The sequence below is a fragment of the Quercus suber genome, unplaced genomic scaffold (assembly GCF_002906115.3).
Source record: "Quercus suber isolate HL8 unplaced genomic scaffold, Cork oak 2.0 scaffold_477, whole genome shotgun sequence".
In the NCBI taxonomy this organism is placed as follows: domain Eukaryota; kingdom Viridiplantae; phylum Streptophyta; class Magnoliopsida; order Fagales; family Fagaceae; genus Quercus; species Quercus suber.
Window position 1 is genome coordinate 472363 of NW_027069928.1, and position 144179 is coordinate 616541.

General features: G+C 35.6%; 8 protein-coding genes, 1 non-coding gene and 4 pseudogenes across 9 annotated transcripts in view; 5 read left to right on the forward strand and 8 right to left on the reverse strand.

Annotated features, from left to right (window-relative positions):
• Positions 1-6156, forward strand: part of LOC112034313 (insulin-degrading enzyme-like 1, peroxisomal) — a 9073-nt gene extending 2917 nt beyond the window's left edge. The window contains exons 2-8 of the mRNA XM_065762857.1: positions 208-409; positions 2671-2879; positions 3448-3572; positions 3657-3708; positions 3786-3872; positions 5031-5153; positions 5381-6156. Of these exons, the coding sequence (XP_065618929.1) occupies positions 265-409; positions 2671-2879; positions 3448-3572; positions 3657-3708; positions 3786-3872; positions 5031-5153; positions 5381-5632 (993 nt within the window). The 5' untranslated portion in view covers positions 208-264 and the 3' untranslated portion in view covers positions 5633-6156. The remainder of the gene's footprint in view (positions 1-207; positions 410-2670; positions 2880-3447; positions 3573-3656; positions 3709-3785; positions 3873-5030; positions 5154-5380) is intronic.
• A 13473-nt stretch (positions 6157-19629) lies between these two features.
• On the reverse strand, positions 19630-21815 carry LOC112034314 (uncharacterized). The gene is made up of 5 exons (XM_065762854.1): positions 21712-21815; positions 21401-21635; positions 21226-21288; positions 20358-20704; positions 19630-19732 (listed from the first exon to the last, which is right to left on the reverse strand). Exons 1-5 carry the CDS (start codon positions 21813-21815, stop codon positions 19630-19632), a joined length of 852 nt encoding a protein of 283 aa, XP_065618926.1.
• Positions 21816-34253: 12438 nt separating this feature from the next.
• LOC112034358 (probable glycosyltransferase STELLO1) lies at positions 34254-38908 on the forward strand. Its single transcript, XM_024067175.2, has 3 exons — positions 34254-36266; positions 37786-37912; positions 38078-38908. Exons 1-3 carry the CDS (start codon positions 34570-34572, stop codon positions 38546-38548), a joined length of 2295 nt encoding a protein of 764 aa, XP_023922943.2. The 5' UTR covers positions 34254-34569; the 3' UTR covers positions 38549-38908.
• A 2071-nt stretch (positions 38909-40979) lies between these two features.
• LOC112034327 (magnesium-chelatase subunit ChlH, chloroplastic) lies at positions 40980-47190 on the reverse strand. The gene is made up of 5 exons (XM_024067140.2): positions 45565-47190; positions 45139-45221; positions 42584-44386; positions 41682-42158; positions 40980-41588 (listed from the first exon to the last, which is right to left on the reverse strand). Exons 1-5 carry the CDS (start codon positions 46973-46975, stop codon positions 41211-41213), a joined length of 4152 nt encoding a protein of 1383 aa, XP_023922908.1. The 5' UTR covers positions 46976-47190; the 3' UTR covers positions 40980-41210.
• A 9096-nt stretch (positions 47191-56286) lies between these two features.
• On the reverse strand, positions 56287-56860 carry LOC112034282 (succinate dehydrogenase [ubiquinone] iron-sulfur subunit 2, mitochondrial-like; annotated as a pseudogene).
• A 2305-nt stretch (positions 56861-59165) lies between these two features.
• On the reverse strand, positions 59166-61378 carry LOC112034350 (cytochrome P450 81E8). Its single transcript, XM_024067169.2, has 2 exons — positions 60459-61378; positions 59166-59918 (listed from the first exon to the last, which is right to left on the reverse strand). Exons 1-2 carry the CDS (start codon positions 61350-61352, stop codon positions 59283-59285), a joined length of 1530 nt encoding a protein of 509 aa, XP_023922937.1. The 5' UTR covers positions 61353-61378; the 3' UTR covers positions 59166-59282.
• A 13425-nt stretch (positions 61379-74803) lies between these two features.
• On the reverse strand, positions 74804-74911 carry LOC112034371 (small nucleolar RNA R71). The gene has a single exon (XR_002885355.1). It is a non-coding gene; the product is annotated as a small nucleolar RNA R71 (small nucleolar RNA).
• Positions 74912-74969: 58 nt separating this feature from the next.
• Positions 74970-84671, forward strand: LOC112034316 (pentatricopeptide repeat-containing protein At1g66345, mitochondrial-like; annotated as a pseudogene).
• Positions 84672-96778: 12107 nt separating this feature from the next.
• LOC112034317 (cytochrome P450 81E8) lies at positions 96779-102287 on the reverse strand. The gene is given in 3 exon segments (XM_024067132.2): positions 96779-97635; positions 101374-101456; positions 101459-102287. Coding segments are annotated over 3 exon segments (1503 nt in total). The 5' UTR covers positions 102252-102287; the 3' UTR covers positions 96779-97008.
• A 13031-nt stretch (positions 102288-115318) lies between these two features.
• On the reverse strand, positions 115319-117749 carry LOC112034362 (cytochrome P450 81Q32). Its single transcript, XM_024067181.2, has 2 exons — positions 116817-117749; positions 115319-116199 (listed from the first exon to the last, which is right to left on the reverse strand). The coding sequence occupies exons 1-2, from the start codon at positions 117708-117710 to the stop codon at positions 115573-115575; spliced, it is 1521 nt and encodes a 506-aa protein (XP_023922949.1). The 5' UTR covers positions 117711-117749; the 3' UTR covers positions 115319-115572.
• A 1574-nt stretch (positions 117750-119323) lies between these two features.
• LOC112034318 (pentatricopeptide repeat-containing protein At1g66345, mitochondrial-like) lies at positions 119324-121146 on the forward strand (annotated as a pseudogene).
• Positions 121147-125998: 4852 nt separating this feature from the next.
• Positions 125999-136650, reverse strand: LOC112034319 (cytochrome P450 81E8-like; annotated as a pseudogene).
• Positions 136651-137344: 694 nt separating this feature from the next.
• LOC112034320 (uncharacterized) lies at positions 137345-137755 on the forward strand. The gene has a single exon (XM_024067133.2). It carries the CDS (start codon positions 137345-137347, stop codon positions 137753-137755), a length of 411 nt encoding a protein of 136 aa, XP_023922901.1.
• Positions 137756-144179: the final 6424 nt, after the last annotated feature.

Below are 144179 nucleotides of genomic sequence, written 5' to 3' on the forward strand. Positions count from 1 at the left end.
TCTTTATCGTGTAATTGCTATATTCTTAAGGTATGGTCTTTTGTAGACATCATGTGCATTTGGGCTTAAACCTTTTCCCTTTTAGTTTATCTTATTAAAAAGAGAAGGGTTCATCCATAGAGCCTATAACTTATGGGCTCCATAAAAAATCTCAAGCAGTGTATTTGACAAAAGCGTATTACATAATATCCACATGTTCTTTATCAGGAAACGGTAACAAAGGAGTATCAAAATTACAAGTTCCAACAACCCTACCAGCAGGCTATGTACTATTGCTCTTTAATACTACAAGACCACACGTGGCCTTGGATGGAAGAACTTGGCGTTCTTCCTCATCTTGAAGCTGAAGATCTTGCAAAATTCGTTCCAGTGATGCTCTCAAGAGCCTTCCTTGAGTGTTATATTGCAGGTTCTTATAAGTCTCTTAATTTTTTATGCAAATTTTATTTAATAACAGCCATTCTTTATTATTGTCACATTATGATCCCAAACGTATGAGTTAGGCATGTGACAACAGCCACGTGCATGAAAGAATTTCACCTTTTGGTGTGCAAGGCCCTATATTGGCGTGCCTGTAAACGAGGTGCTCTATCAACTGAGCTAGAGCCCTTGATCAAATGCTGTAATTCTCCAAAACATGGTTCTAGAAATTATTCAAATCCAATAAAATTACAATAACTGTTTCATCTCAAATAATCTTATTAGCTAAGGAAATAAATAGAAGCTCTTTCGAAGACTCCTTACAACCAGTAGAAGTTCCACAAATACAAATTTTAAAAGTTGTTTAAATGTCAACACATAACACTTACTGATACTAGCCTAAGCTCCTATCATACACCACCCACAACACTAGTCCAATATGATTGTTTTTCTTCAAGATCTATAAAAGAGAAAGAAAAGGGTGAGCTCAACAAATCATTAATTAACCACTAGCCTTAACTATCTGCATCAAATACAGTAATAAAAACATCATATTCATAGTAAATAAAGTTCGTCGGTTTGTAATCAATAATTAAGTTCATTTAGAACTAATAATTACACAGTTGAAAGCAATTAACAATAATTGAATAATTTAAAAAATTCACTGAACTTTGTAAATAGCACAAACGTTTTAAAACATTACATATAATAAATAGTTATGACTGTGGTCAACTGGTCATGCTATATCCTTGTGATAGGCCCCCGAAGTAACTACTTCTGTACCAACATAATTCCCATTTGTGGGGTCCAAAGCATAGTTAGACTGTAACTGTTCATTTTCCCAAAACAAATCAATTTTCATTGTAGCCATATCCAAAATCATATATGATAACATCTCATTTAACAACAAAAACCATCTTATATTTCTATTTCATTCAAACTTTTAGTTCTTCTCACTAGACTTTTCACATGCTTGTTCCAAATTTGAAGTATGTAAAAATGTGCTAGCTAAAACCATTTTAATACAAAATTTTATCATTTCAAAAGGTAACATATTGCTCAATTGAGTTTGAAATGATATAAATTTTATCGTTCAATTGAGGTGTTTTGAATTTTTCCCTTAAAAGCACCTCAATTGAAAAAGTACCAAAAATATATTACTTCTGGAACTGGAGAAAGACTACCTTAAAATTTGACCTAAACATTTTGAGAGTACCTATATAAAACAGCCTTTTGAACTTTATAATAATTTAGAAATCACATGCTTTAGGATGAATTTTGGCCCAATGTGGGGTTCACTACTCTCTCTCTCTCTATTTATTATTTATAATTCAATGATTTAAATTCTAGATGTCTTCATTGGAAACACCAAGAAGTACTAATTGAGCTACAAGGCTATAGGCAAGTACACTAGACTATTCTAGGCAAGTGGGCCATAATGGGCTTTTTTCAGGCCTAATTGGGCGAAGGAGTGAGCCTCACTCTACCACAACCATGTGGCCAGCAAGGAACCCTTAGTTTCCATATCTTTATCCAATTTCCCAGATTTTTTTCTTTCCATAATTTTATTTATTTTTCTTTAATTCCTTCTTACGAACCAAATCAAGTTCCCACTCAAATTTTTCTAGTAGAATTCAATATGCAGTATATATATATATTCGAAAATTCAATGTTAAGATCATGTTTAGGGTTAATTTGTTTACTAATTCCCTTAAAAAATTAAGTTGTTAACATCCTAAAGTCAATGATCTAAACCTAAAACCCAAAATCAACGTATGAGGTTTTACGTAATCAATTTGCTTAAATCCTCAAAATCTTGAAAAATCAATTTCCAAAACCCTAGATTATGGAAATGTGAAGAGATTAGAGTCCTTAACTCCTTATTAGAATTTCTTACCTTAGGGTTCTTGGATGCTTTGATATATCTTGGCTCCAAAGTTCCACCACAATCTCCTCTCGTTTGTGAATTTTGAGACTCCTCTATAGAACTCTCTATAGCATACGTTAACTTTGATGAGTTTGGTAACTAACAAGGGATTTATTATCTTAGTTTTTCTAGAAACCCCTAAAGAAACAACAACAACAATAATAATATAATCTTTTATTAACCCCAAAGTGAATTTATTTAAGTACCTTTTTTTTTTTTCCTGGGTATTACAATTATGAACAAACATCCTTGTCTTGATTTTAATTCATTTCGTTACTATTCTTTCCACCCCCCACCCCCAAACAAACATCTGCTCTTCCCAGGAAATATTGAAACCAGTGAAGCAGAGTCAATGATTCAGCGTATTGAAGATATTTTCTTTAGTGGTCCAAGCCCTATATGCCAAGCTTTATTCCCGTCCCAACATGTGACAAATAGAATTGTTAAACTTGAAAGGGGCATGAGTTACTTCTACCCTGCGGAAGGCCTTAATCCAAATGATGAGAATTCTGCCCTTGTTCACTATATTCAGGTACGTGCTTATAAAAGATGGTGTGGTCCAGTTTAATGCTGGAGTGATTTATTCTTTTAATTTTTCCTCTCTGAGTTTGTCACAAACTTAATGGTTCCTAGGGGAGGTTAGCAATCAACTTTTCTGTATTTTTTTATTCTCTCCTGCTTTACTGCAGCATGGTAAAATATCCTGAAGAAGGTTCTGTCTGAAATTGGCAAAATATTTTAAGCTGCCATTTTCTCTGTGAAAATTTTAAGGTTGTTTATATTTTGACTTAATGACTTCTATGCAAAACTTCAATGGAAGTATGCGCTTAGCAGTTACTAATCCATGCAATCCTTTAAGCTAACCACATTTAAGAGAAAGTGAAAGACAAACTGATTTATAGCATAGAAAGGTGGGATGGGAAGCATGTGTGTAGCACGAACACCTCTGGTATGTTATTGTTTTTAAGAATGGAACATGTAATGCAAACTTCTATTTAGTGCATCATTATAGAAATTTATATCCTTGAGACCTGGATGTAATATCACAGTGGTGGCTCTGATACTGTTCTTTTATGCAATCCTGTTGAAACAATGTCTAGGTTCATCGTGATGATTTTGTGCTGAATGTGAAGCTTCAGCTTTTTGCTCTTATTGCAAAGCAACCAGCATTCCACCAGCTTAGATCAGTTGAGCAACTTGGGTACATAACTGTGCTCATGCAGAGGTTTGTAAAATATGTTCCCCCTCATTATCACAGCTGCATGGATATCTGCCCTTCTCTTTAATATCTAATTTTTACTCAATGTAGGAATGATTCTGGTATTCGTGGAGTACAGTTTATCATCCAATCCACAGTGAAGGTATATAGTGTGGCCCTTTCTTTCTACAATGTTGACCCTTTGCTTAATCCTCATATACTTTCTCTTAACATTAACAGGGTCCTGGAAATATTGATTTGAGAGTCGAGGCATTTCTCAAGATGTTTGAGAGTAAACTTTATGAGATGACCAATGAAGAATTCAAGGTGAGAACTAGTAGTTAACACGTCTAATTTTTTGTCTGTATGTGGGCTTTATCATGACCTGTGCACCATGTTAAGGTGATGTTTCTTTACTCGAGATATAGGTGGTAGATATGTAACAGCATTTCTGTGGATGACAACCTTTAATCTCCTCAAAATGGAAATGATTCATGCATCATCTTTAGGATGACAATTTGTGCGCACATAATTTGGAATCAGAGTTCAGTAATTAGAAAAGTACAATTTACATTCTCATATGCAAAGAGTTCAAGAGTTTCTTTTCATATTTGTCAAGGCATATCAATTATTTTCAACATGAAAATGGAGGGTTTCTAAACATGTGAATGGACTTTTTGACTTAAGTGGATTTTAAAATATATTTTGAGTAACTATTTATAATAGCCACTTATTGGCCAGTCAAGGCAATAATGTAACATTTGAGAACATTTTTTACTAAAAGGTTTTCAAATGAATTGTTTGTGTCCATTTGGTGGATCACAATATCTTATACCCCAAGTAAAAAGACTGCCAGAACTTCCTCAGTGCTAGGTGGTTTGGCAATTTTATATGATCTGTGTTCCAAATAATCATCAGATTAGGATGCTGGACAGATGAGCATTATGGCTGTGTGCCATGGTACGGTTATATTAGGACATTAGCAATCATATTAAAAGGATTGTTAATGAAAGATAGGACAGAAAGCAAGATTCTGGAAGGATATAATAGTAGAGATAAAAAGAAGTTGTTGACCCAGATTAGTCTGTTGCAAATCCATATTTGAACCCAAAATTTTGGGGTTAAGGCTTAGTTGTTGTTATTTTTATTTTTTATTTTTTTTGTGTGTGTGTGTTGTTGTTGTTTTTGTTGTCCTTTTTTGGGTGTAAATTAGATAAATTATTGTAATTTTTTTTGGGTGGAACATCATAGATGGAATTGGGTTCAAATATTGATGTTTTTATGTTTACCAAAAGGAAAGAATTTTTAGAGGCTTGATGATTGGGATGGCCTTAACATCATTCTTGTTTTTGTATCTTAGCAAAAAAGAAATTAAATAATAATAATAATTGTTATTAATATATATGTATGTATATATATATATATAAATATTCTGGTTTGATTTGGTTTCACGGTGAATTGACTGCTGAATTGCTTGTCATGCAGAGCAATGTGAATGCATTAATTGATATGAAGCTTGAGAAGCACAAGAATTTAAGAGAAGAATGTAGATTTTACTGGGGAGAAATTTCTGATGGGACCCTCAAGTTTGATAGGAGAGAATCTGAGGTATGAACATCTTCTATCTGATCCTTTTTTGTCGAGGCTCCAAGCAGTCCTACCCTAGTATCATAGTAATAGTAATAATAATAATAATAATAATAACATAGTGTAAAGAATCTCTTGGAAAATTTTGAATTTGGAGAGGCAAAACGTCATACATGAGTTGACAATTTATTCTTCATATAAGATTGACAGAATCAAGTAGTTGATCTTTGTGGATGATGTTGAAACAGGTTGCAGCCTTAAGGCAGCTAACACAACAAGAATTGATAGATTTTTTCAATGAATGTATAAAAGTTGGTGCGCCTCAGAGGAAGACATTAAGTATAGGAGTGTATGGAAACCTACATAGTTCGGAGTACACTGCAGAGAAAAGTGAACCAGTACAACCCTACTCTCTGAAAATTGATGATATATTCTCTTTCAGAAGATCACAGTCTCTTTATGGTTCATTCAGAGGAGTTTCCGATCATTCCAAGTTGTAGATAGTGAAGCTCCAACAAAGTTGGCAAAGAATCTGGGAATTGCAAATAGAACTTCCTGTCATCTCAATTCACCAAAGTGGTGAAACAACGCCTAATTCCGCAAAACAACACAAAATTGGTCCAGGAAGTCCATTGATGGAGCACGGTGCAGGTCTCAGTTGTTCTCAACAATGAAAACTTGTATCCTACATTGCACCAAAATCATGAATTACATATATGGTTTTACTTTTGAAGAAATGGCACAGATTATATTTTTAACTTTAGAAACAGTAGAAACATTTAAAAATGAATAAATTTAGGCCACAAATAAATTCGCTGCAGTATGATAATTGGCCGGATATGAATTATGCTTTAAAAGCTTGATTTCTGGACTTATAATAATAGCAAATAAATGACAGATGACAGATGACGTTCGAAAGTTTTTGTTTATTTGACGTGGGTCAAAGTGGTTCATGTGGCTAGTTGTTACAAAAATTTGCCATTCAAGATTATATAAATTTCTAACTCTTGCTGACATATTTTTACATTGACTTCTACTTTATTTATTTTTTCCAACAAGTTGATAACATGTGACGCAGAGTTAGTAGACCACATAGAATAACTTTTGAACAGATGGTCGAACGCTTAAAAACACAAGTCTGAAATCGGAAAATATTAGCTACTTTGAGAGTTGTTCAGCCAGAGTCATTTTGCCAAGTGAGGTTACATCTCTACACGTTCAAATTATGAATATTTTCTAGTAAATAATAATTTAGCATTATTCCAGTATTTAATAATTTTCTTAGAGCATGAATGTTATAACACCTTAGTAAGCCTCAATGAAAGGGTGTCACAAATTTATGCGTGTGGCACAAATAGATCAGAACATCCCAATGACAAATCCTGTCGAAGTTAGAAGCGACTAGACTAATGTGTGAAGTGTGGATATATGAAAAGGGTTATGAAAAACCATAAAAATTAGTGTAACAAGTTATAAACATGAGTGGAGTGTAAGATGTGATACATCTAACCACGATCTTGATCATTAAAAACCATGGGCGTGTGGTGCTCATGGAGAAATTTCAATACCATAGAGCCTTTTGTATCACACCGTAGACTGTGATTGCCTCCACCTACATTTGTTCGGTTGCAGAGTCTCACACGAACGAACATTACACACCGCTCAGACGGGGTGCACCATAAGCAAAATAGTGCTAGTGCTAGTGCTAGTGCATGTTGTATGCGTAGACACAAAACTTTGTTGAAATTCCATTGTGAAAATGAAGCAGAATTCTGCTGGATAATGGACTGCATCATCCTTGTAGGGTTTCCCACTCTCAAGAATAATGACATTATGGCTTAGTTTAATCATTTTTATGATTTCTTGAAGTAGTGGTGAAATTTTTAGTGTATTCATTTCCTGTCACTCCCATAACAAAATATATAGCTTGTTGGCAAGTGTATTTGAAAACAGTTTTCAATTTTTATATAAAAAAAATGTTTTACTTCACCTGTATTGATTTGTTTGGCACTTGTTTTATTGTTCCCAAATTTTACTTTACAAAACAGTTTTTTGAGAACACCTTGGAGTTGTTTTCCCTTTACATAACTTATTTTTTTTGTTTTGGGTGGCAAATAAGTTGATGGAATTTTAGTAATATTTGTCATTGCTATTAATTTATTCTCTCTCTCTCTCTGGCAATGATGGCAGGTTGTTGGGTATGGATGTCCAAAGACATGCTAAATCCAACCCACATGACTCGATTTGTGATCGATATACAATTCTAGTGAGTGTCCATCTTCAAAATTTGGCAATGACAAGTCCCTTCCAAAATTTAACTCAATCTCATTTAACTGCACGAAAACTCACAAATCCAATGAGATCCACCGAATTCGATGACAAACCCAATTATTCACTAAATCTGGTGAAATCTCACTAAATCTAATGAAATATTTGTCGATGAACCCAATTATCCACTAGATTTGGTGAGATCTCACTGAATCTAGTGAGATCTATGCTGAATCTAGTGAGAACTTACTAAATCTTCGTCATTTTAAATAGTTTTTCATCTCTCTCCATAGCTAGCTAATGTCAACCAAACCATCTTCTAATCGTGAAGAACCCGATCCACCGCTTCTCTCCTGTCGAAGTCAAGACAAGTTTTCCTCCACCTGATTAGATCGAGTCGGGTGTAGGTTAAGCACTAACCCATCTCGACTCAACATGACATGACCCATAGACACCCCTACTATTTTGGGTTTGTGTTTAGTTTGGGGTTTGTTCAATGAGTTCATCATGGTGGTGGACTGGGGTTGGTGTTGGACTGTTGGGGGTGGTGGTCATTTTTTATTGGAAGAGAAATGAAAATTGAGGGAAAAAAATCGGAGGTGAAAAACATTAAAATTGAGTAACATGCACAATCTGGCCCACTATTTTCTTTCCTCATTTCCACTCTCAGGCAAACACGTTTTTTCTATTTTCTCTCCCTTCCTTTCTATCCTCCTGTTTCATCCAACCAAACGTAACCTTAGAATAAGGGTAGTTGGGACAGAAAATAAAAGAATAAAAAAAAAAAATTAAAATTAAAATGTACTCGTGAGCACAAGCCTCAAAGTCAATAGCAGTAGGTGAGACAAAAAATAGAAGACCAAAAAACAAAAAATGTAAAAAACGTTAATAAAATTGAGAAGAGAAAAAACTAAACTTAAAAAGAATAAGAATGAGATTATATTAAGTTTCAAAACTCTCCCAATGATAATATAAATTATGTATGAAAGAATTCCGTACATCCAAAATTTTGTTGTTTGGTATTTTCTTTTTCTTTTTCTTTTTAGACAACAGTAAGAAAAATAAAGTCGGTGGAATCAAATCTAGAGCCAATAGCTGGGTTGTCCTTGGCACTACAACTCGTCATCCAAGCTGTAGCGTCCTCCTTGCTGTGAAAATCATGATGCTGGTGATGATCTTCATGGCCGGCGGGAGGGTGGTAGTACATGCGCGCCGTATGGGGACAGTGGGAATGAAATCTTGCGGCTATTCTGACCCCCATGTCCAAAAGCTCCACAAACTTTGACATACTTCTCTTCTCTTTCGATCCCTTCTGCTATATCTAATACTGTATTATATCGGAGGGGTTGCAGAGAGAGAGAGAGAGAGAGAGAGAGAGAGAGAAACTGAGATGATGTTCAGATCATATGGGTTTGTGTGTGTATCTGTAGAAAGCCAGAAAAATTGAAAGAGATCTGAATGCGTTTTGAAGAGAAAGTAATAGAACATATATTTATATTTATATCATTTGCCTCTCTCACCTTCCTCCCTATTTCCTTCCTCTCTCTAGGAAGGTCTTTTTGCACATGCCTCCTCCTTATTTCTACTTAATTGGACTTTTCCCCTGTCTGCTTTTTAATGCTTCTTATTTGTTGTTTTTTCATTTTTGCACATGCCTCCTTGTTTCTACTTAATTGCACTTTTCCCGTATGTGCTTTTTAATTCTTATGAAAAATTATTTATTAATTTATACCAATTTTTTTTTTAATAAGAAACTAGTGTCTGAGCCATTATTAAGATCATTCCAATTTATATTTATGAAATATTTTGAAAATTCTATGGACTAATAGTGTGGTAGATTCAATATAAGACTTTTAGATTTATGTCACGCCTCAAACCAATGATCGCACCGCTTATTTACTTACATTGTGGCTTTTAATTAGCTAAATGATAAAGTTTATACTAAGTTAATTTATATTTATGTGGTTCAAAATAACATGAGTAACCTTATGACCATTTTTAATTTTTTTTTTAATCAATAATAACGACATTTGTTACATGTATATATTTAAATTTTCAATCCAAAAATATAGTGTAGTTGGAAAAAAAATGTCACGTGATTAAGGTTATTTTGATTTTTTTTTTGTTTAAGTTTTTTCAAAGTAAAATTATTTTTTTATAGTAGGGTAAATGAATTATAGACTGGTGCAATGGATGTGAAGTTTAATAAAATATAATTTTATCTCAAAATATAAATTTTAATCTCTTATTTTGTTTTATAAAATATAATTTGATACTTAGAATAGTTATTAATAAGTATTTATTATGATTGTGTTCGTATATAAAATATTAAGATATGAAATTTGATAATTATGGTAATTGTTAATAGGTATTTACTATAATTTTGTTTCTATATGAAACAATTAAACATATAATTATGGTAATTATTAACAAATATTTTTTATGGTTGTGTTAGTATATGAAAATATCTATTCTATTTTTTTTTTAAGAATCAAAATATCTATTCTATTATATGATGTGTCAATATTTTAATTGAGAATTCAAAAAATCCTATTCCTATATAATATATAAATTGTAGATTATACCTGTAGATTATAGATTATATCCTCACTTGTTACTACGAAAAAATTTTAGTTACTCTTAGAATATAGTGAAATTGTGTCCATTCATCTCATATTTATGGTAGACTCCATGATGAATTTAATGAGTGAAACTCATCATGAATATAATAGAATGAAGCACAATTCACTATACCCCGATAGTACCTAAAAATTATTCCATTGCTACAATGACATTAGTTATTGTTTTTGTCACACTAATAAGTGTTAAGTTGTACTCACATTTAGCTTTTTGTTTTTGTTTTTTTTTTTCCTTTTCTTTTTGAGTCCACTCACCACGGTTAAGTTGTACTCACATTTAAGTATTTAAGCTATTCTATATCTAAGCATTTTATCAACAATTTTTTTTTGAGAAGAACTTTATCAACATTGAGATAGTAAAATTTAGTAGTTTTTATACTATCAAACTCTCAAAGTCAATGGGTTGGATAACCGGTGATTTTGGGATTGAAAATGGATTGGAAATTATATCTCATTTTCCTAGCTAGACCTTACCAAAAAAAAAAAAAAATTGATATGAATTGTTTTGAAATTGTAAAGAGAAAAAGAATGAAAGTAAGAAGTTGTATAAGTATAGAATATTTTTGGGATAGAGTGGAATTAAAAAAAACTTGAAGACCGCCTTAAAAAATAAGGCAAAAGTCAGGGGCATTATGTACTCTATGATTAATAAATACAGTAAGTTTTACTAATTCCCAGCTGGCGTTTTAAGACTCGTGAAAGTCCAAACAAAGACCTACTCAACTTTCGGTGCTAACTGCTACGCGTAATTCTCATTTTGACGGCGCTGTCTAGTCTACAGAAAAATTACAGAGGAGAGATTGCTTGTTTATTATTTTATTAAAAAAATTTATTTGTTTAAAAATTTATTTGTTTTTTAACTAATAATTTTAAATAAATAATAATTTTTTAATAAAATAATAAATTATATTACTTATTTACCATATATCTTATAATTTCTCTTAGATTAGGCCTTAAGGTTTATTATTCTAAAATAATAAAATTTAAATGAGGACTTGTCATGTTCCGAAACCGCACTCTGCCTACCACACGAACCAACTCAGAGGTTATGACTCATGACCCTATTAATTAATAAATAATAAATAACACTCTACCTGTCACACCAACCGAGGCACACACTACCCAACGCACAGGCTTTGAGCCATTCCAAATCTGTTGCTCTCGAACAATAAATAAGAGCATCTGAGAATAGTATATGCTGGTCCAATTTACTCCTTCCTCGTTTCACTTTTTTTGTTTTTTATTTTATTTTAAGATATCTTAAAATATTATTTTATTTTTAAAAATAAAAATTATTAAATTATTAATTTTTTTATGGGTTATGTTAACGAGTGCCGTAGAATATTAGTTAACAATCCAATTAAAGAAAGTTTTTATGAGAAAAGAAAAAAAAAACAATTAATGTTTTGACAGCTCTTTTCATTTTCCATAAAAGTGATATCAAAACTTTATTAAAACGGATTCTTAATCAATGCTCTAACGGTACTCGTTAACATTTCATTTTTTCTATTATACCCCTATTAATTTACTAATTCAATTGTTTGATAAATTTTTTTAAGGGTAATTTTGGAAACTTATACATTTTTAAAAGGTAGACAAGACAATAAATGACGTTTGCTTCAAAATTTTAACTTTTCAAATAGGACAAAAAAAGTGGAACGGAGGGAGTATAAAAGTTCAAAACAAACTCTGCATTCATACTTGTAAAAAAATTACTATTTTAATAAATTTAAAAATTATGTTATAGTGCGATTTTAAAAACAAGAGAAATGTAGTTGTAATTAAGTTTAGGTTATCTGATACTTTTAGAGTATTAGGCCTTGTTTGGATTTTAGGAAACTCATATCCCATATCTCACAAAAACTGAGTTTTGTTAACTCATATCTCAAAATTCGTGGGTCCCACATACACAATGTTTGTTTGGCTTCTTTTCCNTCTCGTTAACATTTCCTTTTTCTATTATACCCCTATTAATTATTAATTCAATTGTTTGATAAAATTTTTAAGGGTAATTTTGGAAACTTATACATTTTTAAAAGGTAGACAAGACAAAAAATGAGTTTCTTAAAATTTTAACTTTTCAAAAGGACAAAAAAAGTGAACGGAGGGAGTATAAAAGTTCAAAACAAACTCTGCATTCAACTTGTAAAAAAATTACTATTTTAATAAATTTTAAAATTATGTTATAGTGGATTTTAATAACAAGAGAAATGTAGTTGTAATTAAGTTTAGGTTATTTGATACTTTTAGAGCATTAGCATCCGAGAATTTAAAAATATTGACAAAATTTAGATACAAAATCAATTGTAGTCTTAAGTTACAAATTCACTCAATATCTTTTTATTAGAGATGAATTTTGACAAATCTACCACTGGATTACATCTTCTTCTTATATTTTCCATGTTTGCAAAATTTTAAAAAACTTAAAGATCAATAGTTTGTCATCAATAAAATTTTAAATTGCAATTTTTTGTAATTTAAAATTAAGATAAAAAATAAGATTATAGATTATAGTAGTAAATAATATCCGATTGACACAAAAATTGACATGTATATTAAAAGCGTAAAGAACATGTAATTCAACGGTTAGATTTTTCAAATATCAGTAATATTTATTTTATTGAGTGAGTTTGTAGCCAAGGCTACGACTAATTTTGTAGCTAAATTTTGCCTAAAAAAATTTATTTTACATTCTCAAACACTACTTTTATCAATTTTGTTATCTTATTTACAACTCATTCAACATCTTAGTTTCTATTTTTATGTATAACTTATTAAAATAATATAAATCATCCCATCAAATAATAATATAAATATAAAGTGAGTGAGACAAAGTGAGAGAGAGAGAGAGAGAAAAAATTTGAATAAAATATATTATTTTAGTTTACAAACTCATGAATAGTAAGTTCTAAATATAAGAACTTACTATTCAAGGTTGTAAAAAAATTTAGGTATACATTTCTGGATGAAGCTCTTTTTTAAATGCTTAGTGACTATTTTAGCAACTTGGGGAGTTTTACACCCCCAATGCCAATGCTAATGCTCTTAGGATAATAGTTAATAAACTATAGGGTAATCGTTAATAAACTATAATAGGAAAGTTTTAACACTATTTTTATGGGAAATATAAAATGTTGTCAACAAAATTTATTATTTTATCATTCTCCCAATCAAATGTTTTTAAAAATAATTTCTAAACAGGTTAACATTTTCCAAAAATTAATTAGTTTTTTTTGTTATATAATAAATTTTTTAATTAAATTTAAATAATATTTTTTTATGTAATTCAGTAATTAGGTAGAAATTTGAACTATAGATATTATTATTTGAAAATATCATATCAAGATATTGATTGAGTTACAAAAATCTTGACAAAAAAAAAAGATAAAAGATAAAAAAAAATTACAAAAGACTTGTATCTAAATCATATTACTTAATTTTTTACCATGTAAATCATTGTTCAAATTTCACCTATTCACTTATTTCAATTAAAATTATATATTTAAAAATAAAATAAAAAGGAGAAGGATAAAGAGGAGCAAAGTGGAGTATAAGCTTTAGAGTTTAGACCAATCCATTTACCTCATATATAATCTTAAGCAATGCTGATACAACACAATTAAACTTAAAAAGAAAAAGCTTTCAAAAAAAAAAAAAAAAACTTAAAAAGAAAAAGAAAAAGAAAAGAAATGATATTTGCCCCATCCTGACATGCTAGGAGTAAGCACTTGTCCTATCTGACTTTACCCCCACAAACCCATCAAGCGGGTAAAGTTACTTCCACAAAAATTTAATTTGAAAATAAATGGTTAAAATACAAAATTAATCCTCTAAATTTTACATTTTGTCATTTCAGTTCTTTAAGTTTTAGTTTTGCGATTTCAATCTTTTTAAGTTTCAGATTTTGTTAATTCATTCCTCCATTAGCCTTCTGTTAAGTGCTGCTGTTTACTAACTAAAATGACATTATGTTGAATGATTTTTTAAAAATTTATTTCTTAATTTAAAAAAACTGAAAAATGTTAATTACCAAAAAAACAAAAAACAAAGCAAAAGACAACTAAGGGCTATGCCGCTCTGGGAACTACGCCGTTGGAGGCACAGAACAAGATGTGGATAATGGTACAGCAACCATTAATCCAAAACCGAAGGAAATGCGAGACCAAAAGGCCTTCAAAGCACGCCTGAGTCCCGCATTTATGCCTATGAGCTCCCAAAGATGCCACCAGTTCGGAGCCATATTGGCAGCTTAGTTAAGAATTTGTCTAAATACTTGAGGTTTTTTTACTTTCTATGAAAAGTTGGATTTTGGTGTTTGTTTGGATACCGAAGCAAAGGCAAACTGAGGAAAAATATGGCAGAAAGTTACAGGAATTGCAAGCAGAGTTGGCTTCCTCCAATGAACTTCGGCAAAAATTGGAATGACAGGTTTGCGCTCAACCTACTCAACGAAATGCCCATGATAAAAAATCTTAAGTTATTGTTAGTAATAGGATTTTTCTTTAATGTTATTTGCTATTGATTTAATTATTCAAGTATTTTACTCTACACCTTTTGAGAAGCAGTTGCAAGAAAATGAATTCAAGCAATATCCTCTTTACTTCAACAAAACAGGTGTAAGAAAGTTCCTCTTTCCATCGTTGAAGAAGGAACTAGGGGCTAGGGGAATGACGTCGTTCCCTGAGCCCTTAATTTTTTTTTTTTTTTTGGTTGTAATTAAGGTTTTTCAGTTAAAAGATTAAAAAAAAAAATCACGCCATTTTTGTTAGTAAACGGCAGCACTTAACAAAAAGCTAACGGAAGACTGAATTTACAAGATTTGAAATTTAAACGACTAAAATGATAAAATTAAAACTTAAATGACTAAAACGATAAAAAGTAAAACTAAGAAGATCAATTTTGTATTTTAACCAAAATAAATTAAAGAGTTGGAATCACACTAATTATAAATTCTCACTTCAATGGTTGTAAATGCTATAAAAAAAGATAATGAACACTTTTCTTTTGGCAAAATAAGAGTCGCGTTGACCAGAAATATTAGAAATATATAAACTAATTGGTATATTGATCTAATAATAAAGAGATTTCATTATGGAGATGATGTCATAAATTTGAAATACTATCGTATTTATATATAGTATATATAAAAAATGATAAAATTTGTCTACAAATTTAGTTATAGTCTAAAGTTACAACAATTTACTAAATATCTTTTTATTAGATGTAAATTTTGACAAATCTTTCATTGGAGGAATACATTTTCTTCTTATATTTTCTTTACATGCAAAATTTTTAGAAGTTCAAAGATTAATAGCCATATTATCAATCAATTTGTTTACATTGAAAATTTTTGTAGTTTAATTAAGACTATGTATAAAAAAAAAGTTTATGGATCATATAATAAATAACATCTGATTAACATAAAATTAATTTTATATGTGTATTAAGAGCATAAATAACACTTTGCATAAAAAATAAGTTTATGAATCATATGATAAATAATATCTGATTGACACAAAAATGGCATGAGTGTAAAAGCATAAGGAATGTACAAAAATTGTCTAAATTATAAAAATACAGCATGAAAATGAATGTAAATCATAAATTAGCTCCTGCAAGCCTGGTTTTAGCGGGTTTGGCGCCCCTATGGTCATGCTCAAGTGGAAGACACCAACTCAAGTTACCCCCTCTACCTAAACTCTCTCTCCAACCTAGCATTTTCTCTCTAAACACTTCGAATTATATTATTTAGTTCTTAGTAAAAATTAGTTTGATTTAAAGTAAACAATTTAATTGTAATTTCAAGTATGATTTATATTATTATGAGAAGTATTATAAAAAAAAAAATTACAATTAGTGTGAAGTGGGGTAGGGCCCCACAGGGGCTTGTGAGATGGGGACAGAGCAAGACAACAGCTGTGCAGGGCGGGAGTAAAGCACTCATCCTTTGGCCCGCCTTGCCTCATCACCATCCCTAATTGAGAGATAAAAATAAAGGCATTGACAAAAATTAAAAAGAGTGGAGGAAAATACAAAGTTCGAAGGAAATGTTTTTACCTCAAACAAGCAAAGAGACCCGGATGAAGGCTATTGTTTAAACAATATCAACATATGCCATTAGCTACTTCGTGAAGAGGCAAGCTGAAAGAAAGATTCATTGGTTGAATTGGAGACAAGTCTGTGATTCGAAGGCACATGAGGGCATGGGCTTTAGGGATCTCCATACCTTCAAAAAGGCTCTACTGGTAAAGGAAGGTTGACGACTTATGCTTGAGTTTCTTTACAATGGGCATAAGCCAGAAGGTGATGAATTGGAGATGGCCAATATGTTTTGATTTAGAATGATAAATGGCTCCCAACTCCACCACGTACAAAGTGATCTCATCAGGATGAATTTTCTATTCAAAGGCAAACATATTTGAGCTAATAAATGAAGAGACCAAAAAGAGTGGAATGGAAGCAAAGAGTAAAGCACTCATCCTTTGGCCCGCCTTGCCTCATCACCATCCCTAATTGAGAGATAAAAATAAAGGCATTGACAAAAATTAAAAAGAGTGGAGGAAAATACAAAGTTCGAAGGAAATGTTTTTATCTCAAACAAGCAAAGAGACCCGGATGAAGGCTATTGTTTAAACAATATCAACATATGCCATTAGCTACTTCGTGAAGAGGCAAGCTGAAAGAAAGATTCATTGGTTGAATTGGAGACAAGTCTGTGATTCGAAGGCAAATGAGGGCATGGGCTTTAGGGATCTCCATACCTTCAAAAAGGCTCTACTGGTAAAGGAAGGTTGACGACTTATGCTTGAGTTTCTTTACAATGGGCATAAGTCAGAAGGTGATGAATTGGAGATGGCCAATATGTTTTGATTTAGAATGATAAATGGCTCCCAACTCCACCACGTACAAAGTGATCTCATCAGGATGAATTTTCTATTCAAAGGCAAACATATTTGAGCTAATAAATGAAGAGACCAAAAAGAGTGGAATGGAAGCAATTTATCAAGTAGTTATGCCTATATATGAAGCGTAAGTAAATAAAAGGATACCTTTAAGCCTTAGGCTCAAATTAAATATTCTGTTCCACAAGTATTTCACTTTATGCTCCACCTCCACTAATCACAACCTATTAAAAGTAGTCTGTTCTTTCTTTATAAAGTAACCAAATTTTCAAATGGAGAGAGAGAGAGGGGAAGGGAAATAAACACATTACAGTATATTATATTACAGTTTTGAAATATAAAGTGTATACTACAAAAAAATGGTCCTGTCCCAGCGTACCTCAGCATATAGAAAATGGTCCTGTCCCAGTGTATAAAGTGTACGTAACACCAATATAGAAAATTTTTATTTGTGATTTGGATTAATTGGAAATTCTAAGGAGGATGATATAAAGTGTCTCCGTGTGTTTGCAAAAGATCAATGAAGCTATTTTCAAGTCTAACTCATCAGTGAACACGGCACTAGCCATTCCAAAACTATTTTCCAGTCAAACTCAGTGAACACACTGACACGGCACTAGCCATTTTCCAGTCGCAAGGCGGGTCATGAGTCATGACTTGTGATGGACCAAGACGACGCAAATTAAAGCTGACCTAATTAAGAAACTTATTTAAATGGTGGGAGTTCATTCAAGATTTCAAGCACGTTGGAAGAAAAGGTATTATGTGGCCCATGCATTGCCAAGACTCGCGCCAAATGTAGACAATATAACCGTGTGGGTCAAGCATACCTCAGCATGCATTATAAGCCTGGTCCTGGTGCAAACTCACATGGACCAAATCTCTTATCAATGCAATTCCACGTTTTTTTTTTAATGGAAAAATTGAGAACTCTTGGTTCCAAATAAAACCCAATTTGGGCCCTAGTTACAACATAAATCCGCTCCTTTTTTGGTTTTCATTTATATATATATATATATATATAAAGATGACAATCGTTATATTTTTGCATGAATTAGTAGATTCAAATTATTAATATCTTTGGTCATATCAGAGCAGTATATAGCATCACTAAGTATGGATTGGATAGGGGAAAAAAAGTATATGCACCTTTTATTTTTATGGAAAGAAGCAATAATTTTCAATTTTTTCCCATTGTTATCTCTTATATAAGGTCGTGTTAATCCATTTAATACTAATTTAAATTATTGCAAAAATAAATAATTATTAATTTTGATGAGAGAGAGAGAGAGAGAGAGAGAGAGAGAGAGAGAGAGAGAGAGAGACAGTTCACATCAAAGGTGCTAAAATAGCTAAAATGCTATTTTAGGACCCCAAAACCCTAAAAAAACCCACCATGTCAATGGTGTCAAAATCAAAATTTTAAACACCTATGGGGTGTTTGTTATTGTTGTTTAACAATAATTTTTAGTGTTTAAATAATATTACATGTATTTCCACAAAACAACAATGTTACTAGAAATTTCTTACCAAACGGCCCCCTAGCTACTGTAAATTGCCATTTTTGACACTTTACTGTAGCTAGATGGTAAACACAAAATATATTATTTAAAGGAGAGAGAGGGAGACTTGAGTGGTAAAAGAAAGACTAAAAAAAAAAAAAAGGAAAGAATATTTAAATAAAATAGTAAAAGAAAAAAAATATTTGATACTGGATATATTGTAAAGTAAGGTATTAAAATAGATAAATGGGTTTTTTGAGTTATTTAAAGCTAAAATTTTAGAACTTTATGTGAATGCTCTATAGTCTATTCAATTTCTTTTACCATTTCGCCTTTTAATTTTTTTTTTTTTTAACTATTTGCATTTTGCACTGAACTTCATCATTCTTCAATTCCATCTTGCTATCAAGAAAGCTTTCAGCTCAACGGCCGCATCCAAACATTTATCAACTTTTATTTATTTATTTATTTTCTTTTTGGTTTGGTTTTGAAGGGAAGAATTCTCAACATCTAGTAATTAGAATGCCCATTTAACTAGGATGCATAACATTCATGGACTCTCTAACATGCACAAAAGCAGGAAAGTACTCTATGTTTCTTATATAACCCTCTTGAGGAAAATAATAATGATCTCGTAACACAATGTGATATAAGAAAATCTTTCATAAAGTTTGAAGAGTATAATATGAAAGTTTGGCATAGAGATGCTTCCATTTACACTTAAGAACATAAATTTGGAAGTAAAATTTAACCAAAGATGCCATAATACTATATTATGGTCTATATATAATATGTATGCTAAACAATATTTGTTGATAACATATTGTTATTAATTCCTACTTTTACCTCTCTGCCAGACCAAAACTTCCCTACAAGAGGGATGGCCCAAACTCTTGACCGGGCCTTAATAACTCCCAATTTCCTCATGCTATCTGCACCCAAATAAAGAAAACAACACAACCAATTAAACTTAACATTACATAGACAAAAATGCTAAACAAACATCATTTCTATAAGTACAGTAGGAATTCCGAAGGAATCACCCCCAAATAATTCAATTTGAACACACGCTTTACATTACAACCTTTTTATATATATGTTGGCTTTCTCTTTTCAAAAAAACTATATATATATATATATATTATGTTGGCTTTCTTTATAGGGGGTGCAAAATTAGACTTAGAACTTAGAAGGCACCAAAAATTGTGAGGAGCACAAATACCGTGTAAATATAGGGGTCTTGACGCCCTCCAGTGCCTGATCGTTTCACCTCTTCAAGCATTACCAACCTGCATAGATATTCGATTACCACGAAAATATAAAGATTTTTAGCTCTCATTAGTCTATACTCACATCATCCCTTACAATAAGATTAGGTACACAAAATTTTTCCCTATAGTTGTGAAATGTTATGACTAGTACTAATAATGATAGTGTCAATAGTGGACCAAAGTAAAATAAATGTTAGCCCTATCAAAACTTACCATATCAACATGTTATAAAAGAATATTGCAAAAAAGTTTGTGTCCTTATAATATTGGATACAAGAGTGAGTAAAAAGACGATCAAGCCACTCAAAAAAGTAATGATACAGGCAAAGTTTTTTTTTTTTCTTCAAAACTACTGATATTTCATGTTGTGATTAGAGTAAAATTATTTTCACCTCATTTGGGTTGATCACAAACACCATATTTATTATGCACAAAATCACAATTCATGTCAATTATGAAAAATATTGCGTTCTCAGATTTATTAAACTAAGTATGATTCAATCATTTCAAACGGTTGAGGGTTGAAATGATCCAAATCTATAGTGTTTCTGCACTAACATCACAATTAGCCAAACAAACAAACAAGCAGAGAGCTAAACGTGCAAAATAAGAGAGAGAGAGAGAGAGAGATCAGAGATATCACATTCTGAGAGCTTTGCTTGTGTCAGGGCTGTCACCGAGTGCTTGACGGATCTTCACTTCAGAGAAACAGCCAGCAGAGAGGAACTTCAAAATGGCGTCAGCTCGGCGGCGAATATGATTCGAGCCGATTCGCTTCCTCTTCTTCATCATCTCCTCGGGCCCGGGGCCTTGCCTTTTCGAAGTAGTGGTACCACCGTAGTGACTACTCTGGCTTCGCGCGCTCGAATTGCTTGACAAGCATGATGCCTCTCTGGATACAGATTCAGAGGTCACCGTTGACAGTATGTCGGAGCTGATTTTACGTCCATCGGAGCTATACTGAATCTTCGAGCGGCTCTTCCGTACAACCTGTGACGTATGAAACGATTAATTTCACGGATAACGAAATAATTCAAATTAAAAAAGAAAGAAAAAAGGAGTGCCACTGCCAAACAGTTTTTGCTTAGGTTTAATGAACTATGTGAATTAGAATTTGATTAATTAAACAAATAAACCATGGCGGTACTTGAACAGAGAGAGAAAATTAAAATTGAACGGACCAGAGTGAAGTTTGAAGAACTTTAGAAATGAATTTGACCAGATTGGATTAGGAAGTGATGAAGCCAAATAAGGACTAAGGAGATCATTTTTGTTACAATTCGATTGGCAATGGCAACAAATTTCGAAATTCAAATGTGAGCGAAAAACAGAGTAATCGATACACTTCGAGCTTCAAATCCGAAAACAAGCAACAAAATAAACTCAGATATCAAAATTCAAAATCTAAATTATAAATAAATAAAGAAAAAGAAGCAGAAGCAACTTAACACAGGAATTCAAATATAAGCTAACAATCAAGAGGCCAAAAGTTCAAAGATAACGTGGAGCACAAGCTGCACAATGCAACCAAACAACAACTCTAAACGCCAATAGTTCAGAAAATCTGAATCAACCTGATCGTTGTGCATATTAAAATCAAATTCAAAACAAACAAATTATATAGAATGCAAACCGATTAAGCAATATTGAACTAAAACAAGCACAAAAACAGAGAAACAAGATGACCTTGAGATTCATTTGATGGTGACGAGCCATAGCAGAAATGAGCCTCATCCTACACGCTCGAATCTCATCCGACGAAACCTCGCTGCTGAGCGACGAGGAGCAGGACACGGAAACAGAGCGCTCGTGGTCCTGGAGTTGGAGTGACAAATCCTTATTTGAATCCTTAAGCACCAAGCTCTCTCTGCAACTTTTTCTTTTCCTTCCATCCTTAAGCGACACGTCCTCACGATCAAACCTACACGGAGAAAAATTCAAAAACAGAGAAAGCAGCGGCAACGAAGAGAGATCAAAAAAGAAGAAGAGAAAATTACTTGGGAGGAGGGGAGATGAGAGAAGGAGGAGTGGCTCCTGAAACAGAGAGGAGAAGCAGAGCCGAAGCAACTTTGAGTTCGAGAGGACACGGGAACTTTTCCATTCAATTCTCTTTCTTTCTTTCCTTCTTTCTTTCTTTCTGTTTCTCTCTAAACTCTAAATCTGGCGGGGTGGGTAAATTTTCAAATTTTCTTCTTTCTCTCTCTCTAAACGGTATATGGTGACTGTCTTAGCATTCTGTTATAAATAGAGATAGTTTAGAGTGACAAGCAGAGTTTAGACTATGTGACAGGTGGTAACTTCTCATACGTAGACAGGGATGCTTATTCTTTTTCAGTTTTTGGATCGATGGGATGCTTCTCCAATGGAATATCATATTTATATGGACTACGGTGTAGTGACTAGTGATTGGGCTGTTGTTATATTTTCATCAGGTTTACTTACTTACACACACAATCAATCTCGAGATACCTTGATTTTGTGGTTTACTTACTTACACACACACATGAAATTTACGGAGAAAATGATTCCATTGTTATGAGTAAAACAGAGATAATTACAGGTATTTATATAGCATCACTAAGCAACTAAATCAAGCCAAAACTAACTTATCTGATCTAACAAACTTCCTAACTAACTAACAGAGGTATACAATTAAGTCAGTCATGTGTAAGTCACATGTCCACTAACTAATGCTATAATACACGTAGCTTTTATACCTAAACTACTTGTCGTTGATCTCTGCTTCAGCTCTACAGCTACCTGGACTTTTGGACTCGTGTGATTCACTCAGCTGCTCTTGTTTCTTTGACTTCTGATACTCCCCCTCAGGACGGACATCATGAGAATGATTATTGGAAATGTCCATCCTGGTAAGAAGGCCATAAAATTGATTCCAACTCAAAACTTTTGTCAACGAATCAGCTATCCGATATTGAGTTCTAATATCCATTAGCTTTATAACTCTTGCTTGCACCTTATCCCTCACAATGTGACACTTTGGGTCCGTTTGGATAGCACTTATTGTTGCTGAAAGTTGATAAAAACTGATTGTTGCTGAAAATACTGTAGCAAAATAATTTTTAAATGTGTGAATAGTGTTGTGGGACCTACTTTTAATATTAAATATTGCATGAATAGTGCGTGAACAGTGCGTAAACAGTGCACGCACTGTTCACGCACAGTAAATTTTGTCCCCCCAAAGTCAACAAAGTGCGGCAAAAAAAAAAAAAAAAATGGTAAAACGCAACTTTACTTTGAGTAGCAAAACTTGCTATCCAAACGCAGACTTTATCTCAATATGTTTTGTACACTCATGGAATACTAGGTTAGTTCCTATGTGAATTGCTCCTTGAGAATCACTGAACAACAAGGCAGCCTGATTGTATTTAACATTCAGATCCTTAAGTAAATACAAAATCCATGTCACTTCACACACTGCAACAGCCATTGCTCTGTACTCTGCTTCTGCCGTGGACCTTGAAACTGTATTTTGCTTCTTAGACTTCCTAGAGATGAGAGAATCATCGAGAAATACATAGTAACCTGTGATGGACCACCTAGAATCAATGCATGCAGCCTAATCTGCATTTGCAATTGCTTTGATATGTAAGGAGGATTGAGCTGAAAAGAAAAAGCCTTGTTCTGAAGTGCCTTTAAGCTATTGAATTACTCTATAAGCTGCCTGAGGTGAGGCTCTCTAGGCTTAGACATAAACTAGCTCAACCTATGTACTGAGTAGATGATATCAAGCCTAGAAATAGTAATAAATAACAGCCTCCCTATCAATCTTTTGTACATACTAGCATCGGCCAATAACTTGCCTTCATCTTTGCTTAGTTTGAGATTTACCTCCATAGGAGTTTTAATAGGCTTAGATCCAAGCATTCCCACATTATTGATCACTTCAAGGGCAAACTTTCTCTGGCATAATGAAATGTCTTTCTCAGACCTAGCCACTTCCAAACCCAAGAAGTATTTCAAACTGCCTTGGTCCTTCAATTTGAATTACTTATCCAAGACAACTTTTAGGTCTGCTACAGATTGAGGATCATTGCTGGCATTGAGGATCATTGCTGGCAATGAGTATATCATCAACATACACCAAAAGTGCCATGAAAGAAGCTCTTAAGTGCTTGGTGAACAAAGAGTAGTCTGCCTTAGACTGTAGAAAACCATGTTGTAGTAGAGTAGTTGAAAACTTGGAATACCATTGCCTTGAGGCTTGTTTAAGGCCATACAAGGACTTATTCAACTTGCACACAAGCTCCCCCTTGCTAGGTAGGCCTGGAGGAAGACACATATACACTTCTTCACGCAAATCACCATGAAGAAATGCATTGTTTACATCCAATTGATGAAGAGTCCAGCCTTGCATAGCAGCCAAAGACAAGAAAAACTTAACAGTCACCATCTTGGCAACAGGAGAGAAGGTCTTAGTATAATCCAAACCCTCCTGTTGAGTATAACCTTTGGCAACCAACCTTACTTTGTACCTCTCTACATTGCCATCTGACTTGTATTTGATTTTGAAGACCCACTTACAACCAAAAACCCTTTTATTTGGAGGCAAAGGAACAAGAGACCAAGTGTTATTGAGTTCTAAAGCCTGAATTTCAGCTGTCATGGCAGCATTCCAATTAGGATCACCAACTGCCTGATGGTAAAACTATGGTTCCTGAATTATGGAGAAATTATTGCAGAAATGAGAGTAAGAAGGAGAGAGTTTTTTACTAGAAATATAATTGGCAATAGGGTATTTGGTGGGAGCATTGCACTTATAGATTTGAAGATAAGCAGGTGGTCTAGAGACTCTAGTAGATCTCCTAGGGATAGGAGTGGTTGGAACAGGACTAGCTAGAAGAGAATGAGGAGCATGGATAGGTTCAATGGACAAAGAAGAAGAAGTAATATCAGGAATAGGAGCAATAATGTCATTAGGAACAAAAACAGAGAAATCCTCAGGGAGATCAATAAAATGTTCTTCAAGAATAGTGGAATCAATATGAACAGAGGGGTCTGGTATAGGAGCAGAATGGTGAATAGAATCAGTGACAGGTAGAGGTGGAGCATCAGGAAAACAATCATGATAAAAGGGGTTAGGTTGAGAGAAAGGAAAAGAAGCAGGAAGAGACTTAGAGGGAAATACAAATTCATGAAAAAGAACATCTCTAGAAATGAAACAAGATTTAGTTTGCAAATTCAAGAGCTTATACCTTTAACCCCAAAAGGATACCCCAAGAAAACACACTTAAAAGCCCTAGGGTCAAACTTGCCTCTATTGTGAGAGAGAGTAATAGCAAAACATAGACAACCAAACACTTTGAGATTTGAATAATCTGGAAGTTTATTGTAAAGAAGCTCAAAAGGAGATTTGTTGTTCAACAGAGGATAAGGGAGTCTGTTTATAAAATGTACAACAGTGAGTATACAATCACCCTAATAAGCAATAGGAACATTTGATTGAAGCCTTAAAGCTCTAGCAACACAAAGTATATGTTGATGTTTTCTCTCCACAATAGAATTTTGTTGTGGAGTGGCAACACAACTATGTTGATGAATGATGTCATGAAGCTTAAATAATTCAATCATTTGAAATTCAAGTCCATTGTTTGTCCTAAAGACTTTAATAGACTTACCAAATTGATTCTTAATCATGGTATAAAAGGATTGTAATAAGGACCTAGTTTCAGACTTAGATTTCATAAAATAAACCAAAGTTGATATAGTACAACCATCAATAATGGTAAGAAAATACTGGTGACCTACAACAGTAGGTACCACATAGGGATCCCATATGTCACAATGTATCAACTCAAATGGAAATTCATAAACATGATTATGAAAGGGAAAAGGAAGCCTTTTATGCTTAGCTAGAGGGAAAATTTCACAAATTTCATTAGAGATAGAATTGAGATCAGGAAATACATTTTTCAAAACAGAAATCTTAGCATTAGAGGGATGCCCAAGTTTGGAGTGCTAGACAGAAGCTGGAATTTTGACATTATTAACTATATGAGATTTATTTGTACTAAAAATGGAATGAAAAACAGAATTAAAAATAGATTAAAAGGATGGAGTAGCCTGGGACTGAGTTGGAATGGCACAAGTATCAAAAGGGCTATGTTGAAGGAGATACAACCCATCATAAACTTCACCCATACCAATCGTCCTCCAGCAATTGAGGTCCTGAATGAACCAAAATGTAGACAAGAAAATGAGACAACAATGCATTTTCTTAGTGAGTTGGCTGACTGATAAAAGGTTGAAAGAGAAAGATGGAACACAAAGCACATTGGTTAAGACTAGATTTTTAGAAAGACATATAGAACCAATATGAGTTACCAAGGCAGTCTCACCATTAGGAAGTGCAACCACACAATTAATAGCAGTAAAATCAGTCAACAGATGAATAGAATACAATATAAGGTTTGTTGCTCTAGTGTTAGTAACCCAAGTATTACCACAAAAAGCTGTTCTATGTGTAATTTGGGCAGAGAAGATTGAATGCCTCAAATCTGGACAAGTAGAATTAAACACACCTGCCATGGTGAGAGCATTTGTGGCATTGGAAGAAGAAAGCACAACTGGATTTGGCTTAATCACATTGTTGGCCATGTGTGTTTCCTTGTTGCCCATATTGATCTGAGTCTCCTTGCCACCAGAGGTGAGATGAGCAGCTTGCATTTAAGTCCCCAACATGGTCAAAAACTTCTGTCATTGCTCTTGAGTGAAAGGAAAAATAGTAGATGTATGACCATTGTGTGCACAAGCCTCTTGAACATTGACATGATTTTCCATAAAGTTCTTGGCTTTAGGTTTGAAGCCTGGAGGAAAACCATGTAGCTTGAAACATTTTTCCATGACATGTCCAAGCTTCCCACAGTGAGTGCATATAGGTCTATCTCTGCCTTTTGAATTCTTTCATCTAGAAGCATCAAAATTACCAAAGAATCTAGGAAAGTTGGGATTGGAATTGACATTAGAACCCTTCACTACAAGAGTAGTAGATTCTATGTGAATAGAATTGCCAAGCCTTACACTCCTTTGCCTCTCTTCTTGAATCAACAAGGAGTAGACTTTGTTAATGGTTGGCAATGGTTTCATCAACAAGATCTAACCTTTGATTTGAAAGTATGACTCGTTGAGCCCTATCAGAAATTGCATGACTGACTCTTGAAGATGAAGATCTTCAAGGTTTTGAGGCAAATTATAGGTACACTTTCCACAAGAACAAGTAGGAGTAGGCCTAAAATTCTGAAGTTGATCCCAAAATAGCTTCAACTGAGTAAAATAATTGGAAATTGAAGACTCACCTTGACACATTAAAGCTATATCTTTCTAAAGTTGGAAAACCCTAGGTCCATTCCCTTGAGAATGTGTATCCCTGAGATCATTCTAGATTTCCAGAGTAGTGTCTTTGTAGGTGATACTTGAATTTGAGGTGACACAGCCTTCATCAACCAAGAACCTACCATGTTGTCACAGCGAATCCAAGCATGAATTGCTGCTGGAGTCTTTATCAATGGTGAAAAGAGAATAATGCTACCATTGACAAAACCAAACTTGTTCTTGGCAACCAATGCTTTCCTCATTAAACTAACCCAAGCATGGTAATTCTCACCAATCAATGGTTTAGACACAAGCATGGCTCCAAGACTTTCAGCGTGATGAAGAAACAGAGGATTTGAGATATCCTTTACAAGTGCAGGATCTTGCACAGAGGAAGAAGACGAAGTATTAGTTGCTTCAGCCATTGACGAAGCTTCAAAGCTCTCAAGAACAAACCCTAGAAATTTTGGGAGAAAATAGAGTAGGAAGGCTCTGATACCATATGAAATTTACTAAGAAAATGATTTCATAGATCTGAGTAAAATAGAGATAATTATAGGTATTTATATAGCATCACTAAGCAACTAAACCAAGCCAAAACTAACTTATCTGATCTAACAAACTTCCTAACTAACTAACAGAGGTGTACAATTAAGTCAGTCACATGTAAGTCACATGTCCACTAACTAATACTATACTACATGTAGCTTTTATACCTAAACTACTTGTCGTTGATCTCTGCTTTAGCTCTACAGCTACTTGGACTTCTGGACTCATGTGATTTACTCAGCTGCTCTAGTTTCTTTGACTTTTGATAACAAAACTGACACAAGCACTTATAAGGTTGAGCAAATTTTTATGCAAATTAATGGTAAAGTTTGAAAATAACAAATGAGTCTATGTGCAATACTTATATCAAAGTTACTATGCCTTTTGAATGGAGTTGTGGTGTAGTGTTAGAACTCATTTTTCTCTCCCTTGTGTGTGTGTTTGTTTCTTTAAATATATATATATATATATAGTAAAATTAGGTCTTCAAGATTTTTTTATTACGTTAAGTGATTATACTTTTCACTTTTAGCCTAAGTCTTAAAGATATTGATCCCCTTTTCACTTTGTGTGCCTTTGTTTTAAAAACAATATTGATATATACATAATTTTATTATAATTTGAAGTGGTTTCAAATTCAACTTATGCCATTAATAAAGTCTCTATTGAATAAAAGTTTATTACAATTCAGATAAGTTGTGACCAAAACTTATCTAAATACAAAATATTATTACATGTGAAACTACAAATCTTCTAGTTTGTTACTATATTAGAAATCTTATATAAGTCACATTATATAAGTGGGGTACAAGTATTTAAATAAGGCACTTGTGCCACATGTCATATCCATGGTCGAGGAGTTCATTGCCAAGCCAAGGAGGCCACGCGCTCGGACAATAAGGCCACATCAGTGACACATTGCTAGAGGAGGTCCTATTACTGAGAAAAAGTTTCGAAGGAGGGTTAGCCTTAATATGACTGAAGGGGTGGTGGCAGCCCCCACATTTAATGCATCCCACTAAACCTCCTGGCTGCATTTATGTGGAGAAGATCCCTGAACAGTGTTGCTTTGGCCGCATCTATGTGGAGAAGATCCCCACATCTATTATTTTTATTTTTATTTTTATTTTTATTCCTCTTTTATTTATTTATTTTTAGTTATCTCAACTTAAATTAACTCACTTTTTTCTCATTAGTGTATTATGTTAAGCAAATAAGCTTAACCAAATGCATGTAGACTTTGACCATTGCATGAGAGATTTTTTTTTTTTTAAATTTTCTTTTTGTTGTTGAAATCAAATTAGCAAAATAGTAAATACACATTATTGTAGGATGGCATGTGATTATGCTCATACTAAAATCACTCACAACTATTGGAGTTCATGAGAAGATTAAGAAGGGATGTCCGGTTCTATCCAAAATCACTCACTCACATAATAGTGTGTCACTTTTTCTTATTAATTTATTATGACTCAAGAATGAAATTTCTTATTACCTTTTTGCATGGTCAACATTCGTTATCGTTTTTATTTAAAAAATATTAAAGCTTCTACCAATTTTACTACTACTACTACTATTAAAAAAGAAAATAAAAAATAATGTGACAATGAATGTGATTAATGTTTTTACTCAAAAAAAGTTTAATTGGTATCAACATACTAAATAATATCTTCATTAGAAGATTAAATGTAACCACATAGGGTTATCATAATTAATTAATTATTATATATTCAACATCAATTAATTTAATAATAATAAGAGTGAAAGATATATACTCATCCTATTAAGAAGTCTATTTGTAAAAAGGTGTGTAGCTAAACATTATTTGATGAAAAATCACTTAAAAAAATAATGGTCAATGAAGATATTAAATTAAAGGGTTTTTTAAGATGTAGAGTATAAACTAGAAGAATTTATTCATAAATCACTATTTTGCATTGGGTTTTCTCTACAAATTACTTGAACAACAATGATACCAAATATGTAAATTTCTCCTATTGTTTTAAATTTCTTGAAAATAAAACTCTTAATTTTTTTATATTTTAAAAATTGACAAATTAATTTGTAAGGTTAGTGTACTCAAATTTGTAATCATTGTAGTATCACACTTTTGGCTTTGAACAAAACCCAAAAAAAAGAGTAAATTATTTCAAATTCAGTTTTGGAAATTATATACTTTTTTATTATTAAATATATAAATTATACTTTAATTTAATTTATGAGTATATGTGTATAAAACTTATTTTAAAGACTTAAAATCTGACCCTTAACTTGCCATTTTTTTAATTGATGTAAATGGGCTGTGACTATGACGCTGTGGTCATTCCCACGACACCGCTTCACTTGTTTCTCCTTCAAGACAGTTGACAATTTGCTTATCCGTTCTGTACTTTGCTAAAAGTTAATGTGTAATTTTTTTTTAAAATCCCATAGAAAACCGTCTTGATTTGGATAGAATGCCAAAAATAGGCCAAATTAAAAAAACCGTTGAAGTTGAGAGACTGCCAGTGCCAGTATGCTACCATTAGCAATGCTGAAATTTTTGTGTCTGATGATTGGTCAATCATTGAGTGCCATTTTTGGAGTTTGCTAAACAAAGCAAAGATTAAAACTGAAGTTAAGGTCTGATCAATAAGTGTGGCAAGCTAAAATCACTCTAATTTGACGTCGAACTCAGCTGGATTGGATTACACTCTCTTCGTGTTAGAACTTAGAACAGAAGCCTTTTCTCTTTCAAGACTCAAAAGACAAATGATAAAATTGATGCTACACGTGAAAATATTGGCATGGGGAGCTGAACCTTCGCAATCACTCAATCCTGCTCATTACGTTTCGTGTCTCTATTCTATAGTATACCAACATCTTTTTTCTCTTTATTTTATGATCCCATATGTATGTGTGTTTCACACCTAAAATTTATATTTATGTGAGAGTGTGGTGAGTCTAGTTTGCTCATTACCAAACATAGATGATGTGAGACCATTTATAACCGTTAGATGCGGTTGCATCAATGGTCCAGATCCATCAAAAGGGGTGGTCCCCAAAAGCAGATCAATTTGTTTTAAAAACAATATTGATATATACATAATTTTATTATAATTTGAAGTGGTTTCAAATTCAACTTATGCCATTAATAAAGTCTCTATTGAATAAAAGTTTATTACAATTCAGATAAGTTGTGACCAAAACTTATCTAAATACAAAATATTATTACATGTGAAACTACAAATCTTCTAGTTTGTTACTATATTAGAAATCTTATATAAGTCACATTATATAAGTGGGGTACAAGTATTTAAATAAGGCACTTGTGCCACATGTCATATCCATGGTCGAGGAGTTCATTGCCAAGCCAATGAGGCCACGCGCTCGGACAATAAGGCCACATCAGTGACACATTGCTAGAGGAGGTCCTATTACTGAGAAAAAGTTTCGAAGGAGGGTTAACCTTAATATGACTGAAGGGGTGGTGGCAGCCCCCACATTTAATGCATCACACTAAACCTCATGGCTGCATTTATGTGGAGAAGATCCCTGAACAGTGTTGCTTTGGCCGCTGCAACTCACAAGGGGCTTGGGAGGGTGTCTGATGGGACAAGCACTCAAGTAGTGTACTGCATAATCAACAAATGGAGGGCTGAGATCGCCTGAAGGGAGATATATAATGTGAGAGACCCTCCAAGGGGGAAGGGGGAAAAATTTGTAGAGAAAACACCGTAGCATTAAGAACAACAAACTGTAATCAGATCTAAGAGAGATATATTCAAGAACTGCTCTCCTCTGATATTGCTGAGGAGGAAACTCTGTGTACTACCTTTGACTACCCATTGTTCTTCCTTGCTCTCTAATCCTCCTTGGCCTATTAAGGTTGTTGTATTTTCCCTGAAGCCTAGCTTTTTAGTTCACTCTCTACAAATTTATTGTATTGGGCTCTTTGGGCCTTAATCCGTTCATCCCTTGGACCCAAGGGTCAAAGACCGCCCTTACAATATACCTTAATGTCTTTCACATGTGGTTGGCTTAGGAAGTGCTTGTGGCTCATTACCTTGCAAGTCCAAGGTTAGGGGTTCAAGTAGTGACAAGCCCAACTATTTATTATTATTAATATTAATAATATTATTATTATTATTATTATTATTATTATTATTATTTTATTCTTCCCAAAAAAAAAAAAATTGGATGATCTCTTTTGTTATTGTTTTTTTTCTCCTTATGTCATGTGACACACTATAAGTATATTAAGATAATTAAAATTTTATTGCCAAAGTTTGAAAATTTATATAAAAAAATTATGATAGCAGGTGAAATTCTACTACCAAGGGTTCTTAGAAATTTAATAACAAAACAACAATCAAACCTAATGCCTGAAATTTTGGGGTCAACTATAAGTTCTTAATAGATTAGTGAGGGCTGATCATATGTACTTTTTTCGCCATTTTATTTTATTTAAAGTCATATTCTTTGTTATTTCTTGTAATTGACGTTATTTTTTTACTAATTCTATTATTTTTATTTTTATTTTTATTCCTCCTTTATTTATTTATTTTTAGTTATCTCAACTTAAATTAACTCACTTTTTTCTCATTAGTGTATTATGTTAAGCAAATAAGCTTAACCAAATGCATGTAGACTTTGACCATTGCATGAGAGATTTTTTTTTATTTTTTTATTTTCTTTTTGTTGTTGAAATCAAATTAGCAAAATAGTAAATACACATTATTGTAGGATGGCATGTGATTATGCTCGTACTAAAATCACTCACAACTATTGGAGTTCATGAGAAGATTAAGAAGGGATGTCCGGTTCTATCCAAAATCACTCACTCACATAATAGTGTGTCACTTTTTCTTATTAATTTATTATGACTCAAGAATGAAATTTCTTATTACCTTTTTGCATGGTCAACATTCGTTATCGTTTTTATTTAAAAAATATTAAAGCTTCTACCAATTTTACTACTACTACTACTACTATAAAAAAAAAAAAAAAAAAAAAAAGTAATGTGACAATGAAAGGGTTATCATAATTAATTAATTATTATATATTCAACATCAATTAATTTAATAATAATAAGAGTGAAAGATATATACTCATCCTATTAAGAAGTCTATTTGTAAAAAGGTGTGTAGCTAAACATTATTTGATGAAAAATCACTTAAAAAAATAATGGTCAATGAAGATATTAAATTAAAGGGTTTTTTAAGATGTAGAGAATAAACTAGAAGAATTTATTCATAAATCACTATTTTGCATTGGGTTTTCTCTACAAATTACTTGAACAGCAATGATACCAAATATGTAAATTTCTCCTATTGTTTTAAATTTCTTGAAAATAAAACTCTTAATTTTTTTTTTTTTATATTTTAAAAATTGACAAATTAATTTGTAAGGTTAGTGTACTCAAATTTGTAATCATTGTAGTATCACACTTTTGGCTTTGAACAAAACCCAAAAAACAGAGTAAATTATTTCAAATTCAGTTTTGGAAATTATATACTTTTTTTTTATTAAATATATAAATTATACTTTAATTTAATTTATGAGTATATGTGTGTAAAACTTATTTTAAAGACTTAAAATCTGACCCTTAACTTGCCATTTTTTTAATTGATGTAAATGGGCTGTGACTATGACGCTGTGGTCATTCCCACGACACCGCTTCACTTGTTTCTCCTTCAAGACAGTTGACAATTTGCTTATCCGTTCTGTACTTTGCTAAAAGTTAATGTGTAATTTTTTTTTTTAAATCCCATCGAAAACCGTCTTTGATTTGGATAGAATGCCAAAAATAGGCCAAATTAAAAAAACCGTTGAAGTTGAGAGACTGCCAGTGCCAGTATGCTACCATTAGCAATGCTGAAATTTTTGTGTCTGATGATTGGTCAATCATTGAGTGCCATTTTTGGAGTTTGCTAAACAAAGCAAAGATTAAAACTGAAGTTAAGGTCTGATCAATTAGTGTGGCAAGCTAAAATCACTCTAATTTGACGTCGAACTCAGCTGGATTGGATTACACTCTCTTCGTGTTAGAACTTAGAACAGAAGCCTTTTCTCTTTCAAGACTCAAAAGACAAATGATAAAATTGATGCTACACGTGAAAAATATTGGCATGGGGAGCTGAACCTTCGCAATCACTCAATCCTGCTCATTACGTTTCGTGTCTCTATTCTATAGTATACCAACATCTTTTTTCTCTTTATTTTATGATCCCATATGTATGTGTGTTTCACACCTAAAATTTATATTTATGTGAGAGTGTGGTGAGTCTAGTTTGCTCATTACCAAACATAGATGATGTGAGACCATTTATAACCGTTAGATGCGGTTGCATCAATGGTCCAGATCCATCAAAAGGGGTGGTCCCCAAAAGCAGATCAGCAAACTCAAACCAAATTGCATTGGGATGAAGTGTAGCTTGCAGCACCTCATGTCCAACAAAGACACCCCGCCATTTCCCAAATAATATAATCATCATCACGTTACATAATAATAATAAGTACACCTTATCAATCAATCCAACCAATTATAAATTGCCTTAAAAAAAAAAAATTCAATCCAACCATAATAAATTGTGCTGTGCCAAAGATATTCCACAACACCTGCTATTTGGGAAAAAAAAAAAAAAAATCATAGGAAATAAAGAAAGCAAAACGTTAGGAGACAGAGACACCAGACCAAACCCCACACACAACTAGAAGCAGTTATATTGAAGCTTAAGAAACCCACCCAATCACCCCAAATCAACCATACCTGTCGGCAGCAACCACAGGTCTTGAGTCCTGTACACAAAAACAAAATAAAAAAAGAAAACAAAAAAGAGAAAGACGGAGTTCCCGAAAGAGAAGCAAGAAAGAATTAGGAACTAAATGTTGCACAGAGTTTATGTGTTACAGAGAGAGAGAGAGAGAGAGATATCTGATACTCTACTAGTGTTTCAGATTCAGAGCTAAAGTGAGTGACAGTGAGTGAGTGAGTAATGTTGGTCCAAGACCGTTCTAGTTCAGCCCCGAAATCACCGAAAGGTCCGAAATCCAAGCTCAGAAATACTTTACAAAACCGCTTCTCTGAGGCCAAAGCTCTCGATTTCTCAACATGGTTTTCCGACAACCTTTACAAGATCATCACCGTCCTCCTCCTCATCGCCACCGTCGCCGCCCTCTTCTTCCTCCGAAATGTCGGCGACACTGCTGCTCTCCTCTGCTTCGAAACCCAGGCCAAAAACCTCGAGAAGATCCAATTCCCCAACGTTAATTGGAATTCAATTTCACCCATTACCGACAAGTCCCCTTACGTTAATTTCCGAACAGAGCGTTGGATCGTCGTTTCGGTCTCCAATTACCCAACCGATTCGCTCCGAAACCTCGTCAAGATCAGAGGCTGGCAAGTCCTCGCCATCGGTAATTCCAAAACGCCATCAGATTGGTCCCTCAAAGGTGCGATTTTTTTGTCTTTGGAACAACAAGCACAGTTAGGTTTTCGTGTTGTGGATTTTCTTCCTTATGATTCTTATGTTAGAAAAACTGTTGGGTATTTGTTTGCGATCCAACACGGTGCGAAGAAGATCTTCGACGCCGATGATCGTGGAGATGTGATTGATGGGGATTTGGGTAAACATTTTGATGTAGAATTAGTCGGGGAAGATGCTAGGCAAGAGGTTATATTGCAGTATAGTCATGATAATCCCAATCGGACCGTAATTAACCCGTATATACATTTTGGGCAGCGCTCCGTTTGGCCTAGAGGGTTGCCATTGGAGAATGTGGGTGAAATTGGGCATGAAGAGTTTTACACTGAAGTGTTTGGTGGGAAACAGTTCATTCAGCAGGGGATCTCTAATGGTTTGCCTGATGTTGATTCCGTGTTTTATTTCACGAGGAAATCCAGTTTGGAAGCGTTTGATATTAGGTTCGATGAGCACACCCCGAAGGTGGCGTTGCCACAAGGAATGATGGTGCCGGTTAATTCTTTCAACACGATTTACCATTCTTCGGCGTTTTGGGGTTTGATGCTTCCTGTTTCAGTTAGCACAATGGCTTCTGATGTGTTGAGAGGGTATTGGGGACAGAGGCTTTTGTGGGAAATTGGAGGTTATGTTGTAGTTTATCCCCCAACGGTTCATCGATATGATAGGATTGAGGGATACCCATTTTCAGAGGAGAAGGATCTTCATGTGAATGTAGGCCGTCTGATAAAGTTTTTGGTTTCGTGGAGATCAAACAAGCATAGATTGTTTGAAAAGGTTTTGGAATTAAGTTTTGCAATGGCTGAGGAGGGGTTTTGGTCTGATAAGGACTTGAAGTTTACAGCTGCTTGGCTTCAGGACTTGCTGGCTGTCGGATACCAGCAGCCAAGGCTAATGTCACTGGAATTGGATAGGCCACGGGCAAGTATTGGTCATGGAGATAGGAAAGAATTCGTCCCACAAAAGTTGCCTTCCGTTCATCTTGGGGTAGAGGAAACAGGAACGGTGAATTACGAGATTGCAAATTTGATTAGGTGGAGGAAGAATTTTGGGAATGTTGTGCTTATTATGTTTTGCAATGGGCCTGTGGAGCGTACTGCTCTTGAATGGAGATTGCTTTATGGGCGAATATTCAAAACAGTGATTATTTTTTCAGGGGCAAAGAACCCAGATCTTGCTGTTGAACAAGGCCAATGGGAGCAACTATACAAGTAAGTTGTTAACATAATGCATTTTTACTAATTATGTATACAATTTATTATCATTATTGTCTTGTCTTTGCATATCGTTAGACTATTGAATATTACTTTCTACTGTGTTCTTTTGGTTACTGAGGAGGAGAGCTTAAAACATGGACGATGCTGCAATATAATTTTCCAAATGAGATGTCTTTTCAAAATTTATGCTTAGTGAGTGAAAACTTTGAGACAGTAGCATTTGTTGGCCATGTACAATCATGTGAAACTGTTGAGATTGTCATGAAATTATTATTGTTTATTATTCGAACATGTTAATTGACAATGTATGACTTTAAGCAGCAATGAAGAGAGCAATAGTATTCAGTTGCTGTGGCTCTCCTTTTGGTTTTCTGTTTTTCAATTTATCTATATTCAGGGTAATTAACTTTCAAATTCAGGTAAAGTTGGTTCCATAAGAGGTGTAATTTTCTATGAAACTTGAAATGAAAATTTGTGGAAGTTAGGAGAAGAACAAAAACATGCATATCTTATTGGATTGGATCTCTGGTGGTATATAAGATCTAATGGGTATGAGCTGTGAAGTACTTGGAAAATGCTGTTATGAAGTTGCTCCCAATATAAAGTTAACTTGGAAAGGCTACTTTTTATACAAATTGCATCACGAAAAAAGGGTTGCGAATTAATAGTTATTGAACTTGACCTTCATGATGAAAATGGTAGATGTTAGGTACATATCAGTTGTGGACTGAGTAGATCATTAGATTCAATCTAACACTAATCATGTGCTGGAAGGGCAACTCTTAGACCTGCTACAAAAGAGGTATACTCAAAGTTCTGCGTCCATAGATTTGGCCTGTGCTGTACTTGTTAGCCTTGAACTGGGGTTGTCCTGATGAACCTAAAAATGAAAAGAGAAGAATTTGGGGCACACTGTTAAGTGGTCCAAAAACACATTGGTTAATCTTGAAATTGAAGAATTTGGTCCAAAATCTGGTTTGGGAATAGTGTTGTTGTAACCTTGAAGTTGAAAGTGCTAACGTTTGCCTATCTAGGCTCCAAATGGTTAAACAAAGAATTCAGATTTAGAAAAGGAGAGTGTTGTTACTGTTACAAATATGAAATCTGTAAGGCAGTGTGGACTTTTTAGAATCACTCTCCAAGTAGTCTCCCATTACAACAAACATTGAGTTATCATAAAATAGTTGGTCTCCCCCTTCTTTTAGCTTCCTTTCCCCCAACCCAAATTTTATCCCTCTAGTTTGGTTTGGATAAGTGTTAGTTTGAGTTGTTGCTTATTATTAAATCAAAGTTTGCTTAGAAGCAACCTTAGGTTGTTATGTTGTCAATTTGTTTTATTCTTAATCATTCAGTTACTATTGACGATGATGGAAAGGAGTAAGTGTAAAATTGAAGTTCTAACTGTTCTATATGTTGGCTTTTACCATATATAATTATTTTGAAACTCTAGTTAGTTAACATGATTAAAGTTTCATAATCATGGGGTCTAATTATTGTCTAATTCTCTTTTCAGACACTTGCCTAAGATTTTTGATAGATATACCAGTGCAGAAGGATTTTTATTCCTTCAGGATGATACGATTCTTAATTACTGGAATTTGCTACAAGCAGACAGGAATAAATTGTGGATTGCGAATAAGGTAATATACCTTCAATTACTCTAACATTGATTTCCCTAATATGAATATTATGGTCTCACAAAGAAAATCTCGGGCCACGTATATTTTATCAATGATAAAAGTGGATTAGTTTTTGCATTGGAAACCATTAGAATTGCTCTCTTTAACAAATTCAATGGGATTCAGGTCTCCAAGTCTTGGACTACTGTGTCAACCAATGGCAACTCAGATTGGTTTTCAAAACAAGCAGACATGGTAAAGAAAGTTGTTAGCATGATGCAAGCTCACTTCCAGGTCAATTATAAGGAAAGCATGACGGATAGCCAGAGCATCGCCATATACAGTTCTGAGGTATTCTACATTCCTCGGCGCTTTGTAGCTGACTTTGTCGAACTTGTTAATTTAGTGGGTGGTCTAGAAATCCATCAAAAGGTTGCAATCCCCATGTTCTTTGTATCAATGGATTCACCGCAGAATTTTGACCCAGTGCTTAGTTCAATGATCTACAAGCAAAATCCACCTACAAATAATTCTTCAACACTTTATTCTGCTCAAGCAACTGCAGTTCATCCATGGAATGTGTCAAGTGAACAAGATTTCATAAAGCTTATCAGAATAATGGCAGAAGGTGACCCTCTCCTAATGGAGTTAGTATGAAGGTAATGTGATACTAGAAACAACAGCAAGAGAGAGGAAGCAAGAAACATGTTCCACTATTGTTGACAGTTATACCAAACTGTATCTTCTTTTTTGTCTTGTATTTTTTATTGAATTGGGGGGGGGAGGGGGGGGGGGTAGGGTTTTTCTTTCTTTTCTTTTTCCTTTTCTTCTTTCCATTTTTGTAGATTTACCTTGTATGATTCATTACTGATTGGAGATTCCCTCCACAGAAAAATGTAATCTTTTTTTCTTTTTGCTCATGAATATATGAAAAGAGAATTGTATTTAACATTGACAATTACTGTTTGATTGAATGGTTAAGATTTTTTGTAAATACTACATTGGATCTTGCTATGACTTTGTGTTTTCAATAAGGAAATATGATGAAAAGTTGAGAGTTGCACTGTAACAATGAATCTTCAATTTACCTAACCTTGTAATTATGACATGAAGGCCTTGTTGAATTGTTTTCTAAACCTTGCTTCCATAGCTGGCCTACTGGCTACTGCCAAAAATAATTAAAAAAAAATAAAAAGGAGGTTGCATAGACCGTAAAAGGCTGTAAGGCAGCGTTTCTTAAGAGATTAGATATGTATTATTAATGCAGAGAAGAAGCCTTCTTGAAGTAAATATGTCTATGATTGATGAAAATGATTCCCAATTTCGGTTAAAATTAAAGAAGTAATGGGAAGAAAAAGCAAAATTGGTCTCATCCGTCATGTAGTGATGAAAAGAAGTCTAAAGGAAAAAAGCTTGGTCCCTCGAGATTTTATTGTGAATGGTCCCCTGCATAGACTCTTTATTTTTGTCCCCCTAACTCGCTTGTTCTTCTGATAGATTTCAAATGTGGGACCTGTATTACATTTAAATTTGAAAAGGAATGCTAGACAGCAATATGCGAGAATCATAGATGAAGATGCTCCTGTATATAAACATATTGTCATTGATGTCAGATGCAAGGTCCTTTCACTCAAGAATTGGTTAAGATTCTTTCATTGAATTAGAAGATTTGCGGACTCATAACACTCATGTATTAGCATTATTGATATTAGCTTATTACCTTTTTTCTTTTTCTTTTTTTATTTTATTATTATTATTATTATTATTATTATTTTTTAAGTTCTTAATGACCTGTTTGGATGAAGTGGGAAAGGAGGGAGAGTGGAGGGGAGTAGAGTAGAGTTGACTAAAAATAAGCTAATTTTGTGCTGAATCTACTCTACTCTACTCTACTCTATTCTTCCTTCCTCTTCCTTAATTCAAACAGACCATAAAAGTTTCTGCTGTAATTTTGAAGTCGTTTGTTGCCTGTTGCTGTCTGGTTGCAGCTCTTGATGCTTGTAATCTGTACTAAGTTGCTGTTTTGAATAAATATCTTTGTGGGACCTGAAAGAAGTGATATCTCCTAAATTTCTTCATATCTCTAGTTCAAATTATCCTACCAAAACTGCCCTGGTCACTTCTTTTCCTATTACCTCTCTTATAACTCTTTAATTTTCTTTTCAGAACAAGGGATGGAAGAATCAATTATCTTGATCAATATTACTATCACTATGATGGGTTGAACCATTATCCTCCTCTTTAGATGGGAGGAGAAATATTATTAGGTTATGAGACCATTTCTATTTTCTAAACACAGTCAGTCTGAAGAAACAGAAGAAATATTCTATGCTATATTGCTATGTTCCCAACACAATCAAGACGGAAAAAAAATAGTAGGTAAAAAATTTACTTTGTCTCCATAAATATGGGTTGGTAACATTGGGTCCTTAAAATTCAACCATAGCAACTTAACCCCTAGGTTCTATATATATATATATATATATACACATATGCGTGTGTGTTCCCTTGTTGCTATCTCACTTACTTTGTCTCCATAAATATGGGTTGGTAACATTGGGTCCTTAAAATTCAACCATAGCAACTTAACCCCTAGGTTCTATATATATATATATATACACATATGCGTGTGTGTTCCCTTGTTGCTATCTCACTCAGAGAAAATAATATTTTACCAACATAAAATGACTACCTCAGTAACTTCGGTAGCATAAAATAGTACCCCCATCAACAGCTTAATGGCATTTTTCTATTTTTTTTCCCCTCTTTCCTTAACTACCAAAACCCTAGCATAGTTGAAGAGCCTATGCTTGTGGGTATTGTCTTAATGCTCTCAAATTATCTTCGTATAGGATGGGTGAAGACTTGTTAGGAATTCAGATATCCAGTGCTTAGATCATATAAATTATCAACTGCTCTCGTGGCAGAATTACAAGAATTTATAGTAGTATATTTCTTCTGGTATGTGATACTCTAGCCTCATTTTTTAAACTCTGGTTTAACACCTTCTTTTGTACTAGTCTGATGCTAACACTTAATCTAACTATTCAGGATTAATAGACCCACGAGAAATGACAATATTATCATGATAATGGCAAAGTATTTGTTGTACTAATAATGTAAAGGCAATAGCAACAGCACACAGAAGGCTGTATCCCCGAAAATGAATTAAATTACACTGGGCAATGGATAAACAAATTCACATTACATACATTCCGCAAAATTACAGCAATGTACCCTACAGAGAGAGAAACTCAAGGAAATTATCAGTGTTTTTGGTATTTGCACTTTACAAACTCTCTCACAGTTGATTTGCAGTTCACCTATCAATCCCTTCAATCTTGTCTTCAACTTCTGAGTACAACTGCCTTAATCTCTCAATATTCTGTTCAGAGGTCTCCCAGTACCCACGTCCATTGGCCTCCAAGAAAGTTTGAACCAACTTCCTGAAGGAATTTGGATTTTTGCTCATTAGCCTGTTCAACATATCCTCATCCTGAATGAAAGTCGAGTTGGCCTCTTCATACACCCAATTATCAACTTGGCCAGAAGTTGCACTCCACCCAACTGTATTGGTAAGCCTTTTCTCAATTTCACGAACACCCTCGTATCCACTAGCCATCATTCCTTCATACCACTTGGGGTTCAACAACTTTGTTCGGGCATCAAGACGCACAGTCTCAGAAAGGGTACGTACCTGCAATTCAAGAAACCAATTCGATGAATGGTATCACTAGGTCTAGTTATGGTTTTTACATCATAAGAAATAAATTAAGATTCTATGACTCACCTGAGCATTAGCTGTGGTGGTGTCTGCAACATATGCACTAGGCTTCTTCCCATCCTTCCTCAGGTTCTGTACTAGATTAGTTGGGTCTGAGTCAAAGTAGTGACTCACATCAGTGAGTGAGATCTCTGAAGAATCGAGGTTTTGGAATGTGGCATCAGCTGTGCTTAGAGCCATCTCAAAAACTTTTCTTTTCTCAGTCATGCCTACACCAGGGGCATCACTATCAAAAGCAAAAGACTTTCGGCTCAAGTACATGTCTTGAAGCTGCTTCTCGTCATTCCACGAAGAATTCTCCACAGCAAGATTTATGTTTGAGGAGTAGGACCCTGAGGCATTGGAGAAAACCCGAGTTGCAGCTTCCCGAACACCAATCCCAAGGGTTTTGGCTTGTTCTAGAGCATGCTTTCTCACATAGTTTTGGTCTTCTGGCTCATCTAGTTCAGCTACCATCTTTACCGCCCGGTCCAGGAGATTCATCTGTGAAGAAAATAAAGAATTTTGATGAAAATTTCATTAGCAGGACTGCCAGGACACGGTAAAACACAGTTCAAAAAAGGAGGGAGGAGAGAATGAGAAGAACATAATGTCTTGATAGAAAATAGGTGATACCCCTTCATTCAAGGTTTTGATTTCAAGTTAGGACATGATTTACAGTGCTGCAGAATTTAAAATCATACCTAAATGGCACTGTTTAGAAAATATAATCAAAATACTAAGAATTGTAAATTGATATCTCTTATCTTATGTAAGAATTAAGATTCAAAATCCTGATTCACAGTATATTAGTTCACAAAAACTACAATTCTACAATTATTGAGGTATACCTGGCACTCCATGTGACCCTTCTTATATCATTTAATGTTAGAATCTACACAAATGGGAATGATGATTAGGATTTATACCTGATTGATAAAGAGATCTCTGAACACTCCAGAGCAATTAACAACGACATCAATCCTAGGCCTTCCAAGCTCTTCAAGGCTTACTGGCTCCACCCGGTTCACTCGACCTAATGAATCAGCAATTGGCATTACACCAACCATCCACAAGACCTGAGCCAAGGACTCACCATAGGTCTTAATATTATCTGTTCCCCACAATACAAGTGCTACTGTCTCAGGATACTTTCCCCCATTGTCAGCCTTCTGCCTCTCTATCAACCTCTCCACCACAATTTTTGCACTCTGCATTGCTGCTATTGTGGGAATAGATTGTGGATCAAGTGCATGAATATTCTTTCCTGTTGGCAATACTTTTGGGTTTCTAATTGGGTCACCACCAGGCCCTGGAAGCACATATTTTCCCTCTAATGCTTGTTTCAAACTCCCCAACTCATTATCAGCCACAACCAGCCTCAAACACTCTCCTAAAAACTGAAACAATGTTCTAAGTTTTTCCCTATCAGCCCTGTAAAATTTTGTGTTAGACAAGTACTGAACCCATGGTTCATTTATGCCAAACCCAAGGATCGAACTCAGTTTATCAGCTACATCAACAACTTGGCCCTTCTTATTGGTTGTTTTCTCAACAAAGGAAGTAATTGCTCCACGTGATGCCTCAGTTATTTGCCGAAGAAGCTCTACATCCTTCAAAATTCCTTTGTCACTCCCTCTATAGACTTCCTCTATATCTCTTCCTACAGTCTCGGCTAGTATATCTGGGAGTGATGAAATTCCATCTTCAGGACGGTTTAGCGCAGCAATGTTAACCAGAGTTGCAACTGCTTCCATGGCTGATGGAGGCTCACCAATGACATGGAGCCCACAAGGCAAAAGGCGGGATTCAATCTCCATGATCTTGGAATATACCTTTCCAACCACAAGATCTCTTTCATTTGCTGAGATTGCCTCTCCCTCATCAGGGAGTTTCACATCCTTGTCAAGATTACATTGTTTAGCCGTGCTGATGATAGAGTTCACAATTTGTGGCCCACGGCCAGTGTCTTTAAGGGATTGATATGAGGAGATGAGCTCACTTAACTGCTTAAGCCCCTTGTATAGCCCAGCATTTTCTGCCGGGGGAGTTAGATAGCTGATGGTATTGGCATAGCTCCGGCGCTTTGCTATTGTTGCTTCAGATGGGTTATTAGCTGCATAGTAATAGACATTGGGAATATTCCCAATCAGACTGTCAGGGTAGCAGACATCACTCATTCCAACCTGTTTTCCAGGCATGAATTCAAGTGATCCATGAGTGCCAAAGTGAAGAACAGCATCAGCTTTGAAAATTTTCTCAACAAAAGAGTAATATGCTGCAAAGCCATGATGTGGGCTAGCTGATTTGGAGAACAACAGCCGCATTGGGTCACCCTCATAGCCAAATGTGGGCTGAACCCCAATGAATACATTACCATACTGTTTACCATATACCAATAGACTCTCTCCATCGGAGTTTAGATTCCCAGGAGGTTTTCCCCAGTTTTCCTCCAATGCTGTGGCATAGGGAGTTAAGCTTTGGTATTCACGGACACCCATTTTGTAAGCAATGTTCAGATTTGGGCTGCTGAATTGGGCTTCTTTGTCATGAATTACATCTTCAATCAAGGCTTCTGAAGTTTCTGGAAGGCCCTCAACATTATAACCATCCCTGTGGAGTTCTTTTAGAACTGAGTAGATGGACGAAAAGACATTAAGGTAGGCTGCTGTTCCAACATTTCCTTTGTCAGGAGGGAAACTGAAGACTGTGATTGCTAGCTTCTTCTCTGCCTGCATCAGTGCATGTATTTATCAAAATAAGCTCAGGAAAACAAAAATCTAATTGCCTTTAAGTACATTCTCTACAGAAAAGAAAAGACAGAACATCACTTAAGGAATGAAGTTTCAAATTGCAAATCAAATACAGATCATGAAGTACAGTTTCTAACGGTCAAGGATTTTCTACAATGTGAAACAGATGAGAAAAATGAAAGAGGAATCTTCAACATGTCCACTGAAACTATTTGGATTCTAGGTAATGACAAAGTTCAGAATAAAAGGTATGTTAATCCTTTTCACTATTGTCAACATCCAAATCATGCTTTAAAATACTTAGCATCACGGCCGATTCAAAATTATATATATATATATATTGGTGAACATGCACCCATGAATAAGCTAAATTATTAGCAAATATGGATTAGAAAATAAGCTAGTGGGGTACAAAGGTCTAGAGCAACATCATTACATCAATAACTCTTAGTATTCTTAATTGATAAGTCAACATCCTCATAATTATTTTCAACACTTTTCTCCAAAGTCATTTGTAATTTTGATTTCAAAATTTTGAAACACAAACAATTCTGTGTTAGTCACTACTACACATAGAGCTTTTCTGGGGCTGGAACTCTTTAAAGCTGACTTAGGTTTTCTATTATTTGCAAATCATATTGTAAAAGGGAAACTAATAATAAAGTTACCATAAGCAATCTAGGAAAACACTATTTATTGGGAGAGAGTATTTAGCACAAATGCAAATATACCTTTGATTTCCTCTTCAATTCACCCCATCTGATTGCTCTAGTACAAAGTTGCTCCACCCTCTTGTGAAGAGCATGTGATTTTCCTGCAATCACATTACATCGTTAATTAACCCTTAAGAAAGAGGGCATCTGAGATATAGTGTACTGAGTCAAATTGAAACAAGACAAGGCAGCAATAAAACTACGTCAGCTCATGTAATAAAACCATTTAAAATAAAATGTAATTTATGGTTAGAGTGGGTCTGAGTCTGTACTTGTTTTCAGAAGTAAATACTACACTTGATTTAAAAAGCAAAACTTGCTTTTGGTTTTTTCCTGAGACTATTTCCAAGGTGATGACTTAGCTATAATCAGACTATAAAAGCAATAACAATAAAATGAAATTGTAACAACAATAGAAATAATTGATAAGGAAGATATACTTGCCTGTTCTAGGATCCCGACCGGCAAAAACAATGGGCTCCATGCCTCCATCTAGCTCTGGCAGAGCAACTTGCAAAGCTACCTGAATTGGGTGAAGCCCCAAAGTACTATTCAACCATTCCTCAGTTGTCTGAAATACCAGAGGCAATGCAACAATATAAGGCACATCAAGCTTCCTCAGTGCCTCAACAGCCCTGGGATGATCCTGCCTGGCTGGCCCCCCTACAAGTGCAAAACCAGTAAGTGATATCACTGAATGCACAAATGGCTTCTTCGTGATTGGATCAATCAAATACCTCTCCACAGGCCCTGAAAAGTCAAGCCCACCAGCGAAAATTGGAATCACTTTAGCCCCTTTTGCCTCCAATTCCATAATCACAGCCACATAGTGACTCTCATCCCCAGTAACAATGTGACTCCTCTGCAAAATCAGACCAACAATTGGTGCATTTGGACCCTTAAGCTTCTCATTAGCATCCTTTCTAGTATCATACCAATTCAAATACTCCTTCACATCCTCATACATACAAGGAGCCAAAGGATGCCAAACCCCACTATCCAAATATAAAACCGGGTCCGAATACTCAATCTTGATCCCCTTCAGGGCAGGCACATAAGACCCAGAAATCATTTTCAAGAAATTCTGCAGGTTATCAGGTGAGCCTCCTAGCCAAAACTGCAAACTAAGTATATAAAGCCTAGCATCCTGAGCCTTATCACTAGGCAAATATTTCAAAACCTTAGGCAAAGTCCTTACAAGCTTTAACATACTCTCTGCAAACCCAGCAGACTGCTTCTTCCTCTTAAAGAGCTGGAAAAAGGGGCTCTTTGACTGTCCCAGCTGTGACATACTGAAAGACCCCAGCTTGTTGAGTCTCATTACCTCAGGCATTGAAGGAAACACCAACACTGCATCAAGTCTTTCCCTTTCTTTCTCCACAGCATCCTTAACCTTCAAAGCAAGCTCCTCAACAAAAATCAAAGACCCAATAAAGATATTGGCATCCTCAAGGTCTTTACAGAAGGCTTTATATGTTGATTCATCACGAAGCTCTTCAACCAAGTAACCAACAACTTGAAAGGAAGCGTTCCTCTGGTTTTGGTTGAGAGCCTGGACTGCGGCTGTGAGTGATGATTGGTATTGTGCTTCTAAGACTACATAGACAATTTTGACTGTAGGGAGGCCCTGTTTGTTGTCTGGGACAATTCTACGAACTTCTGGGCTGGTTTGCGTGAATAGGCCATTGCCAATTGCAGCACATTTTACTTTTAAAATGGAGGACTTTGATGGGTTGGTTTGGTGGGGTTTCTTGGGGAGGAAAGAGTGAAGAAAGTAATGCTTTGTAGAGAGAGAAGAAAGGTGGTCAGCTTTGGAGGTTGGTAACGTAAATGGCGAAGATACTAAAGAAGCCATTTAAGAAAATTGAGTAAAGGGTTTCACTCTCAGTGTCTGTAAATGATAGTGGACATAAAAGAGAGAGAGAGGAAGGGAGTGGTCTGTGTTTTAGTTTCGAATTCAGTGTTTCTTCCTCTTCTCTCTGTTTTTTTTTCCCCTTAGGAAGGCTAAGGTCATGTCTTTATATTTTTGTGTGTAAAGGTGTTGAGAAATGAAATAGTTGGTTTTTATGGTTAGTGGTGGAGTGAGGAACACGTGGCAAAATGGGTGGTGTAGGAGTCTATAGAGTGTGTGAGTTAATTTTGAGGTTGAGTTTGCTTTGCAGCCTGCAGGATGTGAACAGAGAGAGAGGCAATGCAATGGTGTGGTCTACCTGTCTATCTATTAGTGTCTTTATGATGGAGTTTCCTGGATTTTGATTGGTTAGAGTGGATTACCCATGAGAAGCAGAGTGGATGATGATGGTACTGATGATAGAAGATGAATTGGCAAGATTTTTCTTTCACTTCAACGGTGGGCCTTTTCGGCTTTTACTTGTAGAAAGATTCTTGTTTTTGAGTTTGTGCTTCTCGTTGAAAAGGAGTTGATATTTTCTGTGATACTTATGAGACCAGGTGCCTTGCTTTATGCCAAGCAATCTACGACCCTATAGATAGGGATAAATGAAGAGCACATTGTTTATGTTTCACTCTCTCTCTCTCTCTTTGGGCCTCATACTCATAAGGGTATAAAGAAGAGCATACTGTTATTGGGCTAAACAAAAACATGGTACAGCCATGAGGAAGCCCACTAAAATCTATGTGCCTTTTCCTGCTTGGACATTTCTCACACCGTTTGAACTTGGATCTTACGCGGATAGTTTGAATGCATAGCAGTGAAAGAACTTCCACAGACGGACTCATGGACCAGCAAATAAAAGTATGGATTTTGTTAGCCAATGCACTTGGAGTAATCTATTGGGTTTCACTGCATTGAAAAGTAAAACAAACATATAAAGTAAAGAAGCATATACTATGCTACTTTAATTGACTTTTACACGTTATTCTAGGGACACAAATGTTACAATGAACTTTGACATAACTGGTACATTGACAGATTAGATTACATTTTTAACACATGGAATTACTATCGGTTCTTGTGAAGATCAATCCAATTACCACTTGACATGTGTATTAGTTATGGTAAAGTATGTGCAAGAGTGTCTCTAGATTTTTTGGACTTATATTATATGCGACCCAAAAAAAAAAAGAAGCTAATTGATCACAATAAAAAATTCAACCTTAACCAATTTCTTGAGACACTTGTTAACCAAACCCTTATAATTTCTTTAAATAAATGTTGTGAGACTCCAAAAAGAGCTAATCAATTACAATAAAAAATTCAATCTTAACCAATACATTAAGACACGTGTTAACCAAAACCCTTGATATATATTACTTGATTATTGAGAAAAAGGGGTGAGAGGAGGAAAGGACTAAAAGTGAAAACACTTATGAAGAGGATATTAGAGCCCAAATTTTCTTCTATAATTCCGGGAAAGTGAAAAGGCTGTAGCATGTACTTTTTGCCGGAACGAACATGCAATTTAACATTTTTAGAGACATGTTTTGCCTCATTAGGTTGCGTCCATCCCTAGTCCCATTATCAGTTTAGCAAAAGAGGCATCAAACGTATAGTAGGCATTCTTGTTTCAATGAACTACCAATTTATTAAATTAAGAACATGATTCTCCACACACACAAAAACAGAGCTAAAAACATTTTCTAACACGTTATTCTATCACTTCTTTCTTCCAAATGCCTGGTAGGATAGCCAATGTCAAGATGTCCAAGCATGTGCCTGCATGTTCACCCAGAGACGTCCAAGATTTTGGTTTTATTTTCTTTCTCAGAATGTTTGCATTATATAAGTGCGTTATGAAAAAAAAAAATTCATTTAGATTACGTTTGGGAGTTCATAAGGGAATAAAATGGAATAATTATAAAGGAATGGAATGAAATGTATATAAATTAGATAAATGAATGGAAGAGAATGAAATTAAGTAACTTTGTTTAGATGTTTAAAAGTAAAGGAATAGAAATGAATGAAATGTAAGTAACCTTGTTTGGAAGTAACATATTATTATTACTACTAGTCGCAGACCCGCGCGTTGCGCATGATTATTTTTTATGGTGATCTCATTATTATTATTATTTTGTAATTTGAACTAATTTAATGAAAAGTAATGCATTTCATAATCATATTTATCACAAAATAATTTTTTATTATTGTAGAATTGTTTTATTTAAAATTTGAAACCTTATTTTTACCATAGTTGGTTGACTAATTTTTACATCTCTAAGTCAATTAAACACGTTTTGCATGCTACATGTAAACCTTCTTTTCCATAAGGGTTGAAATAATGTTCGTAATATTTTTTTTTTTCTATGGAAGTTAAAAAGAATAAAATTCACCTTGTCTTGATGTTTTCTAAAAATTAAATTTGGAGATTCTCTTTCAATAGTTGTGAAAATTCCAAGCAATAATTCAGAAGGTAATACATGTTACATGTTCATGCTTTGATTGTGTAATTGTATAATTGATTTGGGTTGTAATTTATAAGTTGAATATGGTGGTGTATATCCAAAAGGGTTTAACTATATTGTTTAGGATATTGAATATGGTGTTGTGTGTGATTTATAGAGTAGTGACGGTTGTAGTAATTAAAAATTGATTTTTCATTGTCTTTTAAGTTAATAAAAACCTTACATATACTTTTTTTTTTTTTTCAAAAAAGCTTTACATATATATTTTTTTTTAACGTGAATCTTTACATATACCTTAATAAGTAAACCCTATACATTTCATTTTCTTAGATGCAAAAAAAAAGACATCTATTCCGTAATAATAGTGGCTAATTAGTTTTTTCATGTTCTCATTTATAATGTTTCTTACTATTATCATATTTTACTGTCTGTTGATTTTCATAATAGAGGTATTAAATGAGAGTTAAATTCTTAGAACCTTTCATTAGATTTTAAAAGTCATGGTGTGTGAAGAATATAAGCATTTAAGGATTTTTTTTTAATATTTTATTATTTATAAATAATGTTAAATGAAATGTCAAAAAAAAAAAAAGATTTTGAAAAATTTCATCTTTATTGTTATAAAAACAATTTTTATTTATTGAATAAAATATTATACGTTTAATTTTTTAAAAATGAGACAAAATATAAATAATTATGATATGGGGATGTTGCTAAATTTAAATGTTGAATAAAATAAGATGAGAATAAAATAATAAAAATGAAATGTATAGCAATAAACACCATATTATTTTAGTTATGCTATGTAATAAAATAATATTATATTTTTATATACTATCTTTATAATGCAATAATATAACATTTAACAACCAATGAGAATAAAAAGATAACAACATAAAATATAAAACTAAATCATATCAAGCTGGATTACCTGTCAATTCCAATTTTGGCAAACTAACTGACTTCTAGTAGTCTAAAATTGATTTCTACGATGCATTTGGTGGAGTTTTCAATACTGTATCAGTATGTTTTAATGGTCAACCTGTTACACTAAAATAAAATAAAATAAAATAAAAACCCAAAAATTGAAGGAAAAAGAAATATATATATATATATATATAGAGAGAGAGAGAGAGAGAGAGAGAGAGAGAGAGAGAGGCTTTTGTGCGTGGAAAAATAGAAATTATGCATGGAATAAGAGGGAGAATGACAATTTTATAGCATGAGGATAAGAATAAGAAGAGTCAAAAATAAAGGAAGATAAAAAGATAGAATAATATTAATATTGAGAGTAGTGGGGATATGAAAAGTTGAAATAGAATGAGAAAGGTTGAAGAAAGTTAAGGTAGAGAGTAGTGGGGATATGAAAAGTTAAAATGGAATTGAAAAATTAATAATAAATAGGAATAATTAAAAAGAAGATAAATTAAATATGATATTTTGATTGTAATATAATAGAGTTTTTAATTCACTTTAAATGTTAAAATATTGTATAAAAAATTGGAAAAAAATTGATAATTACATGGCTATTGACATGGCTCAATAGGAGCGTAGCAACATTAAATGCTACGCTTCAGTTTTTAGTAATATATAGATATAGATATAGATTAGACCCTTATTTTAGAATAAAAGGTTGAATATATCGGGGTATTTTGAGAGTTTTAGTAAAAAATTCACTAAATCTAATTCCATTTCTTCCAATTCCTCTTAATTTTGGGAGAATGAAAATTTAAACAACATGTTTTCAGTTTTTAAACAACATTACACGCATTTTCACACACTTTTTTCACTCACATGTATTTTCAAAAAATATAAACAACGTTACTAGAACAATGTTATCAAACGGTTCCTTAAGGTTTTAAGAGAATAAAGAAGAATGTGTATTCTCTCCTACCCATTTCATTCTCTCTCACTTAAACTCCCAAACAAGAAAATGAATTTTCCATTCCTTCTATTAAACTCCCAAACAGGGGAAGAAAACAATACTCTAAAATTGTTCTTTTCATTCCATTTTCCTCTCCCAACGGAAGCTTAAAGAAAAAAAGACAAGATTTTTTTTTTTTTGGTTGAGAAAAAGGAAAACAAGAAGTTTAATCCCTAATTTCTTATACTCTACATTTTTTAAATCATGTCTTATACATTAACTTATCAATTAGTTCATAATTGCATCAAACATCAAGAAGTTTTAAACCCTGTCTAGACTGCAAACATTTCCATCAAGATCCAATAGGAGATCTTTAACCTTATTGTTTTTTTCCTTTCTATTTTTTTTTTAATTTAATTTATTTAAGATTTGATCCCCAAGGCTGAGGGAAGAAGAGATTCAAAGTACTTATTGTCTTTATTAGTATAATAATAAAAGGGAAGGAACATCAAATTTTACAACCCAAAAAAATAAGGTATCTATGGATTTTCAAGAGCCTTGAAGCTCAATGGCTCTACTTGTTCCCTTTTATGAGAAGAAAGGTTTAAATCCCTCTTCTCCCACTTGTGAAAATTGAACTATTAAAAAAAAAAAAAAAACCCTTCAATTATGTAATTATTTATCCCGAGAGAGAGAGAGAGAGAGAGAGAGAGAGAGAGAGGAGAAGAAGCCCTTATTGAAGTCATTAACTCTAACATGGAAGTCAATGGCAATTAACTAAGTAGAATGAAAGAGATATTACAAGTGATAGGTGGACTTCTTTATGAAAGTCACATTTGGTTACTGTTTCAAGGAGAAAAAATAAAAATAGAGAAGATTTGGGAGGTTGTGGGTTGGGTTTTAGGACAAGTTATACTCAAAATGTTTTTTTTTATAAGTAATTTACACTAAAAATATACAAAATCAATAGTTTATATCAATAATGTCAAGACCCTATAGCTTTAATTCAGTTTGGTTTTTTTTTTTTGGAAAAATTATAAAAAAAAGCTCCAAAAAGCGTGCTTTTTTGAATGAGCTTAGCTTTTGAGGCAAAAAGCGCTAGAGCCTTGACGTTTCAAGCTTTGAGCTTAAGCACGCTTAAAGCGTGCTTTTAACAACACTGGTCCTAACAATTGGAGAACAAATTGGAGGCATGTGGAAATTGATAGTTGAAATGACAAAGATTTACACATTGACATCCCATATATAAAACATATAAAGGCAAGAGAAGACAAAAAAAAAAAAAAAAAGGATTATAAGAAAATACGCAGCCTTCATCTGGTGATTCCATGGAAGGAGTCATTACTTCCATTTTAATAGCAGCCAACATTGTCTGTCCAAGGAACAAGAATTTTTGAGTTATTATATCACAAAATAAATTAAAACAACTAGGCTTACAGAGCCCAAAAAATGTAGAGAGAAAGTAAGAGAAATGCACTAACAGTTGAACCAATCTTTGCTAATGCTGATCCCTCAGCAGATGCAACAGCTCCTTGATTTTTTGTGTTTGGAAAGAAAAAAGGATTGAGCAATTCAGTTCGAGTATAAACAATGATACAGTAAAATCCATATGAGAGGTGGAAGAATAAGATTGTGAATAAATGACAGAAGCGATAACTAACTAAGGGCTATGGTTGTATCTCTAGCTCTTCCAAGTGGCCAATCATCCGGCCTTATAGATTCAGTGAGATGATGCTCATAAAAATGAAGAGGGAAGAGCCGTCTGAAAGCATCAACATCCACTTCTGATGACAAATCTCCTGGTGCATCAGGTAATCCCATTATCTCTTCTCTTTCTAAAGCATTCACAGTAAGGAAGCTATAAAATACAAACACCAAAATCCGATAAAAACACCAATACAAACACCAAATCAAACCCACATCACCACAAAATCTCAGAGCACGGCCAATCCAAACACACGAATTCGAGCTTCGACGACACCTCACACCTTAACACAACAAATTAAAAATGATTTGTCGATGGTGCTGGGCGAAGGGAGAGGGGGCTAGGCGAAGGAGAGAGATTGCTAGGCGGAGGGAGGTCTGGGCGATGGTGGCATCGGCTTGGCTACATGAGAGAGAGGCAGTGAGATAAGAGGCAGAAATAAGGAAAGGTTGGGCGTGTGGGAGTTGCGTTGTTTCTGCCGTTCTGCGTGAGAGAGGATGAGATGAGATGAGATAGGGTAGAAAGTTTCACGCGTGAGGGAGGGGTTGGACGTGTGGGCTAATAAAATATTATTTGTTGTAAATAACTCTTAGCTATAGTGGGCTGTTATCTATTGTAGCCCAGATAACAGCCCATTGTAGCAATGAGTTAAAAAAGTATAGCTACAAGTCAAAGTAACACCTTTGTTGTAAGTATATTTTAATGTTTGAGTTGCTAAGCAACCTCATTGTGAATGCTCTTTTACCTAAGAGCATCCACATTGGTGGAGTCATAATTTTAGCTATTTGGCTCCACCAAAATCTACTTTATTTATTTTACCTTTTCACTTTACAAAACATCTAACATCAGTGGTTTTATTTTAGCTTTTAACACAATAAAATAATATATCCACTTTAATAAACAACAACAACCACCACTTCTGACAGCCCACCACCACTACCACTACCCACAGCCAACTCCTCCACCACCACAACCACCAAAATCAGCCCACAATTACCCAAGAAAATCAACCCACAACCATAAAAATAAAACCCACGGCAACATCACGGCACAACCAAACCACAACCACCATCACAAATAGCCTTAAGCTCAACCAAAAAACTAGCAACAAATTGAAAAAAAAAAAAAAAAACCCCAAAAATCTCACCCTCAAGATACCCAAGCCAAGAGCACACTATACACACAATTAGAAATCTTAAAACCCAGATATGCAATTCAAAGAGACCCATAGGGCAACCACACACCATGACCTCACCAACCAATCCACGAACCCAGCGGCGGAGTGGAGGTGAGGGAAGAAGAGCGCCAACCGTTTCGGCATTGAGATCCTCACTAAAACCACCCACGAACCGTTTTAGCACCGAACCCAACCGTTGTTGCGCTTAATCTCACCTTTTTGGCACCAAGATCCTTACCGAAATCATCAACACTGTCGATCTCTGATCTCTCCATGAAGGAAGAGAGGGGAAAAAAAAGGAAAAAAAGAAAGGAAGAAGGAAAAAGAAAGGGAGAAGAGTTGAAGATGAAAAATGAATGAAATGTGTTCATGCTATAGTGCTATAGGAGGAAGAAGATGAGAGTAAATATTATTTAATTGAAAAGATAAATAAAATGTTAATATTTTGGTATAGCTTTGAGCTACAGTGCACAGACAAATATGGCTATGTATTGTAGCTCAAGAGCTAAAAAATTTAGATATGCCTCCACCAATGCAGCACCAATTTTTAAGTTTATGGTCATAAAAATAGCAATTTAGTTTTTTAGCACCACCACTACTAAGAGCATTCACAGCTGGGCTTGCAAATGTCATATGTAAGCATATTTTAGCATTAAGGCATTAAAAGTGAGCAACATTCGGACTTGCAAAATCTTACAATTGCAAAAAAATTTGCAATTATGCTACAGTGCGCTCCTAAATGTATGATTTCACTGTAGCACAATTGTAAATGAAAATATTATATTTTATTGACTTTACTTTTTTGTTTTCTCTCATTCAGTCATTCTGACTTCCTCTCTCTTTTACAGCTCCTCACTCCTCATTACCTCTCTCACATCTTTTTCTCTCGTTCAAAGCTTGCACCAAAGCTGGGTTTTGGATTTTGGATTTGGGATCAGCGTGGATTGGCGAAGATCAGAGATCGTGGTGGCGTGGGTTTGGATAGGTGGGCTGGGATCGGTTGATGGTGGGTTTGGATCGGTTGATCGGTGGGTTTGAATCGGTGGATCTATTGATTAGTGGGTGGATCGGTAAACACAAACACCATTCAGCCATAGCCAACAAAAATCCTTCCCTGAAAACCCAAACCCAAATCTCTAAAGACACTAACCAAAAAGAGATAGCTTTGAACAAAAAAATAAAGAAAACAGAGAGAGAGAGAGAGAGAGAGAGAGAGAGCCAGCCCAAAAGAGCTGCTATGATGTGTTCTATGTTTTTGTTTTTTGTTTTTTTGTTTTTGTTTTTTTTTAATCTGTTGTGGCCGGTGCTAGAGGTTGAGGGAGAAAGAGAGGAAAAGGAAGAGAAAAAGAGAATAGTAAAAAAAAAAAAAGGAATAAAAAAGAATATTTAAATAAAATGAGAAAAGAATAGAGTTTTGGGATGTTGGGTGTATTGTAAAATAGTATGGTATAATTAATAAAGTAGCTTTTTGAGATGGTAAAATAGGATATGATGGCATTTGTCATTGTGAATGCTCTATTGGTAAAATCAACTTTCAAAAGACACAAATAAACAATGGCGAAAAGCACATTTTAGTCCCTACATTTTTAGGCGATTTCTATTTTACTCCATACATTATATTTTTACCGCTTTTAGTCCCTATCCTAAAAAACGGTTCTCGTTTTGATTCTTGCTGTTACATAAGAAACGGATATTGCTGACGTGACAAACAACAAGAATAAATAATATTTGTTTATTGTCCACGTGGCCTAAATTAATAATAAAATATTTTTTTATATTAAAAAACTCCACATCATATATAAATTAAAAAATTAATTTATTAATTTTAAGTAAATAAAAAAAATTAAAAACAGAATAAAAAATTAAAAATCATATGAAACACAAACTTAAATCCAAGGACACATACCCAGAAATTAAAAATAAAAAAAATAAAAACCAAACCCTAAGATCAAAGTATACCTTTTAGAAGATAAAAAAGAATATAATTCCAGATCCAAAAACAAAGAAAGAAAAAACACCCATATACACACACTGCCAGTTCCAAATCCAAACCACCACTCACAATATACACTCGTACATCCCATCCAGCTTCGCCCTATCTTTCTTACTCTGCAAAACCTCTTTCCCTTTCGTCTCCGGCAGGTTTCCTCTTCAGCCACGGCTCGATGCTCTTGTACTGGTTGTAGAAGTTCGTCATATCCACCACCAAGTCCTTGATCACGAACATGTGTGGCAGCGGTGTGATCGTCGAGGCCGACGATCCAGACTCGATCTTCGTGAGGCACGCGAGCCCGTTGCAGCCGTCGATGTTCATGGCACAGGACCCGCAGATCCCCTCGCGGCACGATCGCCGGAATGTGAGCGTGGGGTCCACCTCGTTCTTGATCTTGATTAGGGCGTCGAGGACCATGGGCCCGCAGTCCTTGAGGTCGATCTGGTAGTCCTGGAGCTCCGGCTTCGTCAGGTTTTCCGGGGTCCAGCGGTAGATCGAGAAGGTTTTGAGCGCCGTGGAGTCGCGTGCCTTTTGTTTGACTTGCAGAGCTTCGGCCTCACTTGCGTGAGCTCGAGCGCGTGCGTATCGAGATAAGGCGGAGGTGCGTGGGAGTGCCCTCTTGAACATGGCTGTCGCCATTGTTGCATTTTAGCTGAACATAGAGAGAAAGAAATGGCCGAAGCTGATGGGTGTTTTTTATTTCTTTGTTCTAGGATCTGGGATTATGCTCTTAGGATTTGGTGTTTTTTTTTTTTTTTTTTTTTTTTTTTTTTTTTTTTAATTTCTGAGTTTGTGTACTTGGATTTGAGTTTTTGTTCTTGTTGTACTTGTTCAAGACACTATTAGATCTCAATCCATATAATTTTTTTTTATTTTTATTCTGTTTTTAATTTTTTTATTTAGTTAAAATTAATAAATTAATTTTTTAATTTATATGCTGACGAGGCATTTTTAATGTCAAAATATTTTTTATTATTAATTTAAGCCACGTGGACATTAAACAAATATTATTTATTTTTGCCGTTTGCCACGTCAGCAATATCCGTTTCTGATGTAACGGTAGGGACCAAAACGAAAACCGTTTTTCAGGATAAGGACTAAAAGCGGTAAAAATAAAATGTAGGGACTAAAATAGAAATCACCTAAAAATGTAAGGACTAAAATGTGCTTTTCGCCATAAACAATTAATAAATGGTAGTTTTATAGTACTATATACAAACACTAAAACAGTGCAATACATTGCTGCATCCAAAGCAGAATTTTGCCTTTATTTATTTTTTTCCTAAGGAGATAATGCAATTAAAAGGCAACATTTTGGTGCTAACCAAACAAAGACTAAATCATTTTGATGCAATTAAACAAAGCATGTAAAAACCTGAACATGTTTTTTTTTTTGCCCTACACTTAAATTCTAGGGAATTAAAGTAAGTATTGAGATAAGGGTAATGCTAAAAATTTGAACTTTGTTTCATTTTACAACCTTTCTAGGCAATCAAACAAAGCATTAAGCATGAAATTTACATACCCTTGAATTAATTGAAAAACCTTTTTTAATGAAAACAATGGAAAGAAAGTAGTTGATTAGAATTAGTAGTAGTTACCAAAGCAAAGAAGAGATGAGTTACTGTGGTGGCTTCAAACGCAAACTCAGAGGCAACAACCATTGATAGTCGAAACGCATTGTATGTATGTATGTATGTCTTTGGATCCACTCTTCTATTGCGCCCTGAAGCTTCGTGCTTCAGACTTCATAGTTTATGAGCTAACAAAATGCACCGTTTAAGCACCACAAGGAGACTGTGAGAGAGTTAGTAAATGTCCGATTTGGCCCACTACCCATGGGTCGGTTTTGCCAAAATCTCAAACAGTTTTTTTTTTTTTTTTTGCCAAATCAGTCATACAAATGACGTTGTTTAAAAGAAAGCAAAAGCACTGCTACTAGCTTCCAAAATGATGTAGTTTTGCCTAAAATCAAAGCACAAAACACAAAACATTCCCAATTCAACTCATTCCCAAAATCCTTAAAAAATATTTCATAAAAAACGCACACTAAGAGTTCCTTTGAAACATCTTCATTTTGTAGGGCAATTTCTCAAAACATAAAACAATACGTCAACACATGAACATATCACCTAACAACCTAAATTAACAAAATGTGTGGTTTTGTAAACTGAGCTAGCCCTTGTTTGGGAAGAGGGAATGAAATAAAATGGAAATGAATAAAAAAGAATAATTTTAGAATGTTCTTTCATTCCCTTATTTGGGAGTTTTAATGGAGGGAATGAAAAATCTATTTCCTTGTTTGGGAGTTTGAATGAGAGGGAATGGAATAAGTAGGAGGGAACACTCATTCCTCTCTATTCCTTTAAAACCCCAAATTTTCATTCCCCCGAAATTGGGAAGAATGGGAGGGAATGACATTAGAATTAATGAATTTTTCAGTTGTGGATTCTCTACTTTGAAGTTAGAATATTATTGTTTCAACTTCATTTGTGTTTGATTTGTTAGTATAGGCATATGCTAAACTCAGGATGTTTGAGATTGTTTTTGAAGTCTGTTTCTACTAGGAAGAACGTGGNAAGATGCAAATCATATATATATATATATATATATTTTTTTTGAGAGAGTTTCAACCTATGGCAAATCACATTATATATATATATATATTATCTGAAAACATTTCTCAAATTTCTAGACATTCATTTTAAATAAACAATTTTTTTTTTTTTTTTTAAGTTAACTTTCAAATTTTAGATGACTTGATTTATTTATATCCTATAACAAAATATCCTAATTTAACATAAGAATTTGGAACTGAAAAGTAAAATTATCCAAATCCTTTCTTATTCCTTAAACACATATATAAATCACTATCTAGTACAAGCCAAAAAAATACAATACCACACCCCAAAAAAAAAAAAAAAAAAAAAAACCAAACAAGGATACAACTTTATATGGATACAATAATTCAATTTTCAAATTGAATATGTAATTGTTTATTTTAGTTTATTAAATGATTAAAATTATCTGTGAATAACTAAGCAAGTCTCTAAAAAGTAACTCAAGGAGATCGTTCAAACATCATCCGTTGAGAAAGAAACTTATGCATGATTGGGCGTGCTTTGCACATGGCCTCCAATGGCATGGCTTTAGGCATAGTGATCCCACTACCTTCATTTATGTCAACTTCTTTTGTAGTAACTCTTTCCCACTCAAAACTTTGAATCAACGAACCCAAAGTTAGGCTCACTGTACGTTGGGCAAGGCCCGCCCCAGGACAAGCCCTCCTCCCAATCCCAAATGGTATTAGCTTATGTCCTTCAACCGCACCATTTTCAAACCTCTCAGGCTTAAAACTAGTTGCATCATCCCACACCTTAGGATCTCTATGTATGGCCCATGCATTGACCAATAACATTGTGCCACTTGGTACATCATATCCTTCAATGATGCAATCAGCGGAGGACATATGGGGTACTAACAATGGTGTTGCTGGATACAATCGAAGGGTTTCTGAGATAATACTTTGAAGGTAGGGTAATTTGGAAACATCTGATTCCTCAATCAATTTCTCTTCTCCAATTTGACTATCTATCTCATCTCTAGCCTTCTTCAATATATTAGGATGATTTAGTAGATTAGTCATTGCCCACTCTAATGTAACTGCTGACGTATCAGTCCCAGCTAATAACAATACCTGTGCATTATACATGAGGTGTTTAGAATAGAACAATAATATATTAAATAAAAACGGTTTGTTTGTATATGTTATGGGACATTTAATGATGATGATATGTATGTAACTAGTTTTTATTTGATAAATTGTACGTAACTAGTTAGTCTAATGTTATTGTGGAATTTTTTTTTGGGATTAAGGGTTTGTTTGAAATTCGCTTATTTTGCTGAAACTAAATTTTGTTTTGCTCAAAGTAGTGTAGATAAAAGTAAAAGTTATATAAAATAGTACAGTGAGACTCATAAATAATGTTAAAAAGTCAGTAAGGCGCATAAATAGTAGAAAAATAAGCTGAATAATAAAACAAATTGACTTTTTAATTTGGAGCCAAACGAATCCTAAGAACGTCACTTTTTCGCACTAGACAACAATTCCGACGAGGCTACTAAAGAAAAATAAAACAGAAAATTGCATGACTTCTTTTTAAGATGCAAGAATCAAACAAAACCTTGATTTCCTAGTTTTCTCAATAAGAGATGAAGCACTATTGAGTGCACTTACCAATATAAGCCCCTTGATGATTTGGTCTGTGTAGTAGTCTGGCTGCGATTTTTGCAAAGAAAGCAAATGGTCAATCATAGTGTTACCCTTTTCCTCCTTACGCCTTTTCTCATCAACAAGTGCTTGCAAGATCTCATCTGTCCACTTGAAGAGACTCTTCAACTTCTTCTCTAAACCTCCATAATCCATCCATCGCAAGATGGGCACAAACTCCGCTGGATTTGATGCCCCTCCTAACCTTGTTGACTCTTTTAATATCCGCCTAAACTGTCTCGCTTCTTCCTCGTCCTTCACGTCCTCACCGTACCTGTAGTACCGTTTCCCTGCCACCATTCTCATTATGGTGTTAAATGTCATCTCTGAGAGCATTGATTGTAGCTCCACCTTGGCGAAACCGTGGCAAGAATTGCGTGATAGGTTTCGTAGCAAGTGCTTCATCTCGTCCCTTCGGATGCCTAAGAACTTGTTGAGGCGACTGCTTGAGAAGATTTCAAGGGTACTAATGCGGCGGAGGTTGCGCCAGTGATCGCCATATGAGGATTGTGATAAGGTGGTGTTGTTGTAGGCAATGTGCTTGCCTAATAGGAGGGGAGGACGGTCGGCTAATACTATGTCATTCTTTGTGAAGCATTCTTCAACTGCTGATGGGGATGACACAATGACCACAAGTTGTGAACCAAATTTGAGTGAGAATATTTGACCATATTTTTGTGAGAGGGCATGGAAAGTACGGTGGAGTGGTTTTTTAATGATATGGAGATGGCCTATAATTGGAAGAGAAGGTGGGCTAGGTGGGAGGTGTTTTGGTTGAGTAGTTCTTGTTTTGACGATGAGCTTGATAGCAACAAGAAAGATGAGAAGAGTGAGACACAAATATAGTGAGATGGCTACCATGTTTATTTTTTACGATACTGAAATGATTTCTGATGCTCTGTGATTGACCATGCATGCATGTGATCACTACATATTTATAGGCACTCGCTACTGGCTAGTTAGTGTTAGAATATCATCACTGTACACCACATACGTTTTGGAGTTTGGACGGCTGTTTCACGTTTCACGTTTCACGTTTTGGAGTTTGGACGGTTCTTTCACGTTTCACGTTTCACATATTGAAGTCATGTTTTTTGTAGTGCCAGTGCCTCACGTTACTGACTGCTTTTGTTAGGTCTCTATATTTAACTAGTTAGAGTAGCCATATCTCATCTTGTGATTGGTTGTTTCAATAGTTTGCTAAATTGTTAATTTCAGTTTATGCAAGTTGACTAGTTAGTTTTTCCTTCTCCTTTCTACTCTGTTTTGTATATATTTAAACAGAGTCGTAATGTCTATCAATTCAATGAAAACAATTTCAGTTTTCTCTCATTCCGATCCAAAGTTTCACACAAAGAGAGTGGATTACAATCAATATAAACACAACAACTAAAATTTTAAACATCTTTAAATCACGACAACAAAGCAAATATTAAATCTTCTTTGAAGCCACGTACACCACTATATCATAAAGAATCTAAGCTGAACATTAACTTAATCATTAGTATTTTTTCTATCCTTCAAATCTTAGGGGAGCCGATAAGTATATTTACATATAAATCTATAAAATTTATGATTTTATTAATATTAAAATAGAAATTTTTAAAAACTAGTGGGGGCCTTGGCCCCCCTGCCCCCCCCTGTAGTTCCGTGACGGATTTACTTCCGTCCTGCTTACGGTCTCACATGATTTTATGCATCTGGACCTCTGGTCACTACATATTTATAGGGCCTTTTCCTGTACACCACATATACGATTTTATGCATCTGGTCACTACATGTTTATAGGGGCCTTTTTGTGTACACCACATATTGAAGATCACGTTTCACGTCACACAAGACTTTTTTCTTTTCTCTCATTTGATTTGCGTCACTGAGTACGTAATTGCATAGTTCATAAAAAAAGAAAAAAGAAAAAAAAGAGTACGTAATTGCATTTGGCTTTGCATGCATGTTTATATATACATATAAAAAATGCTAGGGACAAAAAAAAATTTCATAATTATTGTCACAATTTATCAAATAATAAGTTGTGGATGGTGGACGGCAAATATAATGTATTGGTTTAATAAGTTTGACACTTTGATCCCTTTAATAAAATTAAAAAAGTAGCCCACTCCCACCTTAAAGAAACTGACCAAAGTCCTAACCTCATATTATTATTTTTTCTTAGTTTTTATATTGTATTCATGTTTTTTTTTAACCTATATCACTATTCACAGCACTTGCCTTTCTTATTTATCTCATAAATAGCTTATTCCATAAATGAATGATGAAATGCCGTTATTTCTTAATTTTTTTACAGTTTTAAAATCTGAATTTTTGTTATAAACTTAAATTTTAAATATTTAGAAGGATAGAGAAATAAATAATAAATTTTACATATTTTAAGAAGCAATCAGACAGTAAGACATATACACAACTTTACATATTTGCTATATATTTAATATTTTTAGATTTCATAAAATAAAATAAAAAACTTATAGATGAATTTTTGTTCTTAATTTATTTTAAGAAATCAAATTAGATGTCTAAACTTTATGTATTTATTCTTCTAATTTTTTTTTTCTATGGATTTACATTAATCTCTTCTTTGAATTGTTAGTAACTATGAATTGGTTATTTTTATTTCTTTCTTTTAACAATAAGAAAAATATACTTGTAATTACAATTGTTTATTTACAATTTATTTTGTTACTGTTATGGATTAATATATTTAAATTATTTTTCTTTTAATACCATCTTTTAATCTTGCCCCCCTGGACTCAAATCTTGGTTCCGCCACTGGTCAAATGGTGGGTCTACATCTCCACCACTCATAACTCGCCACATGATGAGTTGTGTCAAAAATTGTGAATTTTTTTGTATTCCTAGAATTTCCCTATATATATATATATATGTAAAATGTTTGGATAAGGGGCAATAAAGAAATAGGAGATAGAGTTCTAATTAGGGTTGTTCATCAAACCGCATAAACTACACCAAAATCGCCCGCAAAATGGCATAACTGCACTGTACTGCAAGTAATAGTGTATCGCATTGCACCGCACCGCATGGTGCAGTGCGGTTTGTGGTTTTATAATAAAAAAACCGCAAAAAGGGCACCACACCGCACCCTCTCTATATATTAATATATTTATTTATTTTTAATATTAAATATATTATTAATAGTTTAATAACCCTAATTTTCAAAAAAAAAAAAAAAGTTTGATAACCCTAGCAAGTGTTGACTAGAAAAACCAACCCAAAATAAAGAAAAACTAGCTCAGTTATTTAAAACTTGGCTAAAAAAAAAGGGAAAAATTAGTTTTGGGTTGGGTTGGAAAAGCCAAAAATTTGAAAAATATACCAACTTCAAACCGCATCTTATACATAGCACTACATATGTGATTGCAAAAATGAGGTGCGGTGCAGTTATGATTTTATTTAAACTTTAAACCGCACCACATCACACCGCACCGCACATGTGACCGTAAAAATAAGGTGCGGTGTAGTTATGGTTTTAGTTAAACTACACTGCACACTGTAAAGTGCAGTGCTAAAAATGGCCCAAAACCGCACTGTGAACACCCCTAGTTTTAATGATAAAACTTGAGCACCTCTCCTCTGTGTAGGAGTTCTCTCTCTCATTCAACGAGTATTTTCTCTCTTTTAGGATATCCTAAGGGCTAGCTTTTTCCTTTTTCCTTCCTTACATATACCATCATGGCAGATGATGTGATAAACAGTCTAGAGAACATGAAGTTGACCTCAGAAGAAGAAGAAGAAGTGATCACAATTTCAGATGAAGGTTGAAAGGATGAGATAGAGAGTTGCAGCCTGAGTCTGATAGGGAAATTTCTTACATGTAAACCTTTCAATTGAGAGCGGCACAGAATACTTTGAGAAAAGCATGGGGCTTAAATGACAGGGTCCTAATTATAGAGGTGGGATCAAGTATGTTCCAATTCAAATTCCAAACTAAATTTGACTTAGAAAGGGTGATGAAGGGGGGTCCGTGGACCTTTGACAATTAGGCGCTTATGTTGCATAAGTGGCAAAAAGGAATGACGGAAAATAATGTAAAGTTTGATTCAATGTACATATGGGTCTAGATTTGGGGAGCGCCCTTTGATATGTTCTCTCTTAAGGTGGCAACAGAAGTGGGAAGCAAGATGGGAGTAGTGGAAGAAGTTGAAAAAAGGCAAAAATAAGAGGCACAAAGTCTTTCCATGTGAGTCAAAGTCTCTATTCCAATCTCAAAACCAATCCGAAGAGGGAGTTATATTGTAGGATTAGATGGGGTCGTACTAGGGTTACATTCAAGTATGAGAGGCTTCCTATGTTTTGTCACTATTGTGGCTTACTAGGACATGATATTCGACATGTGCAGGCCATTACGCTACGTCTAAGAATAGGAAGGAGGTGGTCTGTCAATATGGAGATTGGTTGAAAGCTTTGGGCACTCGTAATGGGTCACCATCCAAAAGGAAGCCGAATCAGTCTACACTAACTGATGAAGCCGTCGGGGAGATGAAGAAGGGTACCGGGAACCCTACTTCACCGTATAGCCTAGCGGCAGTGGTGGTTGCTAACTCTACAAACCCTACTGAAGGTGGAAGCCATGAGAAAGGAAAGTGTGTTAATCAAGGAACTGTTACAAATCTCCAGGTGGTTACCAATCCGAGAGAAGGAGAAGATAGGGCAGTTATGGAAAACAAGCTACCTATTAATAAGGAATTTATTTCGGAGGATCTAGCTGCACATGAGGAATTGCCAACTGGAAGTGAACCAATTAAAACTAGGCTTATTGAGGGAACGTATACACCCAAGCCCAAGTGGAGTAGGATACTTCGGATGGACTGTGGGCTTGGGGCTTTAAAGAAAGGAGAACTAAAGGAAATACTGGGGAATAGGGCTTCATCGTAGATTAATAAGGAGGAGGCAGTGGACAAAGTGGAGGTGCATGTGGAGAAGAAAGGGCAAATCCAGGATGATCAACTTATCATTGAAGTGGCGGGGGTGTCTAAACACCCTTGCCGATCACAATGAGGCTTTTAAGTTGGAACTACCAAGGGCTTGGGAACCCTTGGATAGTTCAAAACCTTTGCAAACTTGTGAAGGATCAAGATCCCATGGTGTTTTTTTTAATGGCAACGCAGTTGAACAAAAAGGGTTTTGAGAAGCACTGTAGAGAAATACATTTTCCCAATAAATTCATTGTTAAGAAGCCTGATTCAGGAGGAGGCTTGGCATTGTTATGGAAAGCAGAGGTGAAGGTAGATGTCATTAATTTTACAGAGAATCATATACTGGCACAGGTGGTTGAAGAAGACGGTTTTCAATGGTAGTTGACTTGCTTTTATGGATGGCCAGAACACAATCAAAAAATTAAGTCATGGGCTCTCTTATCTCATCTTTCGACGTTTGTTGACGAGCTGTGGCTATGTATAGGAGACTTTAATGTCATATTACACTCTACAGAGAAACAAAGTCTACGACCTCCCTCATTTAATCAAATGGATGATTTTCGGTCTGCATTGGAGCGGTGCAACTTGGTTGACCTGGGCTTTTTCGGCTACCCATTCACTTGGAACAATAAGTGACCTGGACAAGCAACCACAAGGTAGTGACTAGACCGGGCTATGGCTAACATGGAGCGGAGTTTGGAATTCCCAGCTAGCACGGTCACTTGGGATGATTGTGAAGGTGTGGTCCATGAAGCGTGGAGTACACATAGAGATGCAACTTCGGCTCTATGTGATGTTAAGGAAAAAATCACATGGTGTGGGCTTGACTTGTATGCATGGGGTGTTGCTAAAACGACTCCAAAGATAGAAAGGATCAAAGTACTACAAAAACAAGTGGAACTCTTTACCAAAAGTGAACTGACAGAAGCCATAAAAGCTAATTTTGTCTAAGTCAATAAAGAGTTGGATGACCTCTTGCTCAAACAGGAAATTTATTAGGCTCAGTGCTTTTGCATTTCTTGGCTGAAACATGAGGATAAGAATACCAAGTATTTCCATTCCAAAGCATCACAACGACGACGAAGAAATCTTATACAATGGATCAGAAACCAAGAGAATATTTGGCTAGAGGAGATAGAAGATATTGCAAATGTGGCCATTCATTACTTTGAGAACACATTCAAGTCATATGCATGTGACAGGTTGGAAGAATGCCTTGATGTAGTCTCTCAAAAGGTGACTAACGATATGCAGGCAATTTTTTCTGGGTAATATAACGCAGAAGAAATTAAAGAGGCATTGTTTCAAATGGGACCAACAAAGGCTCCTAGACCTGATGGTATAAATGTTCTCTTTTACCAAAAAATTTGGCATATTGTTGGTAATAATGTGATTAATGCAGTCCTGGAATTTTTGAATACTAGGTATATGGAACCTGACCTCAATTACACTCATATTGTTCTTATCCCTAAAATAAAATCACCAGAGAAAATATTTGATTATAGACTGATAAGCCGTTGTAATGTCATCTACAAAATCATCTCTAAGGTTCTAGCAAACATGCTAAAACAGATTCTCCCACAATTGATTGCTTTATCCCAAAGTGCTTATGTTCCAAGTTGCCTCATTATAGATAATGTACTTGTTGCCTATGAAACTTTACATGCTATGCACTGTCAGAAAAAAGGTAAAAAAGGATCTCTTGCTTTGAAATTGGATATTAGTAAAGCCTATGACCGAGTTGAGTGGGATTTTCTTAGAGCCTTAATGGCCAAGATGGGCTTTCCTGAAATTTGGATTGATTGAGTGATGTGTTGTGTATCTACTCCATCATTTTCGGTCTGTATCAATGGCAAAGCACATGGTAATATTAAACTTTCTAGAGGGCTCTGACAAGGAGACCTATTATCCCCTTATTTGTTTCTTTTATGTGCAAAAGTTTTCACCTCCTTATTAGCAAGAGCGGAAGTAAAGGAGCAGTTACTTGGAATGTCTATATGCAGGAGAGTACGCCGCATCTTGCACTTATTATTTGCAGATGATTCATTGCTATTTTGTCAAGCAAGCAAAGAGGAAGTGCATGTGGTTAAGGAGATTTTGTAGCTATATACTACGGCATTAGGACAATGTATAAACTTTGAAAAGTCCTCCATTTACTTTAGTAGTTTTATGGGGGCTAACCACAAGGAGTGGATAACAAGTTGCTTGGGAATAAGGGAGGTGGACAGATTTGAGACATATTTGGGGTTACCTACATTAATTGGTCACTCAAAATATCAAGCCTTTTCTTTTCTTAAAGATAAGGTTTGGAAAAAGCTGCAAGGATGGAAAGGAACAATGTTGTCAAGAGTAGGGAATGAGGTACTTATTAAAGTTGTGGCTCAATCAATACCAACCTATACAATGGGAGTGTTTCAACTACTGGTGAAACTATGTGATGAACTTAATTCAATTTGTGCAAATTTTGGTGGGGACAAGTGGGCAATGAAAGGAAAATACATTGGAAGAATTGAAGTTTTTTGTCTAGATCAAAGAAACGGGGGGATGGGTTTTCGAGACATCCGGAATTTTAATCTTGCAATGTTAGCAAAGCAAGGTTAGCGGTACTGCAAAATGAGGATTTGTTGGTTCACAAATGTTTCAAAGCCAAATACTTTCCCAGGTGTAGCTTTTTGGAAGCAAGAGATGAACCAAATAGTTCATATGTGTGGAAAAGCATACTTGTGGCTTAACCCATACTAAAATAGGGTTGCTATTGGAGGGTGGGTAATGGGTCAGCAATTTGGGTTTTGAAAGCCAAATGGATTCCTAATCATCCTACTAACAGGGTGCTTCATCCACCATTGGAGGAGGAGTGGGAATGGAGGTTAGTGAGTTAATAGATTGGAATTACCACATATGGGATCACCAAAAAATTGAAAGGAGGTTTCACAGAGAAGACTTAGAGGCTATTATTTGCATTCCTTTGAGCCACGACCACGCTGCAAATATCCTCTTCTGGTTATACAATAAAAATGGGGAATATTCAGTCAAGTTCAGTTATCAAACAGCTAGACAGATTATGAGAAAGGAGAAGGAGCGAGGTGAGAGCTCTATGGCAGTGACTGGAGGTGCGGTGTGGAGGAAACTATGGAAATTACACATTCCAAACAAAATAAAAGTCTTTGCATGGCGAGCTCTGCATGATATTCTTCCAACCTGTGAGAATCTAGTTCGTTGACGAATTGTTGAAGATGGTACTTGTCACTATGTTAGAGAGAGAATAAATCAATTCTCCATGTTTTATAGGATTGCAGCGTGGTACAGGATGTGTGGGCTGGGTGCTCAAGGGGGCTACAAAAGCATGTGGGTGGTCAAAAGGATCTCATGTAATTGATTGAAGAATTGTTGAACAAGCTGCCATTGGAAGAATTTGAGCTACTTTTGGTACAAATGTGGCTAATTTGGTCACAGCGTAATGCAATTACTCATGAAGGTATTATGTAGGACCCATATCAGTTGGGGCAGCGAACTAGAGATTTCCTGGAGGAATATAGACAGGCAGAAACTTATTTGTCACTTCCAACGCCAAACATCAGAAACCAACATTCATGGAGTCCACCACCCTGTTGTTACTTCAAACTAAACTTTGATGCTGCGGTCTTTAACGACATCAATGCATCGGGAGTCGGGGCAGTAATTCGAAATGATTTAGGGGAGGTTATGGGGTCACTATCTACTACAGGTCCATAGGTTTTCAATAGTGAGGAGGCAGAGGTATTGGCTTGCCGCAAAGCATTGGAGTTTGCTATTGACTCGGGGTTCTTAGAGCTGATAATTGAAGGAGACAATGAATATATCATGAAGACCATTGTTGGATCGCGACCAAGTTTATCTAATCTAGGACTCTTGTATGCAGACATCCATTACATAGTCTCAGGTCTATATTCTATGTTTATTACTTGTGTACACCGCGATGCAAATAGTGTTGCACACTCTCTAGCCCGACATGGTAGAAACATAGATGATAAAATTGTTTGGATGGAGGACTCCCCTCCACCTGCACTAGAAGCATTGTACTTGGATTCTTGTTACTTCAATCAATATATAAGTGTTTCAGTTTCAAAAAAAAAAAAAAAAAGTATGGATAAGGAGAAGTTATACCTGTACTGAGTATATGTTACCTCTCAGGCAGGTTAGGGGGGGAAAAAAAAGAGTACTTATTTTCTTGCCCAGTGTCTTAGGTGGCAGTTGGGAAGGCAATGTGTCAAACTCTCCAATCTTTAAACTCTCAATATCACTTCAAGCTAAGTATATCATGCATCTAGTTCATGTATATTTACTAACATGTGTGAGATCTACCTCCATATGAGAGGGAGGAAATATACTTACACTTGAGACATGATGTATTTTCTCCACTTTCTATAGGTATAACTCTTTTGGATTGTACATTTACTATGCATAAATTGTTTTACAAAGCCATTACAAGGTTGACATTTTACGTAAGAGTGAAGCTTATGGTTAATATAAATTTTATTATATAAGTTTTATAAATTTATATGTTGAATTTCACATATAAAACTTAAAAAATACATTAAAAAAAATGTATTTATCATGTTATCGATGCATAACATCCATCAAATATATTCATTATCACCGCTATCTCTCTTCGTAGCCGCCTACAGTCCACTGCAAATCCTTCACTTCTTCATCGTCAAATTTGAATTTCACTCTCACTTCTTCAACCCGATCTGTTGCTGCAATTTGGGAGGGTTCAAACTCTGTGCTCTGAAGCAATTTCATCCATTTATGGTTCAAACTTATCCTATTGATTGTATCTTTTCATTTGTTTTCTATCACAAACCTATATGTCACACAATTATAGGGAGAGAGAGCCAATATATATAATCATTCCAATACAAGTGAGACATATTTTTACAAATCTACCCAAAGAAATAAAATAGTCATATTGACGAAGAGAAGTAATGAGGTAGATTCCAAATTCCAATGGGTCATTGAGATAGAGAGCTTTAAATTTTATTGATGAAGATGAGTTCAAGAAGTAAAAAGTAGTCATTCTATGAGAGATGAAAATTTGGAGATTTCCAACGTGTGAAGAAGAGAGAGAGAAAAACTATTGTGTTTTGTTATATCAACTGACTATGTGTGGGTCTCATGATTTTCACCATATTACAATTGTGCCATTCAGAATTGTTATTTAAATGTTGAATACACTTCTCTAATGGTTCTCTAAATACATGTTTTAAGCCACCTCTACTAAGTATTGTTATCTAAATACCCACGAAATAGTATCCTTACCAAACAACTCACTCCAAAGTGGGACCCACTGTTTTGAGCATTTAAATCATAGAAAACACTCTTCAAAAGCCCTTACCAAAGGGGCCCTAAGAATCATTGTTGGCTCCATGGCTTTTCCTTTAAAGTTTTAGCTATATGGGTAAAACTTGATTGACTTTGTTTTAAGCCAAAGGGAGAGTTTTATAGTAGCCTTTAGGTGTCCTTAATGACTGGTTTTTAGGCTAAAAGATGAGGCTATGGACATTCAAGGTGCTAAATTGATCTTTAGTTTATGATTTGCTTTAATTAGGTAAATGGGTTAACTTACTTTATGCATAATCTAGGAAAGATTTGACTAAGCCCCCATGGGCTCCTCCTTTTCAGTTGTTTTGGACTCTTGATTGGGACACTCACCTAAAGTGAAGGCTAGCAGTTGTAGTTGGTCAATGAGAGCTAACTATGTTTTAGAGACAAAAATGGGTTAGGGAAAAAACTTTGGGCCACTGACAGCGAGAATATAAGACCTCTTTTGTGGTGGAACTTTTGGGTACAAAATCTCCTCCATAAGCTTGAGGTGCTACCAGTGTCCCTTGCCTACTTGATAGCACACTTGGGTTAGGCTTATGCAAAAGGTTTGAAAGGAACCAATCCATTCCCTCCAAATCACACTCCTTCAATTTCCCCAATATGTTCACATGAGCTTGAGCCATGCTTAAAAGAAAAAATATATAATACAATACATGAATTGGGATTGTAAAAAAATGTGTCATGAAAATAGGCATCAACAACTAAAAAACTTTGACTTTCACCTTTGAGTTTATGTATTATTATCATTTCATCTCTCTCTCTCTCTCTCTCTCTCTCTCTCTCTCTCTCATAAATAAGTAAGTTTTATTGAGAAACAAAAATAACCTTATTTTCATTTCTCTAATCTCTTATTTGTATTAAAAGAAAACAAAAAGAATATGCTCATCATTTCTTTTATATTTCATTATATTTATATGTGAAAGAAAATATGAGTCATATTAGATTGTTTCACAAAGATTGGACAAAGATCAAAAATATTTTAGCCAAATTTTTAACCAATCGAGTTTTTTTTTTTTTTTTTGAGAATACTAAGTATTATTATCATAAGTATTTTACTCAATCAAGTTGAATTCGCGATTTGACCTATTTGTCATGGTTGCATGTGAAAATTTTTGAGTTTCGAGTCAAATACTATTCCATATGGGTTATGAATCAAGTGCACTCAAGGAAATCGACCTATAACAAACAGACCCCCCTCCCCCCCCCCCACCCCCCCCCCCCTCCCCTTTTAAGAAATAAAAATTAGTTAAATTACAAATTACACCCTTTAACTTAATTTGTTTAAAATTTAATTAAGTCTTATAACTTCTAGTTTACTCATACTCCAATTGCTTTTCAATGTAGTCCTTGCACCCACTTCAATTAAAGAGATTTCTGTTGTGTCCCAAAACGACGTAATTTTAGTATTTTTTTTTAATAAAAAAATTACAAAACAACATCATTTTTAGGATACCTATTTGCACAATGTGATGGAATTAGACAAATGACTGCATTGAATAAAAGTAAAACTCATAGAACTGAAATGAATAAATCTAAAGTTACAAGACTTAATTGAATTTCGAGTAAAGTTAGAAAATCGATTTATAATTGAGTAAAACTATATTCATAATATTTTCACAATAGTAAAGCTTAGATGACAATCTGTTATTAATTATCATCTAGGCTTATCACTAACATTACTTTTTTTAATTTATCATTTAAAATTCGTTGTGAAATTATTGTGTCTCTGCTTTATTTTTAATTTTTTGATAAAATGTTTCTACCTTTATTATTTACTAGCTTGTAACCCCATGCATATGCATGAATATACTTAAAAGATACACATTAAAATGCATAGTATAATTCTTACATATATAATTTAAATATTATTGATAGTTATTCTTATATATATATTTTTTTAACTCTTTAAAAGGTCTTATAAGAATGTTATTTGGTAGAAAATGTAAATTGTCCATTTTAAAAATATTTTTATGTTCGTTTATTTTAAACTCTTTGGTTTTTGTACAAAATAACTCACTTGACTGAAAATTTATAATATGGTCTCACATTTGATTCAAAAATTGAGAAATAAAACTCTCTCTAAAAATAAATAATTTGGGACATATGACGCAAAATTAGACTTTAATTATAGAATTTAATTAGAGTCTAATTTTGCGCCATGTATCTCACCTAATCTAAATTTTAAAATTTTGTGCAAAGTAAGTTAATTTAGTGTAAAAATTGAATTTCAATTAGAGTTTAATTTGTGCCACGTGTCCCATCTATTCTAAAATTTTAAAATTTTGTGCCAAATTAGTTAATTTAGTGTAGAAAACGATGAGTTCAATATAATAAACCATAAAAAACATAATCATATAACTAAAAAAAATTCAAATTTATAAGTGATGTGCATGAAATATATACAATAAAGTACTTACATATCTATATATTTAGCTTTACTTTTATGTTATTTTGTGACTGATTAAATAATATCGTTGTGTTGCAGGTAACAAGGGCTTTACATGCAAAGTGGGGCTGAGGCTAGTGCTAGGGTTGAGGGCTGAATGTATAGAGAGCTGCAGCTACTTCTTCCATGACTGTTAGTTTTAATTATTTTTCTAGTTTAATGTTTAGTATTTTATTTTTGTGTTTTCTTTCAATTACTATGAGTAGCTAAATTTATAATTAGGGTTAAGGATGAAACCTTGTTAAGGATTATCAATAAAATTTATGTGAATTGATATTTCCTACAATAGTTGTTTTTTAATGATTTAAATTGTTCTTGCTTCATATCAATTGACTAAGATGTGATTCTAGATATGAGTTCAATCATGTTTTTCTCATGATTTAGGATTTATTTTAATTAATTGAATGCTTGATTTATTAATTCTTGATTATAAAATTGGATATCATTTGTGATTTGTCTGTCAATAGATACAATTTATGATTTGATTTTTAGAATTGGATATATCTTGAGATTTGTTTGGCTACGGATACAATTGATGATTTGATTTTATATTTAAGAAGCGAAGAAGAACATGCTTGAGATTTTTAAACATAAGTTTTAATAATGATATTTTCCATGATAGCAAGATTGATTTCTAGATTATCATGTAGTGGTTGGGAAAAATTAATGATCATAAATATATGCTAATATGACTTACAAGGTGGATTTCAAAACCTTAATTCCTTTCCCTTGATTGTTTACGTCTATTTATTGCTTTATATCTTTTGTTTAGTTTAACTATTTGCTTAATTTTATTATTTGCTCGGTTTATTTAATTTCAAAACAACCAGTTTTTTATTAAACTAGATTATGATTAATTTGGTTAAGATTAGATTTAATTTTCCTACGTTCATTTAAGTCTCTGTGGGTTCGACCTCGGTCTTGTCAAACTATACTTCAATACGGTTCGTACACTTGCGAGTACTTTAAAATTTCACAACAAGTTTTTTGGCGCCATTGCCGGGGACTTGGTTAGGAAAATAAATTAGGTCTCAATTGAATTTTTCTTTCTACTAGTTGTAGTTGAAATTTATTTATTTTTTTAAATAAAAAAAAATCTCTTTGTGCTTGGTGTATGAGAACTTGGATTTGTGATAAAGAAAATCATTTTGTTATTTTTGATTATTCATCCACAATGGGAGAAACAGGAGATGATTCAAAAACTCTTAGGGAGTTGTTCTCACCCATAACCACCAACCCTCCATCTTGCATAGTATTGCCTACAACCACTGCTGCATATTTTGAGTTGAAGTCACAGATAATCCACCTTCTTTCTACTTTTCATGGATTGGATAGAGAAGATCCTTATATGCATGTGAAAGATTTTCTTGAGATTTATGCTACTTGTAAGTTCCAGAATTTTACTGATGACTTAGTTCGCTTGTGTTTATTCCCTTTTTCCTTGAAGGATAAGGCAAAAGCATGGCTTAATTCTTTGCCACCTAGATCTATCACTTCATGAGAACTGTTGGTCACAAAATTTCTCTCTAAATTTTTCCCAATGGCTAAGACCAATGCTTTGAGGAGAGAAATTGCAAATTTTTATCAGGATGAGGAAGAGAAATTTTATGAGAGTTGGGAGAGATTTAAGGACTTGATCTTAAATGTCCTCATCATGGTTTTGAAACATGGAGACTAGTACAATATTTTTATAATGGTTTGACTTAGACAAATCGTAACATGATTGAGTCCATGAATGGTGGTGGATTTTTGAGTCTTATGGATGATGAGGCATACAAATTTCTTGAGAATTTATCAGAAAGCTCACAACAATGGGATTTTTCCAATCGTAGAGAGAGATCTGCCCCTGCAATTAAGAAAGGAGGATTGTATGAAGTCAGTGAAGATTTAGACATAAAAGCTAGGTTGGACAATCTTACTTGTAAGGTTGAAGCTTTAGCTTTAGGTAGAGGGATGAATTCTGTCAATCAAGTTTAAAGTGAAACATGCTCTATTTGTGCAAGTCCTATGCATTCAACACAAATTTGTCCTTCCACAGCTGGTTACCTTGAATACTATACTGAGCAAGCAAATGCACTGAATAATTATTGAAGGCCACTTGCTAGTCCATTTTCAGAGACATACAATCCAAATTGTCAAAATCATCCTAATTTCTCTTGGAGGCAGAACCATTCCCCCACAAATACAGGTGGACAACAAGTGCATCAACAAAGTAAATTTCGTCCACCTACTCAAGCATATCCTCCCATTCCTCAATCAACACCTCAGTTTGTAGCACCACCAAGACAACAACCATCTTTGGAGGAGTCTCTCAAAACTTTCATGCAATCAACGAGCCAAGCCATTCAAGAGATAAAAAGTTCCACCCATTTGAATACTCAAGCTATTTACCATTCCTCAATCAACACCTCAGTTTGTAGCACCACCAAGACAACAACCATCTTTGGAGGAGTCTCTCAAAACTTTCATGCAATCAACGAGCCAAGCCATTCAAGAGATAAAAAGTTCCACCCATTTGAATACTCAAGCTATTTTAAAGTTGGAAAATCAAGTTGGCCAATTAGCAACCAAAGTTGGAGAGAGGGAAAAAGGAAAGTTTCCTAGTCAACCCATACCTAATCCAAAAGGATAGTATGCCATCAATGGTTCTTTTAGTTCTATTCATGGACAAGAACATGTTCAGTCTATTACTACCCTTAGGTCTAGTAAGCAAGTTGATAATCAAGTGAAAATGCCAAAAGTGGTGGATCATGAAAATATTGTGTTAAAGGAAAAAGAAACTCATAGTTCACATGATGATCATGGAGAAAAGAAGGATAACCCACCCGCCACTCCAATTCAGGATCTTAGTTCTCCCCTTGATAGGAGGTTTGTTCCTAAAGCTCCATTCCCTCAAAGTTTAATCTGATAGGCCACAAACTGAATGACCCATTGTGACTAAACCAATTAATTAATTAGCCAAGTTATTAATTAATCAATTTATCATGCAATTGCGTGGAAGCACAAACAAATCACCAAAAACTAAATATGCAGCGGAAATTAAATGACACGGTGATTTGTTTACGAATGGGGAAAAACCTCGCGGCAAAAACCCCATCGAGTGATTTTCAGGTCACCACTCCCGAAACTCCACTATTATCAAATCAAGCGGTTACAAGTAAAGGAATCCCAAGTACCTTACCAACCTACAGTTGAACTCTTATCCCAATACCCAATTGGACTTGATCTGTAGTGACAGTTCCCACTTTTGATGCACGGCTCCCAAGTACGTAACTAACCAATGCGCGGATCCCAGTACGCGACTTCAGAACACCAACTTAAGGAAGAGAGGTTGGTTGCAAAGTTCTTCAGTTCATCCTACATGATGAAGATCAGGAAGATGCTTGGTCACAAAACCCTATGGTGCAAATATACAGGAACTTCTTCAGAGAAGATGAACTAGGTCAAGAACTTCGTCTTTGATCACAATTTGCTTGAACAGAGATTGCTTAAATGATTTCTCAACTTGTGTCACACTTGACGGCTCTTAAAACAATCCTTTTATATGTTTAGGGTTTGGAGAAAAGAAAGTCCAAAAGCATATTTACGGATCCCAAGAAAATCAGATCAGAAAATCTGAAATTTTAAATTTCGACAGATAGCAGGTGTCGAGGTAGCTATCGAGCAGGTGTTGAGTTTTAATGAATTTGCACTTCAGCTTGCTTTTTCTTGGACAAACTTGATGACTTCAACACTTGACCTTGAAACCTTGTTTCTTGAAGTATTAAAAACACCTAGAACTATCCAATTACAAGTAGAGTACGTTTTGTCAAAGGATTTAGCCAATTTACATAAATAAGTGACATATGTTCTTAGCAAGTGAAAACACATATGTCCTAACATAATCAGTCCTAAAAAAAGTGCATAATTTGGAGATATTTTAGAGGTTTTTAAGCAAGTGCAAATAAACATTCCATTTCTTGATGCAATTCAGCAAGTTTCCGCTTATGCCAAGTTTCTAAAAGGTCTTGTGACAATGAAGAGTAAGACAAATGTACCTAAAAAGGAATTCTTGATAGAGCAAGTCAGTTCAATCATTTTGAATAAATATCCAGTGAAATGTAAGGACCCTGGATCTCCTACAATTTCATGCAAGATTGGGGATCGTCTCATTGAGCGAGCTTTGCTAGATTTGGGGGCAAGTGTGAACCTAATGCCATATTCAGTTTATTTACAGCTAGGTTTGGAGGAGTTGAAACCCACAACCATGACACTTCAATTAGCTGATAGGTCTGTGAAAATCCCTAGAGGTATTGTTGAGGATGTGCTGATTAAGGTGGATGCATTCTACTTTCCTGTTGATTTTGTTGTGTTAGACACTAAGCCTGCTCTAAATGCCAGTACACAAATCCATGTCATTTTGGGTCGTCTTTTCTTAGCCACGTCCAATGCTTTGATCAATTGTCGGAGTGGTGTGATGAAGATTTCTTTTGGGAATATGACTGTTGAGCTTAATATCTTTGACATAAGTAAGCAAGTACTAGACAATGAGGATATATGTGAGGTTAACATGATTGGGAGCCTAGTACATGATACTTTCCTACAATCAAGTTGTGAGGATCCCCTGAAGGCTTGCTTAACCCTTTTTGATTGCAATTTGGATACTGAAAAATCAATTGAGGAGGTCAATGCATTATTGGATTCTGTTCCTCTCTTAAGTATTGATAGCTGGCAGCCAAAAGTGATCCCTTTTCCACTTTCTTCATCCCCATTCCTATCTATTGTAGAACCACCAAAGTTGGATAACTTTTAGGAACATCAATTGGAAAGTATACTTCAAGAGCATAAGGAAGCTATAGGTTGGACAATTTTTGATATTAAGAATATTAATCCCTTTGTGGTTATGCATAGAATTCACTTGGAAGAGATTGCCAAAGCCTCCCAACATGTTTTTGATCTAGGTAAGTTACGATCTCATTGGACTAGTCCATTCATAATATGCATTATTTATCTCCATGATGTTGTTGAGGTTTGGATGGTCCTGTTTATTAGGATTGATCTCTAGTTGTGTTAGATCTTTTTGCAAAAAAAAAAAAAAAAAAAAAAAAAAATTCTTGTTTATTTTATGCTTTTAGATTAATATTTGTGTTTATTTTCTTGTTTAGTTTTATACTCTTTTGTTTTAGTTGATATTTGACAGAAATTAAAATTTATAACAATCAGCTTGATCAAGGTACGTCTCCTCCTTCTCCTTACCTTACTTGTTTCTACTTGGTTCTCATATTGTATATTAATTTTTTGCTCTCTTTTCATTCAAGACATATATTTGAAATTAACATTGAGGACAATGTTTGGTTTAGGTTTTGGGGGGATATATATAGATTTTTATCTTTTTGTTTTGTTTTGTTTAGTTGTGTTAAAAAAAAAAAAAAAAATCTTTTGCCTAGCTTGAGGTTTATGTTTTGAGTTCGTTATACTACTTTTGCTTAAAGAATTTCATTGCTTTCATGCTCAATTCATTGCACATGCATGTAGCCACTCAGACACAACTTCTTGTTGAAGGATAAAAATGATTAGAAAATCTTGATGATACCAATGTAGAGATTGTAACTCCTGTGAGTTTTGAGCCAATCATTATTTTTTGAGGGTTATTTATTGTTTATAATCATAAAGTTCATTTGGAAGTGCGCAATATATTTTCGTTGTTGTAGTCTCATTGTTCTTTCTTTTGGCCAAGAAAAAAAATGATTTTACGCCACACTTGAATCTTTTGAAGTCATTGATGTTGAATGAACTATACTAGTCTTTGAGAGATGAGATTAGACCATTTTTGTCTACTTTGAGCCATACATGTGTTTTTCTTTTTTTGATACATTATCGCTAGTCACCCCATTGAGCCTTTTAATTAGCATTTCTTTCTTAAAACCCTTATCCATAGTGTTTTAAGATGGAATTTGATTAGTTTGCTTCAATGTGGTTGTTTGTGCAAGAATTCAAAGAAGAAAGAAAAAAAGAATTGAAAAAAAAAAAGAAAAAAAAGTGTCAAAAAGAAGAAAATAAAAAGGGTTCTCATCAAATTTTGAGAAGTGAAACGGAAGGAAGGATTACTGCATTGAAGAAGAATAGTTGAAAAAAAAAAAATGTTGAATGGAAATTCCAAAAAGAGTTGACATTCTGACAAATCTTGAAAACACTTCTTATTATTTACCTTCACCTATTTTTATTTCATTCCCTTTACTTTTACCCTACATTACGTCCTAATAAAGTCCTTATTGATCTTGAAGATTATGTAGTTCAGAAATTGATATGACTGAATAAAAAGGTGTGGTATAAATTCTTTTTGGCATCTTTTCATGAGACTACTTGTTCTTTCTTGATTAAGCGTTTTTCATGTGATTTATATGTGAGATATTTGATTTTTCTTACATTATTCCACTCACATATATTGTTGAGAGTGTTACACCCCATTTCAGAGTGATTTCATTTGTTGAGTGATAACACCAGAAAAATTTGAGTTGAAGCATACTTTCAAATAGAGATTCAAGTCAAGTTTATTCTAAAACTAAGAGTATGTTTGGGTTGGCTACCACTTTTCACTCACATTGAGTTTTGATGGCGTGAGAAATTTCTTTAGCATTTGTAGTGTTTTTGAACTTGAACTAATCCTCGTTGCAAAAGGCAATTGAAAAAAAAAATTGTTTTTGTTTTTTTTTTTTTTAATTAATTTATTTATTTTTTTTAATTTTAGTATTCATTCTCAGAATTTTGTGGGTATATTCCTTACAAACCCTCACGAGATTACAACTCGTCCACTAGTGTAAGTTAGGGGTTTGAAGGTTTGTTGCATACGTTAAATGCAATCGAAATTTCCAACGAAAGTGGATTAGTTAGGATTTCCTTTTTCTTTGTTTTTAATTTCTTTGTTTTGTTTTACTCTTTATCTGTTTTGCTCGAGGACTAGCAAAATGTAGGTTTGGGGGTATTTGATGTGCATGAAATATATACAATAAAGTACTCACATATCTACATATTTAGCTTTACTTTTATGTTATTTTGTGACTAATTAAATAATATCTTTGTGTTGCAAGTAACAAGGGCTTTACATGCAAAGTGGGGCTGAGGCTAGTGCTAGGGCTGAGGGTTGAATGTATAGAGAGCTGCGGCTACTTCTTCCATGACTGTTAGTTTTGATTATTTTTCTAGTTTAATGTTTAGTATTTTATTTTTGTGTTTTCTTTCAATTACTATGAGTAGCTAAATTTATAATTAGGGTTAAGGATGAAACCTTGTTAAGGATTATCAATAATATTTATGTGATTTGATATTTCCTACAATAGTTGTTTTTTAATGATTTAAATTGTTCTTGCTTCATATCAATTGACTAAGATGAGATTCTAGATATGAGTTCAATCATGTTTTTCTCATGATTTAGGATTTATCTTAATTAATTGAATGCTTGGTTTATTAATTCTTGATTATAAAATTGGATATCATTTGTGATTTGTTTGTCAATGGATACAATTTATGATTTGATTTTTAGAATTGGATATATCTTGTGATTTGTTTGGCTACGGATACAATTGATGATTTGGTTTTATACTTAAAAAGCGAAGAAGAACATGCTTGAGATTTTTAAACATAAGTTTTAATAATGATATTTTCCATGATAGCAAGATTGATTTCTAGATTATCATGTAGTGGTTGGAAAAATTTAATGATCATAAATATATGCTGATATGACTTATAAGGCGGATTCCAAAACCTTAATTTCTTTCCCTTGATTGCTTACGTCTATTTATTGCTTTATATCTTTTGCTTAGTTTAACTATTTGCTTAATTTTATTATTTGCTCGGTTTATTTAATTTCAAAACAACCAGTTTTTTATTAAACTAGATTAGGATTGGAACGCAAAATTGGAACTCTAATTTGGAATTTTAATTTGAGTTTCTATCAACTTCACCTATTATTATATATATAGATATATAGATATATAGATTAATTTAGCCTAAAAAGTACTGTTTAGAAAGGGGGGCATTTTCGTAATTCGGCCTCCCCTTAAATAAAATGCTCGGATGCCTCTTCTCGGAAAAATTATACCATCCTCTGGTGGACCACGTCACTTATCCACCATTCCACTAAAAGATTCATATTTGTTTAAAATTGCTGAGTCAGTAATCAGCTTCTGTTTTAAAAAAAATTTCTAACTCAGCAATTTTAAATAGGTGAGGATCTTTTAGTGGAATGGTGGATCACGTCACTTGTCCTTTATGAGGACCTTATAATTTCTCCTCTTCTCAGGCCAATTGCATTTTGCTTCGATAGTCTGACTTCTCTCTCTCCACCACTCATTGGTGACACGGGTAAGTCAGTTTCTCTTTCGCTCACTCCTTCAATCATTTCTTTTCATGTTCTGCTTTTCAATTCTTGATAAGTAGGTGGGCCCGGAGTTTCATGTTTTTGCTGTGGATTTCCATTTAATCTTAGATTGAAATTGTTTCTGTTCGGTTCCCTACGAAAAACTAAAAGTTTGCGTTTTTAACTCTTCCCACTCAAAATACTAATGACCCACTTTGTGTTTTAGAGAAAATCTTACTTATTTCACTTTGTCAAAGCTGAATGTGCGATAAAGTTTCCAACTTTCATTGCAAACCACTCAATTATCTTGATTGTAAACAGCTCTGATTGTGCGTTATGTATCTTGAAAATGCAACTGTTATCGGTAGGATTGAGTTTGGACTTCAATGGCGCCTCAATTTGATTGTGACTATGCTGTATTATGTTTATGTGGATGCTGAGAGCTTTGATTAATTTGTTTAGAATTGAGATGATGTTAGTCTATCTCTTTATATAATAATGAGTTAGATGAAGTTATTTTCTCTTTTGATTCCTTTTATCTAAAGCTGTCAACCCGAAATGATATACCTATATTGACTAGTATTGAAACATTAATATTTAGTTAACCTTACCAAACTAAAACAGCTTCCAGTATGGTATTCACAAGAATGAATTATCGTATCGGCCGCTAAACAGATTGGAGCTTATATTTGTGTACATACACGTGCATGACACCGACATAGACACACAAAAGGGTTATTTAAAACAGAAATGTGTACTCATTTGGTACCTGTAGGTCTCTTTTTGTGGGAAACTATAATATTGAATAAAATTCAACGTGTTTGATTAAATGAAATTGTACTTGGGAGAATTTAGAATCAACTAATTTGTGATGCTGGTGCAAACTGTGATTGCTGATATTATATGAAGGGTTTTTCCGGTGCAAAAATGTGAATTCTAATTAAATTTTTAATAGGCTCTTTGCTGTTTGTGGAGGATCCCTGTATCAGTTTTTGATCCTTGTTATTTGTTGCTAGGTTGTAGCTCTTGCTTTGTTGTTTTTGGATGTTTTCAGCTAGTTTCTGCTTCTTGTTACGTTGGCCTTTAATTAAAAGTTTTCTTGTTCTTAAAAAAAAAAAAAAAAAACCAATTCTTCTTTCATGCTTTTTCATCCCAACAAAAATCAAACTTTGATGGTTTGATTATCTGTCAGTTTTTGCAGGATGCTGTGCATCTAAGTGGTGTTTGCCCAAGGGAAGATGACTATCCTGAGATTGACAATGTTAGAATATACTACCCTATATGCTTTCTTGATTTCATTGGTAATGTGCAGACACATAAAAAAAATTGCCTCTTAATTGAATCCATTCAGAAAGGGCTGTAATAGGGACATTCTGACTCAAAATTTTGATTCTGTTCTCTTAAATGATTTGATTGTTGAGAAGGTACTGCTGGAATTGAAGGAGCCAACTAATGCAAAACGGGCTCTGGCTTTTTTCCATTGGTCAGCACAAAGGAAAAAGTTTGAACATGGGAATTGGTCTTACTGTATCACAATTCATATTATGGATGCTCGAGCATTGCTTGAATCAGTTTTGAAAAAAAATGCAGGGAGCCCTTTGAGATTTTTCAGTTGTGGATTCTCTACTTTGAAGTTTCAAGATTACTGTTTCAACTCCATTTGTGTTTGATTTGTGGATTCTCAGAATGTTTTGAGATTGCTTTTGAAGTCTGCTGCTATTTGGAAGAACGCGGCTTCTCTTCAAGCCTTATAAGTTTCAATACTTTGATCAAGTCCCTCTAGTTTGGAATATTTATGAGCATATGATTCAAAAAAGAACATATCCAAATGAGGTAACAATCCAAACCATGATAATTGCATTGTGCAAGGAAGGGAATTTGCAGAAATATGTCAAAATATTGGACCAGATCCATGGTAAGAGATGCTCTCCTTCAGTGATTGTTAACACCAGTTTGATCTTAAAAATTTTAGAGGAGGGAAGAATTGAAGATTATATGGTATTATTGAAGAGAATGTTGCAAGTGTATGATTCTTGATACAGCTGCTTATTCATTAATTGTTCATGCTAAAGTAAAGCTTGGGAATTTGGAGTCAGCGTGGAAAGTGTATGAAGAAATGCTTAATAGAGGTTTACAAGCAAGTCCTGATATCTGTACTTTGTTTATAGGAGTACGTTGTAAATAGGGAAGAATAGCAGAAGCACATTGCCTAATGAAGGAGATGGAAGATCTGGGTTTGAAGTTTATAGCGAATGCATGTTTTGATCTTATCATTGACGGGTGTGCTAAAGCAGGAAAATTGGAAGAAAGTTTAATGCATTGTGAGAAAATGTTGGAGAGGAGACTTGTTCCTAGTTGTTGGGCTTTCAATGAGATGGTAGGAAAGCTCAGTGAAATTGGGAACATGGAGCAGGCCAATGCAATGTTAACTATTTTGTTAGATAGAGGATTACTGCCTGATGAGATTACATACTCTCTTCTGATTGAGGGTAAAAAGATGAGTTTCATGAAGTTCTCAAATTCTACTATGAAATTGAGAACAGATCACTGTCTCCTGGATTATTGGTCTATGCGTCATTGATTAGGAGCCTTTGCCTGTGTGGGAAAGTAGAGGAAGCAGAAAAAAAATGAGGATTATGAAAGAACGTTCACTGGCCCCAACTACGTGCAGTTACGAGACGTTGATTGCAAGCCACTGTTGTTCGTAGCTTTCTGGTTAAAGTGCAGAGAACATTGAAGACTAGCTTCTTGGAGGAAGCATAGTTAGTGTCCACTTGGGATACAGAGTAGCTCCTATTAACTTTAAAAAGCTTGCTTTAGCAATTTGCCAAAACTATACTGCTGATCTGGACCCGAATTGCACCAGCTCAATTAAGTAGTACAAGTGGAGAGGATCCCATACATACACAAAGAAAAGGCCAATACACAAAGGAAGGATGGTTTTGGTAGTTTCTTTCCGCTTGTACTTTTTTATTTTATTTTATTTTTTATTTAGTGTTGATAACTTTGCTGAAAGATGCTACTTTTGTTAACCATTTTTACTCTCTCTCTCTCTCTCTCTCACACACACACATGACAAATGGAATAGGAGAATTCAAACCTAATTTTTCCGCAATGGCAAAACTTCACAATACTATTGAACCATAGACTCTTATTAATTTATAATTTTCCTCCTTAATATAAACGGTGTCAAATTGAAGCTTTGGACTTTCTTGATTATTAAAATATTATAACAATTTGGTCCACTCAAAGTTCCGAACGAACTCAATTGATGGGATGCCATCGTACAATGAGCTTATAAGTATTTTGGTACAATTAAGCGAAATAATTTAGCAGTGTCTGAGTTTTTATTTATCTTTAATTTACTAGAAAAAAACCTTTGATTCCATAAATTCCATGATAAAAGCCAACATTTCTATTTCAAAAGGGAAGAGAAGTACAATTAAGCGAGTCTAAATTTTCTGTCTCACTTTTCATATTTCACTCTATACTCCATCAATAAAAATTTGTTACATGTTCACCCAATTAATTAAATAGTAATTAAAATAATGGTATAATATTTAATAATGATAGTTGTGGGGGGAAAAAGCCCAAAGCTACTTAATGGGCCTGGAACCCCCTGTTAAGGACTATTGTATTTTCGAGGATTAATAGGTGGTTGGGGCGGCTCATCTAAAACAGGAAGCCCAGAAGCAGAAGGGGAGTGTCGTCCGAAGAGGTCACCATTGGTCTGAAGATGTCTTGCTCCTCGGCTATGATGAGCCTTGATCAAACGAACGTGTGGAAGGTCCGACTAATCTTCCCAACGATCCCAACGGCAATGATAGGTCCTGGGTGGATCCAGAAATGATCAGAACTAAAAAATATCTAAAGGAAAAGCTGCTACCACCGCATTTAATGCGCTGCAACAGCTTTTCTGGCCGCATTTATATGGAGAAGACCCCTGAACAGTGCAACCTCAGCTACCGCCACTCACAAAGAACTAAAGTAGATACATGACATGACATGCACTTGAGTAGATGCGTGGATGAAGAACAGGTGGACGATGGAGATGATAGGAAGGGATGCTATATAAAGAAGAAGGGTCCCTGATAATGGGGGATTAGAGAAGAAAAAAAGAAAGAGAGAGAAAAGCTTTACTGTAGCTCTGAATGTTGTAATCACTGTTCATTCAATAAAACGCCTCTTCGGACATTCATTCATGGAGTTATCTAAGTTTCAGTTCATGTTATCATCACTGCACGTAACCTAGTCAACTATTCTGTGCTTCATAACCAGCCCAGCTTTTCGCCCGCTCTCTACAATTCATTGTTCGGGGTTTGTTGGACCTTTAACCCATATCCTCTGGGCTTGGGCAACAAAAACTGACCCTACAATAGTATTTAATTAATTAGGCGAACATGTGGCAAGTTTTTATTAGTGGAGTTATAATAAGTTCATTGATATTTTATTCAATTGACACCCAGAACAAATTCTATTATATTGCATTGGCCAATGGCCATTCATAAGAAATATATGATATTGCATTGGCCAATGGCCATTCATAAACACTATTACATTACAAGCTGCCTTTTTTTTTTATTCCCGCTGAAAAACACTAACAAACTGCCGGAGACGTATGTGAGGTAAGGTTTCCATCTCTTAAAATGCAACTACACAACTTAGAAAACATCTAGATTAAGCCAAAGCAAATCCTTGATGACATGACTTCTACTAAAGCGCTAAGATAAGGGAAATTAAAGCATCCGGCAACTCTATAGCTCAAGTGCAATATCAACGCAGAAAATATAAGAACTATTACAAATTTCATTACAAAAAAATTACAAATTGATGTGACAAGAATATGATTAGTGTCACTTAAACAATATAATAAATAATTGTTTGAATGATAAGTTTTTTGTGATTGGTGGCATGTCAATATGTAAGGTTTATGTTGTAAAATTTGTAGTATCTCTAACATTATCAATACTGCATTGCAGTGACATAGAAGAATATTGAGCAGTGATGACCCAGCCTCAAGATATTGATTATAGAGAGGGCATCGACACTGACTCAGAGAATACCCATATGTATGGCACCTTCAGGAGACTTTTGCTTTAACGGTCATATGGTGCCATCATCAGATATGGGGCAGCATTAGAAACTGATGCCACACATCTTCCCTACTCCGCCCATTCCAAATAATTCAGGTGCCTGATGCCACCACCCAGATCTCCATCTGGAAATTCATTGTGTGATGAAGAAGGTTAATTGAATTGGCATTAAGGGGTATGGAGAAGAGGACTAGAGCTAACTCTCTTGAAAATGGATTTTGATTTTGGTTTTGAAGTTGGTGGGAGAGTTGTGGCGTCTTGCTTTTTATATTGGTCTTCAAAGAGCATCTATTCCAAACCTCTACTTGTACATAAAGAAAAAATTAAAGCACAAAAGATAGACGCAAAGTAGATTCCAAAATATTTTTGTTGGTAAAAGAAAACGTAGAGTAGGCAAAGAAAGAAGATTCCTACAAAAATTATAATAAAAGGAATGGAACCAGTTAAGTTGCTTCATGAAAAGAGCCTGGAACCAATACCAATTTGTACTGCCAAATTTAGTATTTTATAGGTTAAAAAAAATTAAACAAAAGGCTAATAATGTACATACATATCAGATAAAATGTGACTTTATTCCACCATTTTCACAGCCCATGTGGATGACTACTTGTCATCTTTCTTCAGAGGAAAAAAAAAAAAAAAATCTCGTCATCTTTGACAACATATAGAATGATGATCATGGATTTAGGTGAAAGATTTTGATAATCGGAGATTCGGATATACTAATAATTGATTTTAGTGGCTAATTTGACCATTAAGAATAAAAGAATAAAAAAGAAACCATCGGTTTGTTAATCTTGACGGCTAGGTTAAGCACGGAGATGGAGATCAGAAACTCCTCTTATTTTTGTTGATTATAGATATTTAGTCATAAAAAATTAAAAAAAATAAATCTAAAGAAATGCTTTTGTAGTATGGCTGAGCAATAATTATTTTATGCGTTGGATATATATATCATTTTTCTCTCAATATGTGGGTTTTGACTTGAGGCTTGAGGGGAAATATATATATATATATATATATAAAAGAGAAATATATAAATTTATAGTATAGATCTTCTTTTTCACCAACATAAACTATAGGCAAAAATGCAAAATTGATCCTCTAATTTTCAGTCTTTTTCATTTCAGTTCTCTAACTTTCAATTTTTGTCAATACAAAACTCCGTTAGAACTCAGTTTTGTCGTTTTGGTTTTTTTTTAATAATAAATTTCGGATTAATAAAAAAGGAAAATCTATAAATAAATAAAAATTTTTTAAGGGGAATGACAAAGAAACCGATTCAGAACTCCATCACCGAACTCCGTCAGAACTCCATCATCGAACTCCAGTGACAGTGCATAATATTAGGAAAAGGGAAAAAAAAAAAAAAGGACAGATTAAGATTTCTTTTAAACAAAAGCACTTAAACAAAAGCACTTATACTGGAAGAAAGCCTTAAACGTTTCTAATTTTCCAACTCACAATATAAATCCTCAAATATTCCAACAGAAGCCCATCTAAAAGAAGATGTAGAAAACCAAAAACAATGGTCAACAGAAGACTGAAAGACAATGGTAAATTACAAAAACAAATGTTATTTTTCAGAATCTACAATCATAAAGAAATGAGCTACAAGGTTCCACGGTGAACAATATGGAACCAAGTACAGATAGGGATACGAAAACAAGATACCACTTCAGGTGATGGAGTTTTGAATCGGTTTCTTTGTTTTGATCTCAACTAGCTCTTTCTTCAAAACACTTCTGCTCCGTACACCTTTCTTTCACTATTTCAAACACAAAGTATGAGAAAGGATGGCGTTTCGAGTGGTGATGTCGAGGCGGGTCAAGAATCGGAGCTCCAACATTGGAGTGAGGTGGATGTCAACGTGGTGGGGGAACATGGAGCCTGCAACTAAGGATCCGATTCTCGGCATTACAGAGGCTTTATTGGTTGATCCCAGTCCAGTAAAGTCAATGTTGGAGTTGCAAGCTCCTTAAATTTTCACTTCTAGTTATTTTCTTTTTCTTCATGCCTCTCTGTTTGGTTGCTCGGAAAATGGACAAGGAAAAATACTACCAGAAATTCTGAATGTTACTATTATGTTTACGATGCATTGAGTTTTTATTTAATTTTTATGAATTTGGATAAAACAGTTATTATTTTATTTGGATCAAAAGCCAAAGAGTTTAGACTTGAAATTGCATGTTTCAGATTTCTAGAGGCTTTGGTAGTTGCAAACCTAAGATCTAAGATGAAACTGCATCAATTTCTTCTTCTTCCTCTTCTTCTTCTTCTTCTTTTTTATTTTTTATTTTTTTATTTTTTATTTATTTTTTATTTTTTATTTATTTACAGATTTTGCATTTTTTCTTTAAAATCTGAAATTTATTTTTTTTAAAAAAAGAAGAGCCAAAACGACGTCGTTTTGGCTTAATTAACGACAGCCCCTGACTGAGTTCTAACGGAGTCCTGCATTGACAAAAATTGAAAGTTAAAGGACTGAAATGATAAAACTGAAAGTTAGAGGATCAAAATAAAAAAGACTGAAAGTTAAAGAGTTAATTTTGCATTTTTGCCTAAACTATATTATAGATAAAAGAAGACACTACAATTGCATATCTTGTTCCACATTTATGAAAAGAACTTTTTTTTTTTGGAGAAAATGAAAAGAACTTCTATTAACATACATATGTACATTATTATTATTTTGGATACATACAATAGATTTAAATCTATAACATCTACTCTATGATAATTGTTTTTATCATCAGAGTAAAACTCCAATTAGTTTTTGGATACATACAGTAGATTTAAATCTATAGCATGAAAAGACAAAAAAGTAGCACCGGTGCCTTTTTTTTTTTTTTTTTTTTTGTTTTTTTGCTAAGAATATATTTATGATCCGTGTACTTCTATTAATAACCTCTTCCTGCCCTGTGTGATCAGCTGTAGCATTATTAGGGTTACAACTATGTCTTTTGACTCCTTCAATGTGCTAGAACCACTGTTAATACCCCCACTTTCAACCTTCTCTTGGTAAACAAAAGTTGGCATAAGAAAAATATTGAGCTGTTGTGTCTATTGGCAAATCTAAAATTTTATAGTTTACAATAATAGCTTGGTTTATACGGGTATAAGAATATATTTTGAATTATTGAACTAACGAATTAAGGAGGGGCATACTATCTAAAGCAAGATTAATGTTACAGTGTCTTTTAGGCAGTGGCGACGCCACGTTGGTCTCAGGGTGGTGTTCCCACGAACACCCTGAACTGAAAAAAAAAAAATTTATATATAATAATTAAATTTTTTTATATTTGTTTATCCTTAAAAAAAATTTAAGAACACCCTCAAATTAAAATTAGGAACACCCTAAAACTAACCTCCAGCAAGATCTTGATTTTGGTTGGACGGGAGCTTGACTCTCGTAGTCTCGTTCGTTGTGAAGAAGAAAGATTGAGAGAGATAGAGTCGTTCGTTGTGAAGGTGGAGGAAAGAAAAATCTGTCTGTGACAAGGAGCAAGTGAAGTGAGTTTTGATATTTATTTTGGGGAAGAACACCTAAGTGTTGGGAAGTGGGGTATTAGATTTAAAAATCATATATATATATATATTAAATAAGCTTTTTCTCTTGGGATGAGTTATTGGGCTCCGTTAACCAAAAAAAAAGAGTTATTGGGCTCCTGTTGTTTAAATTTTAAACTACGTTGCATTGCATATTTTATATATTATATTATTATTATTATTATTATTATATTTTGGTTAAGAAAAGGTTCCTCGCCTCGTCATTGTGCTTGACGGCGCCACCCATCAGCCTCAAGCCTCCCTGCTCCCTCAACCTCAAAGTATTTCATCTCTGTCTTAGTCTTTTTCTATTCATCTCAGTCTCTCAATCTCTCTTTCTCTCTGTCTTAGTCTCTTTCTCTTCATCTCAGTCTCTCTTTATGAGTAATATTTATTCTGTTTTTGGCTTTATGCCTTTATCCGATGTTGGTTTTTTTTTTTTTTTTTGGGAATATCCAGTGTTGGTGTTGGTGTAACTCAGTAACTCAGTAACTGTGTAAGGTGTTGGTTTTGGTGAGATTATTAATTGTCTTTTAGTGTTGGTGTTGGTGTCTTTTGGTGAGATACAATAAATTAGCTTTATCTGATTGGTTCTAGTCTTGTGATTGGGGGCCATGGGGCATTGGGCTCTATCTGTTGAATTGGAGAGTAGATGAGGGCATGGAGCCTATATATTTTTGTGCTGCAAAATTTATTGACTTTTTTCTTTGTTAAGTAATAGTGTGATATTCCAAGTAGGGAAGTATCAAACAACCATAGTAATTAGTTGAACTAATTAATTTTGTTTGTTTGGGATATTAAATTAACCAATAATTAATTGGGGAAAGCAACTAATAAACAATAATTAATCAATACATTATATAAGACAAACAAGTTAAATTATGTTAGGTTAAACAACAATTAATAATTTTATAATTAATAAAACAACAATATAACAAATTATAGTTTATAAAAAGACAAACCAATTAATGAAACAAACAACAATACATTTGGAAAAAAATTCCTGAAGCTGCCATTGGAAAAATTTGTGCTTCTTAAGGAACACCCTGGGAAAAATTCCTGGAGTCGCCACTGTCTATGATAATTGTTTTTATCATCAGAGTAAAACTCCAATTAGTTTTTTGTGCAGGCAAGACTTCAACCTCAATCACCTTTATTGCTAGACATTTCAATACATTATCATATTATTCTACCAAGTTATATGTGTATCATTTTCCATGCAACGATCCAACTCAAGCAATATTTTCTGCAGGAACCAATGGAAGGTGACGTTGTTGATTCACGGGGACCTGCCCATTTACCACATTACGCCAAATGAAATTCTTGAAGACAACAATCAGAAAAATAAGTGACACTGCAAAAGCACCATAAAAAAGTTTCCTATTGAGCAGCAAGTCCAAGCTCAAGTCCATTGTCAACGTAGCCGTGACTTCAAAGATGAAATAGTGGTGGCCAGGCTTCAGTAAATTGATTATAGAGAGGGCATCAACTGTGAAAAGTAAACTCGTTACAACACCTGCAATTTCAGAGAATTTTATCTTTTGGTGATAAGTTGGCTTCACTGGATATGGTGCCTCAAAGGGACTCATAAGCTTGCGCCCTATTTCTGAAGTCAGAAAACATAGTCCAAACATAATTATAAAATCTCCAACTGATTTGAACATAAAATGTTTCCTATATCTCTCACATGCAGCATTAAAGAACCCAAATAATAAGAGACACTGAAGTGCAACTGTGTGCAAGATTGCCACCATGAAAACAACACTAACATGACCTCCAATCTTTAAAAGGTAAAATGGAGTTGCAGTGAAGGTGGAAAGAGCACAAAGAGAGCTTATCAAGCCTAGAAGGAACCAAAAGACTCGAACAGGAGTCACCCGGGGATAACATTTATTGTGAACCATCTCTCTAGAGGGGTTGGTCGAACATGATCGTGGAGGTGATCACCTTCAACTTGAGGAGCCTGTTGGTTCCAAAGATTTCTCCACCAATATTGTACTGCTTGCCAAAATGTAACTGTTGGCATGTCATCATGCACTTCATTTGGTACACTCCACGATGCGTTATGTGTGTCACCTGGCTCAGGAGGTACATTCCTAGGCCCAATTGGTAATTTTGGATACATGTGGAGAATAAAAATGGTTTGAATTTGCCAGCCACTATAGAGAGAAGGAGAGGAGGCAAAGATTGAATTTTGGGAATAATAACCAGGTGAACTCATTTTAACATTTTCATTTGGGAATCATTTATATGTACATGGAATAGGAAAAGGAAAGGATAAAAGAAGAATGAGAAGAAGGATTATTCCAAATGTTCAGTAAAAGAAAGGATAAAAGAAGAATGAGAAGAAATATTATTCCAATGTTCAGTAACTTCTAGTACTTTATCCAAAACGTAGTAGTTTAAGCAAAGAAAGTAACATATATATCACACATCTTTTATTCACATTATCTGATCATGTAATTGAATGTGAATAGGTATGATTAAGGGTTACACGTGAAATAAAGTCAAATAACCCACTGAAACTACATTTTTTAGGAGTCGGGTAGAAGTCTCATTTTCTTGTATATATATGGTGCATCTAACTTTGTTTGCTTCACAGTTTCAGATTCTCAAATGCATATTTCTTAATCTTATTATCACTTTCTCAAATTCTTGTCTTCACTCTCAAAATTTTCTCCCTTTGATTCACACTTTCTTAAGGTCGATCTCCTTCTACCAACATCATGACTCATCTTCACCCCCTTTGGTCTCGTACTCTCACTTAGCCATCATCTCTCTCCAATCTTCCCCCACTAGCTAGGACCGCCACCTAACCGTCATCTATATTGTTGGTAAATATGGCTAAATAAACAAGTTTTGATTCAACAATGTAAACCCTAAAAAATTATCAATGATAAAAATAAATAGATAAAGTTAGAAAGATCTTACAAATTATAGAACCACGTAAATGCATTGTCCTTAAAGGTTGATTTGTGCCACCCGGATTAAAACTCGGTGCAAATGGCTCTCTTCGCCGAACAATCCCCCAAGATTAGATTATAGTGATTTCTTCAAGTTGAATGCAGACTCAAACAAAGGAGTAGAAAAGCTGTGGAGTGCGGCTGGAAAAAGGAAAGATGCTAAGAAAAAAAAATAGGGCTGAAGGGTTTATAAGCCAAAGGAAAAGAAGGAATAGTGGGCTAGCTCCAACAGTCATTGTGCATGCCCAACAAGCAGCACATTAAATGCCCCCAGCGGGTTGCTTGGGTATTGCCCAACGGGCTGAACAAAATTGGCCTAGATTGAAAAGAAAGGAAAAAAAGATACAGCCCAAGAATGATAGAAACAAGCCAAAACCCAACCCAAGCTCAACTCTAACACCTAGCCCATTATCTTTCAAGTTACCACTTAAGATGGATAGTGGCTTATAAACACATAACATGGTTCACTCCTAACCAATGTGGGACACAAAGTACAATACTAATTACTAAGTGTTTGAGACACAACCCACTCTAACATATATGTCATTGCATTCATTTGTCAACCTTGACGATAATTTTTTAATTCAAAAGCATGATGTTTTTATTACTTATGATGTTCAAATTGTCTCCACTCAACCTTATTATTATTTTTTTCTTATTATTTTTTTTTTAAGTTTGCTAACAAAATGAAAAAAAATAACAGTAGCTATAAAATTCAATTATTCATTTATTTTGTTTGTTTTTAATTTTTATATCGAGTTTTATTTAGTCATCCATATCACATAATATGGGATTAAAATTATTATGTAAATTCACTAGCAATAAAAATTATAAAATTTGAAGATTTGAAGATAATTTAATAAAATTTATGTAGTATGTTTGTAATGTTAATTATTTTTTCTATTAGATATTATTATTGTTTAACATTTTTAAATTACTTGGGGTAAATAAAAGTCCCATGCATCCTATGATTATGTCCCATGCACCCTATTTTTTACTTGATTTATCTCTATTTCATGATTTAATATAAAATTTTAGGGGTATCTAAGGTCAACTATTTGGTCCATGACATCTTTTTTTCTTTTTGAAATTATTAGACTACAATCGGGGACGTTTTGATACAAAGGCCAAAAATGTAAGAACGGCCTAAATCTCCCCTTGGTTTGTTAGATTTGTTTGTTAGTGGGGAGTCAAACTCAAAATTCACAATGTATAGCAAACAAAGGCTAATGGTGCTTTGTGGAAAGATAAATCAGAATAAGCTGAAATACAAGAAAATGAAGAAAGAAAAAAAAAAACAATCTGAAACTTTGACCCATTGTTAGCCAAAAGTGGAAATTGAAAGAGGTCGTGAGAAAAAGAAGAAAAGTTCTCTTATATCCATATTTCCACCCCTAAGTTTTGGAATAGTGAGGGCCCGTTTGGTAGGAATATTGTGGTTTTAGTTTTCAAAATAATGTGAAAACTGTGATTTAAAAAGTGTACTAAAAATGCATCTTTTCAGTACTCATAATGAAAAAAATGTGTTTGGTAACATGTTTTTATAACATTTTTTTAAAACTAAAAACACATAATTGAGTGTTTATTATGAGTATGTATTTTTTAGAAAACGTGTGTAATTATCTGAGATGGATAGTGTAAATTGTATTAATGACATTGAAGAGAGAGAAAAATCCCTCATGGACCCAACTAGGCAACTACTACTATTGTAACTTCTCTTTGCCCTTTGCTTCCTACTAGCCTCTCTTAAAAAGTAAAAAAACAATAATTTTAGAAAATTGATGACATGGCCTTAGCCCTCTTTTGGAAGAAGGGAATGGAATGAAATGTAAATGAATGAAAAGAATACTTTTAGAATATTCTTCTCTTCTCTTGTTTAGGAGTTTTAATAGAGGGAATGAAAAGTACATTCTCTTATTTGGGAGTTTAAATGAGAGGGAATGGAATGGGTAGGAGGAAACACTTATTTCTCTTTATTCCCTTAAAACCTCAAATTTCATTCCCCAAAAATTGAGAGGAATAGGAGGGGATGAAATTAGATTTAATGAATTTTTTACTAAAACTCCCAAAATACCCTTATATATTCAATCATTTATTTTAAAATAGGGGTCTAATAGTAATATTATCATAAAATGATTCAATTTCATTCACTCTATGTTACTCTCAAATAAGATTACTTATATTCCATTCATTTTCATTCATTTCCATTGCTTTATTTTAAAACATTCAATCGAGGTTACTTAATTTCATTTCATTCCATTCTTTTCCATTACTTAAATACATTCTGTAGGGACTAGATTTGAGCACTTCTTCTTTTGGATGAATAGACTTAGACCCAACTAGTCCAATACAATGAATTTATAGAGAGTGGATTGAAGAACTAGGCCTTAGTGAGTGTCATAACAATTAGACATGGCAATGAATGGGTGGAATAACAAGGACGTAAATAAAAGTGTAAAATTTGCTCCTTGGCCCTCCTCTGAGGGGCTTGTTGTTTTTATTATTTTTTTCATCTCTCCTTACCAAGGTTTTTAAGACAATCTAATTTGTTGCTGTGTTTTCTATTTTTCCCCTCCTTTTCTTGGAGGATTTTTTACATTATATACCTCATTCTAGTTGATCATGGCACTCTATTTGTTGATCATGCATGTCACTACTCAAGTGTTTGTCCCATCAGCCACCTTCTTAAACCTCCTGTGAGTTGCAGCAACCAAGCCAACACTGTTTATGGGTCATTTCCTCATTAATGCAGTCAGGACGATAGTTGTGGGCATTTAATGTGAAGGTGACAGTTTCTCCTTGCATTGCTTCTCTACCGTGCTCCCATGGCTGATCCATTATACCTATCCTTTTCCTTGGGATGCTCTAGGAGGCTGCCTTTAATGACATGCCGCTCTTCCCCTTTGTGATCTTGGTTGGCTGAGGACAGGACTATCCTCGACGATGATTTAGGGCACCTCGGACTTGCTTCTTTTGTCCTTGGACATTTCTTCCTCTTCAGCGTGGTCCTTGGACATTTCTTCCTCTTCAGTGTGGGCCTTGGGCTTAGTATAAAGTGAGCCGCGGCTGCCAATTCTTTGACCCCACACATTTCATTCCATTCATTTTCATTCCCTTATAATCCTATTTCATTCCCTTATGAACTCCCAAACAAAGCCTTAGTATATTTTTAACCATTAGAATTGTTAAGAATTTATTGTGTAAAAATAATGTAACTCTTCTAAAATTACTCTAGATATAACTTAATCTAATCTCTTTTTATTGTTATTATGCATGAGTTGATATTCATTTGAATGACACAATATAGTGATACAACTAAAATAGTGCCAAGTTGAGCTTTGAGTTGTTTATATTTGATTTTGTAGTACTTTATTAAAAGTTCAAGCTCGAGCTCAAACTTGACTTAAGATAGCTCACTTTGAAAATGTGTGTATATATATATATATATATAAGAGCAAATGAATATGTTTATCCCATAAACAGATCAATTAGATGACATCATTTCCCAAAATTTTTTATTTGAATACTCTATTAAATTAACAACTGTAAACCATAATGTCACATAAAATAGTAGGAAAGCAATATGCTAATCTTCCCAAAACCTTTCTTATTCCTTATGCCTATAAACTATAAAGTTAATACAAATTATTATATAGGGCAGGCTAGAAAGAAAAAAAAAAGTTAAAAATGTACGAATACAATAATACAATATAAATACTAGCAATATAATTATTACTATAACGTTTACTAAGTAACTAATATTAAAGTAATCTCTGGAAATATAGCTAGGCTATTCTTGCAAACCTCAAGAACATTGTTCAAAACTCATCCTCAGACATAGAAAGAATCTTAGCTATAATCGGGCGTGCTCTGCACATGGCTTCCAATGCCACAGCTTTGGGCATGGTGAACCCATTACCTTCAACCATGTCAACTTCTTCTTTACTTATCCTTTCCCACTCAAAACACTGAATTAATGACCCCAATGTCAAGCCTATTGTGCGTTGGGCAAGGCCTGCCCCGGGACAAGCCCTCCTTCCTAGTCCAAATGGCATTAACTTGTTTACATCACTCTCTTCACTTTCAAATCTCTCAGGCTTAAAACTAGTTGCATCATCCCATATATTAGGGTCTCTATGTATGGCCCATGCATTAACCAATAACATTGTCTCACGTGGAACATCATATCCTCCAATTGTACAATCTTCAGAGGACATGTGGGGTAAAAGCAATGGGGCTGCAGGATACAATCTAAGAGTCTCCAAGATTATATTTTGTAGATAGTGCAATTTAGAGACATCCAGTTCACTGATTAATTTTTCTTGTCCAATTTGATTATCCAGCTCAACTCTAGCCTTCTTCAACACTTGAGAATGATTGAGTAAATTGGACATTGCCCACTCTAATGTCATTGCCGATGTGTTAGTCCCGGCAGATAACAAGACCTGCTTATTATACATTCAATAAGTTCTTAAAATCACGACAATAATTTAAAAGTAGGGTAAGTTGCAAATTATACTCCTAAAATTTGGGAGTATTTAAATTTTACACTCTAAAATTTCAAAATTTATATTTTACCTCCTAAAGTATGGAGATGTTTGGATTTTACTCCTTAAAATTTGTGGGTATTTGGATTTTACACCCTGAAGTTTCATAATATGGGGGTGTAAAATTTAAAAACCCTTAAACTTTATGGCGTAAAATCCAAATTCTGAGATATCAGGATATAATTCAAATACCCCAAACTTCAGGAGGTAAATTTCAAATTCTGAAACTTTAGGAAAATCACGCCAAGAATTTTATTGATAGCTAATATTTTTATTTTTCCGAATATCAATAGCTAATATTTATTTTAGAGATTCTTAAAATGATCACGCCAAGAATTTTAAAGTAAAAATGGATTAATAGCTAATATTTAAACCGAAACTTTTGAAGCCTCCACAATTTTTTACATCAGCACAATATTTAAACAAAATATTTAAATAAAATTATTTTTGTTTAGTCCAAACTTAACAAGGAGTTAAACTCTATCTTTCTAACAAGTCCAATTAAACTCAAACTTAAACTCATCATTATCATTAATATTTAAATAAAATTATTTTTGTTAATCCAAACTTAATAAGGATTGAAATTCTATCTCTCTAACAAGTTCAATTTAAACTCAAACTCATCATTATCATATGTATATATATAACCGAAGTCTCTGAAACTCTTATAATTTTCTACATTAACACAATATTTAAATAAAATGATAATTTTATTTAAATAAAATGATAATTTTATTTAATATAAAATTATATAAGGAGTGAAACTCTATCTCTGTAACAAGTCCAACTGAAACTCAAACTCATCATTATCATTTAAAAAAAAATATTTAAATAAAGTTATCATTTTATTTAAATATAATTATTTTTATTTAGTCCAAACTTAATAAGGAGTAAAACTCTATCTCCGTAACATGGTCCAACTAAAACTCTAATGCGTCATTATCATTTTTTTTAAAACAAAATTATTTTTGTTAAATCCAAACTTAACGAGGAGTGAAACTTTATCTTTTTAACAAGTTAAACTTTAACTCAAATTCAAATATTGATAATTTATCTCTAAATTTGCAAGATTAATCATGAACACTATAAAAGTAAAGCAAACCCCAATATTTTTTTAAGCTGAGTAGAGATATGAGCTCTTCTTATGTTATTTTCTTCTCCTCTATTTTGTTGAAAAAAAAATTTATTTTATGTTTTTTCATGTATTTTTAAAAAGTAATTTTCGTACATGAACCTCCAAACTCTCTCTAGCCATTTTTTACAAGATAAAAAATCTTGCAATAATTGAAATTATTCTTTTGAATGTAACTCATTTTTTTCTTATATTTCTCTATTATTTAGTTATATATATATATATATATTTATATTTATATTTATATATATTTATATTTATATTTATATATATATTATTTTGTTTCAATAATTTCTAAGCAGTGAATTATCTGATTTTTAATATATTTTGGTCTTTCAGAAGTTTTAATATCTGAATTTTTGAGTTATTTTTTTGCTGTATCTGAAACTGTCTAACAAATTTTTTGTAAGCCACTATAAGTTCAAGCAATGGTTTTTTCATCAAATTGTAACACAAATTTAAATCATACAAGAGAAAATCATGCAATGGTGTAGTTTCTTAAAAATTTTGTAAAATTATTTTAATCTACTTCACAAATAGGCAGGTTCCCGTGCATAGTACGGGTTAGCGACTAGTTAATAAAATATCCCTAAGTCAAAAGTTTGAGATATTGTTGGAGTTCATTCTAAATTTCTACGTTACTATCGACACAACAAAGTGGGCTCCAATACAATAGATAGTCATGCTAGATAGCACAAGTAGGGTAATATGCATTGGCCTAGTGTTTCGTATGGTGAATATGGAAAACCACTAGACAAAACAATTAACCCAAATTTAGCTTACCTCTAGATGGTAAAAAGCAAAATTTATATTTGTGAAAAAGAACAATAAAAAATAAAATTATTAATATGATATGATTAAAGATTAAAAAGTACACAAAATTTCATTTTGTAAATGACTTATAACTCTCTGTACTATTATATATGAAACTAGTCACTGATTTGTGCAATGCACGGAAAAATTGAACAAAAGTTGTAAATTTTCAATTATAAAAGTTACATTAATAAGAGAAAAATACAATGAACAATAGTGATAACTCCAACACTAATACTGTTATATAGTCTCAACCTTCAGATGAATATAGTGACTTTGTTAGAGAGTGAAGAAAATAAATGTACCGAATATTAAGTAAAGGTTGCTTTAGTCATCTGGCTTAAATAGTAGAATTATTATTAAAAAAATCCTTTGAACACTTTTAAGCTAATAAATAAAACAAACCCTCATCACGCGCACAAATAAGAGAAATTTGGAAAGAATAGATTTTGAAATATCTAAATGTTAAAAAAGAATAAGAAGTACCAATTGAACTTTGGCAATCAGTCGTTAGATTGTGATGCCCTCATTATCTATCTTCTCTTTTCCTACCCCCATTGCTTATTTGTCTCAATCAATTCAAGTTTTTTTTTTTTTTTTTTTTTTTTTTTAAATTTAAGAAAAGTAATTTTGCATAAATTAAGAAGGTACCAATTAACAATTCTAACTTTGTTTTAAACTTTTAACTTTACTAAAGCTGTTAGTAATCCAAATCCCGAAACCTACAATTCAAATTTTTTTATTTAACTTTTAATAAAGCATAATACAAAGAATATAAATTGAATTTGAAAATTATCACAAAAATTCAACCATATAACGAAATATATGAGTATTTAGTTCCCAAAGTCCTTGGTTCCATTGTTTTGTTTGGGAAGTATCAAAGAGATTAGATTATACCTCATATGTTCAGAATAGTGCATATAACTTAATTGGTGTTCTAAAAGGAATTTTCTGTAATCACACTCCAACGAGAATATTAATCCATAGAAAAAGAGAGGCAAAACTTCACTCATGAAGGTATATTATTTCATTAGTTGCTGCACAAAACATGATAGTACAAGAGAAAAACATAACTATCTTATGTCAAACTTCCTAGGTAGCTTTGACGGCTTGATTATTCATACCAAGATTGGAACAAAACCGGCTCTAAAGATTATATTGAAATTAATTAATGTTAGTCACCACCTATAAATTCAAGACTGCTGTAAAGAAGTTATGATTTACGTCCTACTTCGGAGAAGAGAGAAAAACTCATCATAAAGTCCCCACTATGTATTATTTTGCTCGACCAATTTCCTTCTTTGTGGCTCCATTAGTGAGAAGCAAATTTCTTCAAGCATGTTTAGCTGTTTAGGGTTTCTCGCTAGAGAGAGAATAGATGCAGTATGTTTAGCCATTAAAAGAGTAAGATCGAGTTTTGATTTTGGAGAGAGAGTTTTTATTTTTAATAACAATACTGATATGGCAAGCTCTTAGAAAGTAAATAATAATAATAATAATAAAAATCAAAATAAAAAATAAGAATTGGGTCAGATTTGGTTATTTGATTACAGAATTTCCAATATATATTTTCATCGTCTTTAACAATCTTGTTATTGATGTTATCAACTTTTTAATTAGCATCTATTTCCAACAATAAATAAATAAATAAGAAGGAGAAGAAGAAGTAGAGAGAAATGACCTACACATACCGTTATAAGCCCTTTGATAATTTGATCTGTGTAGTATTCGGGCTGTGATTTTTGCAAAGAAAGCAGATGATCGATCATAGTGTTCCCTTCTCTTCCTTACTCCTCTTCTCATCAATAAGACCTTGCAAGAATGCATCTGCCCTGTTGGCCAGTTTCATCAATCTTTTCTCCCAACGCCTACGATCAATCCACCGCAACAAGGGCACAAACTCTTGTGGATTTGAGGGCCCTGTTGACCCTGCTATCTCTTTCATTATCCCCCTGAATTGCCTCGCTTCTTCCTCGTCTTTCACGTCCTCCCCGTAGTATCTCTTTCCTGCCACCATTCTCATTATGATGTTAAATGTCAGCTCTGAGAACATTGATTTCAATTCTACCTTAGCAAAACCTTGGCACGAGTTTCGTGACAGCCTGCATAGCAAGTGCTTGACTTCATCTCTTCGGATGCCTAGAAACATGTTGAGACGATTTGTTGAGAAGATTTCTAAGGCACTGATGCGGCGAAGGTTGCGCCAATGGTCTCCATAAGAAGTTGCTGCCACGGTGGTGTGGTTGTAGTTAATGTGCTTGGTGGCTAGGAAGCGAGGACGATTGGCTAAAATGATGTCATTCTTGGTAAAACATTCTTCAACTGCAGATGGCGATGATACAATGACCACGAGTTGAGACCCAAATCGTAGAGAGAAGATGTTACCATATTTTTGTGAAAAGTGGTAGAGAGTACGATGGAGGGGTTTCTTAATGAGATGGAGATGGCCTAGAATTGGTAGAGAAGTTGGGCTTGGTGGGTGGTGTTTGTGTTTTGTTCTTGTTTGGAGCAAGAACTTGAAAGCTACTGCAAGGAGAAGAAGAAGAGAGAGGGATAAGAATAGCAACATGTCTTCCGTGTTTGATTTGTTGTTTTTGATATGATGCTTAACTGGTCCTTACTCCCAAGTCCTAACTGGTCATGAATTTTTATATTGTTTCTATTTTTTTATCCTCTCTCACTTTTCACTGATTCTCAATGGATTGGTTTTTACTAGTGCACACCTTCTTTGACCACGTTTTTCTTCTCCTTTCTATCCACTGATACTCAATGGACTGGGTTTTATTAGTGCACACCTTCTTTGACAACGTTTTTTTTTTCCATGCATGTATTTGAATACCTTTTATTTTACTGAAACTAAAAAATTATTGATAAAAATACTGTAGATAAAGATAAAAGTTAGTTGAAATAGTAGAGTAGGGTCCGTAAATAGTGCCAAAAAGTGTAGTGGAACCCATAAATAGTAGCAAAAATAAGCTGGATAGTGAAATAATTTTCATTTTTCATCCTAACCCAAACGCACACCTAATATAGTAGCAAGTTTGAATAATTCTAGTACCACAAAAATAAATAAATAAATTTCAATTTTTAGAATAATTATCTTATATTATAGGTCGTAATTGGGTGTTTGTCATTTTTATTGGATTCACCATTGGTATTGAAATTGTGATTTTTTTTTTTATGTGCTTTTAGAATATTCGATCGGTAGCAAGTTCAGTAATATAAAAAATTCCCATAAAAAAAAGTAATACAAAAAATAAAAAATAGAATTGATGTATAAATTTATCCAAAAAAAAATTGATGTATAATAAAAATAGTATCTGTGGTATGGCAATGTAAAAGTGATGTTACAATAATTACATATTATTCTAAATATTAATTAATAATTTTGAGTTTCTAGTATAGTTTTTAGTATATAAGAGGAGTAATGATACTGTCACAAACTATTTTATAACATTTTTACAAACGGTTAATGTGTCCAACTTCTTATTGGTTTTTATTTAACTTCACTATTAACATCACTTTTTCATTTATCAATAACCACTCACTATATCAACATTTTATAAAATATTTTGTAAAAAAAATTATATCTTTAGAATTACTTGTATAAGAGATAAGCCTTTTCAACATTGATTAGTATAAAGTCAATTGAATTAATTGATATTTAAATATAAAAGATACTACTTTTTTTTTTTTTTGAGAAGAATAAAAACTAAGACGCTTATTGTAAATGATGCTTTTGTTTTTTTTTTCTTTTTTCGTGAGATTTTTTTTTTTTTTTTGGTAGAAAGGGAAATTCATTCAAAACTAAGCAATAAACAAAGTATTTTTTTCGTAGAATCAGTAAATGATTTTGGTCTGTTTGTCTTTTTATTTTTTATAAATTAAATGATGTTTTATAATAAAAGTAGTTGGTGTGGGGACCATGTACAGCAACTATTGTCGAATACATTTTATGTGGCCCAATTAATTGAAAAGCAAAGAATTAACGAAGGAAATTGTGAAAAGTCAAGACCCAAGAAGGACATTTAAAGTCATTCCACTCTAAAACCGGCCCCACCTACCAACTCTCTTATGCATTTGCATCATTTCTTTATCTTCTCTTTCTTACGTATTCCCTTATCTTCTTTTTTCTCTTAAGTCCTATCTTTACCAAATTCCAATATTCCCACGTCCCAATTCCCAAATCCCATCCCAAGTATTCAAAATTTTCTTTGAAATTCTCTTCTTCTTTTTAACTTTTATGACTTTAGTTCTCTAAATAGTTTGGACTTCTCTCTTTTGCCTGATGGTAATCTCTTCAAAAAATGTTTGAGCTAATCTCTTTTCTAAAAACTTTCAGAGAGAAGAATAAAGCTAAAGGAAAGATAGTGGCTTTGAGTTTAGAGTTTAGACCCAGCTGAAGGAAACAGTGTGGCTTTGAGTTTAGACCCAGCAAGAAGACAAAATAGGTAGGTTCAGAAAGGGAAAAGGAAGCCAAAATTCATACCAGCCGAAATTACCCGAAACAAACTGGAATTGACCAGAATTTTATCTGAGGTGGAATAGAAGGCGTTTCTATTCCGGTTTGTAGCCCGGTATGAGAAATTCCGGCCAGAACAGAACGGAATCAATAACATTGATTTAAACTACTTCTTTGGAAGATGGCGTGGCTGCAGATAATCCCAACTAAGTGGAAACTTTAGTTCATCTTTTTATAGAATGTCCCTTTCACCTTGGGTAATTAGTAGAAACTATCTTCTACCACCCCCCCCCCCCCCCAAACAACAACAACAACAACAAAAACAAAAACAAAAAATCAATAGAAACTAACTTGCAAGTACCAATAGAGGAAGAGAGAAAATTTATTTTGTTCGCAACTATTTATTATGGAGAAATATTAAAGAATGCTCTAAAAGCATTGATTTAGAAGCTATTTTTAAAAATATTTTATAGAAAAGTGATAAAATAATTAATTTTGTTGACAGCTTTTTAGATTTCTCATAAAAATAATGTCAAAATTTTTCTAATATAATTTATTAACAATTACTCTAAGGGTACCCATTAACATGATCATTTGTTATAATATGATATAGATGACAAGAAATCTAGGGCAGCAAAAATCAGCAGTAGCGACATTTGCTTTGTTCCAGGGGATTCAAATGTAACCCCTGAGCTAATAATTTTTTTTTTTTTTTTTACTCCCTAAAATAAAAATTTGAACATCTTGAGTCTCTAACTCTAAATCTTTTCTAAGTCCAACTGAAATAAACTTGAATATTATCTCCTTAACAATCAATTCTTGCAAATAAAATTACAATTAATTAAAACTTTTCGAATCTACAAGTGGAGTGGCTAAATTTAAATGTGTTTTTAATTTGTTATTTGTAAGTGGGGTTTGGGGCATGGACCAATTAGTCAATCGGTAGTTAGTAAATGTTAACATTAAAGACAATTAAACAATTAGACAAGAGATGATTTTAAAAAAGATTTTAAAAAATTAGACAAGGGGAATATAGCAAGGGAGTGATTGAGTGAAGACAAAAACAAATGTTAACATAAAAAATAAAAAAAATAAAAAATAAAAAAAAAATCTTAAAAGAATTACAAAGACCAATAGTTGTCAAAGTTGAGTTGAATTTTTAAATAAAATTCCAATTAATTTATACTTTTGATCAAATTTGCGAGTGGAATGGCTAAATTTGAATGTGCTTTTAATTTTATTATTTTTTAAGTGGGGATTGGGGGATGGGCCAGTCAGTCAATTAGTTGTTAGTAATTGTTAACACTAAAAGACAATTAAACAATTAGACAATGGATGATTCTAAAAAAAAAATTAAAAAAAATTAGACGAAGGGTGTGGGACAAGAGAGTGATTGAGTGAAGACAAAAATAAATGTTAATACATCAAAAATTTTCTTAATAAAATTACAAAGATCAATAGTTGTCAAAATTGAGTTTAATTGTTAAATAAAGTTACAATTAATTTATACTTTTGATCGAATCTGTGAGTGGAGTGGTTGAATTTGAATGTGTTTTTAATTTTTTATTTGTTAAGTGGGGATTGAGGTAAGGGCCAATCAGTTAATCAATATTTGTAAATATTAAACTAAAAGACAATTAAACAATTAGACAATGGGTGATTCTAAATAAATAATAAAAAAAAAATTAGACAAGGGGGTAGGATAAGGAAGTGATTGAGTGAAGACAAAAATAAATGTTAAAATAACAAAAATTTTCTTAATAGAATTACAAAGACCAATAGTTGTCAAAGTTGAGTTGACTTTTTAAAATAAAGTTACAATTAATTTATACTTTTGATCAAATCTATGAGTGGAGGAGTGGTTGAATTTGAATTTGTTTTTTTAATTTTTTATTTGTTAAGTGGGGATTGGGCCAAGGGCCAGACGGTCAATAAATAGTTAATAAATGTTAACATTAAAAGACAATTAAACAATAAGACAATGGGTGATTCTAAATAAATAAATAATTAATTAGACAAGGGGGTGGGATAAGGAAGTGATTGAATGAAGGCAAAAACAAATGCTAACATAACAAAAATTTTCTTAATAGAATTACAAAGACCAATAGTTGTCAAAGTTGAGTTAACTTTTTTAAATAAAGTTACAATTAATTTATACTTTTGATCAAATCTGTAAGTGAAGGAGTGGTTGAATTTGAATTTTTTTTTTTTTAATTTTTTATTTGTTAAGTGGGGATTGGGCCAAAGGCTAGACGGTCAATAAATAGTTAATAAATGTTAACATTAAAAGACAACTAAACAATAAGGCAGTAGGTGATTCTAAATAAATAATTAATTAATTAGACAAGGGGGTGGGATAAGGAAGTGATTGAATGAAGGCAAAAACAAATGTTAACATAACAAAAAATTTCTTAATAGAATTACAAAGACCAATAGTTGTCAAAGTTGAGTTGACTTTTTTAAATAAAGTTACAATTAATTTATACTTTTGATCAAATCTGTGAGTGGAGGAGTGGTTGAATTTGAATTTTTTTTTAAAAATTTTTTATTTGTTAAGTGGGGATTGGGCCAAGGGCTAGACGGTCAATAAATAGTTAATAAATGTTAACATTAAAAGACAATTAAACAATAAGACAATGGGTGATTCTAAATAAATAAATAATTAATTAGGCAAGGGGGTGGGATAAGGAAGTGATTGAATGAAGATTGTAGGGACTCAGTTTGGATTGAACACAGAAAAAGGATGGGTATCTAGCCTAACAAGCCCAAACAATACATTTTTAGAGAGTGGGATGAAGAATTAGGCCCTAACAGACAGGCAACTCTAAAAACAGGAATTCCAACCCTTTGGAGGTCAAGGCATCCAAGCAGCTCTTTAAGGTTGCTCCTCGGCACTCATCCGAGGAGCTTCCTTCCTTTCCTCCTTTTCTTGTTCCTCCCCCTCTTTTTGTTCTGTTGGGTTCTTCTTATATAGCCCCCTCTCCTTTTTCTCTTTCTTCCATATGTTGATCATCCATGCATCTTCCTTTTGACCGTCCATCCCATCAGCTGTACTATCAGTACTCAAGTGATTTACGGTGACCAAGGTTATCTAGTCCAAGAGTCACATCTCCATTAATGTGGCCAGGGGGTTAGGTAAGCGCATTTATTGTGGAGGTGACAACCTCTTCTAAACTCATCTCCCCTCCACCACTTGGGGTTAGTCTCGGTCTGCCGAGGACAGGGATATCCTCGACAGGGGTTCTAAGAGCTTAGGCCTTCATACATCGTCTTCGTACAATACTTTTTCCTCGGCATGGGTCCTGGGCCAGATGTGAAGTGGGCCGAGGTTACCAGGCCCATAGGCCCCACAATAACCCCTCAAAATCCTGCTATCCGTACCTGTGGATGGGGATGAGGGTTTTGATATCCCTGGGCCCTCCACATGATTCACCCAACCTCAGCCCACGTCAGCGTTGGAGCCTTTTCGCCTACCCGATGTTCGTTTCTGACGTTTCGAGGCCCAATGTGCGCTCGCATTAAATTCTAGCGGCTTCACATTTCCCACTTCCTGTGGTGTGATGGTAATCACTCGGCAGGGATTTCCTGGTTTTATGGGTGGGAAGTTACGGTTAGTTAACTTAAATTGGGGGTATAAATACTCGTTTGATCCGTTTGGCGTTCTTATTTGCGCAATCACTAACTTCGATGCACGTACTCTGAATCTGGTTCAATTTCCACACCGTCCAGCGCTTTTTTCCAGCGTCGAAAGCCTGTCCGAGGAGAATCTCCCTATTTCTGTAAGTCTTCTCCCCTCCGCTAGCACAAAGTTTTCCTTGATTCTTCTTTCTCTTTCCCTCTTTCGAATCCTTTAGTCGTTGCTAGGAATGGGGAAATTTAAGAAGTTAGTTGAGTCTGAAGAGATGATGGAGAAATTCGTTGCCGATTACGGGATACCCCGTAATGTGGGCTTGAGGTATTGTGAGGAGGGGGAGTGGTACACTAAAAGGAATGAGGGCGAAGTTGTGATTGCCATAGTAGCTTTCGTAGAGGGAGGCATGAGAATCCCTATGAGGCCAGTGATGAGAGATTATCTCATGCATTTTCGGCTGGCCCCTACCCAGTGTGCCGTTAATGTGTTTAGGATATTAAGTTGCATAGATGCCTTGAATGAGAAGATGGGGTTGAGGTTAACCCATCACGATGTGAATTGGTGCTACAATCTTCTGCACCTGAAGGGGAAATCATATTACATGAAGACAAGGGACGATAGGGTTCGGCTCATCCAGTGCCTCCCCGATTCTAGTAAGGGTTTGACTCAAGATTTCCTCATTGTATCGGGGGAATGGCACGATGGTCTCCACTGCCCGACAGTAGAGGGAGAGCTAGGTAGGGTACCCGAAGTAGGAGGTGGTCTAGATTCTTGTATTTTTTCTTTGTTGTATATCTGCTTTGGTTGATTGATCATAGGAGTTTTGTTTCTCCTTCTGCAGATCCGCATGCCTTCGCGTGTCATTTTCATCTGGTCAACAAGGAGGACTTGGAAACCGTTCTTAGGGCGAAACTTTTTCTGAACGAGGCCGACAACCAAGTTAGGGTCGCCCACAAGATCCTCGGATGCGATCCAGCCCAGAAGTTGTTCCCAGTCCCAAAGTATGTTTTCAGGGCTCGTGATCCTTGGCTCAGGCAAATCACTGTGGTAAAGGACGGTTTTGCATTTCCCGAAGGATCCCCCATTCCGGAAGGCATTCCATTGGCAGGTTCTTCCTCTTCCCGTAAAGCGGCAGAGACCGAGGAAGGGAGCTCGGAGAAAGGTGACGAAGTGGTTGAAATAAGTTCGTCTGAGGACGAATTCAGTGTGTTTGACCGAGTTGAACAACCCGAGGATCCTCTCGGTGATCTAGGGGACCCCCACTTGTCCGAAGCCGATCTTCAGCCCCCGAGGGTTGGTGCCCAAACAAAGATGGGTCTTAAGAGACAACCTCAAACCAGTCTTCTTGATCTGCTTGAGGGCAAGTCTGAGAAGAGTGTGACAAAGGAGCTACAGCCCAAGCCCCCTCTCCTAGGACTTAAGCCCTCACCTGCACAAACTAGGTCGTCCTCTGTCCCTCCAATTTCAGACTCTCAGCCTAAATCCTCCGACCCGAAAAGGAAGAGATCCTCTAAGGGTAAGGATCTCGTGGATGGGGGCAGATCCCATTCTTCTCCAGGGGAAGATGAAGCACGCCGACCTCCTAAACAACAAAGGATTGGTAGTCAGCATAAAGGAAAAGAGATCACTCAACAGTCCGAGCCCCAGGCCTGGCTGCCTGCTGCCATGCTCCATGGAAAACCTTTGATGGATAACGCTACGATTCGGGAATCCCGAGGAAGTGAGGGGGCCTGCGTAGCTGATGCACTGGAGAGATCCCTCCTTCTCCCCGTTGACATGGCTGAACTGGGGAGCATGAATGGGCCAGAAGTTGCCTACAACCTCAAGAGATACCTGGGCATGGTAAGACCTCTGATACTTGTTTATTCTGTTTGAATTTTAATGCCTAGCATCACCCTTCTCCTTTACAATGTATTTGTTTCGGTTGGCGGGCCATCTAGGCTGTTTTCAGGTTGGACGAGGAGGTCGACGACTAGAGTAACGCTCTGGCGCAGAAGCGCGACAAGTTCTTGAAGGCTGCAAGTACCCTTAAGAGATCTGAGGCAGATCTGAAGAAGGTGATCGAAAGTCTGAAGGAGATGAAAAAGGATAGAGATAGAGTGACCTCTGACCTAACTGCGGCTACGAAGCAAGCCAAGGATCAGACAAAGCGCTTGCAGGATGCCGAGGGCCAGTTGCGGGCTGCCAAAGAGGACGTCACCGATCTGAAGAAAAAGTTGTCCAAGGCGGCTGGGGCAAAGGGTATTGCCGAGTATGCCAGGGATGTGGCTGTGAGGGGCAAGAAGAGGTTGTATTTGTAAGAACACACGCTGAGCGTTCCTTAGAACAGGCGGAGGATGAGGCCTTTGCTGAGGGGGTCGCTAAGACTGAAGCTACCTTCAAGGCTCAGATCCCTGAAGTATGCAGGCGCTTTTGTTCCTAGACTTGGAATGAAGCCTTCAACCAAGCGGGAGTTGATGTCTCGTCTGACCTTAGGAGGGTAGAGAGAATATATTATCCTCCCGCAATTCGCGAGGTTACCTCCATTACTTCCGAGGAGGAGTCTGCATTACCCGCGGCAAGTGAAAGTCAGACCAAGACTGCCGAGGACACATCCTCAGCTGATAGACCTTCTGAGGAGGCTGAGCCCCATGGAGCGTTGGAGGGGGCTGGAACCGACGGTCAAGAGGTGCCCCAAGGTGGGGTGAGGCCTCCTACTGACTCTTGAGCCACCCTTATTGTCCCTCAGATTTCTCTTAACGTGGAAGGGTCCTCTGAAGTAGCCCCTCCGAATCAGGGTTCCTAGGTGTTTCAACAGGCTCCTCTAGACAAACTGCCTACCGAGTTGGGGGTGGCGTAGGACACTCTTATTTGTTTTCTTTTTCATTTCATTTTTGCTTTTTAGCTTGGCGACTTTGTAACGAGAATACATATTTTCTATTTGAAATATATATTCAGTAGCTTACTTTTAGTTTTTTGATTGATGCTTCCCCTTACTTGTTATACTCTAATGTTTTGCTCAATATCTTGGTTCTGTTCTGGACTTAGTCTCGTGAGGCAATCAGCTGTCCCTGAAGCGTGAATCCGAGGACGGTACCACCACTCAGTTCTATCTAACGCTTTTGTTCTTCTGCAAATAGTTAGCTTTCCCATAGGCTTGAGTTCGAGGACCATGCAAGACCTTGGTTCTGTCTAGTACTCAGGTATATTTGAGTGGTTAGTTTTCTCATAGGTTTGGGTCCGAGGACCATGCAAGACCTTGGTTCTATCTAACACTTCTGTTCTTCTGTAAGTAGCTAGTTTCCCCATAGGTTTAAGTCTGAGGACCATGCAAGACCTTGGTTCTATCTAGTACCCAGGTATATTTGCGTGGTTAGTTTTCCCATAGGTTTTGGTCCGAGGACCAAGCAAGACCTTAGTTCTGTCTAACACTTTTGTTCTTCTGTAAGTAGCTAGTTTCTCCATAGGACCATGCAAGACCTTGGTTCTGTCTAGTACCCAGGTATATTTGCGTGGTTAGTTTTCCCATAGGTTTAGGTCCGAGGACCATGCAAGACCTTGGTTCTGTCTAACACTTCTGTTCTTCTGTAAGTAGCTAGTTTCCCCATAGGTTTGAGTCTGATGACCACACAAAACCTTGGTTCTGTCTAGTATTCAGGTATATTTGCGTGGTTAGTTTTCCTATAGGTTTGGGTCCGAGGACCATGCAAGACCTTGGTTCTGTCTAGTACCCAGGTATATTTGCGTGGTTAGTTTTCCTATAGGTTTGGGTCCGAGTACCATGCAAGACCTTGATTCTGTCTAACACTTCTGTTTTTCTGTAAGTAGATAGTTTCCCCATAGGTTTGAGTCCGAGGACCATGCAAGACCTTGGTTCTGTCTAGTACCCAGGTATATGCTCTGCTTCGTCGGAAGTGGGCCACCTTGTGGACTTGACCCTTGACCTCTTAATGCCCTGGGCAAGGGTGGTTTGGAATTCTAACCTTACGCGTGGCAGTAATCCCCCCCTTAATTCAAGTTTCTGCCCTCTTTAGTTACAAGGCGTCTCCCGACTATTTGCGTTCCCCGCTTGACGTTTCAATGCACAAGGCGTGTTCTTATTAATATTTTCATAGATTGATGCAGATCCAATAGTCAATAGCCGCCTTGGAATTTGGTCGCGATTAATGTCGCCGATTATTCTTCTCTCGTGTTTTGCATAGATCAATTCTCACCAACTTCCACTCCCTATATAAGGCTATTAGGAGGGAGATGTCTTCCTTCACTTCATGAACCTTCTAACAAAACAGGAAACATGTCCTTCCAACTTTTCGAGCTCCTTCAATAACCCTATCAGACTTGTGATAAGAGTTTGGAGAAATGGGATAGCCCCGGATGGGACTGAGGGCGTACAGGCTAAAGGCCTTCCTCCCTTGACCGAGAGCCGCTGCGGCAATAGTCCGCGTCAGACTTCCGGCATGGCAAAATTTGGGCGTCACCGTGATGTTGCCGTGCAAGGCGGCTAGGAGGAAGGTCCCTGAAGTACATAATGTTCTTCTCCAGGCGCATTCCTGCCGGAGGAGACGCGTAAGATTACGTCATGTTTGGTGCCCAAGTGTTGCCGTCTCCAACGGCTAACCGCGGTGGGGCTAGGAGAGAATCAAGGGGACATCATGAGGAGGGGCCGCCAGGCGCCCATGTGTCTGCTCCTCTCTTGTCGCCGGCACCACCGCACCGGCCCAGGAGTTGTTGGTAGCCTTGAAACAAGCCTGCCTTAGCCCCATTCCCTCTAGTTAGCTTTAGGTTAGGCCCGTCTGGGCCTCTGTTTGTAGCCTTAGCTTTAAAATACGCTTGTCTGAGCCTCTGTTTGTATCTTGTATTTCTTTTTCATTTAATAAAATAATGTGATGCTTCATCTCTTTTCCTTTGAATCTTCTATCTTTCTGCAAAAGTTTATTTATTCATTTATTTATATATTGTTTTTTTTGTGGCACATCCTCGTTAACCTTCCATAAATTAGCTATTTAGGAACGATCGTCCGTTGCGCCTGTTAGTGCATTAATTCTTCCCACAGACGGCGCTAATTGTAGGGACTCAGTTTGGATTGGACCCAGAAAAAGGATGGGTATCTAGCCCAACAAGCCCAAACAATACATTTTTAGATAGTGAGATGAAGAATTAGGCCCTAACAGACAGACAACTCTAAAAATAGGAATTCCAACCCTTTGGAGGTCGAGGCATCCAGGCAGCTCTTTAAGGTTGCTCCTCGGCACTCATCCGAGGAGCTTCCTTCCTTTCCCCCTTTTCTTGTTCCTCCCCCTCTTTTTGTTCTGTTGGGTTCTCCTTATATAGCCCCCTCTCCTTCTTCTCTTTCTTCCATTTGTTGATTATCCATGCGCCTTCCTTTTGACCGTCTATCCCATCAGCTGTACTATCAGTACTCAAGTGATTTACGGTGACCAAGGTTATCCAGTCCAGGAGTCACATCTCCATTAATGTGGCCAGGGGGTTAGGTGAGCGCATTTATTATGGAGGTGACAACCTCTCCTAAACTTGTCTCCCCCCCACCACTTAAGGTTAGTCTCGGTCTGCCGAGGACAGGGATATCCTCAACGGGGGTTCTAAGAGCTTAGGCCTTCATACATCGTCTTCGTACAATACTTCTTCCTCGGCATGGGCCCTGGGCCAGATGTGAAGTGGGCCGAGGTTACCAGGCCCATAGGCCCCACAAAGACAAAAACAAATTTTAACATAACAAAAAATTTCTTAATAAAATTACAAAGACCAATAGTTGTCAAAATTGAGTTGAATTGTTATATAAAAGAATTGTACAGAGTAAAGACATAAACTAATTGATAAAACTATCCTAAGCAATAATAATTTAAGTTTACTTAACAACAATATAATTAAAAATCTCGCTCTGGCTTAATTTAAATGTATATGTGTGTGAAATTCTCTTCTAGAGACTTGAACCCCAATTCTTGCCCCCCCCCCCCCCCCCCCCACCCTCACAAAAACTTGTGCTTATGAAGTGACCATCACGCCAATGTAGCGCAGTGATAATGTATTTAGAAATAATAGATTATTTCCAAGATTTAATTTTAACAATCATAATATTATGTTCATTATATGAAGAAATAATATACCAATTAACTTATAGTTTATATTTTATTATCAATTTAGTACTATGGACAAATTTGTAATAAAACCATATAGACACAAAATTCATCTCCTACTCAAGATTCATCTTCTTATTGACCCTTTAGAAAAATCTTGGAGCTTTCACTACAAGAAATCGAATGAAGAGACAAACTAAGAGAGAAGCTCTTGACCTTTGCTCTTAAGTAAAGAAATTAATAAAATATACCTTGACCACCTAATGTTTTATGACTATGCACATACTGAGATAAACATAAGCAACATTCGGGACCCTCTCAGCCCCATGTTAAAGTGAATTTTCATGCATATGTTAGCAAGGAGAAATCATGTGGAGTAGTAGTGGGCAAAAATTATAAAAGATAATCAATTTTTTCTTGTAAAGCCTTATGCATGAAATAAGGTGTACCAAGTCCAACAACAAAAATAATCACAAACCAATAAGTGGGTTATTATTCGGTCTTTATCTTTAGTTTTTTAAAATTCAAACTTCTTCGATATTATTTTACAAATGTAAATAATTAAGGATTAAGGTAAATAATAAAACCACTGAACATCCCTGCAATCTTTCTACCTCTCCCATTGAATAACATTGAGAGGTTTATTGCTCCATATACCAAGATAAAAAAAAATTGTTGGATATCTGTTGAAACCACACAGCTTTCATTCTAATTTCAAGTTTATTTTATTTTATTTTATTTTTTAATTATGAATAACCTATGTTTCCCAAGTGGGAGAGTCTAAAATTTTAAATTAATTTCGGGCAATATAATCCTTAATTATTTGCATTTGTAAAATAATATTAGAGTAGTTTGAGTGTTTAGAAGATTAAGAGAGAAGACCAAATAACCCACTTAATGATTTGTGATTATTTTCATCATTGGGCTTGGTACACCTCATTTCATGTGTATCGGTTACAGTCTTGTATATATGGAGCAAGGTTGTGTAATAACATAGTTTTTCTCCTTTTTTTACACTTAGTAGTCACACAATCTCTCCATGAGAGAGAGAGAGAGAGAGAGAGAGAGAGAGAGAGAGAGAGAGAGAGAGAGAGAGAGAGCTTAACAAAAAAAAAAAGGACAAAAAAGAGGAGACAAACCCCACACATAAAAGTTAAATACAATAAGCTCGAATGATTGTTTTCTTCTTCTTCACCATTGTCTTTCCCTTTAAAAAAATTATTTCTCATTTATTTGCTTTTGTTAATATTGTTTTAAATAAGGAAAATTGCAACTGAATTTAATATTCAAGTAAAGTCAATTTAAGATGCAAATCATATTATATATATATATATATATATTATCTGAAAATATTTCTCAAATTTCTAGACATTCATCTCACCAATTTAGTAAATAAACAAGTGTTTTTTCAGTTAACTTTCAAATTTTAGATGACTGATTTATTTATATCCTATAACAAGATATCCTAATTTAACATAAGAATTTGGAAATGAAAAGTAAAATTATCCAAATCCTTTCTTATTCCTTAAACACATATACAAATCACTATCTAGCACAAGCCAAAAAAAAAAAAGAAAAAGAACAAAGAAGGATACAACTTTATATAGATACAATAATTCAATTTTCAAATTGAATATGCAATTGTTTATTTTAGTTTATTAAATGATTAAAATTATCTATGAATAACTAAGCAAGTCTCTAAAAAATAACTCAAAGAGATCATTCAAACATCATATGTCGACTTAGAAAGAAGCTTATGCATGATTGGGCGTGCTTTGCACATGGCCTCTAATGGCATGGCTTTAGGCATAGTGATCCCACTACCCTCATTTATGTCAACTTCTTCTGTAGTAACCCTTTCCCACTCAAAGCTTTGAATCAACGAACCCAAAGTCAGGCTCACTGTACGTTGGGCGAGGCCTGCCCCAGGACAAGTCCTCCTCCCAATCCCAAATGGCATTAACTTATGTCCTTCAACCTCACCGTTTTCAAACCTCTCAGGCTTAAAGGTAGTTGCATCATCCCACACCTTAGGATCTCTATGTATGGCCCATGCATTGACCAATAACATTGTGCCACTCGGTACATCATATCCTTCAATAGTACAATCAGTAGAGGACATATGAGGTACTAATAATGGTGCTGCTGGATACAATCGAAGGGTTTCTGAGATAATACTTTGAAGGTAGTGTAATTTGGAAACATCTGATTCTTCAATCAATTTCTCTCCTCCAATTTGACTATCTATCTCATCTCTAGCCTTCTTCAATATATTAGAATGATTCAGTAGATTAGTCATTGCCCACTCTAATGTGACTGCCGATGTATCAGTCCCAGCAAATAACAATACCTGCGCATTATACATGAGGTGTTTAGAATAGAACAATAATATATTAAATAAAAACGGTTTGTTTCTATGTTTTGAGACATTTAATGATGATGATATGTATGTAACTAGTTTTTATTTGATAAACTGTATGTAACTAGTCTGTTTGGATGGCACTCATTTTGCTGAAAATTGAAAACTAAAAACACTGTAGCAAAATAATTTTTAAATGTGTGAATAGTGTCGTGAGACCCTTTTTAATATTTTTAAATGCGTGAACAGTAACTACAGTGCGTGAACAGTGCTGTTACAGTGCGTGAACAGTAATTTTTGTCTCCTGCACAATACATTCATGTGATTTTACTGTTCATGCGCTGGGAAAAGAAAAGAAAAAAAAAAAAACCAAAATGCTGAAACTGAAATGCACAATCCAAACATCCTCTTAGTCTAATGTTATTGTGGATTTTTTTTTTTGGGACTAAGAATGTCACTTTTTCGCACTAGACAGCAATTCCAATGAAGCTACTAAAGAAAAATAAAATAGATAATTGCATGACTGCTTTTTAAGATGCAAGAATCAAACAAAACCTTGATTTCCTAGTTTTCTCAATAAGAGATGAAGCACTATTGAGTGCACTTACCAATATAAGCCCCTTGATGATTTGGTCTGTGTAGTAGTCTGGCTGCGATTTTTGCAAAGAAAGCATATGGGCAATCATAGTGTTACCCTCTTCCTCTTTACGCCTTTGCTCATCAATAAGTGTTTGCAAGAACTCATCTGTCCTCTTGGAGAGACTCTTCAACTTCTTCTCCAAACCTCCATAATCCATCCACCGCAAGATGGGTACAAACTCCGCTGGATTTGATGCCCCTCCGAACCCTGTTATCTCTTTCATTATCCGCCTAAACTGTCTCGCTTCTTCCTCATCCTTCACGTCCTCACCGTACCTGTAGTACCTTTTCCCTGCCACCATTCTCATTATGCTGTTAAATGTCATTTCCAAGAGCATTGATTGTAGCTCCACCTTGGCGAAACCATGGCAAGAATTGCGTAACAGGCTTTGTAGCAAGTGCTTGATCTCGTCCCTTCGGATGCCTAAGAACTTGTTGAGGCGATTGTTTGAGAAGATTTCAAGGGTACTAATGCGGCGGAGGTTGCGCCAGTGATCGCCATATGGGGATTGTATTAAGGTGGTGTTGTTGTAATGCAGGTGCTTTCCTAATAGGAAGGGAGGACGGTTGGCTAATACTATGTCATTCTTTGTAAAGCATTCTTCAACTGCTAATGGAGATGACACAATGACCACAAGTTGTGAACCAAATTTGAGTGAGAATATTTGACCATATTTTTGTGAGAGGGCATGGAAAGTACGATGGAGTGGTTTTTTAATGATATGGAGATGGCCTATAATTGGAAGAGAAGGTGGGCTAGGTGGGAGGTGTTTTGGTCGAGTAGTTGTTGTTTTGACGATAAGCTTGATAGCAACAAGAAAGAAGAGAAGAGTGAGAGACAAATATAGTAAGATGGCTACCATGTTTATTTTTTATGATTTTGAAATGATTTCTGATGCTTTGTGATTGAAGATGCACGCATTTGGTCACTACATATTTATAGGGACTAGCTAGTTAGTGTTAGAATATCATTTGTGTACACCACATTGAAGATCACGTTTCACGCTTTGGACTTTGGTGGACAGATGAGGTGCCTTTTTGGCCCAAAACGGATATAATAATGATGATGCGTATCTAGTGCCTCACATCATTGACTGTGTATATTTTGTTTGTTTCTCTCATTTGATTTGCGTCACTGAGTATGTAATCACATTTGGCTTTGCATGCATGATTTATATATATATATATATATATAATGTGTGGTTAAGGAGAAGTTGTACCTGTACTGGGTATATGTTACCACGGGGCAGGTTATAAATAGAAAAAAAAGAGTCATGAATTAAAAAAAGAGAAGATACAATTACGTACTTATTTTCTCGCCAGTGTCTTAGGTAGCAGTTGGGAAGGCAACGTGTCAAATTCTCTAGTCTCTAAACTCTCAATAGCACTTCAAGGTAGGTATATATCATGCATCTAAATCATGTATATTTACTAACTTATGTGAGATTTACTTCCATATGAGGGAAGAAATATATGTAAACCTGATATATGATGTATTTTCTCTACTTTATATAAGTATAAGTGTTTTGGATTGTACATTTACTCGCAGAGCTAGGGGGGCCATGGCCCCCTTGACTTTTTGAAATTCCCATTAGATTTGTCAAAAACAAACAAAAATCAATTACAACTTACTTCTACTCATTGGCAGAGCTAGGGGGGCCATGGCCCCCTTGACTTTTTGAAATTCCCATTAGATTTGTCAAAAACAAACAAAAATCAATTACAACTTACTTCTCGCACCCCCTCCCCCTCCAACCCAAAATTTTAGATTTTGACCTCCCAAAATAAAAAAATTAGAACTTTTTGTTATTAGCAAATAGATAGAGTAGAGTTTACTAGTTTAGTCCTTAAACATTTATATTTGATCCTCAAATATTTAAACTTATAAAAAGAAATGGAACATAAAACCCAAAACATTAAATTGGAAAAGAAAAACCCAAAAAACAAAATATTGCCTTGGCCCATTAATTAGCGGTGAGCATGGCCTCTTTAAATACTTACAAAACCCCAATTGTCTAAAATCCAAATCAACAGTTTCTCAAAAAAAAAAAAAAATCCAAATCAACAAAGAAAAAAGTACAAATAAAATAAAACAGATCAGTTTATTGTGCGAAAACCTCATGCCACCATGCCGTCAATCGAATCACCTCGTCGACGTGGTCCGCTCAGTTTTTTGGATGTTTTCAGCTAGTTTCTGCTTCTTGTTACGTTGGCCTTTAATTAAAAGTTTTCTTATTCATAAAAATAAAAAATAAACCAATTCTTCTTTCATGCTTTTTCATCCCAACAAAAATCAAACTTTGATGGTTTGATTATCAGTCAGTTTTTGCAGGATGCTGTACATCTAAGTGGTGTTTGCCCAAGGTAAGATGACTATCATGAGATTGACAATGTTAGAATGTACTACCCTATATGCTTTCTTGATTTCATTGGTAATGTGCAGACACATAAAAAAATTGCCTCTTAATTGAATCCATTCAGGAAGGGCTGTAATTGGGACATTCTGACTCAAAATTTTGATTCTGTTCTCTTAAATGATTTGATTGTTGAGAAGGTACTGCTGGAATTGAAGGAGCCAACTAATGCAAAACGGGCTCTGGCTTTTCTCCATTGGTCAGCACAGGGGAAAAAGTTTGAACATGGGAATTGGTCTTACTGTATCACAATTCATATTATGGATGCTCGAGCATTGCTTGAATCAGTTTTGAAAAAAAAAAAAAAATGCAGGGAGCCCTTAGAGATTTTTCAGTTGTGGATTCTCTACCTTGAAGTTTCAAGATTACTGTTTCAACTCCATTTGTGTTTGATTTGTTAGTACAGGCTTATGCTAAACTCAGAATGTTTGAAATTGCTTTTAAAGCCTGCTGCCATTTGGAAGAACGTGGCTTCTCTTCAAGCCTTATAAGTTTCAATACTTTGATTCATGTTGTTCAAAAATTTGATCAAGTCCCTCTAGTTTGGAATATTTATGAGCATATGATTTAAAAGAGAACATATCCAAATGAGGTAACAATCCAAACAATGATAATTGCATTGTGCAAGGAAGGAATTTGCAGATATATGTCGAAATATTGGACCAGATCCGTTGTAAGAGATGCTCTCCTACAGTGATTGTTAATACCAGTTTGATCGTAAAGATTTTAGAGGAGGGAAGAATTGAAGATTGTATGGTATTATTGAAGAGAATGTTGCAAGTGTATGATTCTTGATACAGCTGCTTATTCACTAATTGTTCATGCTAAAGTAAAGCTTGGGAATTTGGAGTCAGCCTGGAAAGTGTATGTAGAAATGCTTAGTAGAGGTTTACTAGCAAATCCTTATATCTGTACTTTGTTTATAGGAGTACATTGTAAATAGGGAAGAATAGCAGAAGCACATTGCCTAAGGAAGGGGATGGAAGATCTGGGTTTGAAGTTTATAGTGAATGTTTTGATCTTATCATTGAGGGGTGTGCTAAAGCAGGAAAATTGGAAGAAAGTTTAATGCATTGTGAGAAAATATTGGAGAGGAGACTTGTTCCTAGTTGTTGGGCTTTCAATGAGATGGTAGGAAAGCTCAGTGAAATTGGGAACGTGGAGCAGGCCAATGCAATGTTAACTATTTTGTTAGATAGAGGATTCCTGCCTGATGAGATTACATACTCTTCTGATTGAGGGTTACGGAAAAAAAAAAAAAAAGGTAAGTTTCATGAAGTTCTCAAACTCTACTATGAAATTGAGAACGGATCACCGTCTCCTGGATTATTGGTCTATGTGTCATTGATTAGGAGCCTTTGCATGTGTGGGAAAGTAGAGGAAGCAGAAAAAATATTTGAGGATTATGAAAGAACGTTCCCTGGCCCCAACTGCATGCAGTTACGAGACGATGATTGCAAGGCACTGTAAAACAAGGTGATAGAACAAGGGCTCTTCACCTTCAGGATGAAATGGTTTCACAAGGACTGAAGCCTAGTTGTTCGTAGCTTTCTGGTTAAAGTGCAGAGAACATTGAAGACTAGCTTCTTTAAGGAAGCATAGTTAGTGTCCACTTGGGATAAAGAGTAACTCCTATTAACTTTAAAAAGCTTGCTCTAGTAATTTGCCATACTATACTGCTGACCTGGTCCCGAATTGCACCAACTCAAGCAAGTAGTACAAGTAGAAAGGATCCCATACATACACAAAGAGAAGGCCAATTCACACAGGAAGGATGGTTTTTATACATACTATTTTTTTTTTTTTTTTTGGGTATTGATAACTTTGCTGAAAGATGCTACTTTCGTTAACCATTTATTCTCTCTCTCTCTCTCTCTCTCTCTCTCTCTCATAACAAATGGAATAGGATAATTCAAACCTAATTTTTCAGCAATGGCATAACTTCACAGTACTATTGAACCACAGACTCTTTTTAATTTATAATTTTCCTCCTTAATATAAACTGTGCCAAATTGAGGCTTTGGACTTTCTTTCTTGATTATTACAATATTGTAACGATTTGGTCCACTCCAAGTTCCGAACGAACTCAGATGGGATGCCATCATACAATGAGCTTATAAGTATTTTTGGTACAAGACAATTTAGTGTCCGATTTTTTATTTATTTTGAATTTACAAGAAAAAACCTTTGATTCCATAAATTCCATGATAAAAGCCAACATTTCTATTTCGAAAGACATGAGAAATACAATTAAGTGGGTCTAAATTTTCTGTTTTACTTTTCCTATTCCATTCTACCCTCCATCAATTAATTAAATTGTAGTTAAAATAACGGTAGTATTTAATAATGGTAGTATTTAATTAATTAGGTAAATATGTGGCAAGGTTTTTTTGATAGAGCTATAGACATGGCAAAACGGGTCAGAATTTTTTGACCCGACCCGAACCCGATTTTTTGACCCGAAGCAAAAACGGGTTGACCTGTGACCCAACCCATGTTTTTTGCAGGTCAACCCGACCCGACCCGACTCGAACCCGAACCATTTTTTTAAAACTTTTTTTTTTGGGTAAAAAAATAGTAAAACTAAGACAATATTGGTTTAATTGTTTATTGTGAACTTTAAGGAAAGAATTGATACATTTACATAACTATATGCAAATTAATTGAAAGATAAATGGTTGAACATTCTGTAATGAGTAAATATTTTTAGATATCAAATAGCAAAGTACATGTCAAGATAATCTGGTTACAGTAGAATTAAAAACATAGATTTAAAATTGTAGATATGTGAGAAATATTCATAAGTGTGAAAATAGTGAAGCTAAAGTATCAAATTAGCATAAATTATGAATACTTAGACCTATTTTTTAATAATTTATGTCCAAAATAAACGGCTTTTCAAAATAAATTATGATATTTCCTAGAGTGTGTGTTGCTTAACAATAATATGATATTCATAAAAGAGACCATGTATAAATAAGTAACCAGTCAAATTTTAAAGTATATCTCAAATTGAAATAGAGTGTTAACCACAACTGATAATAGATTATAAAATTAATTTTCAAGATTGTAAATTTCTTATATATTTGTATTCTTTATCAAATGAGTTACCCAATAAGTCATTTGTAATTTTGTTTTATATTTGGAATGTTGATATTGTGTAGAAATAAAACTTGTATATTTGTTTTACTTATCTTTGTGTTATTTTGTTTTAGATAGTAATGTTAGGATTTGTATAATTTTAAAATTTTTGAATTAGTATTAATAAGTTTAACTGAGTTCATTCTTAATATAAGTGGTGAATTCAAAATAATGCATTTTGTATCAAGTAATTTGTTGCATAACTTTCCAAATGACAGATATATGTTGTTTTCTTTTAAAAAAAAAAAAAATTCATGTGAAAAATACGGGTCAACCCGACCCGACTCGACTCGACCCGAACCCGATTTTGACCCGCTTAAAATGACCTGTTTTGACCCGTGACCCGTTTGACCTGCAACCCGATCAACCCGAACCGAACTCGACCCGACCCGCCCATTTTGCCATGTCTAGCTATAATAAATCCATTGATATTTTATTCAATTGACATGCATGTCCATAACAAATTCTATTATATTGCATTTGCCAATGTCCATTCATAAGAAATATATGATATTTGCCCCCCTCTCCCTCCCCAAAAAAAAAGGTTTTTTTTTTTTTTTTAATAATCATGCACAAAAACATAAATAAATAGTAATAAAAATTAGAGGAATATGCATTTTTTTTCTCTCCTTTTATTTATTTTTTTTATTTTTTTTATTAGAGTACCTCCAGTACTTTTTTAACTGGACATGTCTTTTTATTTTAAATATACAATGGCAAAAAATAGTGAGTTTTAATCTTCACATTTTATTTAGTTGGTGGATGATATTGTGGTTTCTCATTAAAATAAAAGGAGATTATAGTTAAAAAAAAAAGTACTCAAGACAAGTCAAATATTTTCTGTTGTATGTTTACGTACAGAGGTACATTCATAAACACCATTACATTACAAGCTGCCGGAGACATATGTGAGGTAGGGTTTCTATTTCTTAAAATGCAACTATACAACTTAGAAAACATCTAGATTAAGCCAAAGCAAATCCTTGATGACATGACTTGTACTAAAGCGCCCCCGCGTTCGTATCTCGCATATTCCCCATGGCTCTTCTCAGAACCAAATCCCCGGTGCTAAACTCCCTCATTCTTACGTCTTAGCTATATCTCTGGGCGGGCTTTTGCTGATACTCCGTGAGCCGTATAGTCACCATTTCATGGCATTCTTCCAACTTGTCCAAGCATCCCACCATCATCTCATCGTTTTGGGTAGGATCAAATCCCACGACTCGTGCACTGCACAAACTCACCTTGGTCGGTATCACGGCTTCCGCTCTGTACGTGAGAGAGAATAGGGTATCCTCGGTGGACCTCCCGGGAGTTGTCCGGTATGCCCACAAGACTTTAGGCAGCTCCTTGGCCCAGTTTCCTTTTGCACCCTCCAGCCTCTTTTTCAGCCCATTTACAATTACTTTATTCACAGCCTCGCCCTGGCCATTGCCCTGGGGATATGCTGGAGTTGAGTACCTATTTTTGATGCCGAGATTACCACAGAATTCATGGAAGGCCCGGCTGTCAAATTGCAGCCTATTGTCTGATATAAGAGAGTTCAGCACCCCAAACCTTGTGACTATATTCTTCCACACGGATTTCTTTACATCCATGTCCCGTATATTGGCCAAAGCTTCCGCCTCCGCCCATTTGGTAAAATAGTCGACAGCCACCAGAACAAATCTTCGATTACCTGTCACCCGTGGGAATGGGCTGATGATATACAACCTCTACTGTGCAAAAGGTCAGGGACTACTGATTGGGTTCAAATGGCTTGCAGGTTGGTGGATTAGGGAGGCATGCTTCTGGCACTGTTCGCACTTAAGTACATACTCAGCAGCGTCCTTCTGCATTTGAGGCCACCAAAGCCCTTAAGTTATTACCTGGTGCGCCAATGAACGTCCTCTTACATGACTGCTGCACACTTCATCATGAAGCTCAGCCAAGAGCTCGCCCACCTTCTCTGGCCGTGAGCACAAAAGATATGGCCCTCCGAAGGACCTCCGATACAATGTCCGGTCTTCTGATAGCCAATACCAAGGAGCCATTGTACGGATCTTGCTGCCCTCATTTTCGTCACACTGGAGTCAGTTCTCTGCCAAAAAGTCAATAATAGGGTCCATCCAGCATGGCCCAAGTGTTGTGATTGCTGTGATATTGATCCCTGCAGTTCCCAGATCACTTACTACCCTGACGCTCGGCTTTGGAACAAGCTTGGCTTTGATTAGCTGGGGTATCTCTGAAGCCCAACTTAAATGAGTGCTCTAACCGTATTCCTTCCGGGGTGATTATGACAATCCCTGCACTAGCCCCTGTGGAGCTCGACGCCCCATCCACGAATACCTTCCACGGGTGAGCCTCCACATGGCAAACTATCTCCCCATTCCATTTCGGCGAGAATTCGGCGACAAAGTCTACAAGGATCTGGCCTTTCACTGAGCTTCGACGTCTGTATTGTATGTCAAAAGAACCAAGCCGAGTTCCCCATTTTGCTATTTGGCCCATGAAGTCTGACCTCTTCAATAGTGACTGTAAGGGATAATCGATTAAGACATACACCGTATGAGCCTGAAAGTAGTGTGGCAATTTTCTCGTGGCATGTATTAGGGCCAACACAAGCTTCTCCAAAGGTAAGTATCTCATCTCAGCATCAACTAGAGTCTTGCTGATATAGTACCCGGGTTACTGAATTCCTCGGTCCCTCAGTAGCACGGCGCTCACAGCGTGCTCAAACACTGCCAGGTACATGAATAAATCCTCACCTGGTTTTGGTGCCGATAGCATGGGTGCCCGCGCTAGATAATCCTTCAGATCTATAAAGGTTTTGTCGCACTCTTCGTTCCACTGAAATCTAGTACACTTCTTCAGAAGTTAGTAGAATGGTCGGTAGCGACCTGGGAATTTGGAGATGAACCGATTAAGGATGGCTAGCATCTCGGTCAACACTTGCACTTCTTTTGGATTGCTCGGTGGCTTCAGTCTTTTCACAGCTTCTATTTGATCAGGGTTGACCTCTCCCGCTTAGTGATCAAATACCTCAGGAATTTCCCAGTCCCTACACCAAACGCGCACTTCTCGGCATTAAGATGTAACTTGTGCTGTCGGAGAACCTCGAAAACCCCCTGAAGGTCCTCCATGTGTCGTGCTACCTGCTCGTCAATGTACACTTCAACTGTACGCCCTATCTTGTCTCGGAACATTCTCGTCATCATTCGTTGGTACGTGGCCCCGGCATTCTTTAGTTCGAAGGGCATCACCGTGTAATGATAATTGGCCTTCGTGGAGATGAATGCTATCTTTTCCTAATCCTCGAGCGCCAGGGCAATCTGGTGATACCCTTGAAAAGCATCCAGAAAGCTCATCCTCAGGTGCCCATACGTGGCATCCACCAACTGATCAATCTTTGGCAAAGGGAAAGGGTCTTTTGGGCATGCACGGTTCAGGTCCGTGAAATCCATGCAAACCCTCCACTTGCCATTCTTCTTCTTCACCACCATGGTATTTGCCAACCAATTCAGGAAGAAAATTTCCCTTATTGCCCCAGAATCCTTCAACTTTTGGACTTCCGCTTTCATCGCCTTGGCGTGCTCCCAGGCTGATCTCCTCGACTTCTACTTCTTGAGAGGGAACGAGGGGTCAACTCTAAGTCTATGGACAATGAACTCGGGATCCACCCTAGGAACTTCATATGGACTCCATGCAAACACATCCACATTCTGTATTAGGAGTAACAACATTTCTACTTTTTCCTGTTCGTCCATGCTCTTCCCTATATGGAAGCACTTGTTGGCATCTGGAAGTACGTTTGCCTTCATCATTTCCTCAGCACAAACACCCCTCTGCTCTCCTCGATCACCCTGTAATTGCTATAACGGGACCCCCTGTGGTAGGTCCTTCTGCTGGGCATGCTCCCCTTGATCAGCTATCTCCTTCCTCCGATTAACTATGGCGACTAAACATTGTCTAGCCGTCTGCTGGCTCCCCTTTACCACATTAATACCATGTTCGGTAGGAAACTTCAATTTCACATGCAGGGTGGACGAGACGGCTCTCATTGCGTGGATCCACGGTCTTCCTAGTATCTTAGTGTACGAGGATAAAGAATCTACTACTACAATTGTTACTATCACCTCCTTGCCTTCCATATTTACGGGCAGAGAGATTTGCCCATCAAGTATTACAATCTTGCCATCAAACCTGACCAACGATGTATTGTACTTTGAAAGGTCCCCATCCTTCAATCCGAGCCCCCGGAACAGATCCAGATACATCACGTTGGCCCCGCTTCCTTGGTTGAGAGCCACCCTGTCGAGGATGATTTGTCATCGGTGCTTTGCCTTTGCTTTGCAACTAGTCATCTTCCAGCCGTTTATATTCTTCAATACGCCTCATCAGCTACCTCATATCCTCGGGAGGTTTCTTGGTCAGTGACTCCCTCAGCCTAGAATCCTCGGGCAATCCCATCCTAAAACTGCTCGCAGCAATCTTCTTGTTCCCCCCACCGATTTCGTTATAAAGCTCTCAGTACCGGCTAGCGTAACTATGAAGGATTTCCCCTACCCTCATCTTCATAGACAGCAATGCATCTACCAATTGTGGCACCCGGTTACAAGTTACAAACTGGATCCCGAACTCCTGTATCAGCTTGGCAAAATTGTGGATCGATCCTTTCTGTAGTCCATTAAACCATCTTAAAGCGGTGGGACCAAGGCTCAAGGGAAAAACCTTGCACATCAGTGCGTTATTTTGGGTATGCAGAGACATCATCTGGATATAGTAACTGACGTGCTCTACCAGGTCCGTTTTCCCGTCGTAGGAGTTAAACGGAGGGCGCGTGAATCTGTCCGGCATTGGAGCCCTTTCAATGTCTACCGAGAATGGAGACCGAGCAGCTTTACGTAGCGCGCAGCTCATCGCATCCATGGCCGCATTATGGGGCCATTGCTCTTCTAGGAAATCCGAACCTTAGTTTGCATACTCCTGCAACCGAGAACGATTTTGGTGTCGGTGGGATTCCTGCGAATGAGACCGTTCCCTTTGCCGATGATGTTCAGGAATAGGAGCATTCTCGACGGTTATGGGACCTAGATTGATTGGACCACGTCTGATGACGACCTTCCCTGGTGTTGGATCTTCTTTCTCGGTTGTCTCTGTCCCTTCTACGATGCTTGTTCTCTGCCTCCAACTCCAGGTCTCTCACTAGCTTGTGCAAGCGTTCAAGCTCTTCATCTCTTTCGAATTGCCTATGCCCCGAGGCATTCGAAATCGTGTGCTTCGTATGGTACGACCCCTCCCTGAGGCTAGATTGCTCCTCTCATTTGCGATCCTTGTCTTCACGTCTCTTTTGACTTCTTTCTCGCCATAAGGATCCTCGAGAAGATCCTACCGAACCACTTTTAGTGTCACTCCCAGAGCGTCTCCCAGACATCTACCTCCCTGGGATTGAGTCTCAGTAGAACTACAATGTTGTAGGAGATTCCCACAAACTATGCCAATTATGCACACCAAAAATGAGACTACTATCTAGGCCTCACTCAGGTTCACAACTTATTTGTTTAGTGGGTATGGATTTCCTACTATGGGTCGTTCTTGGCACAAAAACTCAATAAGATCGCTTTTCTCCTTCTATGTTACTACCTTTTTTCTTTCACCCTCTCTTTTTCTCTCGAAACTTTCCAACCCCCCGTCCCTTTCTCCCACCTCTCTTATTTATAGCACTCTGATTAGTGGGGTGTTATGATTGCTTTTACAGTTAGTGTAATGAGAGGTCTAATATCATCAATCGTAAATGGGTGGTTAGGTGGGAGTGGGATGGGGTGAAGGTGGCTTTGGAATTTGGCTCCCACTTCAGCGATCATGCCAAGCAGCGATGCTTCTGGGTATTGTCAGGCACGTTCATGATGGGATGTTCGGACGTTATTCTTCCTATATTGTCCGGTAATGGTCTCCTGAGCAAAGATTGAGTGATGAAACCTGGGCCTACACTCCGTGTGGGCTTAGGCTGGGATCCCGGGTAAAGGGGAACGGGAACCATGGGCCGCACTATTTGTGCTTGAACTCAAGGCCCAAATGTGCCTGGACATCTCGGGGCTATACACATGCGATGCACGGAAAAGTCAAACAAAAGTTGTAAATTTTCACTTATAAAAGTTACATCAATAAGAGAAAAATACAAAGACCAATAGTGATAACTCCAACACCAATACTGTTATATAGTCTTAACCTTCAGATGAATACAGTGACTTTGTTAGAGAGTGAAGAAAAATAAATGTACTAAATATTAAGTAAAGCTTGCTTTAGTCATCTGGCTTAAATAGTAGAATTATTATTAAAAAAAAAAAAAAAGTCCTTTGAACACTTTTAAGCCAATAGATAAAAGCACACAAATAAGAGAAATTTGGAAAGAATAGATTTTGAAATATCTAAATGTAAAAAAAAGAATAAGAAATACCAGTTGAACTTTGGCAATCATTTGCTGGATTGTGATGCCGTTATTATCTATCTTCTCTTTTCCTACACCCATTGCTTATTTGTCTCAATCAATTCCACCTTTTTTTTAAACGTTTAAGAAAAGCAATTTTGCATAAATTAAAAAGTTACCAATTATTCTAACTTTGTTTTAAACTTTTAACTTTACTAGAGCTGTTAGTAATCCAAATCCTGAAACCAACAATTCAAACTTTTTTTATTTAATTTTTTATAAAGAATAATACAAAGAATACAAATTGAATTTGGAAATTATCACAAAAATTCAACCATAAAACGAAATATATGAGTATTTAGTTCCCAAAGTCCTTGGTTCCATTGTTTTGTTTGGGAAGTATCAAAGAGATTAGATTATACCTCATATGTTCAGAATAGTGCATATAACTTAATTGGTGTTCTACAAGGAATTTTCTGTAATCACACTCCAACGAGAATATTAATCCATAGAAAAAGAGAGGCAAAACTTCACTCATGAAGGTATATTATTTCATTAGTTGCTGCACAAAACATGATAGTACAAGAGAAAAACATAACTATCTTATGTCAAACTTCCTAGGTAGCTTTGACGGCTTGATTATTCATACCAAGATTAATGGAAAAAAACCGGCTCTAAAGATTATATTGAAATTAATTAATGTTAGTCACGACCTATAAATTCAAGACTACTGTAAAGAAGTTATGATTTACGTCCTACTTCGGAGAAGAGAGAAAAACTCATCATAAAGTCCCCACTATGTATTATTTTGCTCGACCAATTTCCTTCTTTGTGGCTCCAATAGTGAGAAGCAAATTTCTTCAAGCATGTTTAGCTGTTTAGGGTTTCTCGCTAGAGAGAGAATAGATGCAGTATGTTTAGCCATTAAAAGAGTAAGATCGAGTTTTGATTTTGGAGAGAGAGTTTTTATTTTTAATAACAATGCTGATATGGCAAGCTCTTAGAAAGTAAATAATAATAATAATAATAATCAAAATAAAAAATAAGAATTGTGTCAGATTTGGTTATTTGAATACAGAATTTCCAATATATATTTTCATCGTCTTTAACAATCTTGTTATTGATGTTATCAGATTTTTAATTAGCATCTATTTCCAACAATAAATAAATAAATAAATAAGAAGGAAAAGAAGAAGTAGAGAGAAATGACCTACACATACCGTTATAAGCCCTTTGATAATTTGATCTGTGTAGTATTCGGGCTGTGATTTTTGCAAAGAAGCAGATGATCGATCATAGTGTTCCCCTTCTCTTCCTTACTCCTCTTCTCATCAATAAGACCTTGCAAGAATGCATCTGCCCTGTTGGCCAGTTTCATCAATCTTTTCTCCCAACGCTTGCAATCAATCCACCGCAACAAGGGCACAACCTCTTGTGGATTTGAGGGCCCTGCTGACCCTGCTTTCTCTTTCATTATCCCCTTGAATTTCCTTGCTTCTTCCTCGTCTTTCACGTCCTCCCCGTAGTATCTCTTTCCTGCCACCATTCTCATTATGATGTTAAATGTCAGCTCTGAGAACATTGATTTCAATTCTACCTTAGCAAAACCTTGGCACGAGTTTCGTGACAGCCTGCATAGCAAGTGCTTGACTTCATCTCTTTGGATGCCTAGAAACATGTTGAGACAATTTGTTGAGAAGATTTCTAAGGCACTGATGCGGCGAAGGTTACGCCAATGGTCTCTATAAGAAGTTGCTGCTGCGGTGGTGTGGTTGTAGTTAATGTGCTTGAAGGCTAGGAAGCGAGGACGATTGGCTAAAATGATGTCGTTCTTGGTAAAGCATTCTTCAACGGCAGATGAGGATGATACAATGACCACGAGTTGAGACCCAAATCGTAGAGAGAAGATGTTACCATTTTTGTGTGAAAAGTGGTACAAAGTACAATGGAGGGGTTTCTTAATGAGATGGAGATGGCCTAGAATTGGTAGAGAAGGTGGGCTTGGTGGGAGGTGTTTGTGTTTTGTTCTTGTTTGGAGCAAGAACTTGAAGCTACTGCAAGGAGGAGAAGAGAGAGGGATGAGTATAGCAACATGTCTTCCATGTTTAATTTGTTTTTTTTGATATGATGCCTAATTACTACTCCTTACTCCTATGTCCTAACTGTTCCTGAATTTTTAAATTGTTTCTATTTGTTTATCCTCTCTCACTTTTTGCCCATACTCAATGGTAGGGCCATCCATGGGTCGGGCGGGTCGGGTTTGTGCCTAACCCGCAACAGACACGCCGGAGATCGGGTAGGGAGGTGCCGGACCCGCAACCGACCCATATTAAGGTCGGGTTTTACGGGTCAGTTTCCCGTCGAGTGAGCGGTGGTTTCGGGTGAGGCCGAAACTCGCCGGAGAGGATGAAAAATGAAGAAAATCGGCAAGATCTCTCCCTGTCCAATATCAAGTGCGATCTAGCCCAATTTGGCAGAGATTTAGCCAAATCCGATGCTTTTTCCCTCAAATCGTGCCGAGAAATCGCCAAATCTAGTGTTTTAGTCGCCAAATCATGCTAGAAAACTCGTCGGAAAGCTAGAAATCACAGCTCGTCGTTCTCTCTTCGAGCGGGTCGAGTTGCACGGGTTTTGAAGGAAGGGACCCGAAATTGAACTGCCGGCATCGGGTTTTGGAGCTCGGGACTCGCGTCCAACCACCAGAACTGTTGGATCGATTTGTAGTGGGTTGGGTATGGGCGGGTTGGCCAGGTCAGCAGGTGAGATGGATAGCCCTACTCAATGGATTGGGTTTTATTAGTGCACACATTCTTTTTCTTTCTATCCGCTGATACTCAATGGACTGGGTTTTATTAGTGCACACCTTCTTTGACCAAGTTTTTCTTTTTCTTTCTAGTATAGTAGCAAGTTTGAATAATTCTAGTTCTATATAAATAAATAAAAATTTCAATTTTTACTAAAATTATTTTATATTATAGGTCATAATTGAATGTTTGTCATTTTTACTGGATACATCACTAGTATTGAAATTGTGATTATTATTTTTATGTGCTTTTAGAATATTTGGTAGTAAGTTCAGTAATATAAAGAATTCCCATAAAAAGAAGTAATGCAAAAAAAAAAAAAAGAATTAATGCATAAATCTATCCAAAAAAAAATTGATGTATAATAAAAAATAGTATTTTTGCTATGGCAATGTAAAAGTGATCTTACAATAATTACATATTATTCTAAATATTAATTAATAATTTTGAGTTTCTAGTATAGTTTTTAGTGTATAAGAGGAGTAATTCTACTATCACAAACTATTTTATAACATTTTTACAAACTATTGATGTGTCGAACTTCTTATTAGTTTTTATTTAATCTCACTATTAACATCACTTTTTTATTTACCAATAACTACTCATCACATCAGCAGTTTGTAAAAAATTTTTGTAAAAAATCTTGTGCCTCTAGCATTACTTGTATAAGAAAAAAGCCTTTTCAACATTGATTAGTATAAAGTCAATTTAATTAATTGATATTTAAATATAAAAAATGCTACTTAAGACCTCAGATTAGGATGCTTTTGTAAATGATGCTTTTGTTTTTTGTTTTTTTTTTGTTTTTTCATAAGAATCTATTTTTTTTTTTTTTTGTTTGAAAGGGAAATTCATTCAAAACTAAGCAATAAAGAAAGTATTTTTTTCGTAAGAATCAGTAAATGATTTTGGTCTGTTGGTTTTTTCGTTTCTTTTTTAATAATGAAATGATGTTTTATAAGAAAAGTAGTTGGTCTGTTCGTCAACAATATATTGTCGAATACATTTTATGTGGCCCAATTAATTGAAAAGCAAAGAATTAAACGGAGGAAATTGTGAAAAGTCAAGATCCAAGAAGGACATTTAAACTAATTTTTTGGAAGATAGCGTGGCTGCAGATAATCTCAACTAAGCATGTGTTCCAAAAGAGGGGTGGAAACTTTAGTTCATCTTTTTATAAAATGTCCTTTTTTCCTTCTCTAATTAGAGCATTCTCATCTAAAAATTTTATTATATTTTATTTTACTATTTTAAAAAATTATTTTACTAATTATATCATACTAATTTATAATATATTTAATATTTTATTTTTTATTTTTTTATGTAATACATTATAATAATATATATTAGTCTTTAAGCACGAACATACATTTTAAAAGAGATTTAAAATTAACAAAAAAGTAATTTTATTTTGTAAAAAGTTAATAAGTAAAAAACTAAAAATATAAATTTAATTCTGCGTAAAAATAAGAATTTACTAGATTTTCTATTAAAATAATACAACGAATTCCAATTCATCTCTTCCTCTCTCTTCTACCCCAACTCTCTGTTTTTCTTCCTCGGTGTCTCTTTCTTTGAACCACCACCCACCCAAAGCCATCCTCTGGCCACCGGCAACCGGCAAATAGCAGCAAGCCACCACCCAAACCCAACCAATCACTACCACCAGCCACAAAAACCAGTCACCACCACCATGCCTCACACCAACCACCAAACACTAGTCATCAAACAAACCCATTAAACCAAAAACCAACAAAACCCAATCAAAAGCCATTAAATCCCCAACAACCACCACAACCAACCACTACACCAGCCACAAAAACCATGCACCACCACCACGCCACACACCAACCACCAAAAGCCATTAAATCATAAACCAACAAACCCATTAAATTAGAAAACCAAACCACCACCTTAAGAGACCAAACCACCCATTAAATCAGAAAACCAAATCAGAAATCAACAAACCCATTAAATCACCACCTCCACCACCACCACATCAATCACAAACCCAACCACATCCACACTCATCAAACCCACCACCACTAGAGAAAAAAAAGAAAAAGAAAAGCAAACCCAACATCACCCACACACCAACAGCCAAAACCCATCACTAAGAGAGCCACAACCCATTAACCATAAAATCATCACCCATACCCACGGACTTGAGAGACCCACGACCCACACTGACTTGAAAGAGCCACAACCCATGCCATACTTGAGAGACCCATGAGCTAGAGGAGAGAGCCGGACTTGAAAGATCCACGGAGAGAAGACGGAGAGGTGTGGCTTGCAGTGGCCTGTGATGGTGCTGGGTTGCGGTGGCCTGTGACAGTGGTCCGGCCATGGTGGCTGCTTGGTGATGGTGTTACCGTCCACCATGGGTTTTGGGTTTGAAGAGGAGAGAGCAAAACAGAGATGAGGAAAGGGAGAGTTGAGAATGAAAAGGAAAGACAGAAAAGAGAGGTGAGAGAGAATAAGGGGATGTTTGGTAGAGTAATTTAAAAATTGTTGTTTGTTGTTTTTTGAAATACCTGTGGGTGAAAAAGTGTGTTGAAATGCGTAAAATACTGTTTAAAAACTAAAAAATATTGTCTGAAAATACAAACCAAACGTTCAATAAATGTGATAAAAAAAAAGATATAATAGTGCTACAGTGCCATCATACATTTACGATGGCACTGTAGCACAATGGCAAATTTTTTTTACAATTTTACACTTATATAGCAGACCGGATGATGCTCACTTTTAGTGTCAAGATGTCAAAATATGCCTACATATGGTATTTGCAGGCTCTACTGTGAATGCTCTTACTAACTTCTAAAAATAATAATAATAATAATAATAAATAAAAATAAAAAATCAGTAGAAACTAACTTGCAAGTACCAACCGAGGAAGAGAGAAAATTTATATTGTTTGCAACTATTTGTTATGGGGAAATTTATATTCTATTTATTATATAATAATAAGTAAAATTGAGAGAAAATTTAATTAAATTTCAAATTGGAATTCAATTAGAGTCTAATTTTGCGCCACGTGTCCCATTTAATCTAAGTTTTTAAACGTTTGTGCCAAGTGAGTTAATTCAATGTCAAAATTGGATTTCAATTAGAGATTAATTTCGCGACATATATCTCATCTAATCTAAGTTTTTCAATTTTTATACCAATGAGTTAATTTAGTGTAAAAAACAAGTAGTCCAATATAAATAAACCATAAAAAAATAAATTAAAAAAAACATAATTTTTGAATGATTTATATTTATGAGTTTTTTTTGTAGAACTAAAAACAATTTAAGTTTATAAGTCATCTATATATATATATATATGAGTAAAGCTAAGAGAAAATCCAATTAGAGTTTAAATTAGAATTCAATTAAAGTCTAATTTTGCGCCACATGTCTCATCTAATAAAAAATTTTAATTTTTGAACCAAGTTAGTTGGTTCAATGTAAAAATTGTATTTCAATTAGAGTTTAATTTTACAGCACGTATTTCATCTAATCGAAAATTTTTAATTTTTGTGTCAAATGAGTTAATTTAGAGTAAAAAAACGAGTCTAATATATACAAACAGAAAGGTTAGGAAAGGCGGTCCGAGGAGGAGTATCACCTCGGATGAGCAAAACATAGATTAAAGGTATATCCTATAGATCATAGTGGCCTTCCAGGAGGTTCTACTGATAGGGACGTGTATTATAAATGTACAAGAGGGATGAAGGCTCAGAGGTATCTAGGGAAAAATTGCTGACACTGCATTGAATGCTCTGCAGCTAGCTTTCTAGCTGCATTTACATGGAAATGACTCCTAAACAGTATTACCCTGGCTATCCCAACTCATAGAGGACCAGAAAGGGTGTCCGATGGAACAAGCACTCAAGTAATGGCTTGAATGATCAACAAATGGATGGTTAGGATCATTGAAAATGGGATATATAATGTAAAAGATCCTAGGAGAAAGGGGGATTGAGAAATTAAGAAGAGAAACATTGTAGCAATCAGGAATCAAACTTGTAATCGAGCTTTAAAAGCAATTTATAGGAACCAGTCTCCTCGGACATTGCTGAGGATATTTTTCCTTGGTGAAAATTTGTTATATTTCTTTCTTTGTAATCAAGATCTGTTTACTTGTTTCTTAATTCATTAAAGCGCAATTTTTTAACCCATTCTCTACAAATTTATTGTTTTGGGCTTTTTAGGCCTAAGTCCATATACCTTTTGGGTTAGGAGTTCAAATCTGGTCATTACAATTGACACCGTTTGTAGGGAGATTACTTGGGTGATAGTGAGTGTAGCGTTCAACCATGGTAGGTTCAAGTCCACACCAGGTCGAATCCATAGGATCCTAACGTGAAAATCCTTTTGTCAACCTCAAGCGAAGAAGGGATCGGGAGGGGAGTGTGCATACTACCCAGACCTGTAGGAGTCAGTCCCGGGGTAAGAGCCATCTCTCTCGTGTGGAAAATACCAGAGCCCTACAGCTAGAGGTCGACCATCTAAAGAGAAAGTTTCACTGTGCACAGTGAGAGCGAGCCCCCTCCAACTCCGACGTTTCCTCCAATGATGGAGAGGATGCTAGTTATAGATGAAAGTTAAGACCCCACCCAGTGAGTCTTTCTCCTACAATGAGGAGCACCATCACAAACATAGGTATAAGAGCTTGCCTCACAAAGGCCTAGGAAATGATGCTATGAGCAAGGCGTTAACCAGATTTCCAGGTCGCCCTTCACGGGCAGGATTGAAGGGGCAAGACTTCATCGGCGATTCAATCAGCCAACGTTCACCATCTACAATGGTTGAACAAATCCTGTGGAGCATGTGAGCCATTTAAACCAGAGAATGGCTGTCCATTACAAGGACGAAGCCTTGATGTGCAAGGTATTCCCCTCCAGTTTAGGACCCGTGGCAATGAGATGATTCAATGGCTTAAAGGTGAGTTCCATAAATTCCTTCAAGAAGCTCACCCAGGCATTTGACTCTCGTTTTATCACTTGTAGCAGAGTTTCTCGACCCTTAGACTCCCTACTGTCCTTATCCATGCGAGAAGGGGAGATCCTGAAAACATACTAGGACAGATACTGGAAGATGTACAATAAGATAGATGGTGACTTTGATGATGTTGTCATCAGTACTTTCAATGTCAGACTCCCAACCGAGCACGGTTTAAAGAAGTCTTTGACAGGAAAACTTGTCACTAGCATGTGCCAACTCATAGACCGGATTGACAAGTATAAAAGGGTTGAGGAAGACCAGTAGTAGGGGAAAGGTAAGGCTAAGGTTATCCCTCAAGAGAGGATGGATTTCAGATCGGACCGATACAATAACAATCAACCTCAGAGGGACTTTGCTGAGCAGCCAGGGTCCGCCAGCACTCAGGCGGTTAACGCAGTATTCCAGGAACCAATGCATCAAGTTTTGGAGAAGATTAAGAATGAAACATTCTTCAAATGGCCAAATAAGATGGCAGGAAACCCTATGAGAAGTAATTAGAACCTTTATTTCCAATACCACCAGGACCAGAGACACACTACAGAGGACTATAGGAACTTATGGGATCATCTGGACCAGCTAGTCCGAGAGGGAAAACTGAAGCAATTTTTGCATCATTCTAGTGGTTTGTAGGGACAAGTAAACCCAAAACCCCGGAGAGATGCTTCTTCAAGGCTTCCTTTAGGTACGATAAATGTCATCTTTTCCGCTACAAGAAGGACTGGTTCTTGTCCTTCCAGAGTGATGTCTATGGCTCGGCTGTCTGCCGAGGATGCCAATCTGGAGCCGAAGAAGGCTAGAGTGGATATCCAACCAATACTAAGTTTTTCAGACGAAGATAAGATTGGAACCATACAGCCCCATGATGATGCTTTAGTGGTCACGCTCAGGATTGGGGGGTATGACGTGAAGATGGTGATGGTAGACCAAGGTAGTAATGCTGAGATAATGTACCTTGACCTATACAAAAGGTTGAACTTGAGACCCGATGACTTAACTGCCTACGATTCACCCTTGATGAGTTTTGATGGGAATGTGGTCATTCCGAAAGGCCAAATTAGATTACCCGTGCAGGCCGGTTCAGAAGTGGTAAAGGTGGACTTCATTGTGATGGACGCTTATTCCCCCTACACGGCCATTGTGGCCAGGCCCTAGTTGTATGCGCTGGGAGCCGTCTCTTCTACCCTACACCAAAAGGTGAAATATCCGTCGAGTAGTCTAATTAAAGAGATTGTTGGGAGTCAATCCACGGCTAGGCAGTACCTGGTGGCCACCATCTTACATTAGCCCGAAGCTAAGTCCTCAGCCTTTACTAAAAGGGGTTTATAGCAATTAAAAGCTTCGAATTTGCCTGTCGATGGATCAACCGAGGAGGTGGAATGTGAAGACTTAGAAACAATTGGTGTTGGTGATGATCCAAAGAAGTTTTTTCTGATCGAAGCTCAACTGCCTCCTCCAAAGAAGAAAGAGCTGATAGAGTTTCTTAAAAAAAATATTGATGCGTTTGCATGGAGTGCTTATGAAGCCCCGGGGGTGGATTCGAGCTTCATCTGTCATCATTTAAATGTTAATCCATCTGTCACTCCCAAGAAGTAACCACTTCGGCGTTCGTCCAAAGATCACTCTGAGGCTGTTAAAGAGGAGGTGAAGAAACTCAAGCAGTCAGGGGCTATCAAGGAGGTTTTCTATTTGAGTGGCTGGCCAATATTGTGATGGTAAAGAAGAAGAGTGGGAAATGGTGAGTGTGTGTGGACTTCACATATCTAAATAAGGCTTGCCCAAAGGATCCCTTTCCTATACTTTAGATAGATCAGCTAGTGGATGCAACTGTAGGCCATCCTTGGATGAGCTTCTTTGATGCCTTTCAAGGATACCACTAAATACCACTAGCCCTAAGCGATCTGGAAAAGACAGCTTTTGTCACCCCTATTGGGAACTACCACTACAAAGTAATGCCTTTTGGTTTGAAGAATGCAGGGTCTACCTATCAAAGGATGATGACTAGAATGTTTGAATCATAGTTAGGCATAAGTATCGAGGTCTATATCGACGATATGGTGGTGAAAAGGAAGGTGGTGTCCGAGCACGTAGGAGACCTCGGGAACATTTTTGAAATTCTGAGGAAACACAAACTGCGACTCAATGCTTCTAAATGTTCTTTTGGGGTCAAATCAGGGAAGTTTTTGGCGTACATGATTACACATCGTGGAATTGAAGTTAACCCCGACCAAATTAAGGCAATCAATAGTTTACAACCTCCTCAAAATCCCAAGGAAGTCTAGAAGCTGATCGGAATGACTGCTGCCATGAACCTGTTTATCTTTCGGTCAGAGGACAGATGTAGACCCTTCTTCCTATTGATGAATAAGTGGAAGGGATTCAAGTGGACCAAGGAGTGTGCTTAGCCTTCTAGCAGCTTAAGGATTATCTATCTCGGCCACCTATCATGTCCAGTCCTGAGGTGGATGAGATCTTGTTTGCTTATATTGTTGTGGCCCCTCATACTGTAAGCTTAGTCTTGATACGAGTTGATAGCGGTATACAAAGGCTAGTTTACTATGTGAGCAAATCACTACATGAGGCTGAGATCCGTTATCTGCCACTGGAGAAAGACATTTTGGCGATGGTACATGCTACACAAAAACTCCCCCATTACTTCTAGGTATACACGGTAGTGGTCCTAACTCAGCTCCCACTTAGAGCTCTGCTTCGAAGTGTTAATTACATGGGGACGATTGCTAAATGAGGCATGATCATAGGGGCTTTTGACATCAAATACATGCCTCGTACCTCTGTCAAGGGTCAAGTCCTCGCGAACTTGGTAGCTGAGTTTGCTTATTCCCCATTAAAGAGAGAAGCAGAGAAGCAAAACATGGATGAAAAATCGGTTGGCATGATCTCCCAACAAGATCCCTTATCCTGGAAAGTATAAGTTGATGGTGCAGCAAATTAAAAGGGGTCTGGAGTGGGGATAGTTCTAGAATCCCTCAAAAAGATTACTAATGAGAAGTCCTTAAGGCTGGACTTCTCAGCCACAAATAACGAAGCTGAATATGAGGCTCTATTGATAGGAATGGCCATGATTCACAAAATGGGCAAAAAGGCAGTAGAGATGTTCTTAGACTCAAGATTGGTCGTTGGCCAAGTGAACGGAGAATTTGAAGTGAGAGATGAAAGATTGCAAGGGTGCTTGAGTCAAGTTAGACACTTGCAATCAAGGTTCGAATCTTTCAACCTATTGCATATTCCTAGGAGTGGAAACATACATGCTGATTCCTTAGCCACATTTGCAACCTCCTTGGTGTAGAGCTTGCCTTGGGTCATCCTTGTAGAGGATTTATACAAGTCCACAGAGGTGAAGGGAGACATAGTCCATGTTCACCAAGTTAGAATAGGGTTTAACTAGATTGACCATTTGGTACTATTCTTGAAGGAGGATATCCTGCCTGAAAATAAATTAGAAGTTGACAAGGTACAGAGAAAGTACCCTCAATTCTGGCTATCTAAGGACTAAAAATTATATAAACACTCATTTTCTAGCCCATACCTGCTATGCATACACCCCGAGGCAACAAAATTACTCTTTAAGGAGTTACATGTGGGGCTTTGCAGAAGCCACACTGAAGGCAGATCTCTGGCGCACAAAGCCATCACTCAAGGCTATTGGTGGCAAATTTGCAAAAGGAGGCACATGAATACGTAAGAAAGTGTGACCAGTGTCAAAGGTTCGCACCAAACATACACCAACCGGGAGGAGCCCTTAATCCTCTATCCGGCCCTTGGCCATTCACTCAATGGATTTTAGACATTGTAGGCCATTTCCCTAAGGCATCAGAAAATAAGAGATACCTGCTAGCCGGCACGGACTACTTCACTAAGTGAGTTGAAGCTAAGCCCTTGGCAAATATTAGGGACGTGGATGCCAAGAAATTTATTTGGAAAAATATTGTCACACGATTCGGGGTTCCTTATACCCTCATCTCGGACAATGGCCTTCAACTTGATAGCAAATCTTTCAGGAGATATTGTTGTGACCTGGGAATTACGAATAGGTATTCTACCACAACTTATCTCCAAGGCAATGGATAAGCTGAGGCCGTTAACAAGGTCATAGTAAATGGACTAAAGAAGAGGTTGGATGATGTGAAGGGAAAATGGGTGGAAGAATTGTCACATGTCCTGTGGACGTATCGAACCACACCTCACAAGTCAACAGGGAAGACTCCTTTCTCAATTACTTATGGAGCTAAAGCTGTTATCCCTTTAGAGACTGGCTTCCCGATGCTGAGAACAAGTTCATTTGGTCGGTGCAATAACAACAGATTGCTAGAAAAAAGCTTAAATCTGATTGAAGAGAGAAAAGAAAATGCAATGGTCCAATTGGCATATTACCAACACAAGCTCAAGCAAGGTTATAATGCCAATGTGAAGTTGAGACCATTGGCACCAGGTGACTTGGTGTTGAGAAAGGTCCTGGGTACTGCAAAGAACCCAGCATGGGGAAAGCTGGGGCCCAACTGGGAGGGGCCATACTGCATCACTTCGGTGGCTGGTATAGGAGATTATTTCCTCGAAGACCTAGATGAACATGTAATACGACGACCTTGGAATGTAAACAACCTAAAAATGTATTATTATTATTAATGAAAGTTTCCTTTGTCATATGCTCATTATTGTGCAAATACATCATACTTCCCATTACTATCTTTCTAAGTGATTAAACAGAACCTTAGTCATGCCTAGCTCCTCGGACCAGATGTTTTAGGAAAATTAACACTCTATGACATCTTTCTAAGTGATTAATACAAGTATGTGGTAAACCTCTCTACTGTTGGTACTTGATCAAATTACTTAAATTGATAGCAGTGTATTATTGTTAGTTTTTGTTGAAAAAGGATAATAGCAGTTCAATGCTATCTACAATAATAATAAGCTTCAAAGCATATAAAGCAAAGGTTCAAGAGATAAAAAGAAAAAAAAAAACATTTTCATTAAACAAAAGGAGTACATTGTATACAGTGACAAAACAACAAAAAAAACTACCAAATAAATCCTAAGTGTTACTTCTTGGCCTTGGGGGGGTCTTCATTTTGACTCGGCTAGGAGGTAGGGACATCCTTGGCTTGAGGATCATTCTCTTTGGTCTTGGCCTCTGTCTCCTTTGCTTTGGCCTTAACAGCATCCTTGGCCTCTAAGGAAGGCTTAGTCCCCTTGCCCTTACCTTTGTTTTTAGCCCCTTCAGCCTTTTGGCCTTGATCACCAGCTTGGTTGGGTCCTTCCAAAGCCTCAAAGAGGGGAAAAGCAGCCTGTGCAGTCGGGGGCCGCTCTAAAGACTTTGGAGCAATGGCAAAGGGGGATGGGAGGCTAATCGGGATTTCACGGATTTCGGGTGGTAGTATACTTTCCCCGATTGCCTCCATTTTGAGTCTGCAGGGACTCCTACAATGTTGAGGGCTTCTACCCATGTAGCATCGCAATAATCCCTGCATACCTTAGCTAGCTTCTCATTGAGCCTGGCTTGCGTTTCCTCCATGTCGAGGGTGTAGGATGCTTGTTTTTTAACCTTTGCTGCCTCCTTAGCTAGCTAAACTGCCTCTTTAGCCTTCTGAAGTTCTGCCTTCAGGTCCAACACAAGTTGCCTTGAAGTGGCTAGCTCTATCTCAGTCTAATAAAGCAACTTGCGCTGGTCCTCAGCTTGAGTCTCGGCATTCTTTAATCTGGCCTGATCACTCTTTATCTCCCTTTCCTCGACAGTCAGCTTGGAGAGCAACTCCTTATTTTCCTCCTTTACAGCCCCCAAGGCATTTTCAGTCTTGAGGTGAAGGTGGACCTCGTTCTTAACATCGTTTGGGGCCTCCTTGACCCACTCCTTGGCCACAAAGACCTCTTGGATGATCTGCACAAAAATAAGGTAGCAACCCCATATGAATAAAAGAGAGGGATAAAGAACTCATTAGCATTTAAATGAAAAGTGTGTGGCTGTGAACTTACCATGGCAAGGTCCCTTTTAAGGGACATAAAGAGTTCTTGTTGCTTCAACTTCCTCACAGCGTCCATATCCTTGGGTAATAGAAGTGGCTACTCCAAGGCCTCAACTATATATGCAGAATGACCTCTTTGGAAGTCCTTGACAGAGGCATTCCAAGGGATGGCAGCCCCTTCCACCTCCAACTGAGGAGATCAAATGCGTTGAAGGAGGCACACCTCGGCCTTAGTCTACTCCTCCCAGTTGTCCACAGAAGTGGACCTCTTGTCCCTAGGGTCTTTGGCCACCTTCTATTGTTTGGTACCCTTCGAAGGGGCCATCTCCCCTTCCTCAAGATCCTGTACTGGTCTTTTTTGCTTTAGATCTAGAATGGCGTACAGTTCGAGGCCAATAAGGAGTAGAGGGAAAAGAGGAGGAGGTGGAAGATTAGTAGGAACTTGGGATTTGGGAACATCCTTGGACGACCCCTCTTTATTCCTTGCACCAAGAAGACCCCTTAGTCCCTTCTTTAGGTTGATATCCATCTCCTCGTCCTCCTCAAAGCTAGAATCTACACGGGCATCGATGAGCTTGGGAGAATGGGCAGCAGATTGCCTGTCTAACTCGTCCTCGGAATCAGGGAGTTGGATTATAGGATCTACCCTTTCTTCCTTGTCCTCCTTAAAGTGAAATTGGTCAATTTCAGCCAAGAGGGATAAACGTGAAGAAGCTATTTCCTTCCTTAGAGCAGCTATTTCCCAGGAAGAGCGTTAAAAGGGCAATTCGATAGGTGGAAGATCCCTTCGAGCCAAAAAACCAAGCAAAGAAACATCTATGTGGGCTAACCTCGGATCACCAACTCTGATCGCTTAGCCCGCATCTTGGTATATTCTTGACAATGGCTCGAAGTCAAGTACTAGATGGATGGCTCGAAATTGCCCATCCTCGCTTATAAATATTTTCGACCTCAATAGTTTATTGAGGGTCAGAGCGTTGGTTAGACTAAGTCTCAGACCAACCTGCCTTTTATTTGTAAAAACATTTGAGACGGAATGGCACTCGTACAGATGAACGACGTCATGCCATGTAAGTCCTAAGTTCATCTACTCGTTTAGAACATCTACTCTCCCGAAAACTCTAAACAGGTTGGGAGCACACTGGTAGGGACATAGTCTATGGTTGATTAGATAGTCTCTAGTTATCCTACCTATGGGAAGTGTCATTCCTCCCTCTATAAAAGCGATCATCACAATGACAACTTCACCCTCTCTCCTATCCGTAAGAATTTGATCTGGGGCACAATATTGCAGGGCTACTCCTTGCGCTATGTGGTACCTGGCCCTAAAAGCCTCCATGGTGGCAGGAGAGTTTACTAGGTGCTTAAACCTACCCATTTGGTTAGGCTAAGGGGAAATGGATGAAGTTTCTAAGAAAATGAGATAAGGAATAGGAGGCCGAGAGTAACGGCCAAAGAGAGAAGATCATAAGACGGAAGAAATTTACAAGAGTTGGTGCGAGTAGTGCTTCTGGTACTTCTTAAAGGTATGAAATTCTTAGAGAAAGAGGCTTGGAGACTGTAGAAATTTAGGAAATCTTGAAGGTTTAGGAAGAGTT

Coding starts and splice junctions, on each gene's coding strand:
- LOC112034314 (XM_065762854.1), bottom strand. CDS start 21,815: ATGGAAAAGTTCCCGTGTCCTCTCGAACTCAAAGTTGCTTCGGCTCTG. Junction 21,289..21,400: donor ACCATCAAATGAATCTCAAG/GTCATCTTGTTT, acceptor CACAACGATCAG/GTTGATTCAGATTTTCTGAA. Junction 19,733..20,357: donor ACAAGCAAAGCTCTCAGAAT/GTGATATCTCTG, acceptor ATATCTATGCAG/GTTGGTAATGCTTGAAGAGG.
- LOC112034358 (XM_024067175.2), top strand. CDS start 34,570: ATGTTGGTCCAAGACCGTTCTAGTTCAGCCCCGAAATCACCGAAAGGT. Junction 36,267..37,785: donor CAATGGGAGCAACTATACAA/GTAAGTTGTTAA, acceptor TTCTCTTTTCAG/ACACTTGCCTAAGATTTTTG. Junction 37,913..38,077: donor AATTGTGGATTGCGAATAAG/GTAATATACCTT, acceptor AATGGGATTCAG/GTCTCCAAGTCTTGGACTAC.
- LOC112034327 (XM_024067140.2), bottom strand. CDS start 46,975: ATGGCTTCTTTAGTATCTTCGCCATTTACGTTACCAACCTCCAAAGCT. Junction 45,222..45,564: donor CGGTCGGGATCCTAGAACAG/GCAAGTATATCT, acceptor ATGTGATTGCAG/GAAAATCACATGCTCTTCAC. Junction 42,159..42,583: donor GAGATCTCTTTATCAATCAG/GTATAAATCCTA, acceptor TTTTCTTCACAG/ATGAATCTCCTGGACCGGGC.
- LOC112034350 (XM_024067169.2), bottom strand. CDS start 61,352: ATGGTAGCCATCTCACTATATTTGTGTCTCACTCTTCTCATCTTTCTT. Junction 59,919..60,458: donor TCATCAAGGGGCTTATATTG/GTAAGTGCACTC, acceptor TATAATGCACAG/GTATTGTTATTAGCTGGGAC.
- LOC112034362 (XM_024067181.2), bottom strand. CDS start 117,710: ATGGTAGCCATCTTACTATATTTGTCTCTCACTCTTCTCTTCTTTCTT. Junction 116,200..116,816: donor TCATCAAGGGGCTTATATTG/GTAAGTGCACTC, acceptor TATAATGCGCAG/GTATTGTTATTTGCTGGGAC.
- LOC112034320 (XM_024067133.2), top strand. CDS start 137,345: ATGTCTATGGCTCGGCTGTCTGCCGAGGATGCCAATCTGGAGCCGAAG.